General features: G+C 45.5%; 8 protein-coding genes across 12 annotated transcripts; 5 read left to right on the forward strand and 3 right to left on the reverse strand.

Moving 5' to 3' along the window:
- Positions 1-5531: 5531 nt before the first annotated feature.
- On the forward strand, positions 5532-33452 carry LOC141927949 (exocyst complex component 1-like). Its single transcript, XM_074835411.1, has 16 exons — positions 5532-5609; positions 7767-7905; positions 8828-9013; positions 10386-10513; positions 14595-14754; positions 15540-15733; positions 20072-20299; positions 21837-21969; positions 23110-23219; positions 24365-24514; positions 24806-24899; positions 30702-30820; positions 31049-31159; positions 31511-31581; positions 32189-32429; positions 33249-33452. The coding sequence occupies exons 3-16, from the start codon at positions 8890-8892 to the stop codon at positions 33450-33452; spliced, it is 2067 nt and encodes a 688-aa protein (XP_074691512.1). The 5' UTR covers positions 5532-5609; positions 7767-7905; positions 8828-8889.
- Positions 33453-34732: 1280 nt separating this feature from the next.
- On the forward strand, positions 34733-47105 carry GLOD5 (glyoxalase domain containing 5). 3 transcript variants are annotated; one of them, XR_012624640.1, is made up of 4 exons: positions 34733-34891; positions 36964-37158; positions 37270-40327; positions 40773-40891. XR_012624640.1 is itself a non-coding variant. In XM_074835413.1 (4 exons), exons 2-4 carry the CDS (start codon positions 42343-42345, stop codon positions 44027-44029), a joined length of 453 nt encoding a protein of 150 aa, XP_074691514.1. In that variant the 5' UTR covers positions 37432-40327; positions 42336-42342; the 3' UTR covers positions 44030-47105. The 3 variants fall into 3 exon arrangements, 2 of the variants coding, with proteins under 2 accessions (XP_074691514.1, XP_074691513.1); XM_074835413.1 differs by lacking the exons at positions 34733-34891; positions 36964-37158; positions 40773-40891 and adding exons at positions 42336-42486; positions 43504-43659; positions 43877-47105 and having other exon boundaries at positions 37432-40327; XM_074835412.1 differs by lacking the exons at positions 34733-34891; positions 36964-37158; positions 37270-40327; positions 40773-40891 and adding exons at positions 42322-42486; positions 43504-43659; positions 43877-47105.
- A 1378-nt stretch (positions 47106-48483) lies between these two features.
- On the reverse strand, positions 48484-54665 carry LOC141927738 (cis-aconitate decarboxylase-like). The gene is made up of 6 exons (XM_074834990.1): positions 54645-54665; positions 54006-54060; positions 51006-51193; positions 50733-50825; positions 50254-50459; positions 48484-49503 (listed from the first exon to the last, which is right to left on the reverse strand). Exons 1-6 carry the CDS (start codon positions 54663-54665, stop codon positions 48585-48587), a joined length of 1482 nt encoding a protein of 493 aa, XP_074691091.1. The 3' UTR covers positions 48484-48584.
- Positions 54666-64408: 9743 nt separating this feature from the next.
- LOC141927702 (threonylcarbamoyl-AMP synthase-like) lies at positions 64409-68660 on the forward strand. The gene is made up of 5 exons (XM_074834954.1): positions 64409-64633; positions 65852-66014; positions 66873-67038; positions 67852-67946; positions 68575-68660. The coding sequence occupies exons 1-5, from the start codon at positions 64409-64411 to the stop codon at positions 68658-68660; spliced, it is 735 nt and encodes a 244-aa protein (XP_074691055.1).
- Positions 68661-79277: 10617 nt separating this feature from the next.
- Positions 79278-100588, reverse strand: LOC141927951 (uncharacterized). Its single transcript, XM_074835415.1, has 10 exons — positions 100517-100588; positions 93410-93605; positions 88220-88333; positions 84890-86575; positions 84203-84302; positions 83368-83516; positions 83086-83198; positions 82200-82289; positions 81178-81300; positions 79278-80715 (listed from the first exon to the last, which is right to left on the reverse strand). Exons 2-10 carry the CDS (start codon positions 93522-93524, stop codon positions 80521-80523), a joined length of 2685 nt encoding a protein of 894 aa, XP_074691516.1. The 5' UTR covers positions 93525-93605; positions 100517-100588; the 3' UTR covers positions 79278-80520.
- Positions 91993-98077, forward strand: LOC141927952 (glutamine amidotransferase-like class 1 domain-containing protein 3, mitochondrial). Of its 2 annotated transcripts, none has more exons than XM_074835417.1 (4): positions 91993-92048; positions 94817-94988; positions 95782-95983; positions 97337-98077. In XM_074835417.1, the coding sequence occupies exons 1-4, from the start codon at positions 92028-92030 to the stop codon at positions 97527-97529; spliced, it is 588 nt and encodes a 195-aa protein (XP_074691518.1). In that variant the 5' UTR covers positions 91993-92027; the 3' UTR covers positions 97530-98077. The 2 variants fall into 2 exon arrangements, with proteins under 2 accessions (XP_074691518.1, XP_074691517.1); XM_074835416.1 differs by lacking the exon at positions 91993-92048 and adding an exon at positions 92512-92640.
- Positions 100589-101981: 1393 nt separating the features above from the next.
- Positions 101982-106533, reverse strand: CETN2 (centrin 2). The gene is made up of 5 exons (XM_074835418.1): positions 106419-106533; positions 106007-106165; positions 104721-104849; positions 103878-104015; positions 101982-103095 (listed from the first exon to the last, which is right to left on the reverse strand). The coding sequence occupies exons 1-5, from the start codon at positions 106419-106421 to the stop codon at positions 103006-103008; spliced, it is 519 nt and encodes a 172-aa protein (XP_074691519.1). The 5' UTR covers positions 106422-106533; the 3' UTR covers positions 101982-103005.
- Positions 106534-106872: 339 nt separating this feature from the next.
- NSDHL (NAD(P) dependent 3-beta-hydroxysteroid dehydrogenase NSDHL) lies at positions 106873-119190 on the forward strand. Of its 2 annotated transcripts, none has more exons than XM_074834991.1 (8): positions 106873-106901; positions 108566-108616; positions 110955-111116; positions 112062-112208; positions 113629-113757; positions 115695-115837; positions 117359-117461; positions 118181-119190. In XM_074834991.1, exons 2-8 carry the CDS (start codon positions 108596-108598, stop codon positions 118514-118516), a joined length of 1041 nt encoding a protein of 346 aa, XP_074691092.1. In that variant the 5' UTR covers positions 106873-106901; positions 108566-108595; the 3' UTR covers positions 118517-119190. The 2 variants fall into 2 exon arrangements, with proteins under 2 accessions (XP_074691092.1, XP_074691093.1); XM_074834992.1 differs by lacking the exon at positions 106873-106901 and adding an exon at positions 107402-108074.
- Positions 119191-126079: the final 6889 nt, after the last annotated feature.

A 126079-nucleotide genomic window follows, 5' to 3' on the forward strand; every position in this document is an offset into this window, starting at 1 on the left:
AAGAAAACCATCAGCCCAGCAAAAATGTGAGAAGAGAGCACAGGAGGTGAAAACAGTGGGGAAAAACAAGGCATTATGTTTTATTAATCATACTACTTCACGTTTAAATAGCATTGTCTTACTAAGAAGATGGATAGGCACACGCATGCCTGTCCGTATGATGTAGTCACTGAAGTCATCGCAGTCTGGTGGGTCAGGAGTGAAGGCCAGCAGGCAGGTGACAAACAGCTCATCTTAGGCCATGGAGATTACCATGTGCTAGGTCTGGTCCATATACCTAAAAACTGCACACATGCACACATACACACATGCATGCACCATCCCCAGCAGCTTGCAGCTTCATGGCACAAGGAAGCAGTGAAAACTCTTGTCCAAATTAACTTGGGAGGTCTGGGGCATGTTGAGATTCAAAGTTCATCCTGCTGTGTAGCAGGGCAGGTCCCTCCTGGCTAAGTGATGGGAGCCAGGGATGCTGAAACATCATACTCTTGCAGGGGGCCCTTTAGCTCCTTTGTTCCTCCCATGTTTTCCCTCTCACTTCCAAATCTATAGAGAATCAAGACAGCTACTGAGTTTACAAAGCAGAGCACTGCAAAGCTAAGAAAGTCCAGCTCTGCAGCTGCCTCTGCAATTTTAATTCTTCCTACCCTATGTATGTGTTTTGACAGAGGCTTTGAGAATCTTTGGCACTTTACCGTTGACATCTGGTACTTTGCAGAGCCTCAGCCAGACACAGCCTAGGGCACATTTGCAATGCTCTCAAGCACTGATCAGAGACAGGAGCATCGTTACACTGCTGATCATCTGCAGCTGCAAAAGACTTATCGAAGAAATTAAGGATATGAATCTCTTGAAATGCTTATGGTTTGGTCCTGGGTAAAGGAAAGTGAAAAAAGGGGAAGTCATCAAGTAGATTGTTTGTTCAGTTCTCATCTTTCCTCTGCATTCATAAGCCAGCTCTCATCCTTCATCACAACATCAAAGACCATGTTCTAGCACACCGTGCTTCCAAGTACTTTCCCTGGGAAGGAGGAAGATGGGCTAAACCAGCTGGGATTTGACCCTGGGGTGGGTGAAATCCTTGATATTCCTACTGGATTCCCAAACTCATAATACTAAGAGAACTGAGAAGGAGGAGATACTAATTTTTGAACCAGAACACTGCACCATATTTCCTCATCTCTCAGTTTAAGAAGTGGCAACAAAAGCAGATCAGAAGATGTGAGACACAGGTAGGAGGGAGATGACCTTGGCCTCATGCCCATCTTGTTTGTTTTCAGGAAACAGTTGCTGCTCTTGACAAAAGCCACATCCGAGCACATGGCAACATGGGGCCACCTTTCTTAGCATCAAGGTGCTTTTGGAGGGTTGCTCAGCCCACTGCTGTCTGACTTGATAAGAAGAAGGTGTGAGGCAGATACTCTGCTGCAACTGGGATAATTTTGGTCCTAGGGAGCAGGGACTTTCCATGCACCAGCTGATGGGACAGGACAGAGAGAAATGCTTGACAAGAAGAGGCCAGGAGACTAACCAGAAGTATACCATGCCAACCCAGTCCATCCTAATGTCCTTGAAGAAGTCAGAGAAGGAACTGAAAAGGAAAATCCATACCAAAAAGTCTAGACACTTGACTTTTGCAAAGCTTTTGACAAATCATTATGTAACCACTGGGCTCCATCAGCTTTGCAAAGCTGCCGGGCAGCATGAAAGGAGAGAGCAGCTGAGGTTTTCACCTGGAAAATGGGGTGATCCCAGGTGCGGTCAATGTAGCCCCCTGACACTCAGTCCCCTTCTGCCCAGTGTCTCTGTTTAAGAAGACAGAAAAAGGATCAGCCATAAGTTGAGGCAGGAAAGCTGGGGGCAAGGGCAGGGGGAGACCTGGGGAAGGAGAGGGAGGTGCAGAGCTCACTGTGGGATTTCTGTAGCTCACGTAATTTGCAGCAGCCTTTAGGATGCTCTGAGGCATGGCATTTTTTCCCTTCCCTCCCTCCTTGGTTTGCACACAGCCTGGCATCAGAGGAATGAGAAACCGCAACCTGGACTACCTGTTTTACGGAGGGAAGGATCCAGCCTTCAACCGCCAGCAGGATCAGCAAGAACAGGCATACCCTGCAGTGGGGCCGAGGCAGGAGCAGGAAGACCATGCTGAGCACAGAGGAGAAGCTTTCCAGCTGGAACAGTTTTCTGGGAAAAGGAGAGGGCAGAAAACAGTGTCCAATGTACACCAGAATTGCTGCTTGCCCTTCAACATGAGTTTCAACTGCCTCCAGACATTAAACATGGGGAGTCACAATAAGGACAAGGACAAGGTAACTCCTTCTATCTTGCATTTTCCTTGCCCTAATCTATCACTGTTACCTCAGTCTTGACTTACTGGGAAAATTCTCATTTTGCCTGTACTAAGACATTCCCCATTCTTCTGTGGTTTAACTGGGCTCCAGCCCCCCCTCCTGGTATGGGACAGCACCTGTGTGCCTAGTGGGTATGTCTCAAACTGCTGCTGGCGCAAGACAAAGGGGATTTTTTTCTTCATGTGCAGCAAGGAGGCTGAAGAAAATCCATAGTAGGAGCAAGCAGAAGGATTGTGACCCCCTATTCATGTTTTGGAGCAGCACTGTCCATGCATATCTGGTCACCTAATGGTCCAGAGCAAGTCCTTCCTGAGAAGTGCTGGTTGCCACCTCTTTTTTAGGGGTAATGGCAGGAGCTGTCCATTAAACATTGAAATGGCTAGGTATTCTGGGAATGCAGGCTGTTTAAGCACCAAAAATAGGATTTGACATCAAATGATGACTACAAGTCCCCGCAGCAGAAAATTAAATAGCTTAGATTCTCTGCTGTGCCCTGCGGCAAAACCAGCTTTCTGTTCCCTGTTTTGGGAAGGAAGAGAAAAGCAAACTACTGCAGATTGTTAATCTCAGACAGGGAACAGCAATCAGACACTCCAAATTGTGTATGGTTTTGATTCCTCCAGCCTGAATGTTAAAATAATCAACTTATTACTGCATTTGGAATTGGGTGGAAAAATTAATGCAAGGCACACTGTATTTCCACACTTGTATTTCCCTTTTCTTTATTAGCTCATTTGTACATGCAATTTCCTAATTTCTCTTTGCATGAAAACTGTTAAAAACACCCCTGTATTTTTAAAAGTAATTCATTAGGATTATGAGTTTGCAGCAATTGAGATTAATTGGTTGTTTGCATCACTCTTACAGCTGCTTCATCCTGTTTGCAGATGCGGGCAGGGAAACACATGCCAGCAACGGCTGGCTTTTTCAAGGTTTGTTGGGCTTTTTTCTTCCCCAGCCTTCATAAGGCTAGATGTACCCTCTGCTTAAAATAAAAACTTTGATTCCTCAGTGTCTACAGCAGCTGTGAGACTCGAGGGAAACAATCCAGGGGAACGATCTGTCCGGGCACTGGTGCCTGAGACTGCAGTGCTACAGAGCAGCTTTCTGTGAGCTCCTGGGACTGTGTGAGTAAAGCCAGAAATCCTACAGTAACTCATTCTTTCCTGTTTCATTCCTGAATTTTTCTTTTAGCCACGCAGGATGGTCTTAAAAAAACCTCCCTGCTCCCAGTGGAACTGGTGCTTGTGTGCCAGGCTGGCATCTGGATGAATTATTCTCCTCAACTGTGTTTGTGCAAGGGAGGGATTTCCCCCCTTGTGCTCCTGTAACGCCCATGAATGATAATGAAGGCATGTGCAGCTGGCTGGAAGAGAAGAAAATCCGCTGTGTGAGCAAGAAGAGGTTAAGACCAAGTTTATGGAAATAATATGAAGTCATGAATGGAAGGCCTGGCATAGCATCTTTACTGTCTTGCAGTAAGTGATACTGTGTTAATGCAGTCCTGCTGTGTGGTGCAATCGTATTTTTCTCTCTTCCATAATGTTTGCCCCATCGAATTTACCCTCCAGAGTGCACATAATGTCCTTGAAGCTCACAAATTAAATAAGTTGTTTTTCCAAGGCACCAAACACAGCAGGCATATAGACACAGCTTTATTCAGCCATCTTTGGTACCCAGACATGACACCGGGGCATTAACTTGGAGTCTACACAACCTCATTGACCCAACCAGTGTTCAGTCATGGCCCCACTGTAACATGCTGGAGAAGGAGAAATGACCATAGTTCACAGCAGGCTGTGACTCGCAGCGTCCCTTGTACCTGTCAACACCTGGTAAATGAACAATTCAATTAAACCATTGCCACTTCCCAGTGACTGTTGCTTTTTAAGCCCTCATTCTGCCAGTTTAGATTCATGCTGAGGCAGAGAAGTATGGCACGGGTATATGTCAATGGCATCAAAACATATAAGCTGGTGCAGGGGTCTGGGATAGAGCTTCTCAGTGAATGATCACGATTGCTTAGTGGGAACACGGCCCATTCAGGGCTGCAGAGCCTGATTCTGAAGCTAAATATGAAGGCAATACGCAGGCTGCACCAGAGATGGGTCTGTCTGTTTTCCTCCTGGCTAAGATCACCCTGTGCAATTCAACTCCAGGCATATGGTTCCCAGGCAGTTCCTGGCACCAGCTGAAAGCCAGATTACCTTTGTTACCCTCAAAGGTGCCAATGGTTCAAGCCCTAGATACATTCAAGATTGAGATTTCTGCACTGGCATCATTCCTTAAGCCAAGGCTGACACCCACATGAGCTAGGACCAGAGCATCCTCTCCCTGGGTTATGGCCATGAAACTTCCAGAGATTAGGCAAAAATAGAGTTCTCATTTCCCCTAAAATATTTCTGCCAAAAGAGTATATCAATCAGGCTTCCTCCCGAGCTGAGGACCACAAAGGAGGGATGGAAGAACCAACCCTTCCACCTGGGCCATGAGAGTGATCCTTGAGGCATCATTCACAGCTACTGCCCTGCTGCCCCACAGCTAGACATTGAGACTGCTTCTCCCTGCCACTCTCCAGATCCTCATTCCTAGCTCCTGACTCTGGCTCTTCTCTGGATTATTGCTTTTGGCTCCAGCACAGATCTGTTATTTGCAGGATAGTACTCACACCAGTGTCTGTACCCAAATGCCTATGGTCCTTTGGCTTCAACAGGACCTGGCTTTTGATTAATACTAAAGTGTATCCCAAGGTTACAAGGAAACAGCATGAGGTTTACTTTATGCTTAAAGCTAAATTATCACGATTATGCATCTTGCTTAACAAGGGCATGTACCATGCCATTAGCATCTGGTCTGACTCCTAAATCTCTTCTAGGCTTCTGAGACCCTTTGTTAAAGGAGAAGGACTAGGGAGACAACATCAGACTAGACGATGAACCACAGTTGTTCTCCGTTCAGCACTTGGACTCTTTAGTGAAACAAAGAGGAAATGGAGGGCAATTTTACCTTGCTTTGCTTTTACTCAAAACCCATTTCATCTCCAGCTGCTCCGATGCTTCGCTTGCTCTCAGCTGCACCTGGTCTCTGCAGCGTTTGCACGAGGGATTTCCTGCCCCGACCTCAAGCCGGCAGCTTCACTCAGGTTCTTCAGGCTTCCTGTTTTTCTCTTAAAGCTTTCATTTTACCAGCAAACTGTTTCCTGTTCTAAGGCTTCTTGTGATTGAAATCCTGCAATTTATCCTCAGCGAGACACGGCTGGTAAAGTCTTTGAACGTTCTTCCTTTCACTAACACTCTCTTCCTTGCTGTCAGCTGTCTGGATGGGTGATGTGCACTTCTGTGAAAATTTCAGGAAGGTTTCACTGAGATCTTTAAGTCTTACAGGTTGTGTCTAGAAAACAGGGGGGGTTAACTGGCTCCCCTACAGACAGCTTTTCAATTACATTTGTGGAAAGTATTGTGCTTTCTGCATTAACTTATCAGGGAGCAGTGAGCCCTCTATTACTTTGGCTTTCAATCATTTTCATGTAGCTGTTGCTCAAGTGCTATTATAAACGAATTAGTGAGTTTGAAAGCAATAGCAGTGTAGACGGTCAGGTCTCCGGGCTGCCATCCTGCCTGCCTCTGGAGGTGAATGCCATTAGAGAGACTGAAAAGCTGACAGGGATGGAGAAACCAAGATAACCCGGTGAGAGACTGCATTCAAAGAGATGCTATGGTGACAGAATAATTTTAGCAACAAATTTTTTTTTTTTTTTGGTCACAGCCATGGTAGAAAAAGTTTAAATAATTGTGGATGTGATTTCAAGCTCATTAACTGTGTGGCTGAGCTGAAAGCCTCATCGCTATGGGGAGGGAGCTTCTGAAGGTTTCATTTGTTTTAGTTCACTGCAGAGCAACCAGTAAATTTCAATAACAATTAATTTCTCTTAGAAAACATTCAAAGTGAGTGTTCTAAATATTATTTTTTCCTACAGTCTATATCTTTATTTATCCCTAATTCTTACTGAAATATTTGCATTAAATGCAACCTTTTAGTTGTAGCCACTTTGCTTATTCCCTCACCACCTAGATCAAAGGCTGTAATGTAACTGCTGGTTGTTTCTGAATGTTTATACATGACATACAGGACATGAACTGCCATCTCCTCCCTGATAGTGCTGGGTTTGACTTACACTGGAAATATATCTCCATGAGTCTTAGGTACGATCTGTGTGATAACTTTCCATTAAGAATATTGTGGATTAAAAAAACCACTTTCATAGAATCTTAGAATACCAGGTTGGAAGGGACCTCAAGGGTAAGGGACCTCAAGTTTGTGAACAAGCAACGCATTTTTGCTAAAAACACTGCTTCTGCTAAGATGATTTAAACAAACCCTTTCCTTCTTGCATGGGGTTGACCTGAATCAGTATATTTCAATACCTCAAACTGAATCAAGTTGTCTTGTTCCAGCCTAGCACTGAGCTGAGCTTGCCTGAGCTTTCAAGAGGTTGCAGTTGTCTTGATCTCTGTGGGCTGGACTTGGAGATAGGACTCTCCTGTGGCATCTGTGCCCAAGGCCCTGGGGTGCTTTGAGCACTGCTTTTAAGGAGGCAGCCAGGAGAGATCCTCCTGATTGGGTTGATTTCTTACTGCACTTTCCTCGTCTGTAAAGTGGCGATCATGTTACTCCTACAAAACGTCATGAGGTGATGCAATGGTTTAAAGCTGGATGCTGCGATTTCCTTAGATGACTTTTAGTCATGCACATCATAGCCATTCTCAGGCTGTGGAGAAGTACATTCAGCTACAAAGCAAAATGAGGGGGAGAAGAAGTTGGGGTTTGTTTCCTGTTAGACTATGAAAGCAAAAAATGTACACTTGTTCAGCTGGCTGGAGATCTCAGCGTGAGTGGATGCACATTTCCATGAAGTGCTTGCTCGCAGCACATAGCCAGGGAATACAAACATAGCCATCTGCAGGAGGGGCTCAACCCCAGTAACTGAGACTCCACTGGGTTTCCCATTCCCTCTGTGTTACTCCTTTCTCCTTTCTGGTTAATTAGCTGATGAGCTTGGAGCCAGGGAACCTTGAAAGAGCAAATGAGTGTGGGTCTCCTTGGGAGTTTAGGAGCTGCTGCCTCTTAATATTGGTTTGCTAATGAGTCAGCAATCATGTGAAACCTGCGAGCGCTTTCACCCTCTGCATAGGGTACTTTCCCTCTGCTGCTTGTGGGTCCAAGCCCCAGGGACCGAGGCAGAGGGCTTGGGAAGGCGAACCAGCCATTTTGGGGAAGCATCTGCTCTGGTCTGCATGGCTGCAAGAGACCAGGGCGGGGCTCATCGGAGGAGAACTGGGGATGGAAGGGGAGGGGGAAGCAGTGGTGGCCTGAGGCCCCTCTCCCCTGGTATTTTTCCAAAAATGAATCTTTTAGGGCACTGAGGAGGAAGCAGGGAATCACAGAGCTGTCAGCCAAGGAGGAAGGAATTGCAGCTGGAGTGGGGAGAGCTGCTAAGCAGAGCACAGCCCAGGGAAACAGAGGAGAGATTTGAAGACCACAAGGGCACAGCAAGGTGGGTGCAGGCCGTGGTGGCAGAATGTGGTCAGGGAGGTCACAGTGGCTGTGCATTTGCAGCCCCACATGGTCTTGGTCTTAGCACAACATCTCTTGCAAGGCATGTGTCTTAGTAATCCACCTCCCTTTGCTTCCATGCCCACACTGCAACCCTGTGAGCTCCTCTGAGCCCCCTCCACAGCCAGGGCTCTGTTTGCACTCCTGTGAGGCTCCAGCATCTCCCCAGGTTCAGTGAGTTGTGTCTCTGCGTGCTTGGGCTGCTCAGCGTGGCATGAAGTTGGCAAGGCAGCTGGCCTGGCAAGTTGATCTGCCCTCGGAGGGTTGCCATGCATTTCTGCTAAGCTAAAGCCCCGGGGATGTCCGAGAGGCAGGATGCCCCACAGCTGAGCTCCAAAAGTGGAGTTGAGCTTCTTTGTTTTGCAGCACTGACTTGCACAGTCATGTATGTCCATCCCATGCTGATTGCAGGGCACAGCAGCTCAACTTGAGCATTGCGTTGTGTCACCCAGGAGGGTGATTTCTTGAGTTGTAAGCACTGAAACAGTGTGGGCCAACAAAAACAATCAGGCAATGGATTTCTTGTAGCTGCTAACCTGTTTCACCTGCCTGTGGACATGGTCCTGTTGCTCAAGACACTAAGCTGAGTTGGAACTAAAAAAAATGGGTTTTTTGAAGAAATTAGGAAAGTCTTATTGTGGCCTTATTGGGCTGGATGTACTGGCATGTCCTGTTTGCAATGAGCAGGAATTCAAGCCAGCTGATTATAAAAGGCCCTTCTGGCCTCAAGTCTGCACCAGTTATTTAACACTCACGCTGTCTGCAAGACAACAGAGACAAAATCAGTGTGGGAGTAATGTATTTTACTGGTGTGCCAGGAGCTTGCTTGTGGATTATCTCTCCAGCCTGTTTGTGTTTCACAGGAGGTGTTGTGCAGCTTGCAGTGACCACAAGCTACCACTTCTTGTTGTGTTTGGGTATCACCATGGCTTCTCTTTGGAGCTCTCTGGAAAAAAATGTGTTCAACCCACAGAAAAAGAGGCTGCTGGAAACCATTCGTGTCTGGAAGACGGGGAAGAAGAAGAAGATGTCCATTCTCTGTGTTGTGGGTGAGAAACCTTGTGGGGCTGGGAGACAGGTTGAGTTGCAAACCCAGGAAGGTTTCTTGCAGACTCAGAGTTTGGTCTCTGATGGCTCTTTTCCTAATTTGGGAGAAGAGACAGGACCACTATTTGGAATGCTATATTTTAAGATTAAATGAAGGAAATCTTGATCCAAAGATAGGAGCTGTGCCACATCCGTACAGAATGTCAAGAACTGGCAATAAAATCACAAGTTTCCTTTTGAATGTCAGATGAACTTTAGCTGGCTAAAGAGATCTGGGGTCTGCAGGATTGCTCCCTCCACCAATGTAAGATTTTTTTTTTTTTTTACTATTTGCATCAAATCTGTCATTAGAGGTCAGCAACAAACCGTTCTAACATTACACAGCATTACAGCCTCATTCTGTCTCTCCATAGTTTTTTTTTGGTGAAAGTTTTAACAGTACCCAGATATTTCAGGAGTATGTAGCTATTTGATTAGGATCCAAAGGTGTAAGTGCTTTGGGAAATTTTCCATCTCCTTTGGTCTATGCTTTTCTAGTTGTTCCATCACTCCTGAGAAGTTGTTAGTGTAGATTTTTTTGACAAACTTACAGGGGAGAGACTTTCCTGCCAATGAGCTTCTAGGCAGCATAGTCACCTACTACAGTATTAAATTCTGACAGCCTTAGCCATAGTGTTTGATGTAAATGATGTGCTTCAAAACCCCCGGTAGTCAATGGAAGACAGGAGGAATATCTCCAAGGGATGATGTAGCCACCCTATGAGGAGCATCTAAAATACATGAGTTACCCCTGGAACTGTCCATATCAGCTTTCTGGAGATACCTAGCTGATATGGGAGATCTAGATTATAATAGCCAGAATGATGTACAGTGAGCACCTCCCAGATAAACCAAGCGGTGACTGTAAGCTAATTGGCACTAGAATTGATTTTTGGTGGGATATGTTAGCATGGGTATCAGTCAAACACTGCAGTGCTTTTGCACCCTGTTGTAGGGCCAGCAGTATGGTATGTAGCCATCATAAATCTTACTGCATTAGGGTGCCCTGTTCCCATCACATCTGGATCTTGCTGAAATATTACTTGTGGCTTGTGCAGAGCACAATGGTCCGGTTTAAAACTCATTGAAATTATTTGGAATCCCTCCATAGACCTCACAGTACTCTGGATTAGACCCTAGAGAGAACTTCTTATATATAAATACTCATTGAAGAGAAAAGCCAGTCAAAACCCTGTAGCACCTCTCCATAGAGCCACAATGCAAAATCAGTGTCTGTGTGTCCATCTGTACCTGTCCACTCACACTGAACTGTTGTGTACTGGGCTAACAATAATATTGTGGGTTGTTTTTTCTTTTCCTGTCCCTCATCCTCAGTGGACACCTTTAGGCCAATGCAGCCGTTTCTGGTGAAGGTCAAGGTAGACCGAGGAGAGCAGTACAAGATAGCCTACAGGTGGCCTTTAGCAGAGCTGAAGCTGGTAGATGGCAAGACTCTCAATCAGGTAGGACTGATTTTCCTTCTGTGGCAAAGGGCAGAACTGATCACGGGAGAGAGAGATGAATATGAAGCTAGAGAGACACGGGCCAGGGTCCATAGGGGGATTTGGGTCCTCTGGAACTCAGCCCATATGTTTAGATGGTGGGAAGGACAGCAGGGTGTGTGTGTGTAGGGGGGTGTGTGGTTTCTAATATAGGACTGAACCAGCCTGAATAATACTTATTGTGGGGAAACAACCAGTATTAAAAAAATGTAAAAGTCCTCTGCCTTCCCTCAGAGTTGTTTCCTAGAGTATGGTGATCTGAGGTCCCTCCCTGGATGGTTCCACCATCCTACATCAGTGCTTTTGGACTTCTCATTTCCCTTATCTGCTTCAGGGAGATGCCTGTGCCCACGATGCTGAAGCTGGAGTGATTTTCTCCCTCGTGAGTCATCCCTCTCTAAGTTAGGAAATGTCAAGCTGGCCAAATACCTGACCAGGGTGAGCAGTGAGTGGGTGACTGCTGCATGGACACAGCTTCCATCAAAATCAGTGGGCAAACTCTCCTTATTCCTCAGGTAGAGGGCTTCCTGAAGCTCTTTGCAGCAACCCTCAGAGGCTGGAGAGATGGACTGCAAAGCACTGCTCTTGTCAGGTCTCCAGCATTTGCAGAACACATTGTCAGGCCCATCTGTCGATCCATGTTGACAAAGCTTCTTGACAGACATTTGCATAGGGTATTTAAAGATTAAATGGAGGCATTTACTGAAAGAAGGGTTATAGAGAGCTGGAGTCAGCGTGAGTCTGCGCTTTTAGGGTGACATTAAGGTTTTTTGGGAAAGAAAGCATGGACAAGATATTCCCTTTCTGCTGCTGGGGCTGGCAGTGTGTTGTTAAAGTTGTTATAATTAGTTTTTTTATTAATGTGAATGTTCCAGGGGCTTTGGCTAGGTGCCTGGGTTTTCACAAGCATAGAAATAAATGAGAAAAAGAACAGCTTTCCAGTTCTACATCCAGGACAAATAAAGTACATCTGCACAGCATGTCTGGAAGGAAAATTACAATTGCAGGTTTGCAGGGCATCTTGATCCTATGGGTAGAACTGAACTGTGTTACATTTTCCTGTACACAAGGAAAGACATGCTTTCATCCTGCCTGAGCTTTCTTCTAGCAGATGAGCCTGGCTTCACCAAATCTTCTAAACTGCTTTGACTTCTGAGGAGTTAGGATTAGAAAATACCTCCAGGATTTTCAGTCCTTTCCCCCTCATTTGCCATCCCAATGAGATAAACTGATAATACTCTATCTTAAACTATTGCTGTATTTTTGAACCCCCTCCTACTGGGAGACAAATAGAGAACTTGGTTGTCCCAATGGCTAAAGCCTTCTTCTGACTCCCAGCCTGTATTCCTACCCACATCATCCCTGTTTGCGCTTGGGCCGTGCCTGTCCTTTAGGTTAGACATCTCTTTTCCTTTGCAGATATATTTTTAGATTGCAGTCACCTCCCCTATCAACCTTCCTTCTGGCAGGCTAAGCAGACTGACCTCTTAGTCTTCTTCATTGACTTCTCTCTTCCCTTCATCAGGCCTGGAGCCCTCTTCCTTGCCTCTTCCAGGCTGAATTGGTCTTTCTTGAATGGGAGCAGCCAGAATTGTCCATATCATTCCTAAAATGGGATCTACTGACCAGCTGAAGCTGCTGCACAAAGTCCCCAGGCAGAAGAGAGGCTGAAGCAGTAGGCTGCAGCCAGGATGTATTGACATCTCTCAGGTCCCACCACAGAGATCCCAGCACAAGCCAAGCTCCCCGGTGCAGCCCAGTGCTCAAATCTGCACCATCCCTCCCTGTTGCATGGCTTGGCAGGTCCATGGAAATCAAAACAAGATCTCTCCTCTGTTGCTTAGCAGATAGTACTGACTACAGCCAAACCCCAGCTTGTGAGTCAATATTCAGTACACACAGCAAGGACTTGATCGTCAGGTCTGCTCTGGTGTGCTAGGAAGCCCTCTGTTCCTTGGCACCAGCAAAGTACTGACACTGCAAGTCCAGCGGTGCTTAAAGCTACAGCTCCCTTGACCAAAACAGTATGAATATTTATGAAACGATTAACGGATGCCTCTCTGCTTTAATAGCTCCTCATAAGGCATGCTGTAAACCACGCACGCTGTAAATTCCTCCCCCAGACATCACTGCTTTGTGCCATTGCAGGGGCTGCTACTGAGCCTGAAAAGCAATGCGGGGGTGTGATGTATTGCTCCGAGGTGTTTAGAAAGCAACCCTTAAAGCATCGTAGGACTGCGTCAATCCTCATAAACTCTGTGTCTGTTATGATGATTAGTACCAATAATTATAAGTGCGGCTTCTAAGTTCTCCCGAAGATGAGATCAGGCTGTGCCACAGAGCTAATGAGCTGGTGCAGGAAGGAGTTTCTTTCTGTGGGATGTTCCTAGTTCAGCAGCCTCCCTTCTCCTCTACACCTGTATATTGCTTAGTGGCAAAAACTAAGACTCCTGTGGCTGGAGTTCCCCCTCCGTGAGACTACATCCTTTGGGCATAGCTAGATGTAGAGATATTGACACTTATACAGATGAAAACAACATGGGGAAATGCCAAGTCCATGCTCCTGTTATCTCAGGTGACCTTCCCCTGACAGGAAATGGGGCTGCTGGGATATGCCAGGTGAAGCATGTGTGGTACCACTGTGCTGCTGGGGGGACTTTGGGACTGAGCTTGTGGAAGCCTGTGTCTGGATTTTCTCTGGGTGTTCCCAATACTTGAGTGAGGAGAGGTTTAAGATTTTGGGTTGAAGGAGGATTGCAGAGGGGAATATCTGCAGTGGGAGGCAGGGTGGATGCTGGGCTCACCCCGAATGCTTAACTCCAGTTGATTCAAGCTTTCTCATTCAGCACATCATTACACTGCAGAGCTTATTGCCACAGGATGCTGTAGAAGCCAACGCTGTAAGTTCAAAAGACCATTAGAGGAAATCAGGGACAGTAGGTCCTTCAAGGGCTGTTAAACACAGTGCTGTGGATACAACCTCTGGCTCAACGAGCTGCTAGATCACGGGCTGCTGGAGGCTGGCAGGGAATCCTGAAGGCAATATAATTCTGGACTTGCCCTTTGAATGCTTTTTCTCCAAAGCATCTGTCACTGGCCACTGTCAAAATTCATCAGTGTTCATCCCCCAAAACTTGTAGTAAAAAGTGAGGGATTTATATAATCTGAAAAGAAATCAGCATGCTGGATCAGGACACTGGGACTGGTTGCTTGGTCTGACCCACTATGTGTGTCCTGGTGTCCACTTCTAGGGTCAGAATTGCTGTGCATCCTTTTATTTTCAGTGCTTTTGTCATGCCTGTGATTATATGCCAAGTGCCTTGAACATACCTCTCAAATCCCACCCAGTTGCTCTGGGATAGCAGGAGAAGTCCAGGGAGAGATGTCTATATCTGCAGGAAAGAAACACAAAGAAGGATTTGCTGTTAACTAGAGGAATGTCCTGCTGTCAGCTTGGAAATACAGAGCTTTTCAGGGAATTCATTGATTGAAAGACTTCAAATCAAACTTCTGACAAAAGTTACCCTGGACACGGTACAGTTGGTGTCCATCACATGAGGTGTTGTGGGGATGCTGGGGGCAATAGCCTTCATCAGATCTGACTCTGCCTATACCTGTGCAGCTCCACCAAAACCAGTCTAGTCATCGGCATGATGTGGCCGGTAGCACTGGTCTCCCTGGGGTCACCTTCCCAGCACATTCAGGCAGACTTCTTGCTAGATGGTCTCAGGGAGCTGTCAGAATCATCCCCACTGGTTGAAGGGACTGAGCTGCCTGTGCAGACAGAGCTCTCTCCTCTAACATCTAAACCCTGTGCTAGTCTCCATTCACAATGTGGTTTCCTGGGGCCACCAAAAACTTGAAGCTGCAGTGTAGAGATGTATCTCCCTCCCTCCCTCAACCAGGAGGTGTTTTTCCTCCTGGTGTGCAAGGTGTTTTCACATCAGTGCCTGCTATTAAAATGTGCTGCAAACCTGTGCTGAGTGTATGTAGTGTGGCAAGTAGCATCTAATTGATGTGGTAATTAACTGTTGACATCTAGGCAAGCCTGGATTTTGATCTGCAGTTCGATAAGGTTTACAAGTGGACTGCTAGCAGCTTTGAGGAGAAGAAAACCTTTATCAGATGCTTGTGGAAGCTGAACCACCGCTTCTTCGCCAGCTCTATCACATTTGTGAATGTCCCCTCCTGTGCAGTGGAAGGTAATTAGTTTCCTTGTCACACTTGAAGTGGTTTGGGTTTTTTGCATCATCAGTATCATCACTTTAGGAACAGGAGGTGAATAAATTTCAAACAGTGAATGCAGATGATGGGAGAGGTGGGCACCAGTGAGATGGAAACAGGAGAATCCATGTTTTTGTATCTGGAGGCACAGACGCCTGATTTATCCACTGACCCTTGCTGTGGAGACACAGTATTATGCTGGGAAGAAAAATAGATGGGCAGTTTATCTTATCTCCAGAGACATTATCTGCACTCTGAGTTGTGGCAGGTGAGCATTAAAGTGTTGGTCCTGATAGGCCAGGGGGAGACTGGTTGCCTGCCTGGTAACATTCCCCAGCAGTATATCAAGAAATACAGATATATATGGATATAAAAATATATTTTACTCTACAACACATGACTATCAGTATTTTTGGTCAGAGGAAGCCTGTTAATCTCTGAAATTTGTCTCAGCTTTGTACAACAAACATATCAACATTCCCCAACATACAGTCCCACAGAGGTTAGCAAACAAAAACGCAACCAGAGCTCAAATTAAATTTCAAATGTCCATTTTGTCCCTCTTACAAAACTGACCCTTTATCCCATGTGCACCTTTCTTTGCTCTATGCTGTGATCTTATTCTAACTGACCAACAGACTGAGACCACTGGACTCATGTCACTTGGACTCAATGGGACCCCTGGGGCTAATATTAGCAGAGCTAATAAAATGACATAGCTAGAAGGCTTTGGCCATCTCTACATCTCATCTTGCCCATGCAGGGAGACAAAGGCCTCAAGAAGACAGGAAGGACACTGTGGAAGCTGAGAGCCAGGAGGAGCTCAGTGTGTACCAGGAGATGACACCAAAGGAAGCTGCTGATGTGTTGAAGCTGATGGAGGAGTACGAGCCCCTTGTGAACAACTCTGTGGCCTTTGCAGAGCAGCTGAGCAATGATCTCCATGTGTTGGATGAGGTAAGGGTGCCAAGGGCTGTGACTCAACTGAAAAGAAGGTGGCTGGCATGGAGGGCACTGGACTGAGCCTCTGGGTATCGGCAGCTCCTTCGTTTGTTGTGAGCACTTGACTGGAGAGAAAGTCATCTTGGTGTTGTGCTACTTCAGCTCAAAAGGCATCTCACATGCAAGTCGGGAGGACGTTGCTGGTCCCCTCTTGAGGGTCAGTGTTCATCCCACTGTGCACTGTACTGGAGCTGCCTGTCCCTTGCAGGGGCTAAACAAGTAGCTGCAGCCTGGCAACCAGGCACCAAATATCTGTTTATGCTGAGCTTAACCACCCTTAGACATTGGTTTGGGTGGTGTCTCTCCGATGAACACAATGACTCACCAACTCGAGGCAGATGAAGCCCAGTTTTGCAAAGGAGTAAACCAAAATAGTGGCACAGACCCAGTTGCAGGGAAGGATACGGACCCCAGCTGCACATGGACAACAGATTATAATTTCTGGGGGCAGTGCAGGGATGGGTAAGAGACTGACTGTAAGGGCCTAACTACAGGGCAAATTGAAGTGGGGTGCTCTGGGGCTGGCTGAGGGACGTGGATGAGACCGGGGACATCTAGGTTCTCCTTTGCATTGTCCAGAAGGTCTCTGTGTCCCACGCAGTGTGAATTAGGACCATCGTTTCTGTTGCCACCTGTGCAGAAGAAATTTGTCTTAGGGCATTGCCTCTGGCTCCTACTGCTAGGTCCACAAGCTGTGCCTTCAGCCAGATCAGTGGTCAGCAGCAATCTTGAGCAGTCCCACAGCCTTAACCTCATCTGGAAATGATTTACAGGAACTGTCCCAAGGGGAAAATGTGGTTAACAACAAATCCTTCTTCATGTTTTCAAGGGGAAACATGGCTGGGTGTCTCACAGGGAGGGTTAGCCTGCCAGACACCTTGGGCCACTGATTGCTCCCCAGGCTCCTGCCAAATCCACAGACAGAAGCAGTGGGGATGGGTCCTGACACGTTGCCATGAGGGCTATCACAGATCAAAAATTCCTGTTATTTCAGTTGTTTGGGGGTTTTTTTGGTTTTGGTTTGGTTTGGTTTTTTTTTAACTTGAGCACAAGCACATTAGTTACCTTGGGAAGGGGAGAATAGAGGCAAGTTGGGTAGGAAGGATAAAGGCTGCTGAGTAAGGAGGGAAGGGATGAAAGTGCATGTAAAAAGTGGGGGGTGATGAAGAGCACAAAGGGTGGGCTGACAGGCAGGGATACCTGGAAGAAAATAAAGGGCCAACAATGATCCCTACAGAAAGAAAACCAGCAGTTGGGAGAAAGAGGGAAGAACAGAGCTGAAAGGAGATAAAAAGTAAAAGATAAACTGTAGTAGAAAGGGCCAGTGGAGAAGGCACACATTATTTTCAGACTAGTGAGCTTTATTTACTTTATTAGAGTTTCTGTATTTTATTGCATTTCTGCAGAGGATAATTTCTTTGAGTGCTGGAGAAACATAATGAGATAGCTGCTTCAAACATTTATCTTATGCTAATATATCTGGTGCTACGATTTTATGGGTAGGTAACTGAAGAACAAAGGGAAAAAAATAAGCCAAAAGAAATATCCTAAAACATACCTGAAACCACAAACCCTAAATTCAACCTTCAGGTTCAGTATTTGCTGATTCCCAATTTGTGTTTTTATATATATGACTTACTGCATTTGGAAACTTAGTAGTTAATCTGGAAGACCAAACTCCTGAGGTCTGCTCCTGCTTGCTCTTGGCAAGTTGTACAGGCACTTTGTTACTCTGTTTCCCAGCTATAAAACACCCTATGAGAGTAACTAATAAATATCTGTTAAGATCTTTGTGATGAAAAGCGCTGTTGAATATATTATTTTAATACCCTCTAATGAAAAATGTCACTTATTGCTAATAGGAATTAATTAATGAGATGTTTCTATTTCTAAGGTTTAATCGATTATATTAAGTGTTATTAATACCAGCAAGTTAGACTAGCACATGCATATATTTAAATGTTTTTTCCTGCATCCCAGTGATAACACCTTGTCCTCCTCTTACAATAGTAATCACCCTCTGCTAAACCATCTCTTCTGGGGATCACGAAACACAGCACCAACAGTAAGCAACTGCTTATCTGCTTTGGAGGGAAGGAAAGCACAGTCAGGGCACCTGGGAGGTGGCAAGTTCTGATTTTTACATTGGTATTCCTATGTACTTGCAGGATCCCAGCACCTGCTGAAACTCAGGCATCTCCTGGCAGCTTTGTACTACCTTCAGCAGGAGAGTTATTACCCTTACCCGAGAGGCGATTCTCTGGAGAGGCCTTTCTGCCAGCAGCTGCCCTGCCAGAGTCACCAGTGATGCTTTGCTCTGGGCAAACCCCCATGGGTCTGTTAAGCTCTAATAAGACAATCTGTAGTTGAAGCAGTGACAGGCTTGCAGGAGGTTTATGGCTGTAATTTATGAGCATTTAATAAAATGTGAAGCTCCGTGCAGAGCCCATAGCCATGGGCTGGGGTCCCTGGTGTGCGGCTGGAAAGCAGCAGTCTGGGAGCGAGGCTGTTTGCTCCTGCCCAGGTCCCTTGTGCCTGCCTGTGTAGGCTGGTTGGGCTCCAGGCGAAAGGAGCATTCATGTAGCATTGTTGGTGCTTCTGGAGGTAAGCATCTGCGTGTGTTAGCAAGCCCCACTTTAAATCCAGCTGCTGAGCCTGCTGGCAAGTGAAACTTCCTTCTTCCCTGCCATCACTGGGCTCTCCATGGGAAAGCTGCATCACTTTGCAGTGGGGTAGTTTCATCTCTACCCTTTGATAGAGATGCTTTGCTGTGTTTGCTATGATATCAGGCTCTTCTTTTCTACAGAATTCCTCTGACCTTTCCAGATCCTTTGCGGATCTGTGTACATCTGAAGCCATTCCCCACAGTCCTTTCTCCACACTTTCCTAAAACGACACTACATTTGTAACAGGAGAGTGTGATCCATGCTTTGCCAGTGGGACCGAAGCTGCTTGGTCCAGGTGTGTGCTGCAAACTGGCTCTCACACATTTCAGGAGCACCTCTGCGCAGCTCATCTTTATCCCAGTAGCAGTGCAAGTGGAGCTTGAAGAAAAGAAGGTCCTTAACACAGGGATTGTAGATGCCTGGCATCGGCTGTGCTTTCAGACACATTCTTAATTCAGAGCGCAGGGTAGGTCCAAGCCACGGTAACCTGACTTGGGTTGACAAGACTTTGCTTCTCTTCCTCCTATTGTTTCCTACTGGTGAGCTGAGTGTGGGGCATACTGGGAGGTGCATATGCTTCTGTTGTTCTTCCTTTAATGAAAAAGACATCAGATAATTCAGATATCAGAAAAGACAAACTTCTTTAAAAGCTTTATTGATGGAGAGAAAAATAGCAGTCTGGAAGACTCACGCCTCCCAGGCCCCTGTCTATTGATTGCTTTCTTTGATATCCCGCATGGTACATAGGCCCTGAAAATGATACAATTAACATTTGGAAGCAGTTAATCTCTAGCAGAGCTTGTCAGCAGCGATTAACACGCCGTTATATCTCTACCACCCATCAAAACAAATGCCTGAGACCTCCCTAGGCAAATTGTGCCTTCATTTTCCATATTAGAGACATATATATGTGCATGTTTCATGCACGATTTAACTGTTTATTAATTCCACTGCCAGAGCAGCTCAGCTGGGTAACACCCTGGCAGCAGTGGCAATGCCCGGAGCTGTGCTAAACATGCTGCGACAGGCAGTTGGCTTGGCCATAGCCTACATAAATGTGTTAGAACCAGCCAGAAATGGCCAGTACCTCAAAGCTGGCATGTTTCCTTACAAACAGTGTGGGATGGACACTCAAGTCCTCAGGGGACTTCACCAGTTCTGGCGATAGAGGGTTGGAGACTCCATGCAGTGTCCATTTGGGACTTTTCTAGTGCACAGAGGGAAAACTGGGGTGCAGAAACCAGCAGGGCTTGGTACCCTCTCCAAACCTACAGACTGTACTCTGCTCATGGTCGGATTTGCCCGGCGACTCCACAGTAACCTCTTTGCTGTGACAGATGAAAGTCCTCTGAGCGTACACCTTGCTCAGGGAGGGGTTTTGTTCTGCCTTGGTACCTGGGACTTGCAGATGGTTGCTGATGTAAAGTTGAGCCAAGTGCAAAGACAAGACATCGACCTTGTGCAGGTAGTGATGCAGGACAGCTGCAATTATAACAGTATCTTGCATGTTATAATGACAGGGTCTCTGCTTTGACTTGGGACAGTGAAGGTGAGGATATTTGACTCTGAGATGGTGATGATCAGTCCCTGCTACAGTGCTGAAGACGTCTGTTTCTCCATTTCACAGGCCAACCTTAGAGCCATTATATCTTCTGAGAAGCAGGTGACACAGCTGATGAGCTCCATTGATGAGGCCCTGGTAGAGGTGGCCAGAGTGGAGGAGACCTTGCAGATCTATGATGAGTTACTGGGAAGTGTGAAGCAGCAGATGGACCACATCCACCAGGAAAACTCCTTGCTACATTGCATCATTTCCAACAAGACAAGGCTGATGGATGAGATCCTCTTTCTCACGGTGTGTAGATTTGCAAAGACATAAATCTTCAGCCTGTTGAATGTATTAGAAAAAACATTCAGTGAGCCTCAAACACTCTGAAAACTGTTATCTGTCTGCAAAGGCTACAGAGCTTCTCTGGCCTAGAAATGAGGGACTTTGTTGTCTTGATAATATAATGATGACCACACAGCTGGGATGGACTACAGGTAGACCAGCAGTACCCTCACTGTGGTCCAGGGCTGTAAGAGGGGTCCCTAAGAGTTCTTTTCATGGTCAAGATGAGCCTCAAATTATGTAATGCCAAGGACCTTCTGAATGCTCTGTAGCATTTCACTTGGGATGCTGTGGTTTGCCTTTCACTGTCAGCTTTGGGACCTTCTTACATGCTCAGAGGCTGCTGGAGCAGTGTTTTTACCCTTGCATCCAAAGCACTGTAATCCTTCCAGCCTTGTGTTTTCAAGTTTGAGACATACCTATGTCTGTTTTGTGGGAAGCAATTGCCACTGAGGGTAGCTGCTTTCTTCTTCCCTTCACTTAGTAGCTTTCAGTTTATATCTTTGTACTAGGGAAAACCAGCTCTCATTAGTAGATAATAGTCATTTCAGTAGCCAGTAATCATAACCCAGGAATATGCAAACACAGTACTTAACAAACAATTAGAGCCAGAGAATGAAGCACCCACCCCTGGTCAAATCGTGCTCCCATCAGCACCGATAACCTCACAGGCAGAGATACCTCTGGGGACTTTGAGTGGGTACGGAGGCAAACTATACATCTACCATCAGAAAAGCATTCTGGAGACTCCCTGTTGCCCTGGAGAGGCTGCTTGTCCAGGGACCCTGTTGCATCTCTTTCCACTTCCCACTGATGGGAGTTTGCCCATTCCTCTTCTCTCCTTTGCTTTCTTTTTTATTTTTTTTTTTTCTTTTTCCCACCCTTGAAGGTAACAACTGTTAAGTCAATATCTGCCATCAGCTGTGGACTTTGTGCACATCAGCCTGTCTCCGCACCCATTGTGGAGTAAGGAGCTTTTCTTTGCAGCACCTCGTAGCCACAGAGACACTGGGGCAGGGGACAGCACAGCCAGTGGAAAGACTGTTGATGAGCTCTGAAAATATGGGAAAGCAAATTATTTACAAACATAACATGCCATAAATGCAAGAACTGTGCTGTAATAGCACAGCTAATCCTCACTTCCACTGCTTACCTCTATGCCATTGACCTTTTCAGTTCTGAGTAACTCAAGTTGCAGTTTCCTTAGCTTTTTCTTTCTCTTCCCCACCACTTTGTTGCCAGGAGAGATCCCAGAGGTGCCAGTCCTTTGCAAACTTATGCTGAGGTTTGCCAGGTCTTCTGTGGTGACAGCTGCAGTTGCTACTGTGCAGATCTTTGTTTTTGGTGGGGATAGAGCAGCATGGTCTTCTTGAGGGACACATGCAGCCTGGCAGCTGAAGGTAGCACTTGGCTATTTCAAGCCAGCAGCCTTCTGGGTGGGATGAGAAGGGATGAGAAGCTGGCTGTGCTTGTACCTGTTCTCTTCTGCCTTTCTTTTTAGACCCACCTCAGCCTCAGCAGGGAACACTGTGATGCCCTGAGCCAGGCAGATCTTTCCAGTCCCAGCAGAGTGAAAGCCTGCATTGCTGCAGCAGAAGCTTTATCTGCCTGCATGAACATCCAGGTACAGCCCGGTGAGTAGAGAGCAGAGATTTATGTCTGCAGACAGCAGAGCCACTATCTCATCCACAACCTGTGCTGCACACCCAGCACCACTTTGTTCTGTCCATCCTCTGCAGATGCCCCTGAACCGCTGAAGCTTCAGGGGGTGATCCCAGAAATTAGCTCACACACTTGCTGGGCAGCCCTGCAGGCTGCCTGGGCAAAGTAGGAAAGAAATAGAAGGCAGGCATGTATTTGGGAAGCTAAGTAGCAGCACTGACCAAGGGGCACCTGGGGTGTAAGGTGCAGAGCTACAAACACTATTTCCCTGCAGTGCACCTGAAGCTGTGAGCTGGGGAAACAGGCTTTCTTCTGGAGATATTGCTGATGCTTTCAAAGGCCTAGCAGCTTCACCTAGGAGCACACTCAAGCAGGGCTGGGAAAGCCAATGTAACATTACCCCTGAACATCCATGGAGAAAAGTTGCTGGGGAGGTGATTGGCTCCGTTCCTAGAGAAATCCAATTCATGCTGCAAATGGCCAAGCTGGGGCATCCACACACCACAGGCAGGTCTGCAGGCACCTCTGGACTCAGGCACCGGCTGGCCCAGTTTACATTAGAGTCGAGGCAGGCTTATGGCAAGCATGTATACAATTCTTCTAAATACCTGGATATAAGACATTGTGGTCTGCCATCTGTATACAACACCTCTTATAGTTTGGAAAGGAACTGGTGGAAAGGCATGTTTAGAAATTGTGATCTCTTGGGGCAACCCAGTTGTCTGTACTTGAGCATGGAAAAATGATAATTCATTTTAGCAGTATCCACTGTGGGTGTTGCTGGAGACCTGCTGGTGTACAGGGACTTGATCCTGGCATGAAACCCCATGTTTTCCTTATGAAGAGACTGGGTGTTTGTCCTTGGCCACGGTCAGAGTGACGGATGCTTTGCAATTATTTGGTTTTTTACTTTAAACTCCCTCCCTGTCTGTATTTGCTTGGTAACACAGCAAATCTTTTCCCCTTTGTTGGCTTTTGCATGGTAGTATTTACCCCAGAAGTTACTCCTTGAAGACCTGTCTTATTTTCCAGTGTGATGAGCAATGCTGGTCCTCAGCCACCACGGCTTGTGCCACTCAGTATCATGATAGCCTCTCTTTTTTTTCCTCAAGGTTACCGGAAACTGCAGTCTGTGGCTGAGCAACTGATCATGTTTGAAACACTTAAGCAGAACTTCGAAAGCTCTTTCATCAGTCACATTACAAGCATCTTCGAGCTGCAGGTGGGCTTTGTTCTTCACGTGGCAGCTCAAAATCCTGACAGATTTGAATATTCTGGTAAAATGGTACCAGCAGTATAGGGGATGCCACCGTAAGAGGATTTTCCAAAAGTGTCTCCCCAAAGAGGTCTTTTACATACCTTCACCTTGCCATTGCCTCCTAGCCCTCTGGTTAGTTTTGCAGGCATGTAGAAGAAATTCAGCACAATTCTGTGTCTATCAGGCTATCAGGTTCCCTCCTGTGATAGTCATTAATCCTCTGGTCATTTTAAAGACTGCTTAGGCCTGAAGAGTTTTGCTTTAGATTTTCTTGTTTAACTTTGGGGAGGGTGGTTGTTCGTCTGTAACACAAAATCCCAGGATAAAAGCCAATCCTTTGATCCTTTGATTAACATTTTCAAGTGCTTGTCTTGCAATTTAAAAGATATGGTGGACAATATCTCTGTGGGCAGAAATCAGAAAGGAAAATGTTACTCTTCTAGATTTCATTTAATGAAGAGAAAAGGAGAAACTCACAAATCCTTGCGTTATTTTCTTAAATCTTTAGCATTTACTTTCAAGCATTGACTCTGGGAAGGGATGTGACTAACAGGGAACTGCGAGAGAACTGTGGGATCTCCATCCTTGGAGATTTTCAGACCTCGACTGGACACAGCCCTGAGCAAGCTGCTCCACCAGCACCTGCTCTGAACCTGCTGAGCTCCTGTCCCACCTACACAACTGACTCTGTGGGTGCGGTGTCCCACCTCTGCCAGACCCTGGCAGATGGGCTGCATCAACTATGAAGCATCCTTCCTCTCCACTGCATCCCACCCCCCTGAGGCATAGCCACCTCTCAGTGCTTGGAGGGACAATTCCAGCATGCTCCCAAAAAATGAGCTTTTCATCTGTGTCTTCTCCTGACCGCTGTGCTTAGCTGGAGTATCCCACATATTACTGATGGGCCAGCTCATTCCTCTGGGCTCAGAATTGTTCCCAGGACATGGGATTAAAGCTAGAGTTCAAAGTGATCATGCATGCTCCGCTTTGCCCTTTAAATCCAACATATTCAGAACTGGAAATTCAAGGGCAATTATGAAGCAATTATTTCACAGAACTTTTCAAGGATATGTTTTATTTGACTCTTTCTGCTGTTTCTGCTGCTTTAGGGGAATGCTCAGGTCTCTGCTCTTGGTCAGCCTATTGACAAGCTATCTGCACCAAGCCATGGACTCCACCATGAGGAACTGGTGCCCTATACCCCGCTCATGGCCTGGCTGAGGAATGCCAACCCAGTTCTGTTCTGTGATCTCCCCAAGGTATGGCTGAAATCCTGAACAAATATTGCAAACCATTCGCCAGGAACAGATTAGTCAAACTAGTTAATTCATGATGAGAGCTTGGTTTCACCAGACCCATACCACCCACAAGCTTCCAGCATTTGGCCCTTCTAGGAGAGCACCTAGCCAACTTGGCCACATGATGTTGGGCCACTGTGCTTGACAGAAAGCAGTCTGGGAATCAGTGGTAGACATTGTGTTGAAGGAAAAGGTCTGAAATGATAAAATTTGGTCTTTTTGCTTTCATCTGGCTGTTTCTCTACTTTCCAGGTTTATGCCCAGAAGCTCAGCAGACTCTATGACCGGGAAATCAAAGCCTTTTTTGAACAAGCCAAAACCTTCTTGTTAGGAAGAAGAAAAGGAAGTGAGTGATTTGCAAATATGACCTTTGTGCTGCTGAGCAGTGATTTATTTGCAAGTAGGGAACACAGTAATCATCCTCTATCACAGGTGTCTTCCCCAGATTTTGTGCCATGAATTTACTTTCTCCTCCATGGACTTTGTCTGCAGTTGGCAGCACGTGACAAAGCTGACTCTGCTTTACACCAGGCAGTGTTTGGGTGAGCCTTGGCTCTGTGTATTCAGTTTTGTTTAGCTGCTTGTCAGAGCTGTAGCTTGTGTGTACCTTCCCTCTGCAGGACTCAGAACTGATGCATGGGTGGCTGAGATTGTGTCCTGAGGAGCTGTAAGAGATGGGGATGTGGGACTGCCTGGCTAATGCCTGGTCCATATTTCCTGCAAGCGGAGCTGGTCACAGACTCCTCAGAAACTCTTTTCCCTGTAAAGAGATGGCACCAAGCCTGTCCCTGAAGACACGAGTGTATTCATAGCAATATTTGTGAGAGCAGAATGATTTCATAGTGAGCTGACTGTGGGGCTGTGTTGTCCCAAGGTGATCATTTCAACAGAAATCACCGCATCTGACTCAAAATATTCCAGTCAGGTGTTTCTGAAGATAAAAAGAGAAACTGATCTGTCTCCTCTGGAAGTTTCTGATTGTGCAGAAGTCACATTTTCCTTCAGCAAAACAAAGCACTGTAATGGAAAGTTCCATGCCAGCTTGGCCCAGCTTGAATGTCAGAAACCACTTCACATGGTGTGTTTAGTCTATCAGAGTGCGAGCCCAGCTTCTTCCAGCTCTGCACCTACTTAATCACTTGTGTCCAGACCCCAGAGCCAGAGGACAAAGCCTAGGGAAGGAAATGAGGCTGGTGGCAGTAGGAACGTGGTGAAGGGCTCTGCCTTTCTGTACTTGCTGTGCTGACCCCACAGCAATGATTGTACCAACAGCCTCTGTCCAGCTGACCCAACTGCCCTGATATTTGCCCAACCTTTGTCTTCTGGGATGAAGTCCATGACATTCTTGTGGGGTACAAGGGATTGTTAGGGAGCCTGGGCCATGGGCATCTGGAGGGAGCTACCCTGAGGCTGCAGGATCAGATCACTGCACGTGATTTCCACTTCTGTAGCCTTCCAGGGCCCTTTCCCTCAGTTTCAGAATTGGCCATAAAGGGAAGGGCGAATATCTGCGTGTTTTGCTGTAATCTCCTTCCTGCTCAGTGGATCTGTGAAGAATCTGGTGAGTCTCAAGAAGGGACAGAGAAAGCCTATGCTAGCAGCAACTTGCACATGAGTGGGAACAGGACATTGCTTCTGCTGGCAGTGTTTCCCATGCTGAGGTGACAGAAGAAGCTTCCTCCGTGTCCCAAGTTTTGTACTGTTGCCTGGCCCTATATCACTCTGGGTGGGAGCACTCAGCATCACTTTGTTCTGCATCACGGCAGCTACAGCAGTTCCCACCTCACAGAAGTGAAGGAGCACAGCACTGAGAAGCACAAGTGGACCTGAGTGCTGGGTCTGCTCATCCCCTTACTGCACTCCCAGTACTGCCTCAGTCAGTCCCAGTCCAGGGTGGGCCAACAGCAGCAGACTGCAACTCCCAGATGCTGGCAGCTGTGCCTGAGGAGAGGGACACAGGTGCATGTCTCAGCTCCTGGTTTTGGGTGTGCATCACAGCTGTATCTCAACACACCCACCACCGCTTCCAGCTCCTCCCCGCCCAGTGCCAGTTCCCCTGGGAAAGACACTCAGCCACACATACCAGGAAAACAGGGGACCTCAAGACCACGGGACCAAACCAGGACAGACAGTGCTGGCAGTGTACATGCAACAGAGCACCCAAGTCCTGAAAAGAAAGAAAGAAAATTTCACTTAAATAGTCTTTTGTCACTGGAAAGGAGTGGAAAAAGAAAAAAGCTTGGGCTTTTTCTCCCCACTATTTGTCATTTTCAAAAATTTATCCCCTTTGAAGGAAGAGACAGTAGAAGCTCAGATACTTAATTAGAATATTCCTTTTTGAATTTTTGCTAGAAATGAAGAAAGTGAACACCTCCAGAAAATATTTTTATAGTCACCAGAAACACATTTTTCCATGTCAGAATGATTTGCCAAACTATGGAGCCAAGAGAGGGAAAAATGGGGATCAAAATCTCTGCTAGTTCCAGCAGAAAAGTAGTGACATGATAAAAAAGATCAAAAAATAAGTTGTGTAGGGAAAGTCAGCAGGACATTATTACTCTCCTTGTAATTTGAAAACAAGGTAACAGGCAAATAACTTGTGTGTAATGCCATTAACCTGCTGTACTTGTTGCTACAAGCTGTCACTGATGCTGGAGGACTCAGGAAAGCCTATAGCAAGCAGATAACAGGAAAATAGAATGAGGTGGTAATAATAATTGCAGGATAATTCTGAGATATGGACTTTCTGAAAAAGGATATAATTTCACGAGAACTATATAGGAAGACACTTCTCCCGTGGGGGTGTTACAACACACGTTTTCTCCCTGAATGTCCTCCGCCCTCCTCAGAGGTGCCAGGGACACAGCAGGGCTGGAGCACTTGATGCATCACTTGTTGGCTCTGGGCTACCCACCCTTTGAACATTTTGGCAGTTCCTGCTGCTGCAATCTGGACACCAGGGAGGACGCCTATGTTCAAGCACACAATGATGGGCTGATGATGACACCTCGTGAGGGTGTATTGGCCCAGGTGGAGGGCCCCAAGTAGAGGACTGTTCCCATGCTTCCTTTCAGCTCACCAGAGATGTAGTGACTGAGGAAAGCTCTCCCCAGGGCGGCTGTCAGAGCTGGTGGTATCATACTGGGACAGGACACGGCCAGTTCGTGTAGCTCTCCATGGCTCGCTTACTTTGCCATCCCCCTGCTGCCACACAGCCGGTGCTGGGTCTTGTCCTTATGAGTGTCCAACACTGCCCACCCTCCTTGGAAGAAGGGGTGCATGCACAAATAAATCAGTCGCTGTAATGAGATAATTGGTCAGGACCAATTTGATTCCAGCTTCCAGCTCTTATGCCTCGCTCGCACGGGGACTGGCTCACCATACAGCTCCTACACTCAGCTCTGACAGAGAGGGACATATGGTTTGCCTCACCTGCCACACTGGGTAAAACAAATAGTTAAAAAAGGTAACATTCCTCTCACACACCCCTCTCCTCCATGCCTGGACACAGCTTTTCCTGGGGAAATGTGCTCTTTCTTTCTTAAAAATAGGAATTCCTGATAAGAGGTAATGAATTTACTGACAGCAAGCAAGCCTGGGGAATTAGCAGTGGGGAAGCAAATTCCAATCTGTGGTTTATAAGATAATGTGATCAAGCACTATTTCCTGAAGAAGGGTGATTGCTTTTATTCAAACAGAAGGAAATAACAAAGATTGTGTATAGGATAAAGAGGCCTTGGTTCCTATTTGAAAAGTGATTGATGGGCTCTGAGCAAGGGACTTTAATTCTGCTGGGTGATAGAAAATAAAAACACCTAAGTTTGTCTCCTCCACAGAACAGCTGGGTCTGCTCAGAAAGCCATTAAAATGGGGGATATTGCAGGAGCAGAGACGGCTATTAATGAGGACCTTTATGAAAATGGACTTGTTAAATAAAAAAATAGATAGTGTAGGGCATGTGTTGCAGCCAGTCTGCCTGATCCCCTTTTGGTAAATGTTAAACCAGTGATTTCCTTTCAGTACTTTGTCTGTCTTTAATGCCTATGTGAGTCCCATAAAATGGGAATAATTAAAATCCCAGGAGAAAATCCAGTGTCTGCGAAAACCATTGCAGCACTAGAAGGACACCTTGATGGCTACAAGCCTGTTATTGCACTGTTATAAATCACCCAGAGGTGTCTGCCTGTTGCTGGTGTTGCTCCCATGTCCAGGACAAGATGAAACTGGTTTTGTGGGTGCTGGGGTGTGCTGGCACCGTGCTTTGCTCCCTGTGGTGAGAAGAGGTCTGGGACAGGTAGGAAGGCCCAGGCTTGGTTGGGGATGCTCAGCCCATCATTAATGTGAGCAGCACACCATGTCACTGCAGACTGCAATTAGTGATAGGGGGAATTTTTAGAAAGTTGTATCCACAGCGCTTCTGCCAGCCACGCTGCAGAAAGGCACCTTCCTCAGGGCTGGCAGTGCTACCAACTGAGATTTGTCTGTCCACCTCTGGACATCCTGGGGACAAAGTAGGAGGGAGAGCAGCACATCTCCTCTCGCATCACCTCCCTCCAGAGCTGAAGCTGACCTCTCCTTGGCTCAGGGACATAATGCAGGGTTGGCAGCACCCTGGCCATGCATGCACATGGCCTTCTGCAGGAGCTTGGCAGCAGTGGGCACTGAACGTAAGCACAGTTTCCCCCAGCTCCTGGGGACCTTCAGAGACTCCTGCTGAAATATTTTCTGCAAAATTGGTTGGCCTCAGCCTGTTTTGCAGGGAAGGTTTGGCTTTGATGAAGTTCTGCGGGAACCTCATCCAAGGTCTTCCCTGACGTTTCACCTGCTCAGCTGCTCGTTGGGGTGAGCTGCTGCATGGATGAAAGCCCAGGCTGCAAGGACACTTGCCTGATAACATCCCTCATCCTTGCTTTAAAATATCCCAGGCTTGCTCTAGCTCTCCGTACCTCTTTCTTTCTACTGATTACCCTGGCAGTGAATTTTTAGGGTTGATTCCCTGCCCTCATAAAGGATTATTTATGTCAATTGCTTCTAAATATACCACCTGATGATTTATTGCCTTGTTTCAGTATTACGGGAGAGTTTAGAAGGCAAAACCCAAGCTGTTTATAATTAATTATGAGCCAATAATTAAGTCTTTTCTCCTCATTTTCTTATTCCCCTTTCCACATTAAAATTTACAGGCTCGTAAAATTCTTTCCTGTTTGCTGTGGGGAGATAATCTTTTCCTGGTTTTGCCACTTCCCAGCAAGTGAAATTATCGTCACCCGTTGCATAAGGGTGGGAAAAAGGTTATGAAGCAGCTCATTAATTTTCTCCATGGTTTTAGCAAGGCTGAGGTCGCCATCAGGGCTGTCTGTCATTTCTCATCCCAGCTCCACATGTAGGGCATCTGACAAATCCTTTCCAAAGGTAAAAGCCCTGCAGGTAGTGGATCAAACAAGGATATTTTGGATGTTATGAGAAACAGAGAGCTGGCCTGACTCACCCAGGACCTCTGGGATTAGTGGAATGATATAAATTTTTAGAATTAATTAGAAAATGATATGGATGTTTCCCTACTGTGAGTATAACAGTATTTTTTTAATGCACATTTCAAAGAAATTTTTCAACTTTTCCACTTAAGCCAAGCACTCAGTGAAAACACTGTGGTAAAAAATGGTAATATTTGAAAAGTATATTAATTTCCAGGTGAATGTTTATAATTTTAAAAGGCTAGTTTTTGAAAAAAGCCAACCTTCCCCCCTGCCTGGGTATTGTTTTATGGCAATTTACTATCAAAACTAAGCAACAAATATTTTTCCTGAAACTTGCAGGCATTTCTGCTGATTTATGCTCTTATCACCTAGATTTTTTCCCTCCTCAGTCCTTAAGAGTTAGTATTAAGCACTAGATGCAAAGGGGTAAGCATCACAGACAGTGAAATAAAAAAAAAGTAATAAAAAAGAGAGTGCAGCAGGTGAGAAGGCAGATTAAAAAATGAGAGCAAAACCTGCATCCCCCATATATCTGAATCCAACAGGAAAAGGCCAATTCATGCATAAGATCAGACATAAAAAGAGACATTTAAATCTGTTAAAATGATGAAAGGAGCTGGAGAGGACAAGAGGGATGGAGATGTCTAATCACCTACCAACATACTATGCAGGTCTTCAGGAAAGTTTAGAGAAGCCGATGGCGATGGGGAGCAGGCAGCAGTCTCGATGGAGTCTCCCTGGGAGCAGAGAAGGCCAGGAGGACACACCAGACAAAGGCAATGTCATCAAGGTAAGGAGCTGAGGTTTTCTAAAGGGTTAGTGTCCCACAGTGACTGTGCCGGTGCTGCAGCCCATCCCATGGTCCTTTCTCTAGTGCTGTGTCCCTGGAACAGAAGCAGAAATGCTCTACATGGCTGACCTGGCTTAGATTTCACTTTAGGTGGACATGGACATCTACTCCAGTGTCCTCAGTGTGTGCTAGAAGGCATTTCTAACATGCCCGATGGTTTCTAAGCAGATGTTGGAGCAGGTGCTGAGAGAGCTGCAACCCCTTTGCACTGTGGAGCAGCAGTTCATTGAGAAATTCTTCCAGCTAAGCCACGACGCTGCAGATCTGCAGGTGCTGAAGGTAAGCGTGAGGACTATGTCCTCTCCAGTCCCATTTGCCAGTCCTCCCTCCAGCTTGATACAAGCCTCTGCAGGCACAGTAGGGTGGCTGCTTACCTCCGTCAGATACCTGAGCTCTCCTGGGCTCTTGTCCTCTAGTAACTGTCAGTGGTGTCAGTAGTGGGGAAGCTTAAGACCTCTGATGACAGAGGAGAATTGACTTGAACTTAATGGATGGCTCCAGCAAAATCACAGGATCTCTAAGCATTAAACACAGAACTCCAATATGAGGTGGCAGAAACTCAGATATCAAGTTTTCTCTCTTTGCGGGAGGGGAGACAAATCATAATTTCCATTCCATTCTTTCTTTCAGGCATCTGCCACTAAGGAAGGAGAAAGCACAACATCTCCAGAAGACCCTCCTTGCACCAAGCCTCGGAGTCAGTAAGTGGGTGATGAGATACAGCTGGCTGTTCTGACAGGGGCATGGTCTGGAGTGTCCTACAGGGACTGCCTGAGGAAATGATGGAGGATTGTTTTTCACTCTTGACCATCCTGCTGCCGACTAAGTGGTCTCAGATTTGCACCCTGGATAGCAAAAACCCAGGAGGCATCATAGCTGGGCACGCAGAGAGACTGAAAAGAGCCTACTGTTTCTGCCTCTCCCCAGCACAGCGGCTCTGCTTCAGGGTGGATCAGAAAGCGAGGTTTATGTTTCATGGAAACCCCTATGGTTTGATCAGTTTTATTTCCTTATTAGCAATGTCATAAAGTGAAAATATACTGTAGAACAGAAATCTTATTAAAAATGTCAGCATGAAAACACCAAAATTTTTCATTTGGCAGGCAAAACAGGACATTTCAAAGTCCTTTTACAAGCAAAGATGGTGTAGAGTTGAAGGATGACCCAAGCATAAACAGGCTCCATTGCAATACAGACAGCTTTGATTCTTTCTTTAGCTTTGTCCTTGCCTCTGCAGCTGGCCACAGGGCCAGTGTCCTTCCCCATTTAATTGCTTACCTTTTTTTTTCTTTTTTTTTTTTTTTTAAGACTAGAAGAACCTACGACCCGGCTGCTGAGTGAGATCTTCAGTTGCCTGGAACCAGAGCTGAGAGGATTTCTAGATGTTTGCAATAAGGCCCACCCATTCGGCTGCTTGCAGGTCCTGGTTACCTTGAATGACTCCATCTTTGAGATGTGGGGGTCTTCCTCAGCTCTCCCCTCATCGTTCCTCAACAGTGTTCTGGGCAACATGCTGCTCCTGGCCAAGAGCAGCTTCAACAAATGCATTGTGAGTGTCAGTTGCAGTAAGCCCAAGTAGACTTGAGTGATGTTTGACCTCCATCACAATCTCCTAAACTTCTAACGTGATCTTCACTCAAGACAGTACTGGTTTATATCAGACAGGGATCGGACTCTTTGGTTTTGGGAGGACTAGACCCTCATGGCATCAACGATTGTGTCTGTGTGAGGGAGGTGGGACACAATAAACCTAAGAGCCATCTGTGCCTCCTCTTACCAGGATGGCCAAACCAAAGGGGTTTCCCCCATGTAGAGTACTGGGAGGCTGTGGGAGTGATGGCAGCATGTCAGATGGCTCTCCTGTTCTCCTGCTGGCCTCCAGGCCCAAGAAGCAGGGAGGGGATTGTGGCAGGGGAGGGGGTGACAGTCCATCAGAATTGGCCAAGAAACCTGTCCCTGAGTCCACTGAGGCCTCATGTTGACATCAGCTGTGTCTGTGCTAAGACCTGGAGCAGCAAGTCTGCTCATAAACCAGCCTGAGGAGTGCATGAAGTGGCAGTGGTGAACACCTCTGTCCTAGGAGCTGTGGGTGTCTGCCTGGGGAGATTGCAGTGCTGTGTCTGGGCAAAGAACCACATAGCCTGGGAGACCAGGTACACCAGGTCCAGGAGAGCAGCTAGCGTAGATTCACATCCAGCCTCAAACAAAGAAGATCATATATCTTCCCATAGAAGATATTGTAAATAGAGAAAGTGGTACACACAAATGATTACTTTGCTTGTTTTTTGGCCTGTGCCTTAGTGCACCATAAAATGAGGCTGGGGCCATGTCACATCTGAGAATGCCGCGTCTTGTGTGTTGTTGCCAGGGGACCTTGTGCAAAGAGATTGAGGAGACAAAGATGCCCAGCAAGATGAAAGGTGGGATCCTGCCCTCTGTGAGCCGTTTTGAGGAGTTTGTGAGCTTCTCAGAGGAGGTGTTCAGGACAGCTCGGCGGAGAGGGGAGCTGGACAAAGCACATCTCAGGCTGGCCGTCAGTGTCTTCAGCAGCAGTGAGTACAAAGGCTGGTGACTGGATGCATCAGACAGGAAAATGTATAGCTGCAGCTTCAAGAGTTTCTAGCAATCAGCTGAACCACCAGAACAGGGTATGTGCTGGCTACCTGCATCCTGGGCACTGCTGAGAGCTGAAACTCCCTTCACTCAGCAAGAGCCTGGGAACATCAGACAAATTCAGAGAGCGTGGCATGCCAGGTGTACGGTGTCTGCCACACTGGAACGGTCCCAGTTGTGACAGGGCTGAGACACATGTGCTTAACTTTGAATCTAATGTCAACCTTAGCTTTGAATCTAATGTCAACCTCTCCTTTCCCACTATGGAGGGAGTAGCGCCTCCCTACATATCAGACTCCTTACAACCTCAGAGGTGTTGGGAGCAGTGGCAGCCAAGGAGCAACTTCTCCCAAAACACCAAGGCATATTGGTAGGGAGAGAGAGATTGGGAGAGCAAGGCAGGTAACTTTTGGTAGATCCCTGTCTTGTCCCAGCTGGTGCCCACAACTATTTGTCAGTGGAGATACCCTGCACCCCAGCCTGGAGAGGACCTGAGGGGCTGCAGAAGTAACAGCTCCAAGTTTCCAAACAACAGATCACAAGGTGGTATAGAGAGGCAGCTCCCACCTGCAGATGAGCCTGGGGTGACCCACTGAATAACAGCTCATAAATCCATGAACACATCCCCTTCCAGGCTCCATCAATGTTTACAATGAAGCAGGTGAGATAGGGAACCTAGCTCATGAACAGGGATCAGTATTTGTGTTATGAATAGTTACTCCCTTTGGTACTGGAAGAAGTCAGACGGTTCAAATGAGACAGCCTAATGACATGTTTACTGCCTTGAGTGAGAAGGGCCTGCTCTGTTCTGCATGCACAATGAGCTACTCAAGCTCTTGCCCTCTCCAGACGAGCTGGCGAGTGGCTGGCAGCATGGTGAGCTGTGCCTCCGCTTGGGAGGCTGAGTGTGTGCCATGCTGACGTGCTGCTCTAGCGCCCAGGTCAGAAATAGATTTGGACAGGGCTGGACTTGGATGTCTTTGCACCCTTTTGGGTAAACAGTTATTAAATGTCATGACCCCAAGGCTCTGCAGGGCAAGGTGGATGAAGAGCTGAACAACCTGTGATGATGCTCACCTAAGCTCATGGTTAAACTCTCCACTGGTGACCAAAGTCTGACAGTGTCTGCATCTCATGTCCCTCCTGACCCAGCCTGCAGGGTCTTCTCTCCATACCTTATTTATTTCTTTCTTTTAAGTCAATAGTCTGTCCTCAGCAAACCTGAAGGTGAACACAGATATGGTCATGATGGAAAATTTCCACCACATTCACTGCTTCCTGTGTCAAAAGAAGATCCACTGCCTGGAGGGCAAGAAGAGAGAAGCCAAGCAAAGGTATAGTGAGCACATGGAGAAATACGTCATCAAGTACCTGGGCCAGCCACTGGAGAAGCTCAATGTGAGTACAGGATAAACTGACCCTCGCCTGGGTCTCAAAGGGCAACTGCACTTCCCAAAATTATGAATTAACTGGTGTTCAAATCAGCCCTTCCCAAATCCAGTCTGGGATTATATTAGTTTGTTGTCACATCCCCAATGCTCCCACACCTTCTCTGACCACTTACTGGTGGGTTTCACTATGCAGCACAGCCCCAGCAAGAACAGGGCTCAGATGCTGGTACCAGCTCTGCAACTCAGCCTCTGTGCAGCAGCATGAGGACCTGTTCGGACCTCTGCTCCAGGTTGTGTGCCTGCGTCTGACAGATGCTAGTTTCTTTTTGCATGGCTGCCTAGGCTAAGTCATCTAACACAGTTTCACGCTTCCCAAGCGGCTGCTTTGTTAACTGAGCTAAGAGCATCTGGCTTTGCAAATTCAAACAGACATCCCCCTTCCTTCCAGAGACAATGGCTGCTCCTGAGACCCCTCCTTGCTCTGCTCCTTCTCTCTTCTCACTGGCCTAAAATGTCTCACAGACTGAGATCAGCTTGAATTATTTATAGGGCCTGTTACTTTCAATTTGTTTCCAGTCTTTGCTGTCAAACATCTTGTAGGCTTGACTGGAAGATCAGCTCGGTGTCTCATGCTACCTGCAGCCCTGCTATGTTAATGACTTCAAACCCTTCCTCTGTGAGGAAAAGTATAATTTCATTGCTCACAAGCAAAGTGATATCATTCTGCTCAGGGGTTTCTGGAGTACTGACATGGCCTTCCCTAGAACACCACACAGCTCTTCAGGTTTGAGCACAATTCACTAACATCAAGAGAAGTTGCAAAGGGGCCTAAGTAATGTAGGAGACCATTTCTGTTTTTGAAAACAGTTTATACATTTAGGAACCTCTTTCCCTCTGAAAATCCTTAGGATTTAGGGTATTTCTTCACAGCAAAACTGCAGTGGAAATACCCAAGACAGCAAACAGATTATTGGGCTATATGAACAGGAATGTAGACAGAAGGTTTAAGGAAGTGATTATTCTCTTTTTTCAGCCTTCATTAGACCAGATGTGGAATACCATGTCCAGCTGTGGCAGAGATAGAAATGTAAGTCACATACACATGTGACAAGAGGTGTTGTTAAACTTGATCGAGGCCAGTGGAGGGCCACCAACATGGTGAGGAGAAGCTGAAGGAGCTGGGCTCTGTCAGCCTGGAAAAGAAACAGTTTCAGGGGTACTTAGTAGCCACCTTCCCTAGAAGATTACTGAGGTGCATAGCAGGATGATGAGAGACAACAGTCAGAAAATGTAAAAAAGAAGGTTCCAGCTGGATAGAAGGCAAGAATGACTATAAGCATAATAAAGCACTGAAACAGTCTGTCCAGAGAGGTTGCGCCATCTCTATCCTTGAAGGTTTTCAAGATCTACCTTGAGAAATGCCTCAAGTACCCTTGTTTGAATTCAGTATTGAACTTGCTTTGAGCAGGAGGATGAACTAAAGACCTCCTGAGGTCCCTTCCAGCTTGACAGATTCTGAAAAGCTCATGCAGAAAAAAGTATTTGTTGGCACTGAGCTTTTTGTGGAGCTACACTGCTCTTGGTACTTTTCTGAAAGCTAGCTGAGGTCTGTATCCCTTGGGGTTGGCATAGCCCTGGGCTCTCAAGCAACCTGTGCTTGGGGTGGGACATGTGCTCCTTTTAAAACTCCTCCCTACAGAACTGCCTTTCCTGGAAGAACTGAGAAAACCTGAGTTTTGTTTTACACTTCTGCAGATTCTGGGGTCCCCCAACTCCATCTCTGGCTTCAAACCGTCTGTAGTGACCAAAGCTATATGAAGCACCAAGGAACATGAGTGATTTTTCCAGCAGTTCCATTGCTCCATGGTACTGCAACCCTTAGAGATGCTGCTTGTCAAGCAGGGAGGGAAGAGAACTTGTGGAATTCCCTGTGCCCTGCTTTCCTGGAGCAATCTCCAATACTTAATTTCCACTTACTTAGACATAGGAAGGGAACTGAGGAAAGTGGCCAGGTTTCAGCTCTGACACAGGAGTCTGCCTTAGGGCAGTTCATCAGTGAATGTCTTCTTGTCTTTCCAGCACTTTTTCGAAGGGGTGAAAGCCCGTGTGGCTCAAGGGGTGAAAGAAGAAGAGGTCAGCTTTCAGCTAGCCTACAGCAAGCAGGAGCTGAGGAAGGTCATTGAAAAATACCCTGGCAAGGAAGTAAAAAGAGCCCTTGAGACCCTCTACAGGAAAATCCACAAGTATCTCTCCCCGGAGGAAAATCTTTTGCCGGTAATTGGCGTGTGATCTGGGTGTAATGCTGTGATGTTTTGTGGGATTCAGGACTGCAAAGCATGTATGTCACAGGCTGATGAAGGGAGCTGACGGTCTGTTTTTCCCTAGGTGGTATGGCATGCTATGGAGCAGGAGTTCATACGTCAGTACCAAGAGTTTGAGGATCTCATCCAACGCTGTTATGCAGGCTCAGGGATTGCCATGGACTTCACCATGGAGGACTTGCTGAGCTACTTCAACTCCATCACTCTGTCCAACATGTAGAGGCAATCCCCTTTGGATGTCTTTTGGGAGCAGCTCAGGAATCCTTGTCTGCAGCTACACCTTTAAGGAGCTAAACTCAAAACCCTTCCCAAGTTGAAGTTTGATATATGGGGATCCCATCCTGAACTTAATGCCAAAGTGTCTCTGACTTGTCGGTCTTAGGCTAGATGTCCCTTGGGGAAGTGGAGTTCTCAGACCCAAACCACATCTTCCCTGCTCCAAGAAACCATTATGCAGCTAGTAAAAAACCCCATCCCAAACCTCAAATTTTTGCCACAGTGAGTGCGGTGCTATATGTTTTTAGCAGACCACTTCCCAGTGCAGCTGAACAGTGAACAGCATCTTCTCTTCAGGAACTCTCTCCTTTTTATCTACTCTCAGATTGCACAGTGAACCTGTGCTAAAACAATAGGGTTACAACACACCAAGACACCCAGATGTGTGCAATGTTACTATACCCAGGTATCAGAACATGCACCATTACTCATTGCTTCAGTAGACACAGATGAAATTTCAGAGTTATTAATATAAAAAATTCTGTTGCTTTTAGTTAAGAAATAATTTACTTGCATGTAGACTGGAGTGGAGCAAATGCTACAGTTCTAGAGATCCACACTGGTCTTTCAGGGAGATGCCTGTTCTTATCCCATTTTCTTATGAAACATCCTATAGCAACATCTCAACTCGCTAATCTATTTTTGTTGTTGAAAATACGGCCTTTGTATCTTGTGATGATAATCATGGGGCTAACCTGATGTCCATTATAACCTTCTCTCTAAAAAACTGAAGATTCTGAACTCTTTGGTTCAGTACAAAATAACAAGCAGGTCCATAGTGATGACACAGGGTCAAGGACCAGGACATCAGTCTGTAAGCTGAAATCCAGACCAGCAGGGTCATTAGCCAGGCAGAGGCACACTTGGGGCTAGGCTGGAGACCAGCACCCCTACACCAAATCTCAGACATGGAATAAAAGCCCTGAGAAGAGCTTAAATATGCTCCAGGGCCCATGGATGTGGGTGGAAGCCCCCAGGTGAGTCTGGTCAGGGCTATTAAGGTCAATTAGTGCCCTCAAAACCCTATCAGGTGACAATGTCAATGTTACTAGCACTTGTGGGAACAACTTTGGGAGTTTTAGTAAAGAAAATATATTAGATTTTTCCCAAGAAAATGAGGTTTGGGAAGTCCACCTTCTGCTTGTCCCTCTGTCTGCCAGACTCACTGTGTAGCTGGTGAACCTCTTGATCTGGAGTGGACAGGACAGCAAAAATCACCAAAAGAGTCAACTCTGGCATGTCTTGTGAAAATCAGGGGCTGACAGAGGGAAGAGGTGTTGACAGTCTCCTTCAAGCGAAGCTGCAGTGTGAGCTGAGCTGCTTTCTGTCCTGCTTGCCCTGCTCTGGGCCAGCTGGCACAAGGCTGCTGCAGAGCCCCTAGGAGTGGGCTGTCACTGGTGTTTCAAAAATAAATATGGTCTGTTTTCCATAATTACTCTCAGGGCAGATTTATGAGCATCCTTCCCCATTCAGAGCATTGACATCCTCTTTTTTTCTGTTGTTTTGTGTTGAGACCGGTGGCATTCCCCTCACTGGAGGACTCTTAAGGGACATCATTGTACTGGGGAGGAATGAGCTCTGGCTGTGGGATTTCTACCTCAGCTCTGCCTTCTCCAGTGTGAATAAACCCACAGTGACCTTCAAGACAAGGAAGGCATGAAGGTGGTGTTGCATGTCCCAGGATTAGCTTGTCTAACCTACTCACCCTCACCATTGTTAGTTGACAGTAGATTATAACCCATGAAGTAGCTTTGGGGTAAATTTTGTCGGCCAACTTGGACAATTAGTGGAGAAAAATCCAAAAAGGCTGTACAAAAAGGATACAGGCACTTCAACTTCTCCCTCCCACAGCAACCCACAGATGTCCTTTTCCCTTGACCCGAGGCAAAAAACCATTTTCAGCTATTTCCATGTATCAGAAATTCAGGTTTTATTTGGCATGTTGCTGCACAGAGTGAAGTGTGGGCAGCTTGGGTGAAGAAGGTCTAGGCAGAACAATTTTAACACAGAATGTCCTGTGCCTTGAACCACTTGCCCGGCAGCTTTTCTGCAGCCTGAACTGCTCAATCCTTTGGAACCAACTTCACAGAGAGCATCAGACCGTTCAAAACTCCATGTTATTTTTGACAGATTTGGGTAGAGGAAGAAAATCTCTAACTCTGGCTCAGACCACAGAGAACCCCTTTGGACATGTCTGTTTGCAGGAAGGCGTGTCCAAAAAGGCGCACAAAGCTGTGCACATCACCTTTTCTATTGTTCCTTGCTACATATTGGCTGTTAGCATGCCACCTACAGCTCATACATCTTTTACTAGTGGGAGCTTGCAGTGCTCCCAGGGACAGCAAGTGCCTCGCAGGGCAATAAGACCTCAGCATGTTGCATGGCAGAAAATAATCTTGGTGGAAAAGAGGTGAACAAGCACGTTGCTTGCTGCCAGGGAGGTAGGGAGCCCACTGCAGCTGCTTGCCACAGCTGCTCTTCTCCAGGGATATCCTTGCTTCTTCTTAACAGTAAGTCACCACAGCCTGAGCACCAAGATCAACTGTGCTTTAATACAGCACATTAACATATCTTTCTGTTGCAAGGGGAAAGATATGTTGCTAAAATATCCAGACTCTTTCCAGGATTTTTCAAGCAACTCTATGCAGTTGGACTTTCAGATCCTTTGGGTCAAGGTACACCTCTGCAGGGAGCAGTGTTCAGAGCTCCTGTTTCTAATCTCGTTTCCCCCGCCATTCTGTTGTGACGTTGCTGCTTGCACAGCTCGGCTCCAGGCAGCAGGAAGAGGACTGTCATAAGGGAACCATCTGGCACTGGCTTGCCCAACTGTTCGTCCTCTCTCGCAGGTACTCAGCCTATTTTTGCAGTTCGATTTCCTTGCAGCTGTTTGCTCACGTGGGAGGGGAGGGTTGTATTGGGAAAGTTTGCTGGGCAGGAGGTGGGAGCTACAGGCTGTGACATGAGGGCCCTGCAACCTTGGAACACCAAGGAAGACTTCCTGGGTGGAAAGGACTTTGTAGAGGGATTGAGCCCAGGTTGCTCAGAGGTGAGGTTGTTAAACACCACACGCCATCTGCAGCAAAGAGGAGCAGTGACTTTCCTCTGCCTCTGTTAACAGCTTCCCTCCATAACTGGTGCAATCACTGGGCACAGTCTGGGCCATGCTGCAGTCCCAGCATGGGCTTGGGGACAACGAGGTCCTGCTTCAAGCAAGCTCCTCTGACTGCAGTGAGCAGATTCTGCGGTGAAACTGTGCCTGGTTTTATGCTGACCTTTCTCCTGTGTCAGCAGGGCTTTGAGATCTCTCCTTGCCACTCTGCTGCAGAAGGGTAATGCCAGATGATATGAACCCAACCTAAAAGAAAACACCAAGAACCACTGCAAACCCAGGCTACTGAGTCCCCCATACCCTCACGCTGCATCTCTTTGAACCTCTGGCATCAACCTCACCCACTGCCTGCTGATGACATCTATCACTCTGAAGGCAAATGACAAAGCAAAAAGGGGTTGCTGTTGTGGGCTGTTTTCCTGTTTGTGTTTTGTTTTGTTTTGTTTTTTTTTTTTCTGAGAGGCAACAGGAGTGTTGAGCTTCCCTTGAACAGGAGTGTCAGTGGAGAAACTATTGAGGGTATCAGGAAAGTGAATTTTCATTTGTATCAGGATTTGGGGCTTTTTAAGAGCAAGAAGTAAATGCATCAAAGTAGAGAGCTGTTACTGATTTGAAGGAAACTTGACTCCATTTGTCATTGAGGGGCTTGTCACAGCCCTCCTAGTTTCCACAGCCAGGTTTTCTGAAGGTAAAATCAACCAAACCCAAAATGAAATGAAAACTTCACAGCCTCCCAGAAATATAATTCAGACCACCAGGGTCAAATCCATTTCCTTTTAACAGCTTGGTGCAAAAGTCCTCCCAGGCTCTGGGAACAGCAGGAAGATCTGCTGCCACTGAGTTAAGCAGCCTGAGCCTGTTTATATATATGCTAAGGATCAGGGGTTCAGGGATCATCAGAGGGTCATCAGAGCAGGATTGTCAGGGATCCTGCTCTGGTGCAGATGGGGCTGAAGTGAAGCAAAGATGTGACAAGTAGGTCACTGAAACATTTTCATCACTCTTAATTTTCCTAAAACTGATTCTTTCCTGCCAAGCCATCATGTCACAGTCCCAGAGCCCTCAGCCGTTCACCCTCTGGGCTCAGTCCCACAGTGCAGTCATGTTGGTGGCAAGTTCTCATCCTCTTGACGCTGGTCAGGGCCACAGACCCTATCTTATGGTCCATGTCTTACATCTACATTATATAGGGACCAGAAGGGATTCTGTGCCCTTCCTGTAAGATAATGACACAGCCCCTTTCCATGGGGACACCAAGCAGTCCTGGTGCCCTCTTCTCCAAGGAATATTCTTCCCCCAGAGACATTTCCTACTGCACTGCCAGCAACCAGCTTGTCTCCACTCTCTGTCTTTGCTCCACCTGGATGAGTGTCCACACCTGGGCATGAATGAGGTTGGGAGGACACTAAAGGAGGTTGGAGGGAAGGATCACACACATGGTGCACTCAGGTTTTTGTGCATTGGGGGCTCACCATCTTGGTGACATCAGCCCTCAGCGAGGTCACACAACTGGTCCTCCAGATCTGGCCCCAGCCAGGGGCTCTGGCATGCTCAGGTCCCACCATAGCAAAGCAGGGGTCTGAGGCCCTTCCAGGGAGGAGAATTTATTGCTTCTGTACTTGTGCCACCTGCAGGCCAAGAGAAATCGGTTTGATCACCACTCAGCTCTGTTCACAGCTACCTACATCCCTGAGTAGCTGTGTGTCTAACCTTCATGTTCTGTGGTTTTGCATGCTGGTTCCCAGGCCTGAAATGATGTCCTGGAAGGAGGAATGTATGAGTCCACCCTCATGTTTCATCCAGCGCTTGGACCACCTTGTGTTGACTGTGAAGAGCATTGAGGACACTGTGGCCTTTTATTCCAAAGTCCTGGGCATGGAGGTGGTGACTTTCAAGGTAACATGGGGCACAGGCTCAGCTCAGGTCTAGCAGGCCTGGAGCTGGAGTTCTGGGCCAGTGGCTGGTCCTTGTGGATCTCTGATAAGGTCTCTGGGGAACCTCCTTGGGGTGGGGATGGTAGGACCAACACAAGCTGCAGACCATCAAGCTCTGAGTTTCAACAGAGTCAAGCTGAGTGAGAAGAAAGTCCAAACCATGCTGCAGAAGAAGTCAAAGTGATAAAAAAAAAGAAATGTTATTTGAAAAACAATTTCTAGGACTGAAGGAGGAGAACCCTCAAACCCACGCATCCTCTACAGATGTCTAACAGGCTCTTGTTTTGATATTTACATTAGCAAAGAGAGGAAAAGATAGCTAACACTTTCAGAACAGCCCCAACTCATGTCCTGCCCAACCTTCAAGCCACTTGACCTGTTTTGGCTGTACACATTGCACTTTTTAAACTTCCAAACTTATGTTCTTCTCTCCTCTCTCCTCAGGTCTCTTAAAAGCACTTGCATTCACATCCCAAGGCTACAGTGAGCCTCATTTTGTTCTTTAGGTGGGCAGAGATGGCAGGTCAGTGTCCTGCATATCCATGGGGACTCAGATGCCATATGAGCTTGCAGAAATCTCCTTGAGAGTCTGCAAAGAAAAGAGATGCCAAAAACCTTCTTCTTCACCCTCTTCCCATCGCCTCATCTTTGTTCCCACTGCAGTGTCAACCTGTGCATTATTTGTGCAGCTGCTGCACAGGCAGGATGGAGAATGCCCCAAACTGAAAACTTACATCACTATGGTTTGGATGTAGCTGAATGTGGCTGTAGGACTTTTTTGAGTCACTTCACTTCTTGAGGGCTGTCATGGGAGCCTTGCAGTGGTCAGTTCTTGTCTTGGGTTGACATAGCAAGAGCCCAGAGTTAGCAGGACTACAGCCAGGTCCCCAGGACTTTTAGGACTACACGGGTGAGTGGATGCTGAAGGCTTCCAGCCCAGTTAGTCTCACTGCACTTTAATTCTTTTCTTTGGGGACAGGGAAATCGCAAAGCTTTACATTTTGGCAACCAGAAGTTTAACCTGCATGAGGCTGGGAAGGAGTTTGAACCCAAAGCTCGGTGCCCGGTCCCCGGCTCTGCAGATATCTGCCTTATCACACAGGTGCCCCTGGACCAGCTGCTGGATCATCTGAAGGTGAGGAAGGCATAGAGTGTCCACAGGGCAGTGTGACCCCTAGAGGCATGAAGCCAGAGCCTCCCAAGTGACACTTTCAGGGTCTGTGTCTTGAGGAATGTCAGAATTGTTTCATCCAACAGTTCATGTTTTCAAGGCTGGGGGGGGGGGGAGAATTCACAATGCCCTGATAAGACTACCTTAAGCATTAAACCCCTACTCTTATGTCTCCTCCCAGACCTGTGGGGTGATTATTGAAGAAGGTCCTGTGGCCAGAACTGGTGCCATGGGTCCAATAACATCCATCTACTTCCGAGACCCTGATGAGAACCTGATCGAGGTTTCCAGGTACTTCACAGATGCTACTGCAGTCAATGGACGGCAGTCCTAAACAGAACAACCCATACTCTGCCTGTGTCCCAGCAGGAAACAGGATGCAGAAGCCAGCTTTTGATGGCCAGTTTACAGGTTCAAGCTTTTATTTTGAAAACCTAGGACAAGTCTCAAACCCCAGCCATAAAAGTAGGTCTGCATGAATCTTGAGAGATTTCCCAAGGCAGCCTGTTCAGCTCTCACCCCTGGGTGTGAATCCTACTTTTATAAATCACCATCAATGGAGACTTCATGAACTTCTTGGGAAATCTGTCCTGCTGCTGCTGTACTACTCTTGTTGGGACATTTTTCTTAATGTCTGACACCCCTTTTGCTGCAGTTGAAGCCCCTCATTTCTACACTGTCCTCCATGAACACAAAAGAACCTCATCATAGTCACTTTTACACAGCTGAAGATTTCTGTCTCCCTCTCCATCTGCCTGCTTGGCTTAGGCTGGCTGGCACTGGTGGCTCTTACACCAAGTCAGTGATTTAAATCCAGTTGTGACTGTTGAAATCCACTCCCTGTCTAGGAACTGAGAACTTGGCCTCAGTGTCTGACACACAAACTGTTCCTGAGACTGAAGCTCTGTGCCTCATACTCAGCTCTGCATAAATAGTTATGGGGTTCCTGTCACCTGGGATGGGAAAAAGCAGAGACAAGATGGCTGCATGGAGAGGAGAGTGTCTAAAGTCAGTGAGTTCACCTAGATTTATGCAGGGATGAAGGGGAAACAAGGTGTTAAAAAGACACTGGCATCAGGCAGAAAACAGCCTGGTTGCCCTGTTTTCCCAGTAAGGCAGCAACAGGACTTTGCCTGGCCCCTGCACCAGCTGCCTATGTCTGGCCTCCAGATCCTAGCTTCCAATGGAAGGATGCAACCTTGTTCTTCAGCTGGGAGGGGTTTGCTCCTCCTTTCCATCCCCATGCACGACACATTCCTGTGGACTGTTTCTCTCAGTCATTCATTTTTGGAACAGCAGCCTCCTTGCAAAACTTGACACCCTCTCATGGCAACATGTCCAGAGCCTGGGAGATCCTCTGGACCAGGGAGAGGAAGGCCAATACTCTTGCCTTCCTCTGTCCAGAAGAGGCATCCAGAGTTTCTCCAGGAGTTCTGGCATGGAGCTGCCTGTATGGCACAGAGGGAGGCAGGACTCATCCCTGTGAGAAGGAAGGTGTGTCAGCAGAGCTGGGGTAGGACTCTAACACAGCAGAGTCCACTCGGACTCTGACTGATGGCCCTCAGTTACTTGTGGGACTGTCCTAAGTTTTTTTCCTTTAATTATTTAAAAGGCAATTCCTCAATTATTTAAAAAAAGTAAAACAATAAAGAACGACTTGAGGTTTTTCAAGGAGAGCAGTTCCCCAGCTGGCCACACTGCGGTAGCAATGTTATCATCACGGAAATAGCACTGGAAGGCAAAGAGGACTCTTCTGACCTTTACAGTCAAATCCTCTCTAAAATTGAAATAATCTCTGAATTGTACTAATTTTTTTCTGCTGTCATTTCGTGGGAAATCCAAAATTCTCCATGGTGTGAAAAAATGGAAAGCCCTAAAAAATTCAGTGCTTCAGAATATCAAAACCTTGTGCCGGGGGTGGCCGTAGGGGCAAAAGCTGCTTCCAGCTCGTGTTGAACCATTTGTGGGAACTAAAGACAAGAGCTGCCATGGCCGAAAGCCTTGTGAATGGAGCCCCGGGAGGGGACCCCCAGGGAGGGACCCCCGGGAGAGCGGAGCCCCCGCGGTCCGGAGCCCGGCGGCTGCTCTCCAGGGTGCTGAGGGCCCGCCGAGCCCTGTTAATTGGCTAGGAGCTCAATTAATTGCTGGCGTGGGATTGTAGCTATTGATTAATTACTAACACGGATCCTGCCTGGCTCTGCACAGCAAGTGTCCTTTCATTCACTGAACTTGCTACCATAAATATGTTTGTGGATAAATGTTTCCTTTCCTTAATTTTAAGTCATTTATCTTGGAACAGCAGTAGAAAGAAGGACAACGGCTCTTTTCTTATTCAGCCTGAGAGGAGAAGTTAGGGACTTCAGTGGCACCACATTAATCGCTGAATACACTCACTGTCACACAAGTTGCTCTATAATTTTCACAGGCTATTTATTTCCTTGGCTCCTTTAAGGCCTTGCTTCCCCTGCCAGGGGTTTGGGCTTCCTAATTAGTTAAGGATATGAAACATTTGCTGTTTGAAACTGGAAATAACGAGTGAGACACTTTCCTGGATTGGGATACTGGAGGCATTTTCAGGGTCCTAGGCCTTTAGAGGAAATACCACGCATGAAAAAAATCTCAGGTATGCCTTTAGCTCCTAGATGCTCTGGAAAAGCTACTTACTGCTTTAACTAACAAGGGGCCCAGTTAAAGGAAAATTGGACCCTTCCTGTGCCTTCCCTTCCTAATTTTACACATCATCTGCTGAAAGGTATCAGAATTGCATCTGCTGGGACAGCTAACACATGAATGAGGTTTAGAAGGGTTTCTGGATCTCAGGGACAAAATGTAGCCTGGAACCCAATTGAAAAGCTCTCTTTTTTTGCTCCAGCACCAAGAGGTAAAAGGTGCTAGTTCCTGCCTCTCCTGCTCAGCTTCACTGCTACATGGCATCACTGCAGCATGGTGCATAAGGCATGGAAATGAGAACATTGAAACAAATGTTGGGACACTGAAACCACTGATAATCCCCTGAGATGCATTGTTCCCTCCACTGAAGCCCATCTCGGTTCTGTCACACATATTGATTCCCTTGACAAATGTTGAGCTAAATGCTGACTTGGAAGGCACTGGCTCTGTGGGTTTCCAGTTCACTGGACTGTGAAACATGGAATGATGTTTTTGGTGGTCTCAAATGTAACTCGAACCAAGGAAAACTAGAAGCTTGCCATGGAAATTTAGCAAGTATTTGAAATCTGTTGCTTAATGGAGAAACACTGGGTAACTTCTCTTTATTGAGAGATTGTGTTTAACTACAGTCAAGCTTTTCTGGCTAATAGCTATTGTTCTCACCAGGAAAAACAGCCTGAAGGGCTCAATGTAAATATACGACTCTGGAGAAACCACTGGCCACAGGCCAGACTTCTAGCTGGCCCTGTCCTAGCTTCTGCTGGGTTCCCATCTATTGGAAAAGCCTCTGTATTGCATATGTTCTGATTAAAACTGAAAACCTGATGGTCTACTTAATGTAGCATTAAATCTTTATGCAGAAAATGAATTTACTTCAGTTCTTTATTCAGAAAGATTCAATGTGAATATGCCAGACAGTATGAGAGAGTGGATTAACAGGTGGGCAAACATTTTTGCTGTGGCTGGGAAGTTCTCTGCATAGACCTCTACCAGCAAGCTGAAAAGGAACCGGCCCACATTCCTTCTTGCCTGTCTAGTCCCATCTCAGTCTCCCTTGTAGAAGGCAACCCTCACTTCTGCAACAGATGCTCTACCTATAGCAGGATCATATTGGAAATGTTTGGATCAGCAATCACAGTATTGGTTTAATGTACAGAGGAATATTGCATAGTCATCCATCTTGCTGTTCAGAAAGGATGCAGGGTAAGAAAGCCTTTCAGTGAATGACTACTCAGGGGCAAAAGTACTGATTTCACCCCAGCTGGAAAGATGAGTTAAGAACTGAGTCTCAGTAAGCTTTCCCTCCTTTCAGGGAAGACAAACAGGAATTTCCCAATGTGAGTCACAGCATGCACGTGCCCAAGTCACCACCCAGAGGCGCTCATCTCTGCACGGACTATAGAGACCATCTCTGGTGAGCCAGCTCTGAATAGATGCCTGGGCCACCTGCACAAAACCAGGAGGGATGATGTGGCACAGCCCTAGGACTGGCAGGGATCACCTTACAGGAGGCATAGGATGTAGGTGTAGGACTGATGCAGAGTTCCTCACCTACTGATTACCTTTCATTCAGAAAATACATACAGGTTTTAAGGGTCTTTGAACCATCCCATGTACATAGAGAAGTGACAAACACTTCCCCAGTGCTGGAGAAATGGGAGGCTTTTGCTGGAAAAGAAAAAAAAATCCCTCTCTGCCTGAGAGTTTTGCAAGGCAGGGCTGTTTACAGTAACTGATAGATTTTTCATCTGGCCAGCATGACTAACTAACCATGATCTGAAAAGTGCCCAGAAGAGCACTAAGAAAAGCACACGTTTTGCAGCTGAACCTCATCTTCTTCCCAGATTCATCAGTTAGGCATTCTGCACAACTTTGAATGCACCTTTCAAAAATATCTAGACACAGTTCCTTCTGGGAAACTGGCTTCCATACGATACCCCAGGATTCTCACAGATTTCCATGGGATTTGTTTTGTATTTGTGGTGGTCTTTCAGTTACTCAAACAGCATCAACCATGAGTTGAAATTTAATCTGTGTACTAGTTACTGACACAGACACACCTCCTGCCTCATGGGCACCTTTGGTATTAAACTGTCTACTTTGACTTCAACGGGTGGGAACTTTCCTGTCATTGGAAATCAATAGTAAAGCACCAATGAAGAAAGGAATCAGAGTTGCACTGGGACAAGTCCCGTATCAAAAACCCACTTGCTGTTCCCTCACAGGCTGCAGGCCAGCTGGGAACTATCTGACAGATTCTCCAGGTTGTCCACCATAGTGATGATGGTTTCTATTTTTTCTTCTGAAAGCACATGAGAGGCATTGGATCGAAACTTCTTCAGGAGCGATTCTTTGCTCAGAGGCTTACGCCAGTGCCCATAGAAAGTGTCACATTTGCCTGTCAGGACATCCCCGCTGTGCAGGAGCAGTTCCACCTCTCCGTACATCTTGTCAAAGTTGGCCACATTATCTTCAGGATGCTCCACCACCACTTTGTCCAGCAGCTCCCTCAGTTCCTGCCGGTGGATGCTCCTCTCTGTGAAGGAGCTGAGGCCCACTTCACCATCCAACAGGGCAGTACAGGCATTGAATTGGAAGGAGTGTCTAGCCTCGTGTTCAGAGCTGGGGAAAGGCCGATTGATGTACTTTGACACTGGGATCTTCAACACAATGGTGCGGATCAAAGAGGGAGAGAATGACCCTGCATAGTGGATGAAGAGGTTCCGGACAGACAAGGCAGCATCCACCACCCAGTGCATCCCTAGATGGGCTGGGAATCTCTTGAAAGCAATATCCTGCTTCTCCAAGAGGAACTCATGATGGTCACTTGGTGTGGACAGTGGTTTGGGTTGATAGACACTGTAGAAAACACTGAATCCAGAGCAACCAGGAATATCATCCAGAATTAAGGGGTTCGCTTCCATCCCTCGGGCGGCCAGCAGTGCTGCTTCGAAGCCCAGACGGGTGGCATTTCCGATATGCAATGGCTTGGCTTGGGTGGCAGCATTTGCCATGGGTGCCCCTGCAAGCGATGCAGCAATGCCCAAAGCGTGTGTGCACTGGGCTGTGCTGAGAGAGAGCAGTTTTGCAGTGGCTGCAGCACTGCCCATGGTACCGACCACCGAGGGAGGGTGAAACCTAAAGGGGAAATTGCAGATATGAGCATCCCTGCCTGCTTGGCACAGGGAGCACCCAAGCACCTCACCTACCAGACCTGCCTTTGGGCCTGGAAATGAACTGCCAGGCCAACCAGTGGAAATCCCTCCTGGGTCTGGTGCAGGTGGGATTCACCTAACTCAAAATTCAGCCATCTAAAAACTAAGTGTCTACTTGAAACTACATTGGACACAATAGAGTGAGCTCAGCATCTCCAGAAAGCAATTTTTAATTTTCCCTGCATAGGTGACATGGCTTGTGTCCATACAGCCAAACTTTCTCCCCCCAGACAAATAAAATGGCTTCATCCAACATGCCCAAGGGTAACAGTTCCTTATTGATTCCATCCCTTGGACCACACCATGGCACTGCCTGGTGAATGGCAGTTGACACAGGCAGAAACTGTGCCAGGGACTGTGCCCACAATTAAGCTGTCTGCATGGCTGTGTGCCACTGCCTGTTCTGTGCTCTTGCTCTGGTTAGTTTAGATGATGACACTGCAGACTCAGTGGTAGTCCTCCTGATGGTTGTTTTTGAGGCAAGATCACTGGAGGTCACCAAATGAATATGTGGTGCCTCATCAGCTCTGGCAGAACTGGAATTTGGCTCTCAGTAGGGCTTTACCCTGTTCCTGAGTTCAGCTGGACTTAAACTAACATTTTGGAACCCTGAGTAGGCCTATTAACAGACTCACCAGCCCTCGTCCTACTCGGTAAAGAAAAGGAGGTTTACCTTTTTGGAATGTTGTGAGCCTCAGTGGAGAAATGCATAAGCCTTCCTTGCACTTCCAGGCCCACATTAAACGCCAGCAGGAAATCCATGCCATTGGGTTTGGTGCTTGGAGGTAGCATCTGGGAAGCTGCCAGAAGAGCTGGCAGAATAGCCCCTGATGGGTGAGTAGCAGGGTGCCAGGTATCATCAAAGTCCATGGAGTGAGTCTGCCAGAGAAATGGAGGTAAGGACATGCTGGTGTGGAGGGCGGGAAGCTGAGGGAGGGAGCTAGGGGTCCTTGTTGATATTGCTGAGGCTACAACTGGTGGTCCCTATGATGGCTGTTTGATCCCTCTAAAAGCAGTGTGCAGGACTGCAGAGGAATCCATGACCTCTTTTCCCTCGTTACCCCTCCCAGTCACCAGTCTGCTTCCTGTAATACTAACTAGTGTCTTTGAAGGCACCATAAGCAGAGCTGCTCCTGGAAGAGCCTGCCTTACCGCAACTCCGTTGGTGAATGCAGCCAGCGTGGGGGAGAGCTTTATGCCTGGCTTGCCATAGACAGAGCTCACGGCAACTGGAGAGTACAGCTCCTGTGAAAGGGAGGGAAATTCCGGTGAGGACCTTGAGTGAAGCAGTGATTGTGGGATGCCAGAACACCCCTCTACTGCAAGGCAAAAGTCCTACGTCAGACATGGAATAAGGCCTTAGTTGTGGTGGTGGTGTCAGGCTGGGGACCACCTAACTACATGGTAATATGGGGCTGTTCCTACCTGGCAGTACTGCAGAGCGATATCAAACACATGCGTTGTGCTGCCCACAAGGCCAACCCCAATGCTGTCGAGGATCATTCTCTTGCTTCTGTGACGGACGATCTTGGACAAGTGCTCGGGTTGAACACCATGGATGAAGGAGGCAAAGCTGCTGGTCACGGTCTCCTCTGGAGCACTCTTGGCCACCACTGCAGCACCAAGAAAGAGGGAAGGGGATAAGGACACATGTGGGCCACGTGCTGACAGCTCACAGGTCTTCACTCCTTAGTGCCACTGAATTTATTGAAGGGCAAAGGCAGCTGGAGAGTGCAGGATCTGTCCAGCGTGTCCCTTGGGTCACATGGCTGCATACAGCCTTACAGACTTGGGAGGTGACATACAGCTTCCCTGTGCTGTCCCAGGCTGTAAGCCTCCCCCTGAGAATGTCATTTGGGCCCAGAGTCACCTCCTGGGGCTTCAGGCACCTGGTGGAGCCTAGGAGAGGAGTACCGTTGCTCTAGGCTCCCTCTGTAGACAGTGGAGAGATGCTCCTGGAGAGGGAACTGGCATCTTCTTTGAGGGGAAAGTGCCATTTCTCCCTCATTGTCAGCACAAGGAGCCCAAGGCGAGCAGACTGGTGTAAATCCTGTCCCTTTCCATGGGTTTTCAAGGGTCGACAACACGTCCTGTCTCCTACTGCCTTCACATGCTGTGAAGACTGCTCTGGGCACCTCCTGGGGTGGCTTCAGGAAGGTTCAAGTGAAGCAGTTTCAGGACTCAGCCACATCCTCCTAACCTGGGTTTCAAGCAACCATCTTTTGGGGAGTCAATACAAATTATGTCCCTTTATCTGGAGAAAAGGCAGACCTGATGCCCTGCTACATTACCAGTGCTGCCGATCACATAAACTCAAAACTTCCTATAGCTTCCATTATGTTTTGGCAAGCAGGACTAGACCCAAAGCCTGAATTTATCCAGAAGTTTGGTCCTATAAGGCACTGAGGTGTCTTGCCTCACCCAGCAAAGCTCTTAAGCCCTATGCACTCAAAAGGATCCTAGTACTTAAAAAAAAAAAAAAGTCCTTTGTGTGTTCTTTCATAGTTGAGCTCAGCATATCAGAGGATTCAGCCTATGCTTCAAAAGGGGATTAAACCAGAAGATCTCCTGAGCTTTATGGAAAGCTTTTCCTGTCTCTGAAAACACCTTTGCTGATAGAAAAGAAGCAACACATAGAGCCTCCCAAGGCAAAATCTGTGCCTGTATTTATGACCTGTAAGGTAGAGCTGGGCAGACAGCACAAACTACTGGCACTTTTGGCTTCGGAAGTCACCATTTCCAAACCTTTGGAGGTGTTAAAATTCTGTAGAAAATACCCAATTTGGGACCACTGTACTTCTTAATTTCTGTGACAAATTGCTTTGTTTTGATGACTTTATAATTCATAGGATTACAATTATTATGACCCATTATAATTTATAATATAATTTTGAGAGTGCATGTGAGAGTGGGAAAACTCTAAATTTCAATATAGCTAACATTTGCATGATTGCAAGTCCATATATATATATATACACACGTATGTATGTATGTGGGGGGTACACACAGATGGCATTAATGTCCAAATGAAACTAATCACATGAAAAAGTCAAGATGAGTGAAACAAGAAAATAAAAATACTTTGCTTCAACATCTTACAGGAAACCTCATCAAAATCAGCAGGTACATATGACACTTTATTTTTTAAACAGAAAATATTGCAATTTAAAAAAATGACCATTCCCTAATTTCACTAGCTTGTATTCATTCTTAAATGTCATGTCTACTGACTCACAGTTTGCTTGCAAATGTATTTGGACTCACCTAGAGCCTAGGAGTCTAAAAACCACTTGGAAACACAGCTGAGAATGTCATCATTGCTGTGATTCACTGAAATAAAATTCATCCCTTGCAGTGGCTCTATGAAATATATTACTATAAGAATCTGTAACACTCAGCAGTTTGGAAACCCTCTGCTGACAAAAATCTGTGTCCTCTCTGTGTACTCTGAGAGCATCTTCACTATACCACAAACAAAAGCACCAACGCCCTCAAGGAGAAGGAAACAGTGAAGTTAAACTAGATTGGAAAGGCTGGAGGAAAATGTGTTCGAATCACACTGCACCCATAAAATTCTGATTGCTTCCTTCCCGTCATCAAATGCTCTTTGTCACTTCAGTAGGCAATGATATTTTTTAACCCTTCAGTTAAAAGCATTTAATGACTCCAGTGTTTTTGTCCTGGTATGGCAGCTGTGCTGCAGAACTTAATAAAAATAAAAGACCCTGTCCAAGACCAAATAGATCTGCATGGATTATAATAATAATAATAATAATAATTATTATTATTATTATTTCTCTTGTTCTCAAGTGTTCATTAAGTAACATTCATTGCATTTGTTGTATTAATAACACATTTTAAAATAATTTAATAGACAAACTTTTAATAGATCAAGTGGCTACACAGCAAAGTTCTGCTTAAATTGTCCAAAGCAGAGAATCTGTAGACATACAGCACTGGAGAAGTCAACGCACTGGCTGTGAGACACAGAGAGTGATCTGTGAATCACTTCAAGCAATGCTGATAGAAAGATCAGATGTAATAAAGAAGTAATGACAAACAGAGGAGTTAAGGATCTGAGCAATCCGATGACAGCTACAATTTAAATATCTTACATTTATGGTCAAAGAGTAAGAATTTGGAAAGTCTGGTTCCAAATCAGTTAAAGTTTCTATTTCAGTGCAGGACTAGCAATCAACATTTTTACCGCCTGTTACTTTTCTCCTTGTTCTTTAGCAACCGAGGGCAATAATCAGCACAAGACCGCCCCAAGTATGCCCTGTCTTCCACGAATTTGAGCAGTTTATCTCAGTGTGCTTAGTCCAGCACTCTTTTTTTTTTTTTTTTTAATAAAGTAATTACATGATTATTTTGGGATGCTCTTTAAAAAGGATAGGAAATGCTGTTCTGCAGAGAGATACAAACCATGAGCAGCAGTTTTGTGAACTTGCCGGGAGCTTGCCAAGAACTTCTGGGATTTCTACAGTAAAGACAGAGAGAGAGCATTTGTCACCTAAGCTGCTTGAACTTTTTCAGAGCCGTTTTACTGGTTGTGCCTCTAATATGACATTGTAAGGCACTCACAGATCAAACGAGTGGATAAAACTAACTACATATTTAAAGGAGAAAAAAAATATTTTCCAAAGCTCAGTCCAGCAGGGGTGCCAAGAATAGCCAGGGAAATAAAGCAGTACAGTAGAAGGGGCAGTACAGGCTTTTCAGACCTACCATGAAATCCGCTTACGGCTGTGAGCAGGACCGGCTGAGAGCAGACACAAGGAGAAAAACACAGCGCGTCCCAACAACAACAACCCCCCCGCCATGGCACCATACAAAACACGTTTGGGGCACATAAAAGGAATAATCATGGAAGGAACAGGTTAGTAACTATGAATAAAGTGTCTGCAAAAACCATCTGATTTTGTTAGTATTGGGGCAGGTTCCCATTTAATATCACGACAGTTTTGACCAGTTGAGTAACTGGCTGGAAAACGACATTACCTCCTTAAAGTGAAAAAGGAAAGATCAGAGATTAATAGGTTTTGTAAACGAAATAGTAGTTACCTGTAAGGTTAAGTAGACCATGCTGGTGGCTGTTACCACTGCTTAATCCCCAGCTCTGCACTGCTCTATTCGAGGGATGGGAGAGGTGTCTGTCTGAAAGGTGCTTTGGTGTCAGGGTTTATATATGCTTCTGAAAGGCAATTTGCTTTTTGTTTTTTTGCAACTGAATTTCAAGTGTGATGACATCAGCCTCTGGGGACTGAGAGGGTGGGGGGAATAGATGAGGAGGGGTTTTTTTTCTCTGCTGAACAGAAGGGAAACCCCCTCTGGTTTCAGGAAATAAAAAAAGATTTAAGACAATAACTGACAAAGTTCAAGGAAATTCCTGTCTCCAAAATGCAACAGGTGCCAGTGTGTGAAGCAACTGGCCCCAGGCTCCTCCTACAGAGGAGGACTATAAAACTGGTACTTACCAGGAAATGAGAGGGACAAGAGCATCCTCCCATTGAGCAGAAGTGTCACCAAACCAGGTAATACAAGCTGCAGAGGGAGAAGCATGGCATTGGTGGTTTTCTTTGATGTTTTTCTTGAATACAATCAGTGTTTTGTCATTTGGCTGAATCTTTTCATAGCTCTCCTTCTAAATATTCAGCTCTGTGATGTTGCCTGCCATGTGCTGCTGGTTCATTGAAATGTTTGTGCAGATGTGAACTCTGTAGCTTCCAGGAGACATTGGGACGTTTGCTCCCAAAGGAATGTCTGGACTTTGGGGGAATGCCATGGCTCTTTGCTTTGTCCAATAGTGAAACCTGGGGACATTTAACATGCTGCATATTATTTTGTACAGAATAACAGCCTGGTGTGATACACCTTGCATTTAAAACCAGCCTGAATTTTCTACTAAATAACTAGGCAGACCCTTGATCATTATGAATGTAGCAAAGCATCTCAGGCAACTTTGTGCTGTTTTTCACCAGAAAAGAGTCAGGGTTGTGATATTTATTCCAGCTGTGTAATGTTGCTGTGCACTGTTAATCTTGCTGCATGCTTATCCAAAAAGAATTACAATTCATTCTCTTAACATGTTTATCTTGAGAGACGCAGTATTTTGTCAGAGCTATATAAACATTTGTTATCATTAATAAGGTGGGATGGAAAACTAATCGCAAAATGCCACTGGGGAATAAGTGTCTGAAAATTTAATGTTTTGGTATTTATATATGTGTCCCCTGGCATGCTAAGACTTGCTCCAACCTCCTGGGGAGGCAAGGTCCATACACCATCATATTGCCATTAATATTAGTCAAGGTGAAGAAGCACGGGCAGCATATGCCAGTGCAAAGCACACAGTGATACCTGCGAAGTCCAGGTATAACAGCAAGATAGAAAGGAGGTGCAGAGGGGAATTACCTTTTCTAGAGTTGCTGAAGGGAAGTTATTGAGAGCAAGGTGGCAAGTAAAGGAAAAGTTGTTCAGAGGCTGCAGCTCAGCTGGCACACTGGCCACGTGGTCATGCTGAGGGGAGAAGAGCCAGGACCTCACAAGCCATTTCTGCAAACCCCAGGCTGAAGAATGTCAGGGGCAAGCAGGAAAAGGAAGGAAGAAGGAAGAGGTTGGGTGAGTGAGGGGATGGCTTTAGCTTTGCCCCCGCTGCAAAGGGATTTGTGCAAAGGAAGGATCACCCCAGGCTGCTCCATCTGTTGGGTAGAGCCATCTCTCTGAAAGACCTGGCAGCACCCCAGGTTTCCAGGTGCCTCCTCACTGTGGGGAGGTCTCCAGAGTTGTTTCCTGGACAGTGGCTGTGCTGGCTAGTACCCCATGTGTACAGAGAGCTGCTAACCCCACATGGTAGAAAGGGACTTCCCGTTTGCTCCTCTGCCTCCGCGCTGCCCTGCATTGCCTGCATAATCTCTACCCAAAGAGCTACTTTGCATCAGTCCCAGCTGAGGATGCCCAGCTTGCAGACTTCAGTGCAAAGGCAAGACTTGGTGGAAGATCCCTCCTTGCTGTGTTGCCTGGAGTGGGGAGCAGAAGTGTCACGTTATCAGTTTTCTGTAGTGCATGTGGAGAAACAGGTCCTTTCAAAGTGCCAGAGGCAGCAGCTGTACGAAACAGATAGTGACAGCAGCAGTGAGCGGTTTTATCCTAGGGACAAACAAGGCTTGGGCATACTTGGAACAGAAAACACTTCTGAGTGTTTCCATGCAGATCCTTGTTTCTCCAGGTCTTGGTGCAGCCCACAGCATCACTAGTGCTGCTACTCCTGACACAACAATGGGAAAGGATTAATTATCTGACACGTCCTTACGTTGCATGAAATAGAGGAGGGGAGGTAATGCACAAATGCTGAAATGGTGTTAGGACAGTAAGCACAAATCTGTGTTTGAAGTGTGTGGGGAGACACTGTGAGTAGGTGTGAGCAGAGCAGGTCTGCAGCTGTTTCCAGCCCTAAAACTTTCTCCTTCCACGAGAAGATCCTTCATCCTCCTCCTTTTCCATATCTTGGTCTAAATCCTCTCACATCCTTTCCCTTTACACCTCTGTAGCCTGATACAGCATATCCTGGTACTTCTTTTTCCCCTTCTCAGATGTCCTATGAGGGACTGCACTGCAAGCAGAGGGAACCAGCCCTATTAGTTGTGTCTCTACATCCTTCACAAAACCAAGCCGAATGTCTCAGACTCTAAAACTGCTAGCACAGCTAGTTATGCAGGAACCGCCAACAAAGTGAGCCTTGGCAAATTGAAAACCACTTCTGTGAGCCAAGCAGTCACCTGGCCAGCTCATCTTCCTCCAGAAAACCCATCTCATCCTCCCCCAGAGATCGACTCAAAACAGGGGCTTGTTGCAGCATGCCTAGAAAGCCACTGTCTGAGCTATTTCAGACTGAAACATCTGGAGGAACTTAATATTGTGGCCTGCCTCCAAGTATAACCATTTAAACCAAACCGCTTATTCATATCTGAATGTCATTAAAAAAAAAAAAAAAAAAAAGACAATGTCATTGACTCCACAGGTAGCTTCTCAGCTCTTCCTAAGGGTGCCTCATTTCTTAGGGCCTCCTTCAAGCTGCTAGTTTATACAGATGCTTGATGTTAAAAGAGAGTGCAAAACTGATTTGGTGCATCTCTCTTTCTGAACCAAAAAAATCTAACCTTTAGCACAACCAAATAATGGAATGAATTAATTGTCTCCCAAGGTTCTCCTGAAAGTTTTTATTCCTTGCACATTTCGTGAGAGTTTAAGTTGCTGAATCAGTTCAAAGCTGTTGGGAGTCAATTTATCCTTAATTTTTGTGAAAATTACATCCTTTAGAATAAATGGAGAGAAGGAAAACATGGTTATTTTAGTGGGAATAAAGAATCCAGGGGCCATTGATGTTTGCAAAATGTATATGTCTGCCCAGGAATACTGTGTGTTTAAGAGTAGACACTAAGATTTAGGTTCATTTAATATTCACAAAACCACTTCTTCTTTGGGTAGTTCTCCTTCACTCCCCACTTCCCATATCAATAGTAGTGCCACATGCTTTCCTTTCTTTCCAAAAAGCTTTTTGGAATGGCTGAGAACAGAATACATCACTTTCTCCCTTTCCAACTCCTTTAGGTCATAAAATGTTCTAAAAATACCAAAATAACAAGAACATTGCTGTTTTATTTTCATCTTTGTTTCTTAACAAAAACCTCCAGAGAGAAAACTCCAGCTCATGGTACCCAGGAGTGCAGAGGAATGGAAATGTGGGGGCTGCCTGCAAATAGACGAGTTAATGGTAGAAATATGAAGGGTTTGAAAATAGGCTATTTAGTCACTAGGGTTTCAAGAAAGGGATGGAGCTGGAAAATTCCATCTGGAAGGGAGACTGTGTATGAGTGCGTCGTTCCTGCCTGTTTGTCTGTAACAGTGGATAAGAAATGTCCTGGAATGGCTCAAAAATACCTTGTGGGTTTCGTCTGAATGTTTGTTCATTTGTGTTAGGCTATTCATTCCTCTCCATCTCCAGCAGCCTGGAGAAGAGGGGGATGAAACCATCACCACCACCTGCAGCGCTTTGGGGCACCTAAACATGTTTTTGCCAGAAATCCTTGTAGCCTAAATAGGTTGTGTGTGTTTTTTCTGGATAGGGCTCCGGAAAGTAGGCACCTAAAGTTCTGCTTTGAATTGAGCCTTTGTCTGGAGCAATAAGCGGGGAGGCACTATGGAAACACCTGAGCCTGTCACCAGTTTCTCCCTCCTTGGAGCAGGGGCATGGCTCTGAAGGCTGGCTGAGCGCCCAAGCCAAAGCAGCACTGGTCTAGACACCGACGATGGTGAGGTTGTGGGGGCGACTGCTGACACTCTTGTTTTGTCTGGAAGGGCCATGGCGAGCACGGCAGGTTTTGCGGCCGTCTTTTACAGTGAGCCGGCGGTGCTGGGGCTCCTCGCAAATGTGGTCAGCGCCTTCCTCCTCTGCCTGCAGAACTTTGCCGTGGCACATACTGGCCTCAGGCCACAAGGAGCAGAGGACATCCTCGCAGGTGGGTGACGCTGCTCATGGTAGACATGGGGGCTGCTGGTCAGAGGTGAACTTTCCCTGAGAACACCAGGCAGGATGGACTATTCAAGAGTCATCCCCATGGGTCAATGGGCAGCACTGGTGGGATGAGTGGGGAAATATGGGTTTTCTCCAATGTACAGAAGGTCTGTGTGCTCCCTAGGATGGCTGATCCTCCTTCCCCAGCAACTCTGCCAGGAATCTGGTCCAAACCTTTCATGTGCCATTCCCCATAGATCCAAACCACTCCTGGACCAGCTCACCATACTGAGCATACCAAGGGGCTCAGTGGCCACACGCCAAAGCTCAGCACAGAAATTTGTCATAAAGGTGGGAAGAGAGGGGAAGACAGAAGCCTTAGGGTTGGTCAAAAGCAGGTTGTGGGACTTGAGGTGGGATGTCCCCCAGATCTTGGAGACACAGTATTGCTTCCTGCAAATCAAGCCTTTTTGTGGCTTACTTCCTATCTGACCTCTTCATGTGTCTCTCAGGTGTCCACCTCATCCTGATTGGAGGCTTTGTCCAGCTCCTGGCAGGATTTCTTGCCTTCCGGAAGTATGACCACCTTGGAGGCACAGCCTTTCTCACCTTCTCTGCTCTGTGGAGTAGCTACGGGGCTACACGCATCATTGTGGCAGCTGACCCCTCCTTGCAGAACATAACGCTGCCCTCAGAGAATGCCAGCCACCTCCTGCCCACTGGCATGGCCCACCTCTCTGCCAGCCAAAGTGCAGTGGCTGGGCTTGTGGCCTACATTTCCATTTCCTTTATCCTCTCTTTCTGCTCAGCCACAGTGAACTACATCATGCCCTTCATATTCGGGGCCATCGCACTTGCCCTGGTGTTTGAAGCAGTTGCACTCTTTGGCCAGTGGGCCCTGGTAGTGTCAGGTGTTATTGAGCTTGTCATTGTCATGTGTGGATTGTATGGAGCTGTGGCTCTCCTGTTTAAGGGCATCACACAACGGTATGTTCTTCCAGGCTTTGGGCATCCTCTCTTCAATGTCTTGCTACTGGGGTCAGCACAGAAGAGCTCTTCCAAGGCCATTGGGGAAGAAAAGAAAAAGAACACAAAGTATGCCGAGCCAATGGCTCTAGGCAACATCTGTGATACTGTCTCTCCCTTTTTATTTGCCTTTTACTTTTTTGGGTACATGAAGAATTTCTATGTTGGAGCAGTGTGGATATCCATCATCTCCAGCTGCCAGCTGGTGTCCAGTTTCTACAGTTACCTGAGAGGTGATGTCTACTACACTACCAAGTTTGGTGTCCACAGCCTCTACTGGCTGGTGATGTCCTGGGAAGAGTTTACACTCACCACCTTCCTTGGGCTGTCCAAGGCTCAGGAAAGCAGGCTGGGAATGATTGGAGGGTGGTTTTTCCTGGCCATTGCCTGCATGCTCTTTCTGATGTCAACCCACAAAGATACTCTGGAGATGCTGCAAAACGCCTCATTCATCATCCTCACAACTGCCGCCATCCATCAGATCCCAATGCCGGATGCTTACCTGTTCCTTGGCGTTGCCTGCAGCCTTTGCACTGCTCTCTCAATGTATGCCACTTTTGCCAGCCTTATCAACTCCATTGGGGAGAAAGCTTTGATTCCAGTTGGTGTCCAGGCTATGTCCAGCTCCGCTCTTCAAACCACACTGACGGCTGCCAAAATCATGTTCACAAGGTCCAAGAATTTCCCAAGTGGCACCAGAGCTGAAGTGCCAGATGCCTTGTTCTACATCTGCAATGGCCTGGCTGCAGTCTCTGCCATCCAGGGTAGTTTCAGTGACCCCATCAGACAGCAACTTTCCATACCCTCTGTGCTCATCCCAGGAGCCCTAATGCAGCTGTATGTCTGCAGGATCCAGGTTCAAGGCGGGAGAAGGTTTGGTTGCATTCTTCCATTCTGCTACGCTGCCTTCTGGGGAGCATGGACCTGGCTTCGGTTTGCAGGTAATGCAAGGTCAGGATTACAATTTTTCTTACTCAAAAAAAAAAAAAAAGGAAATTTTTAGGAAATTTCACATTGATTTCTCCAACGTAATTCCTTCTCCCAGGAGATTCAATGACAGTGATGACAGGAATACCAATATTCCTCCTTGTAAGAAGATAATGACCAAACATCCCAGCTGATACTCTTGTAATTGATTGCCATTGCTGCAGCCACTTGGTACTCCCACAGCTACAGGAGTCTAAGTTGTGTCTTTGACTCTAACAGAGGTCAAGATTTCTCTACTAAACTGATGTAAGACAGCGCTTAGACTGTCTCTAGACTGTTATCTCAGAATAACAATTCAGGAGATGCATTTTAGGCAGTGAAAGACTCCAGGTTCTGGATTTATCCTTCAGAAACCTGGAGAAATTTGTCTTGGTTGGTCATAGCCATGAAAAAAGATCTCAGAATGATGAGCCTGGGCTTTAAAAAGCCTTATTTAGCTCCAGGTGGGCAGCATGTTCATACAGCCTCCATGCCAGGTCCTATTAAAATGAGCCCTTGTGGGGAAAGTTAAAGTTATTGTTTAAGAGGTATAGCAAGAAGCTATTAATGTTTTCAGCCAGACCCTGTTTATTACAAGCTGGAGACAAAATCATCAGCTTTTTTGGATAGCCATCACCAGTTCCTCAGTTAATACCTCAAAAGCTTTGCATTGCAGAAGCAACGAGTTTCAATGCAGTAGAGTTTCTTTATAGCAGCCACTATCAATTAGTTTGAATTGTAGTCATTCCAACTGCAGATATGTCACTCTTCTGTTACACTGCACGTAATGGTTTGCTCACAACCAAATCTGCTGGTCCTGTTTCAGGTCACTTGTTGAACATCGGTGCAGGGAACAGTGAAGGATTCACTGCTGGTTCTATTGCCTTTTTGGTGCTCAATGCATTTTTAATTATTTTAGGTAAGTTTCAGTACCATGTGTGATTGATTGTTTATTGAGGGGTATCTGGGGTCAGATCATTAATCACATCTGTGGTCACTCTGTGGTAGAGATGCACAAGTGAGGGAGTCTCAGCTCTCTCTGTCACTCCGATTAAGCAAGAACTGAAATGTTTTGCCCACAGCCAGTAACAGAAGCTGAGTTGGCTTAGAAGAAACAGTCATAAGGGAACGGAAGAACATTTCAAAGAAAATAAAAGGTTCAAATAAGGTGAAAGTGTTAGATGGACTGGGCCAGTGGCATATATCCACAGTCACCCTCCAGCCCAGCTGCTGTAAATCAGAATCCTCTTGGCTGCCTGAGAAGTGTTTTCCATGTGAGCACAGTGTACTGGCAGATTAAGGGTTTGGCAGCTTGTCTCTTGAAAGCTGAGGGCTGAACAAACCATAGCTGTACCGCTCTGTTCCAACATGAATAGGGAAGTCAGATCATGGACTGCTCAGTTTTATCAAATAAGATTAAGCTGATTTAGGAACTCTTCTGCTGTTTCACATACATTTTTATGGGCCATTCTCTGATATGGGTTCCTCTTGTTTCTATTTCTTTTCACAGCTTCCTTTTTTAATGTGGTACTTCTCTGCATGACCCTTGCAATGGAGCTCTTGACCATTTGTTTTCTGCTCTTTACATTGGAGAACCTCCCTTTGCCATTTGAAAGTGAGTTTTAGGCCAACTTGGTCATTAAACCTTCACCCATAGAGTGTAGTGAGTGGGTCCCTGGTTAGGGAACAGTGTTCTGCATGAGCTCAATATGGAAAAAAGCAAGCAGAAGAGTGTGTCATCTTTCCCTATAAGACTGGTGTGTGTGCAAGCTACAGATGCTGAACCTTTCGGCTCCATGACTGGAGGAGGAAACCTTTCCTTGTATCATCCTCAGGTCCTTAAGCTTTCTAAAAAACATTTATGTGTGGCTGATAGTGCTGAATCAAGACAACTTCCTGAGGTTCTGTACAGTCCTACTTTCTAGTAGTTGTTCAGTGAGCTAAGATTTGGGATGAACTAAACGTGCCACTGGTGTGAATGGCTGTAGTTTTGTTGAAGTTTTGGCTTTGTAGCAAGTGAGAATTTTATTTGTAATTACATAGAGTGTTTTAGCAAGATGCTTCATGGAATCTTTTCCACCATGGGAAAAAAAAAAAAAAGCCATATGCCAAAAGATGCACAGGTAGACAAGCCTGGAAATGCCTTGAAGTTTTAGACCCACAAATATGCTGGACTGCAAATGTTGCATGACAGGAAAGACTAAAGTAAGTTTGCAATGCTGGGAAGTCATGAGACATAGAAGAAAATAAAACTTTGTCATCACCCTTCCTGCCTTTGACTCTGTTTTTTTTCCCAGTTGTGATGCTAAGCATCTTCAGCATCATCTGCTTCTACGGAGCAACAGCATCACTTGCAAACAGCATGTTTGGGAAGGATCTCATGATGATGGGACCCCCTCTGTTCACAGTAAGAGATTTTTTTGCATGATGCTGTAGTTTCCCTGGTCTGGAGGGACATCCTGGGGTCTTTAGTCTTACCTAGGGGAGTTCAAATTTCCATTGAATGTCCTTCCTTTGAATCCGTTAGTGCCATTTGAAATCCCAGTCACAGCATTTCTTCAGGGAGCTATGAGCTGAAAACAATCTCTCTTCTGTTATGAATAACATGTATGGAAACTTGGAGAAAGGGCAGGGACATTTACAAAACTCCTACCTCACTCCAAAATGCCTGTCTCCATGGTCCTGTGGAATGAGCCAACTCCAATCCAAGAATTGTTGACAGACTGAAGTTTTGAAGGCGATAACCTTGGGGGCAGGGAAGTAGGGAGTTAAAAGTTTCCCAAAGTGGACAGCAAGAGCTCCACTATATCTGTTAACTTTAAACTTTTTCTACCATCTTTTATGTCTGACCAAGGCAGCTCCACCAAACTGGGTTGATTGATCTGACAGCTCTAATTCCTGCTGCAGAGAAACATTTTCATTAAATCAGCGTTTCTAACCACAGAGACTTATGAGAAAGCACTTGCAACTTGATCTTACCCAACTCCCTCTAGATTTAAGATTCCCTAGCAGTTTCCTTAGGTCATTTTGGAGGGCAGTTATTTCTCCAGGAAGCAGTCACTGTGCTGGGTGGGATACATCTCCTGTAATTTTAGGCATCAGCAGTTCAAATGTCTGCACCTGAGCTAGTCTCTTTGACTTTATTACTGGGGGAGAACTAATCACTTCTGCTTTGTCATTCATCCCACCTATTTTAGGTGAAGCGTCCCTAGAAGTGCTGCCTTTGCCCTTTGACTATCAAGGGAGCATTGCACAGTGAGATAGCTGCATTTGAGTGGACTGAATCCTACCCTGTGTTTCATGTTTGCTTATTCCCAATGTAATGGATTTCTTGCCTCCTGATTATTGCCAGGCTGAGAGCTCTGACAAGGACACTGAAGATCCTCCACCCTGCATCTGCCCCAAGTCCCACTGTACAAGTGGCCTGAGGACCATTGCTGGCTTGCTGAACACAGGGGCAGTATGTGGGGTCCCCACAGACACTGTGTATGCTTTGGCAGCCTCCTGCAAACACCCTGAAGCCATCGAGAAGGTCTACAGAATCAAGGTGTGGATACAAGGCTGTCATTTTGTTACTTGGATCCTGCTTATGTCCTATAGATGAGTTATGTACAGAAGCAGAAATGATAGCCCCATGTTTCAAGTTGTCCTAAGACTCAGAATTTGACTGTGGATAGAGTTTACGAGCAGCCACACCAAAATGTTATGGACCATTTTCTGAGCTGAGCAACCCAGGGTAGAGCACCCTCTGCTCTGGGCATGGGGCACTGGGAATTACAGCTACATTCTGCTTCACTGGGGTGACAAAACACAAATCCAAACTGGAACAACCCCAACACTTGTCACAAGTGGGTCCAAACCTGTATTTACCCTCTCTGTCTTACGAAGTGCTGAATCAGAATCCCAGGTCTAAATTTCTGCAGACTTTTGGAGTCATTCAGTGCTGGAATCAGACCCAAAGTTTGCACCTTCAATACAACTTTTGCAGCCCGGCCCCATCTATTCTCCATGAGGCAATTTCCTGGCTAGCCTGGAGAAATAAGCATAACAGACTATCTCAGCTGGCACTTAGTGTGAACATCAGCAACAAAGGCAGTCTTTTCTGTCCTGCTTTGGTGCCAATGCTAACCTTCCCTGTCGATGAGATAATATAAACAGAATGTAAATACATGCCCAGTTCTTTAGTCATTTGGCCCTGCTGAAACTAGTGTCAGTTGAGGACTGAAATTACACCACTTTGTGAGCTCTTTTATTTGCCTTCTATATCACTGTTCATTTTACAGCAAGCTTATTTCAAAGCACCGAAAAACTGTAGAAGTGGTCATATAGATGTTGGTTTCCAGGGGGCTGGGGTCTCCTTCCATTATCCTGCTGTATATTGGTGGGTTTGACCTCAATTTATACCAGCATAACTTAGAAGAAAATCAGGTCCCTGGTGTTTAAGATGTTAAAAGCACCAATAATGAGCAGAGCATCGCTGTCCCTGCATTGGTTGTGTCTAAAGCAGGGGATTTGGATGCATCCCACCAAGATCTCAAGAGCAGATAGCTGGTTGGGCTCTTCATCAGTTTGCACATGCAGATCTGAGCTGTGGCATAGTCCCCTCCTGTGCTCAGCATTTTGTGCAGAGATAGCATCTTGCTTGCTTGGCACTCCTGGTTCCTGGGAAGCACACAAACTAGGATTCCAGTGAGCTTCGATCTTCTCAACACAAACTTTCTCTCTTCATCCATTTTTTCCGCTTCTCTCTTCCTGATTTTTGCAGGACAGGCCTCAAGAGAAGCCCATCTGCATCTTTATTTCAAACCTGGACCAGCTGCGAGCAGCTGCTCCCCCCATCAGCCCACTGCTTTGGGAATTTATGGAAAATGTTTACCCTGGTGGCATTGGCTGCATTATCAAGAAAGGAGAGTGGCTGAAGAAGTTAGGTGAGATCAATAGGACAGCCCTTCTCCCTTCTCTCCCTCTCATGTTTTCAACACAGCAGGTCTGCAACTCACACACCCCTTTGGATGTCAATGGGGAGAAATTCTGTTAATTTTATCCTGAAATATCTTCTCTGGAGCTCTTACATGCCTTGCTAGCAGAGGGTGTTAATGAGCTGGAATGACTCATTAACAGTGTAAGCCAGCATGATGATTTCTTTAACCCAGCCAGACTTGAAGCAAGGGAGGCTCATCGGCCTGGGGGGGTCACCTCTTTCAAGCCCATAGGTGTTAGCTAGGAATGAGCAACCCCTGGGTGGAGCATCAAAGACAGATGAGGGTTCCTAGCACTGGGGGGAGGGACAGGGTTCCTAAGGGCATCCCTTCTCATCACCTCTTCCTTCCTACTATATGGACAAAGTCAAAACACTGAACAGCAGTATGATTCACACTCAAATACAGCTTCTGGGAATCAGTGAAAGTATTACAGACTGAAGAAACAGTAGGAGTCCTGCATGCTTAACAGGCAGAGGAATGTGACAGAGGGTGGGAGGGTAGGCAATGATCACAAGAAGTTAGACTCTGTGATATAGGTAGATCCTATGTCCATGAAAACAGCTATGATGATCTCCAGCCATTAATCTTTTCCTTCTTACCCAGTTAGTCACAAAATCTTACAGCTGCTCTCATAGACTTCTGATCAAGAACGCTGCTTTTCTGAACACATACAAAGAGACTCACAATTTTGTTTGGGGTACGGATCAGGATCACTTGCAAAGAAAACAGGAGGTCTCCCCCTGATGCCATGCCAGGTATTGTGCCAGTCTTGCCTCTGCCAACATCCTCTGTCTGTCTTTCAAGGGGTTGGAGCAGGCTACAGCAGAGTGGGAACTCAAGACAGTATCATGATCAGAGTGCCCGACCTGACTGTCCTGGTGCACCTCATTGACATGACGGGACCTTTGGCAATCACATCTGCTAATCCTAGTGGAGAGGTGGACAGCACACACCATGATATGGTCATCTCGTGAGTACTTGCTCTATCACTCTATCACAGAATCACAGAATCGTCTAGGTTGGAAAAGACCTTGAGGATCATCTAGTCCAACCATTAACCTCACACTGACCGTTCTCAATTACACCATATCCCTAAGCACTATGCCAACCCAACTCTTAAACACCTCCAGGGATGGGGACTCCACCACCTCTCTGGGCAGCCCATTCCAACGCCCAACAACTCGTTCTGTAAAGAAATACTTCCTAATATCCAGTCTAAACCTTTCCTGGTGCAACTTGAGGCCATTACCTCTTGTCCTATCGCTTGTTGGTTAAAGAGACTGATCCCCAGCTCTCTGCAACCTCCTTTCAGGTAGTTGTAGAGAGCGATGAGGTCTCCCCTCAGCCTCCTCTTCTCCAGACTAAATCCCCCAGTTCCCTCAGCCACTCCTCATAAGACCTGTGCTCCAGACCCTTCACCAGCTTCGTTGCCCTTCTTTGGACACGCTCAAGTAATTCAATGTCCTTTTTGTAGTGAGGGGCCCAAAACTGAACACAGTAATCGAGGTGCGGCCTCACCAGTGCTGAGTACAGGGGGATAATCACTTTCCTGTCCCTGCTGGCCACGCTATTTCTGATACAAGCCAGAATGCCATTGGCCTTCTTGGCCACCTGGGCACACTGCTGGCTCATGTTCAGCTGGCAAGTGCAAACCCCTGTAAGGGGGGTGGCCAGCAAATTTAAGTGGTGTATAGATCATGATTTGATGCCCTGCATTGAGGGGAACTTCAGCACAATGTAATATCAAGTAATGTGTAGTTTTGTTGGGTTTTTTTCCCTACAGACGTCTTGGCCATAAGCTGGAGGGTGTTCTCTGTGATGGAGAATCTGATGAGGTGGTGGCATCAACTGTGGTCAACTGCACAAAGTTTGATGAAAGTGAGTGTAAGAACCACCCTTTATATGTCAGCAATTGCCTTTTCCTGGGATATTTCCATCCCTTTCAATAGTATCAATCTGGCAGCACAGTGTGCTCCAAGAGTAACAGCTCTTGAGTGCTGGGACATTTGCAAACATGTTGATGAAGTGGAACAAACAAAAGATGTCCTTGGAGGACTTCTGTGTTGACAGAGAACAAGGTGATGAGGAGAAACATGATTGTGCAAGCAAAATCTGCCTTATAAGAGCAAAAATGCTTCAAGTGGGAGGGTGGATGCTTCTAAAAGGAAGGGTGTATACTCCTTGTAGACCACCAGAATGAAGGTGTTACAAGAGCTCATCCACAATGATGTAACAGCACAAGCGGAGGTGTTGTTAGCTGGATCTGGGTTGTCATTTGAGTGGGAATCTCTAATGGAAAACTAAACTCTTGAACAAAGTGCGGGATCAGTGTTGGTGGATGTTTTTATTTTCTGACAGTTTCTGGTCCTCTTGCTACACAACTTTATTATTTGGATGTCCTGAGCATTTGGATGGCTTTACTGGTCCAAGATGCTCCTTTATATCCCCATTCCTTTCTTTCACACTTTGGGGATTATCCTAATTTTCTCATTCTTCCTCTGGGAAGGTGGCATTACCATCGTGAGAGAGGGCTGCATACCAGCAGGCAAGGTGATGCAGATATTTGAAAGTGTGAAGAACAGAGCAGTCTGAAACCAAAGGATACTTTCCCTGAGCAAAGGAACAGCATCTGATCTCACTAAAGCACATGAGGCATCCCATGCCCCACTGGAACACATGGCCTTGTGAAAGCCATACCTTCTCTAATCAAGCACTTACCTCCTTGGGAAACAGCAGCACTTCCCCACCCAGTGTCTCTCCTGGGAGCTTTCTGTGGCTATTTATTGTTGATGTCCAGTAAGTGCCTGAAACCGCCGGGAGACCTGCCCACAGAGTGCCAGCAGGATCAGGAGCTGATGCTTTATTGCAGGAATTCCCAGAGCGCCCGTGTTTCCTAAATGCCTTGAACTGTGAATGTCATGACTGCTTGTATATCCCCTCCCACAACACTCCGATCTGTGTATTTTAAACCGCTAAAATCCACTAAATAAATCCTCTTTTTGGAACATAGGGAAAAGGCTTTGAGTTTCATTTGATTTCCACCGAGCTATTTGTGCTCCTAAAATTGCAAGGCTCGATGGCTAAACACTAGAGGAAGGAATAAATACTGGAAGGTGCAATTCTGACAGAGGGCTTACAGCAAGTAACTCACGCCCTGTCCTTCTCTGGCATTTTCACAGCCATTCTCTGCTTGGCCTTGGTGACTCCCCAGCTGGTGTCGGGGCACTCAGCTCCTTGTGACATGCTGATGTGGCTGATGTGGGTCTGTGGCCAAGCTGGGAGCTGCAGAGGGTCAGGTGGTCCCTGGCTGCACTGCTTCAGGAGCTGTCCCCAAGAACATGGGCCTGATTTACACAGTGGGAAGGGGAGGGAGTTTTCTGCCAAGAGCAGAGAGGAGCGTTTTTGTCTCCTCTGAAACAAATAAGACCCAGGAGGAGTCAGAGACGAGGGAAATTCACTCTTAAGAAAGACAAACCTCAATCAAGGAAACAATGAGTTAGGGCTTAAAGGCAAGAGACTGCCTTCCAACACCAAGATGTGCATTACACATTTGGAGGTTTTCTGTAATGTTTTTTCCTGTATGGGAGGCAGTGTCCAAGTGGCAGATCTCTGCCAGTTCCCTACAGTTGTTCCTTCTCCTCCCTCCTGCTCTGGGCAGGGAGATGGCTCCGTCGGCACAGCCACAGTACCACCTCCCGCCACCCAAGGGACAAGCCCCTTCCCTTTTCTTCTCCCTTGTCACTATTTTAGAGCATCTTTCTGTCTTCTTCATGGACTTCTCCCTCAAGCCACATACCCCCTCTACATCTCTGGGCAGGAGCTCAGTCCCTCCTTGCTCACCCAGCACTGCTCTGGGACCTGAGCAGCCAAACCTGGGAGCTTTGGGACTGGATTCCTCCCACGCTTCATTACTAACATGTAAACAGTAACTCCAGTTTTAACTGTGCTCAGCTTGCTTTGGCACTGGCGTTATTGTCCATCTGATCCTCCACGAGGCACAGCCTGCTATTTAGTTTGCACTCAGAAGTCACCATAAATAGCAGCTTTTACTCTGGCTCCAGGTGATGGATGTTGTTTCATTCAAGCAGCTCCCCAAACTCCCAATTAAAAAGCCTTGGCAGCCATTCCTCAGGTCTGAACACAGGCTCCCATTCACCCTGCAGCCTTCTGACCCTGCAAACTCACTTGCACCCTTCGCTCCAGGGCTGAGGGCAGCCACTGTTCGCTCTGCTTAGGCACAGCTGGGTATTCCCAGCCTCCTGTGGTTTCCCAGCCTGTGCCAGCATCTGTAAGTGAAATTAAGTCATGTTCTCCTCCCTGCACATACCTTATGACAGCTAAACAAGCCTCTGCACACACTGGGCCCTTCTCTCACACACAAGTGTGTATTCTGCCTCACTGAGCCATCGGCCGGGCGGGACCTATATGACCAGAATATGCGTCAAGAGCCCCTGTTCCTCCCTGGAGGTTAAAATCAGCTCCCTGCTCTTGCTGTAAGTGGACAGAATCAGCTCCCTGCTCTTGCTGTAAGCGGACAGCACATCCCTGTAACCTCCACAAAGTGCTGTCCCTCCTCCCTTGCTGCCTGCACCATAGTGGCCGGGCCCAGCAGGGGTGAGAGCAGAGCAAACATCTGCTCGTCTTTGCCAGTTTCAGAGGCTGCCCAGGGCACTCCCGAGATAAAATGTGAGCCAGGACGACTCTGCCTTGCTGCTCATATGCGCAGCCTCAGGCAAGGAGCAGGACCTTCATGCCACCCCTTCTCCCCAGGGCAGAGTTCTCCCTGATTTTTGGATCAGGCATCCCCCCTCTCATTGTGGCTGAACCACGGCCCCTTGTCCTCTCCAGGACACTCTGCACCTCCCAGCATGGATCAGAGTGATCAGCTCTATCTGGCATAAGGGTAAAGTCAGCAGCACCACATTGCCAGGGCAAGGTGGGACAGCAGAGGAGGAAGCAGGAAACCACAGGATACTGGATAAACTGAAGACTACTGTGGGGATTTCTGTGGAAGTTTTAAAATACCATCATCCTCTCTGGCCTGGACCCAAAAAGGCACAGAACAAAGTAATCAATAAGCCAGTGCAATAAAATCCTACTGTTTCACTGGGACAGAATTAGCCATGGTCCTTGTGCTTCCAGTATATCTGCACCCCAGCTGCAGGCACTGCCACAGACTATTTAAATGTACAGATAAATTAATTAGGTAACTATACTAGACAAAAAAGGAGAGGAGGCCAACGTTAACATTGGATTATTAGTGTAGCGCAAAGAGCTGTTAAACTTCTGCAAGCCCCAGTACAATAAAGCACTTATTCAATAAAAGCATTTAAGTGCCAGCTGAGGTCCACCACCAACCAGCAGAGGCTTAACTTTAAGCATGTGGTGAAGACCCACAACATGGGACTTCTCTCATCTTTTAATACTTGGAAAACCACTTGACCTTTCCAGGCAAATGAGGTTTTTTTAACACTGGCCATAAACTGCTGGAACAAAAAAAAGTGGAAGGTCACTTCTTGACTTGTCACCTCTATGACGTGTGTTTGCATTAGACCATCTCCATGTCGGTGGCACAGGACATTTCAGCTGAAGGGAAGGATGTGCAGTTCCCCATCAGCCATGATTAGTGCACACACCAAATGGCCCACAATTTGGTAAATCAAGGCAAGTTTTGGCCCAGCTGGAAAAGTTACCCATGGAGGCTGTGGGCTCCTGGGACGTTGCACCATGAGCATTTTCGTAGCAGTAGCAGCTCTTGGTTTGCACTGCTGCTGTCTAGCAGGTAAATCAAGACTGGGATGTCTCAGCCCTTGATGAGGAAAGTACTTGAGAGCATTGTGGTGACTGGAACATCAGGGGTTAAATTAAGAACTATTTTGCAACGGCAGAGCTATGGACAAATCTATAATTTACGTTATAAATGGAGCAAGATAAGAAAATTACAGGAGCCTCTTGGCTTCAAACAACGGCTTCATTTCAGGAAGAACCATGAACAGTATTTCCTTTGACAACATGCTTCTCTGAAGAATTGCCTACCGGCAGAGCACAATGAAATCAATAAACCATCTGTACTTATGGGCAGGTTGAAAGCCAGAGATGTAAATACGGTAACTCTTTTATGCACTAATCGAGATTTTTATAGTTTACTGAATGAGAAAGCAAACATATGATGTCATAGAAAAAAGATAACACCATAGTTGGGCTTCTTACCTTGACACTCCCTGTCTCATAAGTGTTCTTCTGTCTTGAAAGAAATTATGGGAGACAGGTGTTGCACTGTATCTGTTTTCCAACATCAGGTGTGGCATGATAAAAAGAAAATAGAGGTTTTCATTTAACACAATAAACCACACAATCATTTCCACCTTCCTCCAATTTGTGCTGGGAACAAGCATGCATCTCTCTTTGCTGCAAACAAGGAACTAAATTAGATTTCTCAGTGTTGTCTTATTGCTGCTAAATAGAGCGGGATATTTCCTTTACAAAACATATTTGGGTAAATCCCAATTATATTATTATCATGACAAAGCCTTTTTGTTAAAATGCTGTGAATTACAGTATTGAACAATAACGTTAATTTTTTGCTGGTTTAGCTGAGATTTATCATGATTCTCCTCTTGACAAGCAAACCTGTTGTTCCATAACCTCCAGTGATGTTGGTCAGAAATGCCCAATTGCATGTGCAAGACCATGGGAATAGAGGAATTATAAAACTTAAACTGACTGAAGATGTGTTTGGTTTGGGAGCTCATGCCCAGCAGATATCCTTGACAAATGCCAAAGAAAAGTCCAGATTTTCCAAGGTGGTCACCCATGTCTTCCTCCAAGAAGGTTTAATTTAATTGTATTCCCAATAGCAACAACTGTAAATCCTGAGCACATGTGATCAGATCCTGCCCAATGCATTAGCATTAGCTGTCAGATCTCCAGAGACCCTTCATGATTTTGGTCTGTATATCAGGTTGTCAATTCTGCCACTTTAGCCAAATAGAAGACAGAATTCGTCCCTGGGCTCTGAACAGTTATCACGACAAGTTAACCTGGAAAATGGCTTAGTCACCAATCCCCATGCGAGTGAGCAGCACCATGTCAAGGCTCCACGAACATAACAGGTCTCTGTTTCCCATAAACTCAGCACGAGAAGGTTGGGAGTTGGAGCAATGTCTGCATGGTCGTGTACCCACAATTCTTCTCAGGGACTCAAAGCAAACTCCCCAAGTCCAGACCGCCCGTGCCAGTGTTTCTGCAAGGTTAGAGGGAAACAAACACACCTCCCTTAGATCAACAACAGGAGCCTTCAATTTCTTATTCAAGCTCTCTAAACACAGAGTCCTTTCATTAGGGCTATTGCTAATATTTAATGCTACTTGCTGTGTTTCACATTATGAGACGCTATATATTGCTGAAGACTCATTTCCAAATAGGAACCAGCAATGAGCAACTGGGCCTTTGGTTTCTAACAGAGCTAGGGGTGAAGTATGTAAACCATGTCATATTTGTCCCTAAATCTCTCCTGTGGATGGGTTTCTTCATTTTGTCCCCCTTCTCATCCTAGTGTTTGCTCAGAAGTGAGCTGAGCTCTAATGAAATTGTCTTCAAGGATGGGGCACCAGGTCTGGCAGAGATGAGCAGCCCACTTGTGTGTACATTCAGATGAGAGAGGAAAGAGGTGTAGAGGCGGGGGTGGGAGAGGAAATTTTAGGCAAGAGGACAGAGAGTCATTATTTTATTAAAAGAAACATTGGTAAAAAATGTTGTCGCAAAACTGAATGTCTGCTCACATCATCAAGGAAGTAAATTGCACTAAATGTCACTGGTGGTGAAGGGCATTACATCTCTGTTCCAGGAGAGATGCTGGTGAAAGAAACATTAGGGCATTACCATCCAGCCCTCCATGGATAGGCCCATTCTGTGACCAAGAGACCAACACCTGAGGGGTGACAGCACGTATGCATGTACCACCAAGTGTCCAATGCTTCTGCAGTGCCTGCTTTCTCAGGAAAGCAAGATCTGGCCAGCTCAGCTTCCCAGAGCACTGACTTTCCATCTCTGTCTCAGCACAGAAAACCAACTCTCCTGGACTCTCAGCTGGTAACTTTCACCAGTCGTGGTTTATTCTGAAAATAAGAAACAATCATTCCTAAGCCAGGACAGCAGGTCCCACGACTTGGTTACTCCCTTCCTGGAATTGACCCATGTCTAGAGTTGCACTGTCTGGTTTCGGTTCTGCTCTGCCCATACCTGTCTCCTTCCTTCTTCTTGTTTTTCACTTATTGATTATTTCATTTTATCTGTCACGTAACTTTATGGGTCAGGAAAGGGGATCTTCCTGGAGGCAGTGAGGTTCTAACTCCACGAATTTGCATTTTATCAATGCACATTTAACGTAATTTTGTGCAGAGTAGCAGGAAAAAATAACCAGTCTCTAGCATCTATTGTACACATGCACGCACCGTCCTACCCGACTCTTACACTTCCACCAGAGATCTGGTGGGACTCACTTCCTCAACAGATGGAATGAATTGTACTGTTCTGGGCAAAGCGTGTCCATAAAGTTCAAAAAGTCACCAAAACCTATAGCAACACAGACAAGGCAACCTCAAAGACTCCAACCACTGCTGTGTAAAGCTGGTCTTCAGTTATGAACACCCCCTAAAGCTGCTTTGTTTCATATCAGAGGTTTAGCTATGAAAAGACATGGATAAGGCCTTTAGCTTCCTTTGACTCACACTTTGTTGTGTCTTTGGAGCGCTAGAGCTTGGAAGCAAGATGGAGAACACAATCGACATTAATTATGTCTGCAGAAATCCCATCTCAGCTCTTTCTGTGGCCAAGGAGAAGCATGCTTGTATCCTGTGCCACAGCCGTCACAGTCACTGCTGCCTACTGGATTCGGTTTATTCTTCATGCCTGAAACTGTAGCAAGCTGCTATGTCTGCTCCTTCTTTATTTCTCCTTCACCTCTGCTGCCATTTCTACTTCTCACAAGAGACTCTTGTATTACTAATTAGGACTTTGTTTACTTTGCAAGTGAACGCAGCTGCTGGGGGCCGAAGGCAAGGAGGGCCTGGAGCAATTGTAGGGGGTGGTAAGAAGTGGGGGAGGGGGGGAGGGGGGGGTGCGCTGTGGTACCCCTTGGGTCATGTCAGATCTGATAACCTAGTGTGGGAGGACATGGTCCTTAGCAAGGCTGCAGGGGAAAGAATGCCAGAGGCAGTTAGGGGACTTATGGGAATTTTGAGGAGATAAGGTGATCTTGGCCAGGGGCAGAGTCAGTGCTGCTCGTACCCATCCTCCAAGTTCTTAAGAATAGTGCACTGAAAGGAAATCTGAGCACATCCTGCTAATTTAGGGTGTTGTCACTGACTGCAAGGTCATGGTGGAACCTATAACAGTGAGAAACTGGTTATGTGCATCCGTCATCAATTCAGCAGATAGGAGAGCAATTGTTTGGTGTAAACCAGCAGTGGAGTCACAGGAGGAAGGTTGTGGCACGTCTGGTAAGCAGTGTTATGTCAGAGAAGGAATTCAGAGATGCTTATTTACTGAAACTTGGCAATCAATATCTCATTATGAAAGGCCCATGTTACTTCCTGCTGGGTGGATAATATGAACAACAGGGTCTGAGAATGGAGGTGCTCAGGTAGAGAATGTCTCTAAATTTGGGATGTGATCCTACAACCCCTCCTCCTTGGAGAGCTGCATAGAGCCAAGACAGGCTGTCTTGTGAGATGGTTGGTGGGTTTTCTGCTTCTGAAGCAGTACATGGAGAACGTGAGGTTCCTCAAAGCTGCCTGGGCATGGCTAGTCCTGAAGGGACTGCAGCGTCTCTGTTCCACAGCTGCTGAGACAGATACATCTATGTCAGGATAACTGTCTGAACCCTGACATCCATCTCATGGTCAGAGAAGAAGAATCTGTTGAAATTCCTGCTTTTTTGGTATCTAGGAAGAGATAATAACACGATTTATATCTTCTCTTTGAGTTTTCCAGGAAGGAATAAAAAAGTGATTCTCACAAGAACACTTCTGATCCTTTGAACATGCGCTTTTCAGTTGAGGTATTTATTACGGCTGCTGAGCCATGGCCAGAGGCAGTGCTGAACTGGATGTACAGGACAGACCTCCCCATCCAGCCCCCTAACATGACCCCTCACACTGACTGCTCTGCAGTGCTTTCTGTCTATCTTCCTCCATCCAGTTCATGGGGCTGAGGAGCTGGGGACCTATGGCAATGCTGCTGTGGGATCCCTTGAGTACTGAGCCAGGAACCGATGCAGAGGGCTCAATACTGTGCCTGGCTGTCTTTGTGCTCCTTCACGGCCCACCGATGCATGCTGGATCTAAATGGAGAACTGCTGGGTTAGGCATCTACATCGACAGAGCTGGAGGTGCAGGATCGCCTCCATCAGAGGTAACATAAAAACTCCACGGAGCCGCTGAGTTGAACACAGCCCTCACACACGTGGTCGGTTATTAACTGAGCTCCGCTGGCAGTGAGGTGCCAGCAACTGTGGAAATGGAGCAGGGGAATACAGTGATCTGATAAACCCATTTGTCCCTGTCCAAAGATGCAGCTACCACAAAGCCTTTCCTCCTCAGCCCCAGTTATGACAGTGCTGTGCATAAAAAGGAGATGAAAGTCTTGGAGCCATCAGACACTTTTCTAGTTGGGGCAGAGAGGAAGAATATAATGGAGTCACAACTGGAAGTTAATCCAGTTAATTCTTGTTATGATTCAAGAAGCTCAATTTCCAGACCGCTGCTTTTTCCTCCAAGATTTTTTACACGATCGATTTTATTCATGAGGTAGATAAATTCTCTACTGCTGTTCCACAGCAGAAAACTTCAGGTGCACCGTGAATTACAACGAAAGAGACATGCAGAAAAAGACAACTTTAACAGAGTTATTTTCTGCTTTGCTTAAGTGCCTGGCTGCTGTCACCCAGCTATCTCTGTTCTGACTTATTCTGAGCCTTGGCTCAGAGCTGCTCCGTAAATTCAGTATTACAGCTGGCACGAATGTTGGGGCTCCCAGATGGCTCTAGACCATTAGAGGTTGTCTGGCTCTTGGCTGGGCACTGCAACTCAGCTACCAGGTATGTAAATCCAAGCTGTGTTTTGTGGAACAGCTGAAGATTTGGCCCAGGATTTTGAAATACACTGTTTCTTTGTTGTTCTCGGTATTTCCCCAAAAAGCAAGAAACCAGATTATCTGGTCATTTTGTAGTAATAACCCTAGGCCCTTGATGTTAGGGAGGAGTACCAAGAGGAATGCAGCAAGATAAGTATGACATAGAATCACTGCGGGTTGTTTTCAGATGCTGTGCCCTCAACAGTGCCAAGATCAAAGGGGTTTGCTTTGACTGATTATCACCCAAATAAGCAGGATTTTGCTTCTGCCCTTTCCTCCACCTCGTCATGTCCCCTCCCAAGCTATAGGCAGACTTTCACTTTCATAATTCAGGAGCAGGAGCCAAAGAGGAGAGGGCTCTGTCCCTACACCAGTTCCTGGTGTTTCTTTACATTGGATGTGGTCAAGGGACATTCGTGACTCTGCCCATGTCTCAAGGCTTCTGCTTGGCTGGTTGCACTCAAGAGGTGGTTGTGATGCTGCCCTTCCTCTCTGAACCACTCTACCCACTCTAGTATCAGGTCCACCCACTATACCAACATGCATTCTCAAAGATGTCGTTGAGTCAGTTCCTGTTCCTATGGCACAGCTCTATTCTCAGAAGGGTGAGCTGTTTTTTTCCTGCGACTGGAAAATACACTTCTTTATTTTCTAGTCTTTTTTTTATTTTTTCTTTCCATTGACACAGATGTCTGGACTCCACAAAGGGCAAAATCAAGGTGGGACAGCCCTTCTTCCTGGGTTGTTTCCAACCCCAGTGGGATTAAAGCATTGGCTATTTCACAAAGAGGCCTATTCATGAGCTTATTTTGTCTCCCAGGGTGACCTTTCAGGCCTAAAGGCCTCCAAGTCATTGACAATGCAACCAAAATTGGCCCCTTGCAGAAGTCTCTGATTTTCTCAGTCACTTCAAACTCTTCCTGTGATGGAGCTCTGAGGACCCCAAGTCCCCTTCTGTCCCTCTCATCTGGTACACTGCAATGGAGCAATTCCTTCCCATTAAGCAGGACAGGAGAGGAACAGCACCAGAAGGGCTCGATGAGAGTCTCCTCTAAGGAGGGCTGCACAACCATTTTTGCGTAAACCTACATTTTTAGAGTGATGAAAATATTTGACAAGTTCTTGTCAATACCTCAAAATGGATTTTATCTGTGATTTTTCAGAAAATATGCTGAAAAAACTTCAAATATTTGTCTCAACAGTTCATACTTAAGTGTTTTGGATTTGCCACTTAAAACAGTGGCTTTTCTTCTCTCTCCTCTTTAAAAGTGTTTTTCTTCACCTTGAATGCTGGGAAAACTCTGGAAATATTAGAAATGTTTTTGCCTTGATTAAACTGAAAAATCTCATTTAAATCTTCTCCTCCCTATTTTTTTCCAGTTTGCTTGTACACAGGAGCACTGCAGGTGGGGTAAAATAGGGACTGAACTTAAACAAAATATCTCCCCCTCTTGCACCTCACTCAGGAAAGTGAGAAGTGGTTCCCTGACATGTTCTCCCTGTGTCCTGATACTGAGATCAAAACTTTCTGTAAGAAACAAGCACCATGAAGAGAGAGTGAAAGAGGAAAAATGGACCCAGGCGAGGCATCTTGTGAAGAATCCAGCTTTTTAAAACACTTCTTCTAACTTGTGGCACATAAAATACATCATTATTTGCAGCACAGAGCAGCAGCATCCCTGGTATATTTAAGCCAGGGCTGTTTTCACACAGCAAAAGGCTTCGTGATGCTTCAGCACTTCTCCAGATTAATGCTTCTTACCACACTCCCTCAGATTTCACTGTTTTTCGGGATTTTAAACTGAGTTAAGGAAAGGGGCAAAATTCAGCCCTGGTGTTTATGAGCTCATTAGCCCTCCTCAGCAAGGGAGCTGGCACCAGGGGGTTGATGTTAAGGTTTACCTTCTCTTTCCCTCCTCTTCCCCACCCTGGAGGGTGATGCAATTTGATTCCCTTGTAAGCTCCTTTGTGCATGGCCAGGACCCTTATGTGCTGAAATCCATAACCCTTTGGCCCATAAGGTTTTTCCCAGGTATTTGCTGCAGATGATAGCACAGTCCTGTGTGATATATGACTGTTTATTGAAAATACTTTATTGCTTTCTAAAAATCAGTTTTAATATACTCCAAAGAGATACAGTAAGTAGACCAGCAAAGTTATTTAACAAACTCAATTATCTGGCATTTTCTTTCTCTGCAGGAAGAAAGCCAGTTCTATAAGAACAAGCTGAGAAGACCTGGTTTTACCATAGTTCATAGAGGTTGAGCTCCTCTGACTGCACAGCATTTGTACTTAAGTTCCAGCAGAACTTCAGGTGAAATCAATGAATCAATTCATTGGTTTCAGCTGGAGTTTGATTAGCACCTTGCACCTGAGTCAGGTAAGAATAAGATCAACAGTTTTCAGAGGCTTAACAAGTCACTAACTGCACAGCCATGCAGTCTTTGCTAAAGAAAACTCCTCACGTTAGTTTGAAGTTCTTTTCACCTCCTCCTGGTCAGCAGCTACCACTCTGCACTAAATCTGTGCTCTGGAGGAAATGCACCATGAGATGTGGACAGTTATGGTACAAGGCAAGAGACCAGCTTCTAACATCCCCAAATGCAGTGCAGATGATCCTCCTGAAATTCATACTCTGCATAAGATAACATGGGAAGGGAGAGTCTTCCATAATGCTCCAGCACTTCTGAAGTGAAATTATTGGAGTCATCAAAACAGTAATTCCACCCTCACACTGACTGTGAAACACAGAAAATGGCATCTCAGATAATGGCATTTCTTTTTAGTGTCTGGTTCTGTGACCTCCATTTTGAGAAGACATATCAGAAGACAGCCCCAGCTCCCAAGGCCACGCTTTGCCTCACCTATTTTAGAAAGTCCACTTCATTCACCAGCACAGTACCTGAATACATCTTCCCTTCCCCCTCTCCAACTTCAAATTTCATGCAGTGTTTTTCCCCCAACACGTAATTATGAAACACTTCATGTCACTCTGTGCCCCAAACCAAAGGTGTTAACTCCCAGTGAAAGGAATAAAGCTCTGTTACTCTGGGGCCAGTCTGTCACCGATATAACACTTTCTTTGGTCATGTCTGATCTTCAGTGAAAGCTGGCAGTCTCTGTAAGTGGAAATTTTACTTCTGGGTGACTGTGGTTTGTAAGTCAGTTCTGCACTGGGATATTTTAGCAGTATCCATAGAAAGATGAATAAGTCACCACAACAACTGGGAAATCTCTCCCATTCCCCAATTTGACCTATATGTCATTTTCCAGCAAACAATTTTCTAGAGAGCATGTAACTGCTTGACCTGCAAGGGACTCAGAAGCGAGTGTGATTCTTGCAGCCATCATTGGGGGACTGCACTGGCACCTCCTCTTCCGAGGCAGCCATACCCACCCCGTTACGTACAGCATGGCTGTGATCCAGATGTTCTTCCCGGCCTTTTGTGGTGCCAGTGCCGCTGTTAGGAACCAATGTGTGTTTCTTCTGCACCTGCTCCAGTACCTGAAGCACCTGGAATTAGTAAACACAGCTGTGAGTGGGTTAGTAAATAAGGGAAAGCACTAATTTCTTCTCCAGCTACTGAAATAATGCCCTATTGTCTTTCTGGGCTGAGCCTTGGGATTACACTAAGCATTTCTGTGTGTTTAGAGGTCTCTGGGACAAGTGTAAATGGAGAGCCTGCCACATGGAGGTCCACAACCTTGGATCTCAGAGGTCTTTCCACAAACAAATCAGTCTCACCTTGTGCATTGCCCAGCAACAAGCTTAGCACAGAGTGGTGCAATGGGATCTAGACACAGGACACAGGCAACATGGAACTCTGTTTTTCTGCTCTTTCACACCACCCTATGATAATGTCTCATGCTATCACGGCTTTCTTCACCTCCTTCTGGAACTAGGAAACTCCCAGTCTGAAACTCACTTAATGGAGATGGAGAAAGGGAGCAGAAATAAAATCAAGATTCATTTTACCTGAGACTTGGGGATGATACCAACTCTGAAGAATCCTATGTTTCCACTGTCAATTTTGGTGCAATCCACAACAGTAGAGGCAATGTTCTCTGGAGAAGGCCCATCACAAAGAACTGCATCCACCTGAAGAGCAATAGATGTTCACACCAAGTTCCCCTCAGGCATTTGGGAAAAGAGAGGGCAGTTTCCCCCTCTCAACAGCAGGTAATTATTATCAAAGGCAACTCTGCTCCTTCCTACCCCACTGTATTGACACTAGGGGCTGAATTTGGAATGAATGAACTCAATAAAAGCAAAAAGAGAGAGAGTTCTATGGGGTGTAGGTCAGCAGTACAGCAAAGACAGGTTTGCATCAGCTGAGGAGCTTTGAAGAAGTCCCATTCACAAAGCAAATGTGTAGAAAAAGAGAATTTTGAGGAGTTAAAGGTGGAAGATTTGTACAACCTTTTGTTTAAAACTGCCCTTACATAAGCTGCCACGAATAAACAAAATGTAGTACACTCAGGATGTAGCAGTGAAATAAAAGACAGCCATTTGAATGGCCATGACCATTGTACTTCTAGAACTTATGAAAGTTCTAAAAGCCAGGAATATTTTGGAGCTTTGGCACCAGTTTTAGACCAGCTTCAGCTTTAGATGGGAATCCCCTGCGTTCTGACAGCTCAATGCCAGCTGGAGCCCTGGCGCATTCAGGCATCAGTAGTTTTATTGCTTGTAAGCAAAGAAGCATTTTTTGTTGCTCGTATCATTCTGTGTTGGAAGACGAACCAACTCACATTGCCAAGCCATAACTATACTGTATAAATCAGAAGAATTTTGGTTTCCCACCAAGTTCTGTATTTTACACTGTTCTTTCTCCATGACACCAACATGAGGAGTGTCCATGGGATTTTTTAAATTAGGTGCTTTCTCAGATTCTTGATACCATCTATTGATTTGCCTGCTGGAAACAAAGTGGTTGCATTCTTCTATCACCACATCTTCTGGGACCACCTTGAATGAAAAGACAGAACCCCAGTTACCTTATCTCCCAGCTTGGCATACACTTGGTTGTGATGTGTTGTGTCTGCCTCTCCCGTTGGGTTAGCTGACGTGACCACAATTGGACCAACCTGGTGACAGAAAAATGGGAATAAAAGCTCTGAGCAGGTTTTGCTATATAAAGCAGATGACTTGAACTCTGAAGTTCACTCGTGAGTCTCTGTGACTCTAAAGAGAGCTCAGTGTGACTCACCCAGGTAGAGACATCTACTTTGTAGCAACTACTGTCCCATCAAATCTGTGTCTGAGTGACTAACAGCCTCCTCAATTGGGGTTTACTGATGTTGATCAAGAAAGAACATTTTGTTTGCCAGCAACAGCAATTGCCAAAGACCTACAATGTCTGTCCTAGAAATGAGCAGAACATGCAGAGTATCACAGTCCCTCTGGCACATTCTGGACCTTCTGAAGTTATTCTGGCTTCAGAGAAGCCCATGTTTGCAACAAAATTGTTCTATGTAGGAAATCAGACAAAGTGTCTGTTAATTGCATCTCTTCTGGCTTTCTGAACTGGTGGTTATTTCTTTTAACCTCTTTTCTGCAATAAAATGAGCTACCAGCTGCCTGTATACCCCACCCTTTCTTAATGATACTGCTCTTGCAGGAGTTTCTCATTTTAGCACTTTTCACACTCCAAACCTGTCTGTACATGCTAGGATCCTCACTTCATTGAGAAAAGAAAAAAGAGAGGAGAGGTGACATGCCAAGAGGGCTGACAGAGTGCTCCAGCCTCCTACAATCCTTCTCCCCTTCAGCAGGCCAGAGGACCTGGCTGCTAGTGACTGGCACCAAGCCTGTTCCCTAGACAGTGGCATGGCATGGTCTGGTCACCAGTGCTGCTGGGATGAGTGTGCTCCTGTCACTCACCAAGTCAATGAGGTGTGTGGTGACAGAGCAGTCCGGGATGCGGATGGCAATGCTCTGAGGAGTACCAACATATTTAGCAGAGTCCTTCATTCCCAGGAAGTCCACCCATTCACCTGCACAAGGAAGAGTCACACAGCACTTATGTATGTACATCAGTCCGAACACAATGATCTCACCAGAAATATCACCACGGAGTATGTGGCATTGCCAGGATGCATGACAAAGTCAGAGTTTCAAAGCCAAAGTCCTCCAGAGAGCTTGAAAGTCACAGCATTTCCTTACCTCTGGGAACCACCAAGCTAATAGGAGATGGCCAGGCAGCCTCCATGAAGTCCCAGAGGAGGGGACTGAACAAATGCTTTGCAGGCTCCAGTTGCTTTAGGCTAGAAATCCAGAGTGACATGGGGCGATCCTGAGCCTGGCGCTTGGAGCTGGAAAGAGGGCAAGAAAAATGAGCCTGGAAGTAAGATGGGGATTTATTTTCAAGCTGAAAATTAAATTGTACTGGTGAGGCCTAGAGATAAGACAAGGTGTGTAGGCTCTGTCCCAGGTCACCAGTCTGTAGTAAAAGTAGGACTGTTCAACAGATGACCTGACAGGAAGAGACATTAATGACTATTCCTGATCAGGAATATCTGCTCCAAATCAAGGTTTTAGCTTGTGTAGTGATAGGTAGAAGTCCCAGTTTCCCAAGCTCTGAGGAAACCCCACCAATATGAAGGTTCCTGGCTGCTTACAAAAGTACAGCTAGAAGCATTTTTTAAACATGAGAGTGGTATGGTTGTGACAATATGTACCTACACATACGTAAAATAATTCCCTGCCCCATTTGCCACTTCTTTGGGTTTCCTTGTGATAGTCGAGCTACCTGGCTCCACTACCTGTCAGGAGCTTTCAATATTCTAGAAGACAATTACAGCTCAACTGCCTCCTTTCCTCATTTGGATTTTCTCCCCCAAGCTCATCACCTTGCTGTTCCCATGAAGGCTAAGCTATGTGTGTGTCCCATTGCTCCCAGTGGTTGCTGTAGCCAGTACTCAGTAGCAGCTGTAAGTCCTAGAGGCTTCTTTAGACTAGCCAAGGAAGCCCTTACTGGGTCAGCATGACAAATACTTACTGGTGAGCTTTCTCCACAGCATCAGGCCGATTACAGGCTGCCACAAGCACATACACAGTATCTGTGGGGATGCCGCAAGTCCCTCCATTCTTCAGGATATCTGTTGGCATGTGAACAGGGCAGAACCCCTTGAGTGACTAGAAGTGAGGGGCTGTAATTCACGGAAGAGCTGTCACAGACAGAACAGGTAATTAGGTGTCCTCATCTCCTTTTTCCAACTAACAGAGCATTTCCTCTGACAGTGCATTTTCTAGCATTCATCCAAGAGGAGATCTGGCATTTAGGGGAATTCTGGGCCACATTCATCAGGGCCAGAAGTCATTCAGCCCTGTGGAGAGAGCAAGCACCATGCATTTGCCCTGCTTTCTCTGTACAAAGCTTTCTGTGGTAGCCCCAGCCTGGAGGATTCATGTATCTCAGACTGGATGAGCAGACAGTGATATGATACAGGAGAGACAGCAGCAAATTCACTGCTAAACCCAGATCCTATCAAGGAATTGGTCCTACTTCCCCCATAGTGTATTCAGCTTCTAATGACTCTTGTAACTTGGCCCACTTCGTCAAAATATCATCAGATTATCATGATTTCCACATCTGGATTGGAACAATGTCCTTTTAATAGTGTAAAAAAAAACCTCCCAGAATTTACCCTCCACCCCCACATTATGCCCTATGTATTTCCCTTACCTGCAATTCTCTTGACTGAGGAAGCTTTCCTGGCAGGCAGGTGAAGGCATTTGGTCATTCCTCCCCCCACACCACTAAGCTGCACAATGGGCCTACCCATTGGTAAGCAAGAACCTTCAAAGATGCTGTTGAAAAGGGCAGACAGGAAGCAGTAAAAGCTGACCAAACCAAAGATGAGAGTAGCAGCAATGTCATAGCCAGCTGGAAGAGCATGGATGGCATCCAGCAAGAAGCTGATAGCAATGAGCAAGAAAGTGAGGGAGTAAAAGAACCATGCAGTGTTTAAGAAGAGTGTGCAGAAGATAATGAAGCCATTGAAGAGCATGAAAGCAATGATGCCTACTGCTGTGTGGAAGCTTCTGGTAGTGCCATAGAGGCCACCATATCTTGTCAAGCCCCAGATGATCCACATGACAGCATACAGAATGAATGCACTGCTCTCCAGGGTTTTACCACGGGCAAAGGCCACTGAGCCACCTAGAAGCTTAAGGATCCCCCCAGCTACTACTACCCATGGAATTACAACATTAGCAAGTGGAGCCTGTGGGTCCCCTGTCACTGTTATAGCAAAAGAAGCGAGGACACTGCATGCATAGCCAAGTACTTCTGCATCTGCATACTTGGAATACCCTAGGTAGGGAGTATGAAGGTCTGCCCCTTCACGAAGCTTCAGAAAACTGCTCCGAGCAAGTAGGGCCTTCACAGCACCCTTCCCTGTTGGGATCTTGGCACTTGCTTTCACATTGTACAGGTGAATTAGAGTCATCAAGGCTGAGGCCACAAAGATGGCCACATCCACGCCTTGGGGTCCACCTTCAAAAAATCCCTTGGGACAGCAAGCTAATGCAATGCAGTAGGCCACGTAAAAGAGCAAATACAGGCCATCCACTGGGCTCTTAAGAGTGACAAAAAGAGCCAAGACAACAAAAAGAATTGAGAAAACCACCAGGAATGGAATAGGGAAAGACGGCTCCTCTGGTTGCCAGATCGGGTACAGAAGGCAATAGCCTCCAGCAAATTTCAGGATTGAAGTGAAACCAAAGAATGTAGCCATTAGCACATCCATTGCACGGTATGATAAAATGCAGATGCCAGTCTGGTAGATCCCAGCTGCCCACAGCCAGGGCACCTGACCAATAAATAGTTTGCCAGTGACGCCCAGGAGCCTACAGCCAAAGACGCTGGCAGACAGCATGTTCAGGATCAGACCAGTGACTGCAAAACAATTCATGGTGCCACTGGTGGACTGGATCTGTTCATGGGTCTTTTTCTTGGCCAGATCTGTGCCAGGGAGGGCAATTTTCTCTTTGGTTAAGAAATAGAGAATCCTTCCCAGAGCAAAATAACCACCAACCAAGCAGACAATCATATAATTGCAAGCTACAGCAGAGGAACCGAAAGCTGTGCTATAACGCATGGCAACTTCATGAGCACTGGCAAGTGAGACAGCAGAAGCAATCATAGCTAGGATGACCTCTCTGCAAAGGAAGCCCACCACTGCAATCATGAGTAGTGCTAAAGTAAACGTGACCAGGCCAGGCACCAAGGCATTGCGGAAATCACCAGTGTCATTCAAAACTCCTTGCCCTCCCAGGATGAGGACCACTCCATAGCCACACCAGAACACTGAGATGGTCAGGCAGAGAGACAAGAACAGGAAAGCATTTCTTAGGCTTCTTCGAATTCCTGTGAAACAAATGATAATGGAGATAGAATTGTGATTTCAAGCCAGTAGGTTATGGAAAGTGGTAGTTAGGACAGACAGCTGTGCTATAGGCACATGGTGTGTTGGAAGCATGATTGCTATACTAGCATGGAGCTGCACAGGTCCTGCATGATGCTAGACACAGCTATCATGGGTAGGTTTGGGTAGGTTTGCACCACGCCCCATTATATTGTGTAGACATGACCGTAAAGACTCCATTAGTGCAACACTTTGTGTTCATCAGAATGCCTGAGGTGAGCTCAAAGTACTTGAGTTCCTTCAGCTAAGTACTGTACCAGGCCTGGCACACAGTTTGCCCTAATGAAGTCGAAGTTCAGTAAGCCATTGTCTTATCTTCCTGATGATGCCTACAAGACTCAATAACAAGACCATGACATATTAATGCAAATAAAGTCCTGACACCTCTTTCTTTGAGTTGCCTGGTCGTTTGTTTTGTTCCTGCTGTAAGCTGTCGGGTCCAATGTCTGAACCACAAGTGTCATACAACCTGCTGGATCCCCATAAATAACTGGGCCTTCTCAGAAGACAGAAGCATCGGCATTGCAAAACTCATTCCTTCTCAAGAACTATCCTGTTCAGTATCTTGATCCCAAAAATTGCAAAAAGACCTTGATTTAAAATACTTCAAGTTGAATGGAACCCACCTACTACCCCCAAACAATATCACAAAGTACCTTATTTTTACGGCTATGCTTTCTCACTTCACGATGTGAGGATACTGATCAGCACGGATAGACCTGAAAGCTTCCTTTCAAGCTGGAGCTTTGTCATGGACCTATGCTTCATTTCTTCCTCAAATTGATACAGCCTTGTGAGCCAGCCTCAAGTTGGGAATGGAAGCAAGAACTCTGCTGAGTAAGTCCCCAGGCTACAGAGGGGACTTGTGTACTTCCACAGGTATGCGTCTCTTGGAACAAGGGAGCACAGAAATTCCTGCCTTTGGTAGGAGGATGTTGATTCCCACCGGCTGTGAAACATCACCTGCCCAGTGGTCCATTCCCTACAGCCCCATCAATACAGCTCCTTCTAAGTGCTTTCTACTAATGCTTTGTGCCACCACTGACTGAGAGAAGAGGTAGACCTATGTTTTATGGGTTAAAATATGTAGTGCCTCTCCCAACCTGTCTGCTTTGTAGAGGAAAGAATACCAGCATCAAATCTGGGATTTTCATGTCCTCATCACTCTGAGGTAAAAAGGAGAGATAACTCAGCATTCATTCTAAGAAGTGTGGACTTTGTTATGGCTAGTGATTTTTTCTCTCAGATAAGTAGATCTCTCGGCATTTACACATCGACATGCCATTTCAATCCATGAATGCCTAAAGTACTCTCAGAAAGCCTGGGAACTATTTTTAGAGAAATCATGTATTCAGTCTGTTAAAACTCTCAGAGATCCTGGTAAAACATTTGTTCAAAACTAACACCGATTTCTTTGGTTGCCTATATAGGAAAAAGTTGCTGTGCTGACATACTCCTCCAGGAGAATGAATCGGTGGTCTGGCAAGGCTGACGTGGTTTGTACAAACCTGTTGGCAAAGCAGACCAAAAACATGCAAAGCTATAGAAGGGGAAGGCCTTGAAGCTGGCCACACTCTGTGTCTTACCTGCATACGCCAACAGAGATGACAAAATCAACAGAAGGACTCCTAGAGCTGTGTTGGGGATCAGAGGGGCTGCTCTGGGTAAACTGTAGAAATGCACTGCCAGTAAGAGTGATCCTGTGGGTGACAAGGGAGATGGAAAAAAGAAAGAGCTTGTAAACTTTGCCCAAAAGTTTCTCTCTCTGGAGAGAACCAGAGTAGCAAGAGCAGGGAATAGAGAAAAAACAGCAGTCCAAAATCTGCAAATAATGAAACCTAAGGAGCTGGGGGTGGGGGGGGTGTGGGGGGGGTGGTGTGTAACTTGGTTTATGTCCTATTTCTGTGTCCCTGATTTTAAGAATCTTGAACTTAATCATGTTTGAAAGGGCTCCCCCATTGTCAGATAAAAATAAAAATCAGCTCTCTGATTCCAACTACACAAAAGGCAGACAGACACATGCACACTCTACAAATGATCACAAAAGCCTTGTGCCTACAGAAAACTAGCCTAAAAATGAAAAGGGGCAGCACTCAGAAAGATGAAACTCAAAGAAGAAACAAATGAAAGGGAGTGAACACAGAAAACAGAGCTGCAGGGAAAGCAGCTAGAACAGGAAAAGAGAGGAAAGTGCATCCAAATAAAGATCATTTATGAAAATGACTAGCAAAAACTTTTGATTTGCTTCCCACCCAGGATGGATCGAATACAAAAGTTCAGGTCAGCACTTTAAAGCCAAGACAAATATCTTGTTGGCTGCTGAAATAGGCACAGGGATCTCTGGATCTAAAAGCTTTACCGAGGGCAGAGAAAATTCAGAATAAACAGACTCTTTAGCCCCCTTTGAAAGGGGGGTTGTCCACGAAAGCTAGTCCCAACCCCATCCTCCCGTGCCAAGAAGACTCAATCCCTACCTGCGGAAATGCCCAAGAGCCCTATGGAAGAATGCAGTGACTCAGCTTTTCTGTCTGCCATCGCAGAGTCTGCTGAAGACCCAGATGCAGGCTGAAATGCTGCCTCTCTTTCCTCCCTAGCTCTTTATAACCAAATCAACTCTACTGGCCTGCGTTCCTCCCTGCTCTCCACCCCTTTTCCCTACAAACATCTTCTGTTAGTATTACTTTCTGCATGCGGGAGGAAATGCAAACGAGTTCCTTGCAATAAATTTCAGTCTGTGAGTCAGCACAGACTGCTGGTAGCTCCCTCCAGGGGCCTGTTAATTTTACTGTTGATTAACCCTTGTTAAAAAAGACACTTGAAAAATAACGCTGAGGGTTTATTACTATTACTGCCTTTTTGCTACTGCCAGTGAGGAAATTACACTGGTTAAAATTAAGTTTTTTTAAGGAATCCATCTTGCTGGAGCAAATAAGTACTTTGCAAGCCTAGAAACTCCTTGAGGACCAGTTATTTCTCCTAACACTGGCCATGGCCCTCCTGTTTGTCCCTGACACAGCTATGAATGCCTGGCACCACTGTCCTGTGCTGGGCAAGCCCAGGGCAGATTCAGTGCCATTCCCTTAAAGGTGACTTCTGTCCATGTGTCACTCCACATCCACCCAATCCAGCCGCTCTGCATACACTCACAGGGAACTCCTCCTAAGTGGTTTTCATGAGTGACGGGTCAATGCAAACATGCAGTCTGGAGACCATCGGTGTGAGGATAAATCTAGAGGAGCCTTGCTGGCCTTCCAAGAGAACCATGCAGTCAGTGAGTATCAGTCATTGCCATGATCACTGCTGTGTCCCAAAGGCAACATGAGGGACCTATTCACAGCTTCCTACTGTGTCCCATGGAGAATATGTGATCAGGGCATAAAGGTCTTTACCAGTGGAGAAGAGGCTGCAGAAAGCAGCAGACACTGGCCTCAGGATCATGTTGGGTCACATGGCAGGTGGTAATTAGGCAGAGAACTGTTCTGTGAGAGCTAACAGAGTTTTGATGGAAAATAGAAGCAACACTTGCCTGCACTTATGCACATTCCTCCATTGTTTTGTTTGTGTGCAATGGACCAATGTAGGGCCTATTCCTGTGAAGGACTCAGCTTCTGTTTCCATCAGCCCCAGTTAAAGCTAATTCCACTTTCAGCCTCTCGACAAGATAAAAGATGCAGAACAGTGTAAAGAGCTTTACACTAATATAACTGGGCTGGGCAAGGATGACTCTGCAGAGGCCCTACAGCAGCAAGCTGTGATACTCCTCTTGGCAGATCCTGCTCTATGTTTCCCCCATAAGTCATGCTCCACAGCCAGGGCTGGAGGACAGAAAAGCTCTTGGAAATGGGACTTAGAGCTGCACAGACTGAAGCTCAAAGACAGGCCTCCAGGATCATCCAAGAGGCATTAGAATTGTAGCAGCATCCAGAACAAACCCAGACTGTCAGGGTCCACGGGTCCTGCTCTCTGAGCCAGTTGGAGCATGATGGCATGCTTCCATTGTGCAGCTGGATCACTATAATGGCTCCCAAACTTTCCTGGTTTCTTCAGTGCTTTGGAGGACAGTTATCTTTAACTGTGTTCACCCTTCAAGAAGAGCTTTGAGGCAACAGGGTTCCTTCACACTCATCTTCACTAGAATATTAATGCAGATTAAAGCAAGGTGTTAATATTAAAACCCAATGTCTCTACTGTAGTAAGTGTGTGCAGACATTTACACAGAGAATGGAATAACTCTGCTGAAAAGTATTATTTGTCAAGAATATGTTTATTGCAGATAGATAGATCTTTAGGTTCAGTATGTCTATTGAGATAGATCTTATTACATGGGGAAGCAAGCATTGGAACAAGCCTGGTTTGTCCAGTTACACCAAATATATCAATCAGGGGAACCTGCTCAGTCAGTTTGCAACAGGCAGAGCTAAATGATGTGGTTTGCAGCAAACGGTAAGTTTGTTAAATCATCAGCCTCTGGCTCTCTTTGTTCCCTCATTAACGGGACTGCTCCCTAAACAGCTGAAGGAGGAAGAAACTATCTTTTCAAGATGCAGCATGATTCAGCTGTTTTTGCATGCAAGAGGAAATAATACATTTCTAAACCACAGTTAGAGTACCTTAGATAACAAATCAAACAGCAGTGAAAAGGCTTTGGGTGTTTTCCACATATATCTCACAGTTTAATTCCCGTTCTGGGTAATAAAAGTAACTGAAATGAAAAGCCTGTGTTAGATTAACTGGACTACAAGTCCCTTCTCACGTGCTTTTTGTTCCTGCTTGTATAAGTAGCAGCTAGGAGTATGTGGTGCCTGATCACTAGTTTTAAGAGATGCATGCAATAAATTGTCACATGCATTAGCAATGAGTATCTTCCTCACGCCTGCTACGACTAATGAACTTTTCAAAACACTATTTCATTATATACAGACATATCATGTCTCTTCCAAATATCATAGAGACTCAAGGAAAAAATTTCTTCTAAATAACCCCTGAAAAATATTCTTCAGCCATGTTGCATGAAGTTTTTTGTTCTCTGAAGAATGGCAAGACAACCTCAACAGGCCACAGTTATTTCACGAAGAATGGCAAGACAGCCTCAACAGGCCACAGTTATTGCAACAGTGCAATAGAGGGGGACGTAATCATCTCAGGTGTGAGCATATCAAGGACAAGGAAGAACAAGTCTCTGCATGAGCAAGGGAATTTCCCCATCACATGCTGTGAATTTTGTTGCCTTGTGCCCCTAGAGGTCAGGGATCTGCCAGCTCCTGGCACCACTTTCCTGGCACATGGAGAGATGGTGCTGTTGATGAAGAATCAAGTTATTAATTTCTAACCTCAGGACCCAAAGGCCAGGAAAAAACTGCAACTGAGAGCAACTCTGCTCTTGAGAGATGGGATATGAGGATAAGAACATTTAAGGTCAGAAAAGGAAATTTTGGTGTTAAAAGATGGAGGCTGCCTATGCAGTGTAGGGTTTAAAAAAATGGAGCACAAAGAGGAATGCACTGGCTTGAATACTTGCTCTGGGCGGGCTCCCTTTGATACCATCTTATGTGCAAAGACTTTAGTACTTCAGTCTGAAATAGAACAGAAAATTGACAGCTGAGAAGGAAAAACATAGCTGCTCTGCTGAACAGGTCATGTCAGCTGGGGATGCTTTGGAGACAACGTGCCAGGAAGAAGATCTGAAAGGGGGCAGTCAGTTGAGGAAACAAATAATATTTACATGCCCTGCCTGTGGTACTGGAAATAAAACCTTCTTGCCAGTAAGAAATTCAGCCCAACCCTCCTGGCCCCACCTGCTCCTGGGGGAGGGATCCCGTTATAAAAGGCTCCAGGCAGTGAACAGAGATGCACAGCAATTTGGGGCTCTCCAGGGAATCCTCCTGCTCTGGTTGTGACCATGGGAAAGAGAGTGGCTGTTGTGCTGGCTGGCTGTGGAGTGTATGACGGGAGTGAGATCCATGAGTCTTCTGCTGTGATGGTACATCTCAGCAGGGAGGGGGCACAGGTAAGAGGCACCCTGGCAGGCTCCTGCCCCATCTCGGGCTCCTTTTGCTCTGCTCTGCTTTTCAATCTCTCTCTCTTGCAGAAGGTACTTGTCTCTAAGGAGCTTTGCAGCTTGCCAGACAAATCACAAGGTCCCTGTTGCTGCGAGGGTAATAGTAAAGCATAAGTGACTGGAGTCAAAGCAAATGGCACAGTGTAGGAGCTGCTACAGCGAGCGTGGAGAACTCCCTGGTTTCTGCTTTGCTCTCACAGCTTTGCTGTACAAGAGGATTGGCTTGGTGCTCTGTGTTGAGTGTATCCAGACTCTACAACAAACTTTCCTAAATGCATTCTCTATTCTTTTTGGCTTGCACTTCCTCTTTTCTGCTTTGGTATTTCTGCTTAAAGACTACTATTGTTTTTGTCTGTTCAAAATTTATCTTTTTAAACCCACAAAGATTAGAACTGAAAGTAGACGAGTTCTTGTGAGTTGAACTTGAATAGGGGTAAAAAAGGTGACCCTCAAGCAGCCACTTTAATATGCTATTAGTCACAATAGCCACTCTGTGAGGCTGGAAAGGAGAGAGAAAAGCCCTGTGTAGTATTACCCTCAGCTCTGAGCCACCCACAAATCTGGGTAGAGCCATTCTCCTGGGAATTGGAATTGCTTTATTAAATACAAATGCACAGTGGTGAGGTATATGTGTTGTGGAGCCAGCGCTGCCCCCCCCCCTCCAATTCCAAAGAGTTCAAAGTGTGCATTCACTGTTTGGCTTAAAGCTGAGACTTACCCAAACCTCTTTTCCATTGTGTGTAATTTTGCCTCTTCTCTCCTGGAGCTGTTGCAGTCGCTTCCCTCCTGCCATACCCCAAATTGGCAGGCTTGGAGCACCATCCTGCACTCATCCCTTGATCAGCAGGGACCTCTCGTGGAGGAAACTCAGGTGTTATTTCAATCCCCTCCTTTTATTTTTCAGTCACGCATGCCTAAGGAAACAAAGAATACAATAGCATAGCATCGACTAGCATAGACTAGACTAGACTAGACTATTTCAGTTGGAAGGGATCTACAACGACCTTGTAGTCCAACTGCCTAACCACTTCAGGACTGACCAAGTTAAAGCATGTTATTAAGGGCATTGTCCAAATGCCTCTTAAACACTGACAGGCTTGGGGCATCGACCACCTCTCTAAGAAGTCTGTTCCAGTGTCTGATCACCCTCTTGGTAAAGAAATGATTCCTGATGTCCAGTCTAAACCTCCCCTGGCACAGCTTTGAACCATTCCCACATTTCTTATCACTGAATCCCAGGGAGGAGAGCTCAGCACCTCCCTCTCCACAGCCCCTCCTCAGGAAGCTGCAGAGAGCAATGAGGTCGCCCCTCAGTCTCCTTTTCTCCAAACTTATGCTCCTCATAAGACATGCCTTCCAGCCCTGTCACCAGGTTTGTTGTCCTCCTCTGGATGCCTTCGAGTACCTTCACATCCTTCTTAAATTGTGGGGCCCAGAACTGCAAAGGTTGTTCAGTCCCAAAATCTATTGCCCATCTGTTTGCTACCCTCCACTCTTAATTTCTGCATGTGAGCTGAAGGAAGGGGAAGCATTTTCCAGAAAAAGAAATACTCTGGCTTTGAGAAAGCAATGGCTGGGGAAGAGAAACTCAAAGTCTTGTCTTTGAGGGAGGCATGTGGTTTGACAACAGCTTGCTGGGTGGTCAGCACACATAGGTGATGACTGGATTTGTGGGGGCAGCTGGGGCAGGAATTGGGCTGCCCCAACGGTGATTGATTGGGGTGCAGGTGGAAACCTCTAAGAAATGGCTTCACCAATGGCTCTTGGGACACCTTGTCTTCCTAGGAAGGAAAGGAGTCACTGTTCCCTCTCCAGCACTTCAGCCCCCAAAAGAAGCAGAGTGGGCTAGCTTCTTTGCTTTCACCTAACAACACCCTCATTCCTTTAAGGTCAGGGTAAATGTTCTGTGCAGAAGCTACAAAAGACCCTTCTTTCTTTCTCCTCCCTACAACAATAACCTTTCTGATGCCAGTAACAGATACAGGTGAGCCTGAAGGTCACTGCATTCACCAGCAAAGTTCTTTCCTAACAAAGTAACTCAAGCATTTTCATTCACTACCTATGATCTTTAACATGCTTGGGATACATGACTGAAGGATAACAGACCTTTCCCTTCCCTCCCCAGGCAGAGGTTTATGCTCCTGATGTTGACCAGATGCATGTGGTGGACCACGTGAAAGGACAGCCCACTCAGGAGAAGCGCAATGTGCTAGTTGAAAGCGCCAGAATAGCCAGAGGCAACATCAAGGATCTAGCTAAGCTGGATGTCAAGGGACTGGATGCCCTAATCATACCAGGTAGGATGGCATGCGGGGTCTGCATGCCCAAAGTCTTGGGAACAGCTTAGATATGCTGTAAGCCTTGAATGACATGGCAGTCATGGGCTGGAGAGGAACTGGGCAGAGCCACTGGGGAAGATGACAGGCTGGAAACAGGGATTGGAAGGACAGACATCTTCCATCTGTGCTGGCACTGGCATGCTAGCTTGGATTTATATTAAAAGAGCATATGGCAATGCAGACGCTTATCCCAAGAAGAGAGGGCAGGTATCTGCCAATTGAATTATCCTTTGTACCATCTACTGAGCTTTTTATTACTGGATGTAAAACTAACCCCTGCCTCACCAACATGCCTACCTCCTCATCAGGAGAAGAAAAGGCTGAGACAGAGAGAGGTGACTCAAAAGCAGAAAGCTTGGTCACTCTGGCAATTCATCTTTAGTAAAAGTATGACCACGTGATTTCAGGGGGGATGGATTAGGCCTGCAGCAAGGATTAAGAGACAAGTGAAAACTTGTTAGCATGTTCTACCATAATTCAGAAAATAACTCACGGGTGAAATGCAGTACCCAACAGAGTATGGATACCTCCCCACTTCAGTTCTGTATGGAAGCAATGAAGGTGCTTTGATGTCTCATCTCCTGGCAGTCAGCTCACAAAGGTTCAGCTTGTCTGTTTTTAATTCTTTTATCAACATTGGACAAATGCTGCCATCCACCACATCCATTTTAGCATTCTACCAAGTAATATCTGAAAAAAATCCTGCCCTGGAGTACTAATCTTGTGGTCTAACCTGTTTCTCTTTTCTCAGGTGGCTTTGGAGTGGCTAAAAACCTGAGTACTTGGGCTACCCAAGGCAAGAACTGCATCATCTCCAAAGAGGTGGAGGATGTCCTGAAGGCATTCCACGCTGCCAAAAAGCCCATTGGCCTGTGCTGCATTTCACCAGTGCTGGCAGCCAAAATCTTTCCGGGCTGCGAGCTGACCGTGGGTCATGACACAGAATGTGAGAAGTAAGTAACCTTGGGGTGCTGATATGAAATCGCACCATGAACATCATAGAATCAGCAATGCCTCCCCAATGTACGCAGCATCCTGTTTCAACTATCCTGTGCGGGTAGCTGAAGTCTTGTGATGAGTTGAACGTTACTTCTGAGAGCAAATGATCCATGTCATGCATTTATTAAATTCACCTTGGCTGATTGATAGATTAAATAATCAGAGTTTTTGATGCACCACTTATCACTTACATATTCCTCTACGTATGTCTCACATTAAAATTAGAAATCTGACTTTACTTTTTACAGTTTTATGTAATGGGGGTGTTTTACCATGCACAGGCACGAGACAGCAAGAACTGAAAAGGAATAAATGAGATTTTGAGTCAGGAAGACATTCAGATTTCTGGAAAGGAGGATTCTGTCCTTCACTTGCCTGAGAGTCAAGCAGAAGGATACCCGAGGGTTGAGTGGAACAAAGAGAAGTAGCAGAAGGGCACGGGCACTTGTTTCCTTCCAGCACAAGGCAAAAGCCATCCTGCAGCAACGCTCTTACCTCAGACAAACACCACTTCAAAGACAGACTCTGCTGGAGCTGCTGCCTCTGGAGTGAAGCATTTAGTAACTAGGGCCCCTTGGAAGACTTAACAGTTAAAACCTAAAAGTTGAGACATTTCAAGTTTTATTATGTGTCAGCAGATCAGAGGACATGCTGTACCAGCAGATTTGTTTGCATTTCTGTATACTTCATCCTACAACTCCGATGGCTTAAAATAAGACACTTTAAATATAATCTTGTATTTGCCTCCTCAATGTATGTAGCACCCTGTCTCATGCACTTCTTGGTCCCAGGGTAGGAGAGACACCAGACCACTGACTCATAAAGTTAAGCAGATCCTAGGTAGGAGCAGGATGGTTACACAAGGTTTGGCAGTGTTAAGAAAGGGAGGGAGATAAACTGTCCTTACTCATACGGGAAAGATGTGACTGAATTCTTCCAATGACAGGGAAGGAACTATGACGGCTCTTGCTAGGGCTAGGAAGTAATGTCACTTGTAGGAAGCTAGTGAAAAAAACCAAACAAGCCTAAACATAAAGTCTGGAGTGGGCAGAGTCAAATAGTGGAACATCTAGGTCTTACTTTGGCTTTACTTCAGATTTTTAACTCGCTATAATCTGGAGGTTTTCCTGGTTCTACACTCCTGGAGAAAGTTCTCTGACAGGAAAAGATTTGGATTCTATTGATCAGGCTTTCTCTAGGGACCATCCATCTCTCTGTAATCAACATACTTTTCACTCTAGGCCTTTGTCAAATCACTCTGCATAATGATGGTTTCCCCACACAGTGTTTATTCTCTTTTCTTGTAGATGGCCTTATGCAAAGACTGCTGAGACCATGAAGGAGCTTGGTTGCAAGCATGTGAACAAACACGTCACTGAAACTCATGTGGATGTGAAGAACAAGCTAGTAACCACCAGTGCGTTCATGTGCAATGCCCCCATTCATGAGATCTATGACGGCATTGGAAAAATGGTCAAAGAAGTGGTCAGACTTGCCTGAATGCACAAAGTCACAGAATCCATCTCCTCTGGAGTGCAGGCATTGACCCTCAGATAACCTTCTTCCCCTCTTACACCCACATTTCAACAGGCAAATTGCTACCCAAACGGACTTCTCCCCCCCAGCAGCCCACAGGTGGCTGCTGAGGAGGGACAACTCCAGAGCAGTGGAAGTGTTGGTGTGTTCTGCCAAGGAGACACCACTTACTGAGACCAAACTGGCAGTAACTGGAGTGTGGGCACGAACCAAGCTGGCATGCAGAAGCCACATTTCCATGGGGCTCAAATACAGCCGCTGTCTTTGGTTCTGAGTGGCTGAGGAGTTGCCTGGGTCGTGTCAGCCATCACTGGGCTGACCTGACATGTGCATATTATGTGTCAACAGGAATTGGTCCCTTTCTGAGATTCCTTACTTTCTGAGATTCCTTACACATCCATCTTTGCCAGCACTTCAAAGCTCCCCACATACCTCCACCTCACAGAAGAGATGAATTAGTGGCAAAAGGAAGGAACACGGTTCTGATACTGAATAAAACCTGATGCTTTTTATATGGGCTGATTTCTGCTTTCATTTTTTGCTTTTTTACTCTGGATTAGGACATGCTTTTAGTGCTACTGGTTGGCCAATGGCAAAAATGATATAGGAAGAAGTCACCAGCAACAAACCCCACTTGTTTTGCTAGGATTTGTCAGAACCCAGACTTGGGCATGAATATGACATGGGTGAAAGCAGACTCAAACCAATCTTAGCATCCAGGTCTAATGGGAAGAGGTTAAATTCTTTGTTTGTATTATCAGGTGGCCTGCTATGATAGTACAGAGTATTTTGGAAGCAGCCTTCCATACTGCTCCGAGGCAGAAAGAGCCCAGGCTGAGGTCTAGCATACCAGAGAAAGCAGTGCAATTTCCAGTCCCTTCCAGTCTCTAGGAAAATTCTTAGAAACAACCTGGAAGAAACAATTCTGCATTGCAACAGGGACAGACAAGATACCCATCTAGGTGAAACCTGAATGGCAAGCTGTGAACTGGCTGAGCGAGAGCAAAGTCTGGCAAGCAGAAGACACTAAAAATAACCCAGTATCAGAGTAGCAGAGTTGTTCAGATAACAGGCCAGGCACTGGTTTTTACGGACAGAGGAAACCATTTGTCGATGTAATCCAACCACTCTGCAGGAGCTGTAAAGAGCACAGCAATTTACACTGGGCTGAAGCAAGACTGCTGAGAGAATTTAGTCTTGATCTGAAGACACCGCTGTAATATTTGATAGTTCATTCTCACAGTTAACCAACGTCATTTAAGACAAGCCATGCTTTATTTCTCTCCTACAGTTGAAGATCTTACTTCCAGCCCCTGGATGCTGACAGGTTTGTCTCCATTAGCTTCAAGAGCTTTTTAGATGGTAGCTGGTATGTTCTTATATAGGTTCTCATTATACAGGTAGTATCATATAATTGTTACAGACTGGGCTGTTTAATTATCTCAGATCAAGACATGTTTTCTAAGCCAGCAACTATTTTCTGAGGCTCTTCTTAGCAAACTCTTCAGGCTTTTTACATCCTTTTCAAAACACCAGCATGTTTTTGCACTCACATCATCATCATGGCAAGGTCCTTTGAGACTACACTGGTGGCCAGTGTGGCAAGAAATTTACCCACATGCTGCTGTGGTGCTGCAAAGAGGGGTTCAAACACATCGGGCAGTGACAGAACAGCCCAGAGTAGCATAATACAGTAATTCTTCCCAGGTTTCTAATGAAAAAGTAGCTTATCCAGTCACTTTCCTGTGCTACTTTTTTCCACTGATTCTCCTACCAACCATTTTCACCCTGTTGGCCACCTTCCATAACCCTCTGCAAAGGTGTGAAAGCCTCCAAGACATAAAGGACCAGGCAGTTTTGGGACAGCAGCTGCCAGGAAGAGGAGGGAAATGTTTGCTAGCACAAAAGGTCCCGTTCCCTTGGTCTTTTGACAATCCCCTATAGAGAACTGGGGGGAATATCCCAACCAGAGTAACATTCAGTCTGAATTAGCATTTAATCAGGATGGAAGCACAAATCCATAGGAGACCAGGCCTCAGAGCTGCAGTTTTCTCCCATACTGTTACTTTTGAAGGGGAATCCACAGCTTAAGCTGGTCATTACCTTATAGAATGTAAATGTTCCCAAGCCCTTGAACTCTTGTCTTTTGCACAATACAGGAGTTCAGGAAAGGCACAGAAGTTTCTGCCAAAAGCACTAACTTTTGAGAGTTAGACAGGATTTTCTGAGATTAAGAGTGTTTTGACTGACTTATCAGATAGGCTGGAAACCTACAGGATGTAAATACAGTAGGGAGAATTCAGGGACTGGCTGAAGAATTTGAATTAATCTCTGACGTTTGGTGTACAAATCAAGCAGAAACAAAGAATGGAAAGATGTTTGAAATAAGCAGGTACATGAAAGTGGTGGAAAAGCCCCCACTTTTTATCAACAGCTATTCATCCACCATTTTGTCTCTAGAGAACAGGGTTCTGTAGCTGTCTAACATCAATAGTATGAGGCTGTGAAAAATCAGCAGAGAGAAGCTGTCAGCAAGGGCCAAGAAGGGAGGCTTCAGTCCCTCCTAAGGATACCTGGCTAGTAAGCTGGCACAAACCTTACACCACTGATGGCTGTGTAACGAGTTGGAGTTCAGACAGCAAAGTGTGTTAGCACAGCAAGCGGTCCAAATGCAATAGGTGGCAAACACCAACTGATATGCTGCTGCTCTGCAGCAGTGTTTATCAGGTGTTTGTAAATGATTAGGCCCACTCCCAACATGTATGTTTACTGCCAGTAATTTCTGTTTGACTATAGTAACTTAAGCTCCAAGTGCAACTGTGGTCACAAAGCAACCGTGTCATTTCTACCAGCCTGAGGGGATTCAGGCTTCTGATCTAGGTTACTCAGACTGTGCAAACACATCCCGAAAAGCAGCAGAGTGAAGAGCCTTCAGCTACAGAAACCCTTACCGTGTTTGTAAAGGCCATTAAGAGGACAGGGGTTGTGAGAATTGCCTGCAAAATGTCATTCCTCCTCAACTTCTTAAGGATGGGGGTCACTGTAAAGAAAGACAGGGTAGAAGACTCCTGAGATTTGTTCTGCAACATCACAGAAAAAGGACCTTAACCTCCTACTGATCTGGGCTGAACTCAATCAGCAGCAGAGTGATGACAAGCTCTACGTGCCATTATAAACTCCCACTGCAGGCACAGTGGTAATACTACAGGCAATATTGCAGTAATACGATTTTCCACACGAAATGGGTTATGAAGGATACGCTCCACATCCAAGCCTTTTTTGGAGCCTGCCTAAACAAAGTCCCTGCAGCACAGCTTAATGCTGTCTTGGTGAACCAGTGAAAATGGACAGAGGAGATTCACAACCAGGGTAGGAAAGTAGAAGGTTGTGCCTCTGGAGTGGTGGCACAACTTCACCTGCTAAATGCTCACTGTGACCAGAGGTTCTGCTTCCTGACCATTTTCTCCTCCACAGCCCAGAGGCATGTGAAAGAGGCAGTGCAGCTGTGTGGGGCTTCATGGGGGGGAAATGAGGACTAGAGAGGATCACTAAACCTCACAGCCTTTGTTTTCACCACTAAGCACGCTGCATTTTTACAGCTTCTGGCCTTCAAGTCGCTGACATCTATTAGGCCCGAGCCCTCAGGATCGAACAACTCAAAGGCCTCTCGCAGTTCCCGCCTCTGCTCTTCGGTGACCGGGGACGCGGCGGCTGGTTTCTCTGTCGGGGAGCTCCCCCCGGCGGCGCCTCCCTCGCTGCTGTAAGCCTGGGGGACAGAGGTCCAGAGCCCTCAAAGGGGCCGGCGGGGGGACGGGGACCGGCAACAGTCACCCCACCTCCCGCCCTCCCTCCTCCTCTTCGGAGCCCACGGAGCCACCGCCCCCCGTCTCCCTCAGCAGTGCTGCAACCCGCCTGAAGCGTTTCGGGGGCGGGTGGTTCGCAGGCGGAGAGGCCGAGCACCCGCTCCCTGCCTCCCCGCTCACCATCCCACCGCGGGCCGTGCTCCGTGCAACCACGCTCATTGGCTAGCGCTCCTGCTCCTCAGGGAAACCGCGAGCTGATTGGCCGAGACGCAGCTGGGAGGCGGGATAAGCCCCGCGGGGCGGCCCGGGCCTGGCCCCTGCAGGTGCCGCTGAGGCGAGGCCTTTCGAGGTAAAATGTCGGACCGAGTGCGCGGGGCTGAGGTGTTGTGGCGAGCTGAGCGTTAGTGCTGAGAGCGAACGATCCCCACCATGCATCTATTAAATTCACCTTGGCTAATAGTCAAGAGTTTTTGATGTACCCCTTGTCACATATTCCTCTACCTATATCTCGTGTCAAAATTAGAAATCTGATTTTACTTCTCACAGTTTTCTGTAATGGAGATGTTTTACCATACACAGGCACAAGAGACTGCAACAATCACAAAGGAATAAATTAGGTTTTGAGTCAGGAGGATGTTTATATTTCTGGAAAGCAGGACACTGTCCTGTCCTTGCCTGAGAGTCAAGCAGAAGGATATCGCAGGGAGGAGTGGAACAAAGCACAGGCGGTTGTTTCCTTCAGCACAAGGCCAAAGGCATCCTGGAGCAATGCTGTTACCTGAGATGGACACCACTTCAAAGACAGACTCTGCTGGAGCTGCTGCCTCTGGAGTGAAGCATTTAGTAACTAGGGCCCTTCTGAGGACTTGAAGAGTTTCAACTTGGAAAATCATTTTATTATTTGTCAGCAGATCAGAAGCCATGCAGTAGCAGGGGATCTGTTTGCTTTTTTGTATACTTCTTTCCACAACTCTGATGTCTTAAAATAAAGACACTTTGTATTTTAAATACAATCATATTGGCAGCCACTGGATAGTCCTGCAAACATACAGAGCTTTCAGCAGCAGCACCGGTATCTTCCCTCTTCTTTTGCAACGAGATTTCTTTAAACGTGTGAACTGAATAGCAGTAAGTTAAGATGCAGCAGTCTGTCTACTTACTTTGTCTTTCAGTTTAAAGAAAATACTAAAAAAGGGGAGGGAGTAATCACCATAAGAAAGTATAAAAAGCTGATCCTTGCAAATACGTCATATAAAGAGTTCACTATAGCTGGGCCCAAAGCAAGACATTAAACCAAAAACTTCAACTGCTGGGAAACAGATTTACACTATCTGGTTTTGAGTCCTCTCTTTACCAAACCACAATCATTCGACATGTTTTTTAGTCAAAGAAGGACCTGAATACTGTCACTGAAAAATGTGATTTGTGTATCGAAAACAGAGTGTAAACATCTTATGAGCAAGCATGTTTCTACATGTAAACAAGTTAGCAGTTGGTAACTGTTCTCAAACACAAGTTTAAGATCATCTACTTAAAAAAAAAATTGACCTATATTTTCTGCTGTCTCAAAAGAAATAAAAGGCTGTAAAAAACTAACCAAACGTATATAAAGGTGCAAAAATAAATAAAATTCTGTTTCAGTAAAGGCTGGTCTTCTTCATGATCCGCAAGAATTCTTGTTCATTCACTTCCCCATCCCCATCTCTATCTGCTTCATCGATCATTTCCTGAAAGATATTTGTATTCACAAATTAGATGCGGATTAGAATGATTAGATTAATTCAGAATTAGAACCACTTTTTAGTAAATTGTATTGGAGGGGACAGTGTTAGCTGAATGTCAGACTTGCTATGCTACAAAATACTAGATTAGACACTAGTATGTTTTTTTAACTATATATTTATACAAAAATCTGTATAGAAAATGTATTATAGGAACTGTCCTGGAAGAAACAAAGTGTTTGGAGCAGAGTTGTTCCTTTTACATCACCATAACTATAAAACTGCAACGCTACTGATGCGATTTTGACAGCCATGTATGCTTAACCCACCTTCGACCTCAGAATCCATTTCCCAACCACAAATTGACAGCAGCTCTTCCGTTTCTGCCAGGAAAGACAGGGCAGATTTTCCTAACAGTTCAAGTGTAAAGATCCCACAGGATGCTAGAGGACACACCTAAAACTGAGACTGCTGCCTTTATCTAAAAACTGACCCTGAGAGGGCTTCCTTCCCCACCGAGACAGAGATTCCCATTCCTTATTCTCGCTGCTAGCTCTAGTGCTTAACAGACCCATCAGAGATGGCTCAGCTCTTCGGGGAGAAGGAGAATTAAACTGTGATTATTTACATAGGCTTTAAACAAATGTAAATACAAAACCAAGCAATACATGAACATTCTGTGACTGCCCTCCTGTTCCACAGGCACAGTGGAATCTGGCCCCTTTTATGTTCACTACACACAAAGGCAGACAGCGTGTGTGATATGGTTTCATATACCAGGTACAAACCTGCAGCTCTTCATCTGTGAGATTTTCCCCCAGTTCTTTGGCAACACGTTTGAGGTTTTTGAAAGAGATTTTGCCAGTTTCATCATCATCAAAGAGTTTGAAAGCTTTGAGAATCTCCTCTTTGGAATCTTTTTCAGCCTTAAGGAAGTAACCATAAGTTTAAGGAAAAAAAGTAGTAGTTATGTTGTAGGTAACACTCAAAGTTATAAAAGACAAGCATTATAAAGACTGAGAAACAGTCTCTTAAGAGCAAATTTAAAGCAGCCCAGCCAACAGGAAGTATACATACAAATTCTAAAGGTAGACAGAGACACAGTGATGCTTCCTGAACCTCAGGGTTTCAGGGAATTTTTTTTTCTTTCATAGCTAGCCATATGTCTTTAGGATTTCAGTATCAGGATCTTCCACTATTAAATACCTGGTTTTACTCAACATGTTTTAAGATTTTTAAAACCAAAGATTTCATCTGTAAATATCTTAATATTCAAGAAAAGAAAATACAGTGCACTGCTACACAGTCATCCATGTCATGTGTCAATACTCCTGACAGCTTTCTGCAGGCCAAAGCTGGTTTTAATCTGTGATAAAAAGGCTTGATTTCACTTTTCCCCTTTTTTCACATACACACAAAACTGATTGTTAAAGAAACTTGTTAATGACATATAATTATTTCAACCTTACCTTGAAAAATGAGGTAGGGTAGTCCCTGTCTTGCAATTCTAACTTTTACATACTTTGTTGTTAAGATTAAAATGTGCTTTCATCTTCCATTAAAATCAGGAGATGAAAGATACTCAGCCATTTTTAAAACTGCTTTCACTTTGACTTTTAAAATTTACATACCATTTTTTGTGTCATCACTACCAAGAAGTCATGGAAGCTGATTTTTCCTGTTCCTTCCTTATCAATATCTGCTATCATTTTCTTGATCTCTTCTTTTTTAGGTTCAAACCCTAGTGCTCTCATGGCCACCTGTAAGGACAAAAAAACCCTCATAAATCATACAAAACTATAAACAAAACCACGGGGGCAGGAAGAAAGTTGAACTTGATGCCACACGTTATGGCATTCTATGTTTCAAGAAAAACAGCAAGGTAAGGGACAGACTTAGAGCAATGCTTCTCTACACACAAGAGCACATCAAGATGCAGAAAATGGGAATGCAACCACTCATATTCTGGAGTTGTCCTTCAGTTAATTCAGAAATTTCCTAAACACATGCTTACCATCACATCCACCACCCCTGGCTCAGAACTGGCAAGAATTTGGAGGGTAAGGCTATATAAGAGTCTTGGGAGAAATATTTTCCTTAAGAAAACTTGGATTTTTTTATAAAGTCATAGCATACCTATTTTGGTATATACTTTTTTAAACTCTTGTGATGGGCACTCAGAGCATAAAAGTCCCACTTCAATTAATATTTTGAAAGAAAAATTTCCAAACTGTCACACAGTGCTATGGATAGGAATTTCTAAGGCTACTGGAAAATTGAATGTTATTCCCCTCCTGTCAAGGGAATTTCTACTAGTATTCCCTTTGCAATAAGAAACAAGACACTGAACAATTACAACAAAAAAAAAAAAGCTTATTTCAGGCCCTGTTGTAAGCAAGATAGCTAAATGGGAGACCCAGAAATGTCTCAACAAAATAACTTCAAGACAAGTGACTCCATGAAAGAAGTTTCCATCATGCTTGCAAGTCTATCAAACTCTGACAGCCTGATCTGATGGCACAAAGATGGAAGGTCTTAAGCTGGTAGACCATAGGGAACTTAAATCAGTTAATTTTTCATTCTTGTGACAAAAATGTTTTTCAATTAATGTTGGGAGAACACAATCAAATGCTTTGTGAGCATGACAACACTCCTATAAGCAGCATATCCAAGGATGCCTTCCCTTGCAGACACCTGCAAGCACACCTACACACTTCAGTTTAAATTAAAATCAATTAATTAAATATTAAACTAAATTTAAATTTAAAAAGTAATTAAAGAGAAAAACGTACCTATTGACAACAAGGTTTTATGCTGGGGGGGGGAATCTCTCCTGTTTAAGGTCATTTAGGGTTTATGCCCCTATTATTTTATTACCTCAGTAGAACTGTGCTTTTAGCACTAGGAAAGTTCTTACCTTTAGCTCCTTAACATCTATGCTCCCGGTGCCGTCTGTGTCAAACAGGTCGAAAGCCTCCCGGATCTCCTGCTTCTGCTCCTCAGTGAGCTCCAGCTTGGGGCTCGCTTTCTTCCTCTGGGACGCGGCTCCTAGCGAGGGCTTCTTAAAGCTGGAGGCCTTGGCACAGCAACACAAGAGCAAAGGAGGATCAGGCCGCCGCGGCGGCGACGCACCGCCCCGGGAAGGGCAGGTGAGGCCCGGAGGACAGCGGCCGCCTCAGCCCCCAGCCCACACCGCGGTCCCGGGGTTGCTCCGGGCTGACAGGGGCCTACCCTGCAGTTCTACGACCGTGGCGCCGGGAAGCCGGAGCGGAGCAGCAGGAGGTGAGGGAGGGGAAACGCCCCGCTGCACCGGGCCGGGTCGAACTCACCATTCCGGCAGCCGGTGCCTTGGGACAGCACCAGTCCAGGCAGGCCGAGACCCAATACCACCCTTCCCCATTGGCTAATGCCCCTACGCCGCTGCTATGGCAACCCTCATTCCTATTTGGCGGAGAGCCGGGCGCGGGGGGTGCTTAGGCGACAGCTATTGGCCAACAGGTGGCTGGGGCGGAACCAAGAGGCGACTGACCGGGGAGCGGAACCTCTCCTCCTTCCGTCAACGCGATTGGCCGGAGGGCAGAGGCCGCGGGCCAATCAGCGAACGATATTCGGCTAGCGCGATGCTCAGCCCAGGGCGCGCGGGAGGAGAAGCGGCGGGAGCCGGCGGAGTGGGCGGGGTCTGCTGGAGGTGTCCGCGCCGATTGGTGGGCGGGAGGGACGGGCTCGAGCCGGGGGCGGAGCCTGGGCGGGCGTGAGCGCGGGCTGGGGAGGGCTGAGGAGGGTTGAGGAGGGTTGAGGGCGCCGGCGGTGCGGTGAGCGGGGAGGGGCTGGGCTGAGGGAGGCTGAGGGGTGTGAGGGGGCCTGGGGCGTAGGGAAGGCCATGGGGGCTGTGGAGGGGCAGGCTGGGGGCAGCAGAGCCTGCAGGGCTATGAGGAGGGCTGGGGCGAGGGGTAGGTTGTGGGGGCTGCGGAGCTAAGGGGTGAGGGGGGGGTAGGGGAGGCTGTGGGGGAACAAGGGGTAGGTTGTGGGGTGTATGGGGAGGGAAGCTGGGGGTGGGGGAGGCTTCAGGGGATGGGCAGTGTGTGGAAGGGCAAACTGTAGTGGGGTGGGAGAAGTTGGGGCTGTATGGAGGGTGGCTAAAGTGGGAAGGGGGACTCTGGGATGATGGGGCTGAAAGAGCTGGAGGGAAACTGGAGATGGAGCCGTTCATAAATTAAATTTTGAAGAGGGGTAAAGCCTGTGTTAAGGGAGACATGAGGGTAGAAGAGGGGTCAAGTCTTCACCCTGTGCCCATGCTTCTAAACCAGCTTGGTGTTCCTGCTGGACAGGCACCAATCCTGCCCTTTTTGGCTCTTTCCTTGCCATTTCAAAGGGCTTTTCAGAAAAATAAAAACTGAAGAGTGCTAAACTGTGTAGCTTGCAGAGTGAGCCAGTTCAGCAGATGTACTTGCTTGCGTGTGGCATGGTACTGTGATAATTTTATAGCAACATTGGCGTAGCTGTTCCTGGATCTCATTCAGCTGTGTTGGCACTAGTGTTTGTGAAGCGAGATGGGTCAGAGAGCTGCTCTGGCTGAAAACTAACCCAGGCAGAAAATGATTAATTTTCAGCTAGTCATAGCCTTGATCCATCTTAGTGCATGAATAGCAGAAGGTAGTGGGAAGCACTGACTAGGAATAAGGAGAATCAAATCAGCCTCTAAAGCAGCAGTTGATCATAGTGATGGTTTAAAGTGACTGTAAAGCCATCAGAAGTCTTTGTGCGCAGCTTGTCTTTATGTTGAAAACAGATCTACATAATCATGTTGTCTTTTTCTGTCTTTTGATTATACCCCACACAGTAGAATCCCAGCTGAATTGGGAATTTTATTTGCTATTGCTGGGAGGAAGAGTGTATTTTAATGAAACTGGTGGTATCAACAGCCTGTGATGTGAAAACTTGGAAAATCTCACCACTGACTCCCCTCTCTTTGCTGATGGGCACCAGTGAGCACCGGCGTTTCTTCTGTGCTGTGTCTGCTGCTGTGGAACAGGCAGGCATGGTGCTGCTGAAATGCTTGAACTTCAGTTTTATTTTGTTGTTCCCAACATCCCAGAGCAGCTATATTTTTGAAGAGGACATTGCCAAAAACTGCAATTGTGTTCATGTTATTTGGAATGTAAATATTCAGACTTAAAGAAAGTACATGAAGCTAATACTAGCTAAAATAAGATGGTGCCTTTGTTATCAAGGGTATTTTATCATATTAAAATTATGCATTTGAGAAAGTTATTTGATACCACTGTTACTCTTGTACTACTTATTTGTTCAGCAGGACAGGGAGAATTAGCTCACTCTTCACACTTCTGCTTTAGTACAATGGCTGCAAACCTTGATTTCTATAACTAGAAAGGTGCTTTTAAAAAAGGTTTAGTTTGTGTTAATGGCACGTTTAAGTATTGTATTGTGAATAAAATCATATTCTCCTTTTTTAAAGGAATCAGGTTGATAGTGAGTCATCTGAGAAATGGCCACACACCTCAGATCGGTAAGTTGAGGACTTAGATGATACTTTATGAAGGTTTGTCTTGCAGAAACGTGTTTTCATAGATATGTCTTATGAACATTACTAGAGAAGACATGAGACTGTTTCTGCCTTAATGCCTACTCCAGAGATATTGCTGGGGGAAATGTGATTTACTAAGGAGTAGTTTGTTGCTGTCAGTTCCCAAGACATCCAGGAATGCTCCAACTCCCCCAGGAACACCAGTGGCTTTGTCAGCGCTGCCAAATCAATTGGTCTGGAGATTTAGTTACTCCAAGTTAATTTCTACATGCCTTGTAACATTATTCCATGTTGTAGTGCAGATAAAGGCCCAGTTGAGGCCCCTGAGATCTACCGGGCCGTTGTAACCTCCTTCTAGGATTACTGCATTGAATACAGGAGGTTAGAATATGGAAGGAGTAACAGTTTGCTTAGCTCAGAGAGGTGTTTGGACATTACTTTTAGGAGTACAATTTATTAAGCTGTTCTGTTGCATTACCTGTGGTTCTTGTTCATAGAGAAATTTCTGCCTTCTGAACTATTTTCTCATTAATTCATATGGAGGTTATGAAGGACCAGTGGATCTCAGATATTTAAGAAACAAAAAAAAATGTAGTGTCATGATAGAGATCGTGAACAAGCTGTTGTATCTTCACAGCACAACACTAGATATGTAGTAATTCATATCCTAAAATCAATATAGTCATGCGTAGCCTGGCTTTCTACTTGCATTTTGTAAAATAGCTAATTAAACCAGGTGCAGCACTGTTAGCTGCAGTTATACTGATTCTGGTCATTGAGTTGGTTTGTTTAGTACTTTCCCAAGAGATGAGTGTACTAGATCGTATTGCATATTATAAATGTGCACTAAAGATAATTTAAATAGTCTGCTTCTCATCACCAGTTAGAATACTGTCCTTATACTTGAGTGAGTGGAAAACTATCGTACAGAAAAACCTGGATTGTCTCATCTGTACTGGTAGAAAATGATTCTGATATTGAGAGCAGACAGAGGGCGTCATTCTGCCACTGTAAAACTTTGGTCCAGCACATCTGAGTGCAGTGTGCAGTTTGGGTGCTCTTATTTCATGAGGAATGCACTGGAATGAGAAAGGGTACAGGGGAAGGCAAGTGAAAATATTGATGGAACAGAGTGACTGCCTTTTGAGGAGAAGCTGAAAAGGCTCGACCCCTCAACGCAGAGAGGACGCCGCAGAGGAATGTGACTGCGTTTAGGGAACTGGGAAGCTGACAAGCGAATGCAAAACTGTTGTAGCAGAGGAATACAAGGAGAGTGAACTGCAGAGAGTCTTTAGACTCACATGTTCTTCCTACGTTGTCTGTTCTCTTGCAACTATCAAAACCAAACAGATGACTGGGCCAACCCATTGGAACTTTGAAAAATTATTTTAATCAGACTGTAGTTTTCATGCACCATTCTAAATAACTGGTTATGCTTTAATGTAACTGAGCAACTGCAGTGAACTCTTTGACTTTCTGTTGTGGATAATTGGCACTTTGCAGTAGAACCTTTGTTTAAGGATGTAGCACTTAGAAACTTCGGAACAATTGTTGTCTTTGTGTGGTTTCACTGGGTTAAAATTCCCTTCAGCTCGATAGTATAACTGCAGAGGTGGGTTTTTGTGTAGCAACAATAAGGAGCAAATCTGTTTCCAACCAGGACAGAGCATTCTGTGTACAAAAGCTTCCTCAGAGTTGTCACTTGTATGTTCTGTGTTGGCGGTAACGTTTTTGGTCTCAGTCTGGTTAGATGAGTGATCAGACCGGAATCTGTTAATTAGTGACTCTAGCCATTGACTTTTAAAAGGTTAAAAAAAGAAAGGAAGAACTAATGATTAACTAGAAAAGATAATCCTTGCCTTTACCTGATTGATTTCTTGGCTTGGAGAAGCCTAAGTTTCACATGCTCTGAAAACGGTTTTGTTCTTGCTGTCGCAGATGGTTTTAGTATTCTGAATTATCTGTGCCATGTGGCTGAAGCAAATTCTGTTTGCTTGACCATCAGGTCAGAGTTTGTCAGAGCCAGTCCTCTTTTTCTTCCCTACCACGTGAGCCACTTGGTTATGAGGCAGAGTCCTGCCAAAATACAAACCAGCGTGTGAGCCGCGTGGACCATTAGTGTGTCTGAACTTTTAAGTTACTGTGATAGTACAAACATATTGAAGAGTCTTTTGATATCTGAATTTAGACTCCTCCAATCAAACGAGCTAATGACTAGTTGTGCAAAATTCCAGCACATTAAAATCTCAGGAAATTCAGATCAGTTTACTTGGACAGTTTGTATCTGCTCACTGAAGTGCTTTTCTCCCTGTCTCTGCAGGCTGGTAAGAAATGTACAGTGATCGGCGGGTCAGGATTCTTAGGCCAGCACATGGTGGAGCAGCTCCTGAAGAAAGGTTACACAGTCAACGTGTTCGATATTCAGAAGAGATTTGACAATGACAGAGTGCAGTTCTTCCTGGGAGACCTTTGCGACAAAGAGGTACAGACTAACAACAGTACCTGACATGGGTGGATAGAAGGGATGTCTGTTTAATATGTGTTCCTTCAAAGAGCTTACAGCTTATTGAGCCTTGCCTGGAGCAGTGAAACACCTGAAGGCATTGCACAGGTTCTAAGAGGGTGTGTAGATATGCCCCCCAGCCTTTCCCTGTGAAGTCAGTAGCCTAAGCAGTTTTCTGTGGAACCCTCATCTAGAACATTTAAAGGAATATACTTGACATCTGCTTGAAGCTGAAAAGAACAGAACTTGTTTCTGTACTATGATTTGCATTACTGTTAGCTCAGATATACAGTCTAATTACAGTCACTCTTGGTAATTGCATGTGGGTGCTCCTGGCTAACCTCAGCTGCATGAGAATGGCAGAATGCATTATTCCTAACAGCTGAGGCACCCCTTGCTTTAACTCAGTCACACGTGTGAGCCTTGGCAAAAACATCTGTCCACAGTGTGAGGAGACATCTCCCCACCAGTATGAAGTATCATGTCTCAGAGCTTTATGACAGTCATCTCAAACACAGACAGTGCCATGGGGTGCTGCTGGCTGATAAACCTCCTGCTTGCTGAGTTTTCTAACTCCTGTCTCCAGGTAATTTTGAGTCTCATACCTGCACTTGAGACTGTTGCAAGTAGTTAAGTCTAGATAGCCTCCAGGTCTCAGAAGGTTCCTAGGTTCTTCCTTGGAAAGAAAAGATGATGTAGTGCATTTTTGCCTAGCAAGAAGGAGAGGACATTGTGAAGATCCTGGATGCTAATCCTACTCCAGCTGCTTACCTTTATGGAAGGAACACGACTTGAAATTTAGCGGTTTTGCTTCCATGAGAAAAAGAACAGTGTTTTATTTCCTTCCTTTTTTTTTTTTTTTTCCCCTCTGAGTACACACTATTGCTGTTGCTTCATTGCTGTCTCGTGTGATATATCTTCTAGGCTTTGCTTCCAGCTTTACAAGGTGTGTCAGTTGCATTTCATTGTGCATCACCAGCACCTTCAAGTGACAACAGGGAACTGTTTTATAAAGTGAATTTTATGGGAACCAAAGCAGTCGTTGAAGCCTGCAAAGAAGCTGGAGTGCAGGTAAGAGTAGAAAAGCACATGGAGGTTGTAAGATGCTGATGTGGTCTTGTAACCATTACAGCATGGACCAATTTCAGTCTAGTTTGATAGAGGGGCAGAGGTCTCTGAGATAGTGAATTCCTGCTTGTTCTGTGAAAATTTATAGAACAGAGAGACTCTGTTGGTCTCCTGCTTAGTGTCTGGTATTAGCTCAGTCTATGTTTGCCACAGAAAACCTACACATTGCAATTTTCCTGACTGCAGGAAAAGCATTTGTTAAAATTTGTCCTACTAGACATCTGGGAATCACACATGGGAGAACCACAACTGGCAAGTGGATTCTTTCATGCTTTAATAGGGGGACAGTGCTAAAGATAGCTTTTCCAGCAGTGGAAGTATTCATGGCATCTATTACCTATGTGAATTCTTTGACATATAATGAGAAGGAACACACTTGTGCCATAATCTCAGAATGATTTGGTTTAGAAAGTCATTTGCCTGCAAAAGAAAGAGCCAGAGGAAACCAGGCTGCTGTCCAGGCAAGGTTGTGGTTGGGGTTTTTTTTTGCCTTATGTTATTTTGGTATCACATGAGTTTTCATTTGAATTCCCAGCAAATTTTGAAGCGCAATGCATGTGAAGATCCCTTACTTATTCTGGGCAGAGATGTTGCCTCCAAAGCGTTCATTTTGTGAAGTGTCCACGTACAAATACAGAAGTAATAATGTTTAGAATTAAATGATGTCTATCTCGCAGGACTCCCAGCTCCACAGTTTGTTGTTTGTTAGGGTTGTTTTCCCCCCCTCATGTAATAAGCTGTTGTAGGAAATGGATCACGTGGTGTTTACCTTCAGGCTTAGCCTAGATTCTATCAGAACAAGGAGTTAAGTCTTGTTGGAACTTGTTGGATCTAGTCATCTTTGTATTACAATGTAGATCTTGTTTAAAAACATGTTTCTGATTACTCAAATACATTACTGACTTCCTGTTTTGAATCCACTAGGGTATGTTTCTATCCAACAAAAACATCCAAGATAAGAAATCTTTTTTGGTTTAATCTGCTGTGATGTTGTTACTGTCAAGATGAGCAAATACATCTTAAAAATACTCATTGCATGTTAAGTGCTAAAATGTACCAAGTCAGGTGGGCACTCGGATTTTCCTGGAGATGTTTTCCCCTTGACTGGCTGCCTTGGATGTTTATTGAAATGTTTTAATCTCCTTTAGGTAGCACTAAACAATATGACAGAGTCAATTAAGAGTGGGAGTTTTCTTACCTGCAGTTTCAGATCATCTTCTCTTAGCCCATGTTCTTCTAGACGTAGTTTATTATCTGTAGAATCAGTTGATTAAACATTATTATTGTCTTTACTCAGCCTTCATAAATAATGACCCTTTTGTCTTAGGCTTTAAACAACTGTTTTCTTTTGTATCTGTTGCAGAAACTGGTGTTAACAAGCAGTGCCAGTGTAGTTTTTGAGGGCACAGACATAAAAAATGGATCAGAAGATCTCCCTTATGCAAAAAAACCTATCGACTATTACACAGAGACGAAGATCCTACAGGAGAAGGTATTGTATGGTTAACACTTATTTCTGATGCTTAAAACTGCCCTTCTAAAAGGAGGGCATGCCTTAGGGGGACACAGCAGACCCTTCAAGACTGAACAGATCTCTTGTTCTCCAGAATTTCTCTTTCATTAAAAAGAAGTATCTCGTTCTTACAGTTGCAAAGAAAATCTGCACAGAATCATGCATATGTAGTAACGCCTGCTAGAGTTTTTGGCGTATAGTAGAAAATTCCCTTCTTTTAGACAAATCTGTCTGATTTTAGCCCTCTTATTCTCAGCATGGAGGCTAGCGAGCTGTGCGTTCATTTGTTCTGTTACAGAGAAGTACGACGGGTGGCTGCCGCTGGCATCTTTCACCTGCTTGCGTTACTTCTCCATAGGCATGCTGATGGGTTGGTCCAGGGGATGCTTTCCTAGCAGCTGTCTAAGTGGTCCAAATACATAAGTACTCAGTTATGTCTTCCTTGGCTGGTGAAACTCCTAAGTAGTGTGTTCACTTAATTAAAAGAGAATAAAATAAAGCTATGACATAAATTACCAAGGAAGTTGAATGAAGTAGTGTGTTACACTACAGAGGTTGTTTCTAGACAAAGAATAAAAGAACGGGCAGAGGTGTCGCTTTTGTTGCAAGAGCCATGTGATAATCCTGTTTCTTAACTGGTCCAGTTAAGGGGAGATTTTTGCCTTCTCTGCTCCTACTGGAACCCCATTTACCTGATTTGCAGCCTGAAGTTACAGTTGGAATTGCGAACAAGTCACTGGGAAAGGAGAAGATGAGATGAAGATGCAAGCTGAATAACATGTCATAAGCTAATGCTATTGGCCATACACTGAAGATATTCTTGTTAAAAAAGATGTAAAATTTCCTCTACATCTGAACGTCCTAGACTTTGGACACTTGCAAATCACCAGTATCTGTTCTGTTTCAGGTTCTTCATGCTGCAGTATTTGTGCTTTAAATATGGTATGACAATGTTTTAAATCAAAGCGAACAAACATTTTTTCAAACTTTTTTCAGTGGCTTGCATTTCAGTTGTGGAAAGAATGTACACTTTTTGTGCAAGAAGAATTTAGACTTGCTTTCATACTGAAGCTGACAGTGTGTCCTCTAAAGTCGGGTATTAGCCTTTAAGAATTTTTCTTATGTTCCTTGAAAAGAGCTTAATTGAAAACGCAGCATGAAAACATCTGTTCATTCACAAGCGTAACCACTTTGCAGTAAAGTGGACGAATAAAGTGGAAGCTTATGAGTAGCAATCAAGTCTAGCCCAATATGCTCGTAATTATGTCTTTGTTTTGGGTGAAACAGTGAAAGTATTCAGCCTTTATTTGTATGTGTTGTTCTTGGATTTTTAATAGAAAATCCAGCAGCTGTTAAAAATTAGTAGAACATGTTGTTTGGAAACTTCCAGTAGAATTAAATCTTCTTCAGAGATGCCTTGCTAAATCTGCTCAGCACTTGGTGCTAAGGAAGATGGGATCACACCCCTTCTGAATGAGATTGAGAAGGCCCGTGATGGAAATCTTCCACTGTTTGATGAGAGAGACAGACATTGAAGTGCTTAGTGTCCTTCTTCTCTCCAGCATGTCCATAAAGAATTCATGGAGTGAAGAAACTTTCAAAGTTCCTCTGGTTTCTGTGGTGTTAAATGAGAGAGGCAAAGAGTTCCCTTCCTTTGCCTGTCGGTTCATTAAGTGTTCAATAATGAAAACAGATTTTTGTCTGTTTTTCTCATTAAAGAGAAATGGGAGAAGAGATGGGAACAAAGGAAGGATCACTTGTAAAGGTATGGGTGGACAGTAGTTCTTCCACTGATGTCTTTCCAAAGAGATGGGCAAACACCCACCCGCTTTAGTGATGGTCTTGGAATATATTTCTAAGCCATATTTTTCTTCCCAGCTTTTCTCTCCTGATTTGGTTATCTTTTTTCCCTATAGGAGGTGCTCAGTGCAAATGACCCAGGCAACAATTTCTTCACTACTGCTATTCGTCCCCATGGAATATTTGGTCCTAGAGACCCTCAGCTGGTTCCCATCCTCATCCAAGCAGCTAAGAGTGGCAAAATGAAGTTCATAATTGGGTGAGCAAGGCTCAGTCATTTTATAGCTTTTGTTAAAATTGATGCTGAATCTACAAAGCCTTTTTGGAAGGGAATAATATTGAATCTGTAGTGTTGTTATGGCATGGAAAAAACTATGTTTCTTTCATTTTTGACTTGTGATCCAGGATTCTTTTTTTAAAAATCCTTCTGTGTTAGGGACTCGTGCACTCACATGGTAAGTGTTCATAATGCAAGAAGAATACCAGTGGGGAAAGCTGACATTTGAGCTGTCTCTGCATTGTCTAAAGAGCTGTCCTTTTAAATATGAGGGAGCTCAGATTACTTGCTGTTAATTTAATTAATATATACTTCTGGTATTTGAGGTTCTTGCAATTAAAAAGCCTATATGGCAGTGTTTTAATATTTCTGATTATAAGATCAAAGATACTGAATCTTGCAGAGCTTCTAGTGGACCACTGAAATTATAGATCAAGAAATACTTCAATCTATTACTAAGCATATTTTTATCAATTGTATTATGGGCTTGAAAAGAAATGTGCTTTTTAATTTTTAATAGATTTTTATTACATGTAAGGATCTGATTTGTGTGTATATGTGCAGATGTGAATATGTGCTTGGGGTAGAAGGAAGAAAGGGAATAGGGTTGTGGGGTTTTTGGTGTTGGGGTTTTGGGGTTGTTTTTGTTCTTATTCTTCCTTACAATTCCCTTCTGAACTGATCTCTCAAACTGACCTGTGAGCAGCAAACCTACACAAACTCAAGGTTTCCACTCTGTGCAAGTCTGCATTCTCTTCCAGCTCTAACATGCATTCCTCATTTGAATTTTCCTACTATACAGACCTGTATATCCCTTCCAAGAAGGCAAATAAAATAGCAATTCATCCATGAACGCAGGAAATGAAAATTACTCTTTCTCAGAATGTTAGATTGCGGTAATGCTGTTTTTATGGCCAAATGAGTTTTGTAACAAACCACTAGTTTGATTTAGCTGGACCATTGAAAGTGATGTGCAGATCCATTTTCATTTTCTGTACCTGTGTAGAAATAGATTTAACATGGTGGGTTAAATCTGTTTCAGCTACATCTGAAGTTGGCTTATTGAGGGAGTAAGTTAGAATTTCATGATCTAAGAAATCAGTTATTGAAAGCTTGTCCTTAAATGACTTTCTTTGTGCTAGTTAGCACTCTCTTTCTGTTTGTTCTGCTTCTGTGGATCACTACTGATTCTGAGACCTGTAGGATCTGCAACACCTAGCAACTAGGTAACTTGTGATGTTTAAAAATGGTGCTGTTACAGGACTGTAAACTTTGAGGGCCTTGGCAAGAGCTGAGACAATAACAGTCTTTCCTCTGTCTCCAAAATAATATGTAGCGATTTCATCTCTCTGACAGGGTATAGGCTGAAGTTGCAGCACAAGAGAGTGGGAGAAGAGGAAACTAGGAATAAATAAATCTTGTGTGAAAGTCCTTCCTTTTGCCACAAGCACATTTTCAGCTGAACTTGCCTTAGGGCTAACCTTCTTCATTTTGTCTGTGCAGGGATGGAAAGAACTTGGTAGATTTCACTTATGTGGAAAACGTGGTCCATGGACACATCCTAGCTGCAGAAAATCTTCAGAAAGGCTCTGCCCTGTGTGGGAAGGTAAGAAAGGACCTAGCAAGGGGAGGGGAGTGGGTGTCCCCTAGCCAGACTTCATCTGCAAGCCTTGCTTGGCTTCATGTGTGCTCTGTAATTCACGCTGATTTTCATCTGTGCTGAATATGTATCTTGGAGATGAGTGGAACTAGCACACACAAATGGGTCAACTTTTTTCCGTCTGTGGGTATAATGAATGGTTGCCTATCTGGTGACCATTGTATGCAGCCACATGGGCTGAGATGTATGAAAATACTTTAACTTCATGCTATAGAACTTCCTGTGAAAAGAAATCCAGACAGAATTGGGGGCAGCCAGGATGCGTACATAAGAAGCATACTTATTTAGCTTTTACAATAGAGTTCAGAATAGGAGAAACTTGTATAGATTTTCGTGGCACCACCATGCTCTGGGCACGCAGTGTACATACAGCTAGGATGTGTTAATGTGTTTGCATTGTGCTGCATCATTCAGTTTGTTTGACCATTTATGAGTAATTTTATCTCTGGAGCATTGGAAGTAGTTGCCTTCCTCAGCAAAGAAGGGGTTCATCACTTTTCAGACGTAGGTGGTTAGCGCAAAGCAGTTTCTCATGAAAATGTGTTCTCAGTCAAGTCAGGGACGTCAGTCTCCTCAGCACGAACATGAGATGGGCCATCACAGAGACAAATTTGTGGAAACTGTAATGATTTTATCATCTGGCTTTTTGTCTTCCTCTCTTTCAGGCATTTCATATCACAAATGATGAACCAGTTCCTTTCTGGGCTTTCATGTCCCGTATCTTGACTGGCCTGAACTACGATCCTCCCAAGTACCATATTCCCTATTGGCTGGCATATTACCTGGCCCTATTCCTGTCTCTAGTGCTGTGGCTGCTAAGTCCACTGGTCACCATCAAGCCCACTTTTACCCCTATGCGGGTCGCATTAGCTGGAACGTTTCACTACTATAGCTGTGAACGGGCCAAAAGAGACATGGGCTACAAACCAGTGGTGAGCCTGGATGAAGCAATAGACAGGACTCTGCAGAGCTACCCCCACCTACGCCGGGCTAAGGCCTGAGAAGTCAGAGATGGATTTTTTTTCTACTCGATTTTTCGTAATTGCTTTGACATCTTAATGTGAACACTGAAGCAAATTTCACTAATTCTCTGGAACAGGGAATTTTCCCAAAGTCCCTCCTCCTCCTCACTGTTATCAAGACGGCTTTATCTGAGTTGAAAAGAACTCATGTCGGAGCTGTGCTAACAGTTCTTTTCTTTGATGTGACTTCTTGTTTTGAAACAGCTGCTGAACCCTGTGGACTATGAATAAACACCCTCTTGTGTCCTCTTCAATCCCAGCCCAGCACATCAGCATTCCTTCGTCTTCTCTCTCCACCCTTGTCCTCTGTTTTGTTGCTCTGGTGATAACAGCCGCCTCTTCTCATAGCTGCAGACTGGTTAATGAAATACTTCTCACGACTGGTTCCTCTCTGTGGTTCGGCTTTTTTCTATACAAGAGCAATGAAAGAGAGGCTCATGCCAAAAAGGAGTTTGGCTACCATCTCTTAAATAATTGAAACTAATTTTGTTATTCCCTCCATGATTGGTGGGTGATTTGGCTTCTTACTGAGGCATCAGAGTGAAACCTGAGAAAAGGCCTCTCTTTGTAAGGAAACGTGTGCCTTTGTTTCTGCAGGATCCTATTTCTATTCAAAAATAACCCAAATAAATCAAGAAGAGATGACTTCCTAATTTTGTGTTCTGTCTTTGAAAGGGCAGATCACATTCTGAACATCTCAGCATAAACAGGGTTTTAATCATTCCCTTTGTGGGGGGAGAAATCTTTGCTGTGGCTGTTGTCAGCACATACTATTTTACCATAGCTCGCTCACTTCTCATAAGAACTACATTGGTTGGAAGATCCTACTGCAAAAGCTCTCATCTTGACTGACATGTTATTGCTGGTACTGGTGGTTTTTGTTGCTTTGACCACTTAGTATATGAAAAAACTCTTTTCCACAAGAAAATGGTTATCACAATACTGTATTCACCAAGCTATTTAGTTTGACATTTATATTAAGTGTACTTTACCCTATAATCTTTCTAAGTGCTTCAGTTCTGTTTTGTTTTTAAATGAAGAGTTTTAAGTTAGAGCTGGAACTTCCCTCCTTGCCAGTTCCTGGCTCCTCAGGAGTTTTGGTGTTTCAAATTTCAGAAGTATGGGAAGTGCCTCACTCAATGAGCCTTTACCTCATCTGGGAGCTCAATATACTGCTAGAATCCTATAGATATTAGTTTTATTTTAACTTCTGGCTGTTTTCTGGAGGATTTTATGCTGGGCTTTATTTTTCTGGAAATTTTTATTTGCTGCTTTAACAGCTAGCTAGTTTTACCAGCCTTTGCCTTGCTTGATCTTGAAGTAAGTACTAGTGAGTTCCTTGGGCCAGTTCACATAGTTCTGGTTTGCACCAGTCAGCCACCTTGGCCTTTTTTCCTTCTCCCGCCCCCCGGCCTGTAGGGTTAAATATGTAAAGCTTGAATTCTAGAGTGCAATTCTTGAGCAGTGTATTGTTCAAAAAAAAAGCCCTGTGTTTCCTAGGTTTTCTGGAATTTGCTTGTGTCCTCCCACATCTCATTTCAGTGAGAGATAGATGCTGCTTTCAAAGACCTGAGCTGTGTTAGCCTCTGTGTGATGCATCAACGTGCTGCACAAATTCAGTGTTAATGAAAAGACCCTTTCTTCCCCCACTGTTTCTGTAAGTGTGTATCAGTGCTCCATCTATATTAAAAAAAAAAAATAGTGACATATGAAAAGAACACTCATATGGTGAAACCACATCTGGCTGGGAGATGGCTTTATTCTCAAGGTTTTGTAAAAGGCCAGGCATCTCACTGGGTGAGGAAGGACTGGAGTATGTATGTTCCTTGCTCCTTTCCGTAAAGCTGGGCCCACTTCTGGTTTTTGTAATGTAGTTGACTGACAATAAACTCGTAGCTTGTTACTAGAAGAATGGCCTTTTGTGAAAATGGACAATTCAGATGCACCTCTGCTGTGTGCAGGAGAGGTAGCTGCTAAACCCAAGCTCGTAAGTACAGAAAGCCCTGAGGGACAGCGTGTTCTAGTTCAGAGGCAGTGCTGCTCAGAAAAGGTGGTACTGCTTTTGGGGCTCATAGTGCAGCACAGCAGAGATCTTCAGCTCCTTATCTGCAAAGTAGGGATAACACTGCCCTTATACAGAGAGGTGATAGGAGAACATGATTGTCGAAGTGAAAGGAGCAAGCACTAGGATTACTTGAAGTCCAACGTAAAAAAATAGGTAAAAGCACATTTTGACCTCTAGATGGCATTTCCCAGCTAGATCTGCCTTGCAGCTTCAATCAGTCCCAAAAATGCTGTCTCTGTCCTTGGACACAGTTCCAGTGGAGGGTTACTCATCTCCTTGTGTCTTTGGAGGACTGTCAAGGTAAGAGGTGAAGGTAACAACCAGAAGGTACTACAGAAACAAGAGGCACTGGAAGTTCAAGTCTGCTGGATAAAAAGCATCAGGCAATATGGTTTCCCTCACATGTCTGGTTAATACAAGAAGGATAAACCAGATGTTTGTATGGGGTTAAGCATTTTCCCAGAGCTGGGCATGGAAAGAAGCATTGCATCATGCTGAAGTTGGTTTGACTTGGTACTCCCTATATAATTAGGTCAGTTCCCAGCTTTTCTTTTGGCAGGCTGACTAGCTTCTGTTTTCCAAAAGAGAAGTAAACAGGCATTGTTGCTGTAGTGGAGCCTGACACTGCTGTGCCTGTACCCCTGGCCACAACAGAGGAGGAACCTTGCTTTATCCATAACCTCTTCTATCCCCGATCAAGCTGCCTCCTCTCAACTCATTTTCTCATCCTAATAAGCACCTGTGTAAGTCCCATCTTGTGTTTTCTGGGCAAGCCAATGAGATCCTTCTGTACTTTCCTGCCTGTGATTTATTCGTCATGCCACCTCTTCACAAACTCTATCTTGTGTGTGTCAGCAAGCAAGCAGGAGGCTACAAAGCAAAATCGCCATTATCAAAATAATCTTCCAAATATCTAGGGTCAAATTCAGCTGCAGTCTGTTGTTCTTAGTAATGCTCGACAGGAGCTGCTAAAGACTTCAAAGACTCCTATAGCACTCTTGTCAAACTTCTTATCTCTCTCACTTTGCTTTCCTGGCTTTTTCTTACTGCAGCTCCTAATTTTGCTGACCTGAGATGGGGTTTGGTTTGACAAGCAGTGGGAGAGATAAAGGAGATATCTTCTGTTGCTTACCCTAGAGAAAGGAGAGGGAGGGAAAGAGAGAAAGGAATAAAAGTGCTTTTCTAGGTTTTCTCCTCAAATGCAGCCTTTTGTGAAACTGTGAAAGTGGCACCTTTTGATTCAGTAGATCCTTGCATATGTTATTCAAATCTGCTGATGCTAGTGATCATCAAGCACTAGTATAAATTTCCACACCTTTTAGCACTGCAGAGCCAAACATGGCCTGAGTGGGCTGTACTCTGCTCCTTGAGAGAATTGTTTACCAAGTTTCGCTAATGCTTGTGCAAGCCTTTGGGAAGTGCCAGGTCCACAGATGTAAGTGATGGTGCAACTTGGTCCTTATTATGGGAGAAGGAAAGCAGCTTGTTTGCCTCAGAGCCCAGAGGAAGCTTGCTGAGCTGGTGATGAGAAATAAATAAGCATCTCCCTACTTGCAACAGAGAATGTTTGAGGTGTTTCTGTTACCTGATTGCACATGTTGTTTTACTGTCTTAGCAATGCCATCAGGCATTGTGGCACTTAGCCACAGCCTCTCTTTTGCCCTGCGTTTGCTGACAAGATCATTTCGTCTCAGCACTGAGAGCTCCTGACCTCCTGTGCAGGTGTGTCTTCATGACCATGGGTGAGATTATTGTATTCTAGCACTAAGTAGTCAAGGATATACGATTCTGTTCTGCTACCTGCTATTAGGAAGGTGAGGTCTAGCATTTTGGCAGTGCTTTGTAATGACACCTCATGAAAAACCAGTTTGATTCCCTTGCAACAAATGGGTGTAGTGGTTTTACACCCTTCTACTCATCACAGCTCTGCTCAGTCTCTACTGAGGCTTTGGTTTTCTGTCACCTTGGCAAAGGCCCAAAGGATTGATGGGTTAGTCACCTTCCTTCCACCTTCAGTGCAAGGATGGGGGACAGATAGTTACACAGGAGAAAGTGTTATCGAAAAAATAGGAAATGTTCAATGGAGTTCAGTGCTCTGGAGTGGTGTTGACTAATTTTTCATGGCTAGAAAATACTCAAAAGAATTTTGAGAATATCTTGTAGTAACTTCAAATACAAGCTGGAGTGGTCAGAGAGGCTGCATGCCTCTAGGCAGAAGTCCACTGTGGTCATAGGAATGACAACCACCTTCCCATAAAATTGGCTGCCTGGATATTGTGAGCAGGTTCCTGCCTCATAGACAGCACTGTTTCTAAAGGTATGTGTACTGCACCTCTGTAAAGGATCACACTGTAGAGTTACACAAACTGATTTTAAATGGACTGTTTCTGGAAGTGGTAGCAGTGTGCCCATGGCAGAAGAGAGTTTAGAGCAGGCTGATTTACCCTAGCAAAAAGAGACTACAGTATAGGCATAACTGCAGTTCACAGCCAGCCAAACCTGCTAGCCTGACCTTCTACATTGCTAGCTGTGAGTTTTCCTCCGCTTACCTCTGTATGGCTCATCTACTGGGGTTTGGCTAAGGGATCCCCTCTGGGACAGCTTCAAGAAACGGAGAGCTCATCTGTTGAAGTTTCAGAGCGCTGGCAGTGTTTAATGTCCATTGCTCTTTCAAAAAAAACCCAAAACCAGCCCACCCCCAAACACAAAACTCTCATTAGAAAGTGTCTAGTTTGCAGTTCAGTCCTCAATTTTCCTGTTTTTATTTCTTGGATGCAAGTGCCCTTCATACTTGCCATGTTCCCTCCTGGATAGTTCCTTTTACACTATGGTCAAGTCACTTTTTTTCTTTTTTAAAATTATTTATTTTTTTTTTTTTTACCTAAATGGTCTAAGTCCTTTAAATATTTTGCTGTTAGGACTTCTCTCCAGCTTGTGAGTGGTTTCTGTGGCTGCAGCTTCCTTGTGTGATGTAATTCTCATGTCTCGCTGATCCCAGTGATCTGCTTCGCAGTGCACTAAGAATATAAGGGAGGCAGATAAACAGCAGTGAAACAAGTATCAACCAGTGCTAACTGTGAAATATCTTTATGAGAGGTGCTTGTGCTTTTCTTGTAAAGGAGATTCAGGGAGAATCCATTTGCTGGTAAAGTCAGATAGTCCAAGAGGAAATTTACCTACAGCTTTTACAGAAAGATAACGTTTCCTAACTGGAGATGGAGAAACAAGGCTCTTCCGACCTGCTCCCCCCTGCTGCAGGAGTGGGTGTGTGTCCCTGGAGAAGGTTGTGTTGTTGAAACAGAGCGACAGGACATTCCTCCTGCTTTGGGCTGGGCTGGCTTTGGCACACCTGGATGGCAGCCTTAACTGCACCTTTGGCTCCTGGCCCGAGGAGGGATCCAGATCTGCAGCAGGGTTAGGGGGTCTTCAGCAGGGTGGGGGGGTTCAAGCCAGAACCTCTTGGTTTTAACCTGCTATAGCAGGAAAAAATGCCCCTCTTGGATTCTGCTCCTGAACTGATGAAGATAAGGGACTTGTTTCTGACTTCAGTACATGCAGGGCTTGCTCCAGAGGTATGCAGGTTAACTGTGCTGTTTCCAGATGAGGCTGGTCTTGCCAGTGAGACTGAGTTTGGTGACTTTCTCCTGAAGCGTCATGAATTTGTCAGTATTTAACCTGTAGCTGCTAGCTTGGAAAAGCTGCTACTTCTTGCAGTAGTAAGAGTTAGAGTTTTGCCAGCTTCAGAGTAGTATTGAACTGTAGTTGTAGCTGTATATATTAGCAAAAAGACACAGTTTCACTCCCCCTACACACACATGTGCATGCACACACACACGTACACACTGCACATTGCATGAATTCCTAACAGAAATCTTAAGTCTTTATCCCTAAGCCTCTTCTAGAAGCTAGAGAGTTGATGCTCCTGATCTGATTGTCTCCATTAAGGGCCTAAAGTGAAGTAAATCAATTTCCCCTACAGACTTACTGGACAGTCTTTTAGCCTCTGGACCTGGTGGTGCTGCGTTTCAGTGGCCCTTTGGCATGGTTCTCTTCCAGATGTCACACAGGCCTGCCCCATGATGGCAAAAAACCTTCTGCCTCTGGCCACTGCTGTGATTTTGAAATGCCGTGTCATTAAAAACTGAATATACTGCTGTAATTATGAGGAAGAAAAACACCCATCAGGGTTTCTGTGCCTGCTGGTGTGAGTGACATCCAGCTAGACTTTGGAAATAGTGGTTTATCTAAGAGCTTAATTGGGATAAAACCACAAAGACTTGTTTGGGACTGATTGTCCCTAACTGTTCAAGCTGCTGAGCACCACAGATGTACTTGCTGAGCTTTGTTTGCAGTATGGGAGTACTGTGAACTGTGGTGACATGACAGCCCTGGAAATCTCCAGTTCAAGGTAAGTTGTCTGCCTGGTTGCTTTCAGCTGAACAAAGAGTATGAAAAGCCTTTTCTACCGGGGAAAAAAGAAGGAGAAAAAAAAAAAGTGTGTTCCTATCCTATTCTCCTTACTGGAAAATAAGATACAAAGCTATGGTTTACACTAGTATACTTGTATACTAACACTTATATACATATACACTACATTTCCAGTGGTATCTAATGTCTCTGACCCTCTAGTGTTGCCCTAGTCCATGTGAGAAAGATAGAAGGTCCCTTTCCATGTTCTGCCAGTCCTGGAAGACAACTGTTCTTGAGACTTCCTTCTTTCCAGGCTTTTTAAAGTGTGCTTTGTCTTTCTTGCTGTTAATGAGGAAACCCATTCCCTGAGAGGTCCCTGACTTTCATGCTGTCCTTGGAGCATCCATTTCTCTGCTCCTCTTTAGCAACAGCCAGGGCTAGAAGAGTTTCTCTGCTTTACTCTTTCAGCAGTAAGTGGTGTTTGGCAGCCATGTGCTAAATGGTGACGAGGGTGCAGTGTTTTAGGGACATGATGTTGCCCTTAGTGATCCTCCTGTGCAGACCTTGAGTCTAAAATGCATGAGCTTGATTGTCCTTGCAATTACATTACTGCAAATGGAAGTGCCTCCCCTGAAGTGAAGGGCTACACTGCTTCAAAACAGACAGGAGAGAGGGAGCTGCTGGATAAGTCTCAGGTTTGATCGCAATGATAAGCCGGTACTTTTCATACAAGGTGCCAGCTGAAGCACAAGCGTTGCCCCAGTGGAGCAATGCACTTGTGGGAGACATGGGTACCTCAGCACTGGAGGGACCATGGACATAAGGGGAAGGAGAAGCTGTGTGTTGCTGCCCCTCCCCAGCACTCCAGTTCACAAGTGAATCATGGCTTCTTAAATAAAATTAAACTGTACCCCATTTAAATAGGAAATTAGCTGAAAGGGGGAGTAGATATAGCAGAATGAAGCCCCTTTTATTCCAGTGTAGGCTGGCCATGCGTGGCAGTTGTAGCAGTATCATAGTTCTCTTTTGGCTTTCCCAGACAAGTCCTAACTCTTGCTTTACTCTGA

This window comes from Strix aluco, chromosome 10 (genome assembly GCF_031877795.1).
Source record: "Strix aluco isolate bStrAlu1 chromosome 10, bStrAlu1.hap1, whole genome shotgun sequence".
In the NCBI taxonomy this organism is placed as follows: Eukaryota; Metazoa; Chordata; class Aves; order Strigiformes; family Strigidae; genus Strix; species Strix aluco.

What these genes read in the sequence shown, in the direction of transcription:
- LOC141927949 (XM_074835411.1), top strand. Translation starts at nt 8,890, where the DNA reads ATGGCTTCTCTTTGGAGCTCTCTGGAAAAAAATGTGTTCAACCCACAG. An exon ending in GAACATCCAGGTACAGCCCG is followed by an intron (nt 21,970 to 23,109) that starts GTGAGTAGAGAG and finishes TTTTTCCTCAAG; the next exon opens with GTTACCGGAAACTGCAGTCT. An exon ending in CAAGCATCTTCGAGCTGCAG is followed by an intron (nt 23,220 to 24,364) that starts GTGGGCTTTGTT and finishes CTGCTGCTTTAG; the next exon opens with GGGAATGCTCAGGTCTCTGC.
- GLOD5 (XM_074835412.1), top strand. Translation starts at nt 42,322, where the DNA reads ATGCTGGTTCCCAGGCCTGAAATGATGTCCTGGAAGGAGGAATGTATG. An exon ending in TGGAGGTGGTGACTTTCAAG is followed by an intron (nt 42,487 to 43,503) that starts GTAACATGGGGC and finishes CTTTGGGGACAG; the next exon opens with GGAAATCGCAAAGCTTTACA. An exon ending in AGCTGCTGGATCATCTGAAG is followed by an intron (nt 43,660 to 43,876) that starts GTGAGGAAGGCA and finishes GTCTCCTCCCAG; the next exon opens with ACCTGTGGGGTGATTATTGA.
- LOC141927738 (XM_074834990.1), bottom strand. Translation starts at nt 54,665, where the DNA reads ATGGTCTACTTAACCTTACAG. An exon ending in CATTCACCAACGGAGTTGCG is followed by an intron (nt 50,460 to 50,732) that starts GTAAGGCAGGCT and finishes TTTCTCTGGCAG; the next exon opens with ACTCACTCCATGGACTTTGA. An exon ending in GCTCACAACATTCCAAAAAG is followed by an intron (nt 49,504 to 50,253) that starts GTAAACCTCCTT and finishes TTTCCCCTTTAG; the next exon opens with GTTTCACCCTCCCTCGGTGG.
- LOC141927702 (XM_074834954.1), top strand. Translation starts at nt 64,409, where the DNA reads ATGGATTTCTTGCCTCCTGATTATTGCCAGGCTGAGAGCTCTGACAAG. An exon ending in AGAGTGGCTGAAGAAGTTAG is followed by an intron (nt 66,015 to 66,872) that starts GTGAGATCAATA and finishes CTGTCTTTCAAG; the next exon opens with GGGTTGGAGCAGGCTACAGC. An exon ending in CACCATGATATGGTCATCTC is followed by an intron (nt 67,039 to 67,851) that starts GTGAGTACTTGC and finishes TTTTCCCTACAG; the next exon opens with ACGTCTTGGCCATAAGCTGG.
- LOC141927952 (XM_074835416.1), top strand. Translation starts at nt 92,533, where the DNA reads ATGGGAAAGAGAGTGGCTGTTGTGCTGGCTGGCTGTGGAGTGTATGAC. An exon ending in TCAGCAGGGAGGGGGCACAG is followed by an intron (nt 92,641 to 94,816) that starts GTAAGAGGCACC and finishes TTCCCTCCCCAG; the next exon opens with GCAGAGGTTTATGCTCCTGA. An exon ending in CATGACACAGAATGTGAGAA is followed by an intron (nt 95,984 to 97,336) that starts GTAAGTAACCTT and finishes CTTTTCTTGTAG; the next exon opens with ATGGCCTTATGCAAAGACTG.
- LOC141927951 (XM_074835415.1), bottom strand. Translation starts at nt 93,524, where the DNA reads ATGAGTGCAGGATGGTGCTCCAAGCCTGCCAATTTGGGGTATGGCAGG. An exon ending in TAGCTTGGTGGTTCCCAGAG is followed by an intron (nt 83,199 to 83,367) that starts GTAAGGAAATGC and finishes TTCCTTGTGCAG; the next exon opens with GTGAATGGGTGGACTTCCTG. An exon ending in ATGCCAAGCTGGGAGATAAG is followed by an intron (nt 81,301 to 82,199) that starts GTAACTGGGGTT and finishes ATTGCTCTTCAG; the next exon opens with GTGGATGCAGTTCTTTGTGA.
- CETN2 (XM_074835418.1), bottom strand. An exon ending in TAGTGATGACACAAAAAATG is followed by an intron (nt 104,016 to 104,720) that starts GTATGTAAATTT and finishes TACTTCCTTAAG; the next exon opens with GCTGAAAAAGATTCCAAAGA. An exon ending in TCACAGATGAAGAGCTGCAG is followed by an intron (nt 103,096 to 103,877) that starts GTTTGTACCTGG and finishes AATATCTTTCAG; the next exon opens with GAAATGATCGATGAAGCAGA.
- NSDHL (XM_074834991.1), top strand. Translation starts at nt 108,596, where the DNA reads ATGGCCACACACCTCAGATCG. An exon ending in GAGACCTTTGCGACAAAGAG is followed by an intron (nt 111,117 to 112,061) that starts GTACAGACTAAC and finishes TATATCTTCTAG; the next exon opens with GCTTTGCTTCCAGCTTTACA. An exon ending in GCAAAGAAGCTGGAGTGCAG is followed by an intron (nt 112,209 to 113,628) that starts GTAAGAGTAGAA and finishes TATCTGTTGCAG; the next exon opens with AAACTGGTGTTAACAAGCAG.